A 144,179-nucleotide genomic window follows, 5' to 3' on the forward strand; every position below is an offset into this window, starting at 1 on the left:
AAAGACAGTTTTGTGTTTTTCGTTTAGTAGGGAAGTTATTTTGTTGTGGTTTGAAAGTGTTTTGAAAGCAATGCTGTGGCAAGTTTAAGGTTAATAAGTTGCAAACAAGTTTATTTAGGTTGGCCTTCTTAAGGTTAGTGAAGGTAGGTGAGGATAGAGAGGAAGTGGAATAGAGAGAGAGAGTGGAAGATGGGAGTGGGCAATAGAAGGTGTGAAAAGGTATGTTGTATAATGATTGATTTTTAGTTTTGATTTTGTTTGTTTGTGTTATTAATTTTGTCAGATTTCAAGATGTGTTGAAGTTGAGTTGGTAATTTGTCGATGGTATGGTCAGGCCTAGCAGAAATAGCAGTAGTGTGGAAAGACAAAATGAGGTAATAGTAGGCAAAAAAAGGAGTGGTAATGAGGCTAAGGTTTTAGTTTTAGCATTAAGGAGTTTTGTTCGTTTAGTAAACCAAGTTTCTAGTTTGTAAGTGAAGGTTTCGTGTTGTTATTAGTAGTTGAGTTAGAGGTGGATGTTCTGTGGGGGATTGTGGATGAGCAATGATTTGCAAGTCGTCAGCATGATGAGGATGAGTAAGCAGGAGAGAGGGTGTTGAGAGATGAAGAGTAGTGGAGAGCAGGGAAGGACCTAGGAAGAAGATAGAGTGGAACTCCAATTTGTCCAGATAATAGAGATGTCCCAAAGGGAGGGGTTACCAAAGTATGTTTTAAAGAAGATAATAGAGGTAAAGGTAAAGGCAATATTAATGAGAGGACAATAAATGAGGATTTAATAAGAGAGAAGATAACAATAAGTATGAAAGCTTTGGAGAGAAAAAGTAGTAGAGTCAAGAAAGATAATGGAGGAGAAAGATGTGTTGGTTTGAGTATGGGATAGTATCTATGTTGCAGTGAGGCAAACAGTGTGCAGGCCTAGTGAGATGGTAAAGAAAAGCCATGTTGACAGTTGGCAATTATGTGAGTTGGAAGAGAGATTGATAGGTCTATAGTGATGAATGCATTTAGAGAAGAGAAATAGAAGCAGAGGAGTAAGAGAAATAGAGTGAATATATTAGTTAGTATCTAGATGATCCATTTTGTAATTTGGGATGATATATGTCTTGAGAAGTTTTATTCTTATCTGAAGAATGAGATATGGGTAGTTGTCAGTAGAGATATGAGTAATAGGAAGTTTTGGGAAAAGCTATAGGGGGTAGAGGGTTTCAGTTTAAGAATAAGGGTACAGGAAGGAGTTAGAGAATGAAATTATTGTATAAGAAGTGGATTGGATGAAGAGATTAGTTGTGAGATTTGGCCATTCTCAATAATTGTTATTTGAGAGATTGGCGTTAAGAAGTAGGGGCAAAGAGGGTGAATGAGGGATGTCAAAAGTTTAGTTGGGCCAGGGTTTATTGGCTTAGGGAGGGAGGGTTTTGCAGGAATGGGGAGGTTATTTTAAGTTACCAGAATTGTTTTGGCTTGTACTTTTGGATTGTTGTTTGCTTTTGTATATAATTGGGTTGTTTTTTTATTTGATGATTTGGCGTTTCTTTCAAGTTTGCAAAAATGATGAAAATCAGAGGTGATTCTGTGGTGTCTGATTTTATTTTTAGATTCCTATTTTGTGAAGTTTGCCTTAATTCTTTTTTTTAGATTAGGCATGTTGTTTCAAATGAAACCATGGAGCTGTATTAGTAGCTGTAGTAAAGGGTGTGGGGGTTGTAGAATATTAACAGAGACACAACTGTTCCCACCTGTAACATGCACAGGACTTACTGAAAAAACAAGCCACTTTAATGGAATCCAAGTATCAATTGTATAATAAAACAAATAAAGTCATGGTGAAAATTAGGAGTTGCAATAACTGCAAGGTAAAAACTCTTATAAATCTAAACAAGCAACTCAAGGGGCTTATCAAGTCTACCAAAGCCAAATCTGAGGTAAAAATAGCCTCCCAGACCAGGACAATAACAAAGCTTTCTTCAGTTATGTCCACAACCTCAAAGGCAATACACAACAATGTACTGAATTAATTGTAAATGGATCCACCTGTACTGAGCCAGAAGATACAACAAATCTACTGGCCAACAAATTTAGCTCCAATCCTCCTAACAGACACCCCTCAGGAAATACTCACAACCATAGCCCCCCACCCTCTACTATCACTAGAGAACAGGTCCTCAAGGCACTCTCCAAATATCATGGAATGCCTCCTTAATATCATGAAACAGGAACTATTAGGCTCAATTGAATCACTAGTCACAGCCTCCAAACAGGCTTTTTGCTGAATGAATGGAAGACTACAGTGATTAACCCACTGCATAACAGCAGGCCTTCCATAGACTCGGGGAACTATTGACCCATAAGCCTGACTAATCTGATATGTAAAGTCATGGAAAGAACAGTCATGAATATGTTAACTGTTGATACAGGAAACCTACTGACACTAGATCCAACTCAGTTTGGTTTCTGCAAGGGCAAGTCATGCCTACTCAACTGGGTGGTCACCAAAGCAATAGAGGAGGGCGGAATGGTGCAGCCTGCCCACCTTGAGTTGACCAAAGCACTTAACACAATACCCTACTCAGACATTGTAAATACGCTTTCTAGAATAAGTATTAACCACTACATCACCCCTGGATAGCCACCAGGGTCCCAGACAGGATCCATGAAGTTAGGATAAGGGAGTTTACCTCCACAAAAAGGCTGGCCACTAGCAGAATGCCCCAATGCTAAGTGCTAGGGATGTCCTTAATTGGCATTTACTTCTCTGTATTTAAGCCTAGTGTCAAAGGCCTCTGGCTGACCAAGTTCACAGATGATTGTAAATTAGATGCCATCACTGATTTCACCCAAGACACAAATACCCTCTAAGAAGGCCTGACACAGATTAATAAATGGTGCTAGAGTCACAGTCCTAAACTCAGTGCCAAGAAGTGCATAACAGTATCATTTGGTTCCACAAATTACTACATTGATAAGCCACCACTAACAGTAGACCCAGTAGTCAGGGATTTGGGAACACATGTACACTTGGCTTTTGACCATAATGTGCCTACAGTAGTAAGGAAATAATTTTATGTTGTTCAACTTATAAACAAGGGTATGGCATTCAGATACAATGATGTCATTGTTCTATTGTACTCTGTCCTCTTAAGATTAATCATTGTGTAAAATGCTCCTTCAGCATGTACCTGACCAGACATTTGCAAGAACTGGTGCATTCACAGAGGTTCCTCACAAAAAGAATATATAGCTTAGAAAACAAGTCCAATGCAGACCACCTCAAAGCTTTGTCCTTCTACTCGGTCTCCTACAGGCTGCTGAGAGATAACCTATGCCTGTCCTGCAAAGCATCCTCTGATCTAGCCTTAATGAAACTGTTGCACATTCACAAAACAAATAGCATCATAAACACCCAATCCAGGGACCTAAATCTCTGCAACATAAACAGGACATGCTGAAGTGACAGGTATGTGTCTCAGAGGCTAACCCTTCCCTGGAACAGGCTTCTCATCCATGTGAGACAAAGTTTTTCCCTGTACTTGTTCAAGTAAAACTTGGATCAGTGGATGGGGAATCATAAATGTACCCTGGTCTGGCACCTATGTCTCTATTAGATTGAGGGAGCTTGTAAATACTCAACCATTCATGCCCAAGTTTATATACCCTCCCACATAAGTTATGGAACCAGTACCTTACTAATATTTCTGGGAAGAATGGCTAGACTATAGGGTCATTAGTCTAGTATATTCCTATGATCCTATGATTCATGCAAAAGGCATGTCAGAAAAGGTCACCATGTTTATCATAGCCACTGTGTAACGATTACAATGTCTACCTACTAGCTGACAGCAATATGTTGCAGTACTAGCCGGAAAAAAACATTTTTAAATTTTTGCGCTGCAAAGTTACTACCATATGCCCCCAACACCGTGGGCTTTGGTTATTCAAAGCTGTAAACACAAATCTTAAACCTGTAGTTGTGAGAGAAATACCAGAAATGTAAGCAAAGTATTAACTCTGCATCTGAGAAATTTAAAGTAAGTATAAACTGAAATGAGGTTTTATTAGCTTTTATAAATCATTGTTTTCTGTTTTTTCTGTTTCTTCAGATAACATGAATTCACTACATGTTCAGATTATCTGATATTTTTCTTTGATGAGTCACAAATGGTGTAACCCAATGTGTAACATGGTATTTGATTCAAAACAAAAGGTTAACAGAAAGGTTAGAAGGCCTACAAGTAATAGGCAAAGTATTAACAAAAGAATTGGATGGATGGTAAACCACAGACACTGACAGCAAATGTCATACTATGGTGGGCAAAGGAATACTGGTAGTGGGGTCCCACCTTATAGCGGTCACTGCTGGGACTGATTTTGTTCAGCAGCAGCTGCTGTAGGGGGTCACTGCTGGGACTGATCCTGTTCAGCAGCTATGTCAGTGAAACTGCAGAAGACCTCGAAGGAAGTGTGTTGTCCCAATTGCACCTGATGCTAAGATCTATAACAGTGTATATACACATGAAGGAGTAAACCTGATGATGTTGGACCCAGCAAAACTGCAAGAATTGCTTAATGGATTACAAACTCGATTTATTACAAATAAATGAAAGCAATGTACTTTCAAAGGGAAAAATCTATGGACAGTTTATACACTGTGGGTGAAGTGCTGACAATGATAGTTGTTGAGAGGAATCATTGTATACATAGATTGAAAGAGTTGTATGTTGAAAAGCATTACGAAGAAGCGCCAAGCTAATAAATATTAGGATGGTACGGATAGCCACAGGGAGAGAGGTATTACTATAGAAAGCTACAAGTTATAAATTCTCTGAATACAAACATCTGCTGAAGCCCTATCTAGAGGTCAGCATGCAGATCTGGAGGGCTGGTCTCTACAGTATTAGTAAGTAATAGGGTTGAAGCCATTCAGAGAGGGGCTGCAAAGATGGTATAAGGTCTACATCACATGCCTTAAGAGTAAAAGCTGATGGGGATACATTCACATATCGAAAAAAGAAGGAAGTCAGAAATTTTCAAATATCTGATGTAAAGTAATAAATATGTGGAGGTAAAATGTACATGAATAAAGGGGTACAGTTCAAAATAAATGGGTAAAAAAGACAGGTGCTTACATAGCTATTTCTCAACTGACAGAGTGGTGAATAAATGGAATCGACTCTTGCAAAAAGGTGGTTGATTTGTCTAAAGCGGGAGAATTCAAAATGCCATGGGATAGACATAAAGCTATTTGAGAAAGAAAGACAAGTAAATTAAATGCAAAGCCTCATCTCTATGTTGGGGAAGGTGGGAATGAAGTGGGTCCATGTGGTTATTGCCTGGTATCAGTTCTTATGCTCTTGTCTTACACAAAATGGGTTTGCATTATCAGTTATAGTGCCAAAGTGTAGAATGATTTATTGTCTAAGGCAGACATACAGCAGTAAATGTAATTTCTGTGTTACATCTACATTTAGTATCTGTGTTGCCTCAGTAAGAAGCTGAGATCCCTCATAAAATCCTTCAAAGCTAGTTATGAAAATAAAATTGCCAAAGATTCCAAGGACAACCACAAGGCATTCTATAGTTATGTCAAGAATCTAAATGGCAATGCTCAGATCTGCTTTGAGCTACAGCAGAATGGCATTAAATATACTGATCCCAAGGATATTGCCAATATCCTGGCAGATCGGATTCAATGCCAACTTCACCCCCCTCTCACCCCCTAAACGGCCCATCTCAATACCAAAAGATTGCCAAATTCTGGTAATCACAGCCACACAGGTAAAAAACACATTATTCAAAGCTAAGAATACAGCATCCATGGGACCAGATGACATCCCGGGCTGTGTACTACATGAACTACAAAATGAATTGGCACCTCACCTAAGTGTCATGTTTAATCATAGCCTCACCTCAGGCTTCGTGCCCAATGAGTGGCGCACAGCTGCAGTTATCCCACTCCACAAGGGGGATCCACCTTGGATCCTGGGAACTATTGTCCCATCAGTTTGATGAGCCTGATCTGCAAAGCCATGGAATGCATTATCATGTAACTTATAAACAAAGACATTGGCAACCTTCAAACACTGGACCCCACCCAGTTTGGTTTTGTAAAGGGCTGATCTTGTCTCCGCAACCTGATTGCCTTCTTCGAATCAGTCTCCAGAGCCGTGGATGAGGGTAAGGCAGTCCACACAGCCTATCTGGACCTCGCCAAAACCTTTGACACCATCCCCCACTCTGGAATCATAGATAAACTTACTAAGCTGGGCATTAATTCCTACATCACTCGATGGGTTGCCAACTGGCTTACTGACAGAACCCACACTGTAAAAGTAGCCGACTCAAAATCCAGCTCCAGACAAGTGACAAGCAGAGTACCTCAGGGTTCAGTCTTGGGACTGCTTTTGTTTGGCATCTACTTCTCTGAAGTACAGGCCAGCACTAAGGGACTCTGGCTAACAAAGTTCGCAGATGACTGCAAACTGGGAGCCATTATTGAATCCCCAAATGATGTGGATATTCTACAAAAGAGCCTTACAGAAACATATGCTTGGTGCCAGAGCCATGGGCTCAAGCTCAATGCCAAGAAATGTATAATTATCCCCTTTGGGAAAAACCATGTACCCATGAATTACCACATAAGTGTTAGTACACTAAACATCGAAGGTGTGATAAGGGACTTAGGGACACAGGTGGACAGTGGTCTCACCTTCGATAACCACATAGCCACAACAGTCAGGAAATCCTTCTATTTGGCACACCTCATCACTAAGGGCTTTTCATCCAGAAAAAAGGAGGTCATTGTCCCACTGTACTTATCCCTCATTAGACCCATTATAGAGTACAATGCCCCATTTGGTATACACCTCACAAGACATCTGCAGCAACTAGAATGGCCACAGAAATACCTCACTAAAAGAATCACAGGCCTAAAGCAGATACCCTATGCTGATCATCTAAAAAAACTCCAACTATACTCTGTCGCATATCGCCTACTCAGAGGTGATCTCTGCTTAACATACAAGGCCATGTCAATCCCAGTGCTGTTGGACATGCTACACTTAAAGAAATCCCAATCCCACACAGCCACACACTCCAGGGATCTAAACCTGGTCATCACAATGAACAAAACATGCTGAAGGGATAGGTTCCTGACCCAGAGACTCCCCATACTCTGGAATAGACTGCCCATACATGTCAAGCTGAGTGCCTCTTTGGCTCTCTTTAAAAGGAATCTTGACGATTGAATGGGAGATAGGAAATTCACCCCGGGGATCATGTCAGTCACCCTGCTAAACAGGGAACCAGGGAAGCAAACATTCTGGGAAGAAATAGCCAGGGAATTGTTATGACTAGGCTTGTATAGGTCCTAGGGCCAATAGCCTAGTACCAACCTTTGAACCTATGAACCTATGAACATGCTAGTGTGGGTGTTTGTGTCAGGAACTCTTCCACTGGGCAGGATTTATCAAAGATGAGCAAAAGCATTATGAAAAATGCTCTTAATACATTGTACAGCAGGGTATATTGGTTACAACAGGAAGCACCGTACTTTGCTATAATATACAATAAAGTGGTCTGTGAAACTGTATCATATGCAGAATTTTTTTTTTAAATATTACAGATATAAGCTTAATTAACCTTAATATGTGACACTTTACATTCTTTCGACACATGCATTAGTTTCCACTTTTTTTGTTATCATCACTGTAACACTGATGAAATCTCCTTCTTTTGCAGGGACTTTCTCATTTCACCAACTAGATTGCAAAATTGTCTTCTTTTATTTATTTGTTTATTTAGTTAAGTGGTGAAACACATTTTAATATTTCTAAATGAAGGCATGATAGACTTGTATAATATACTAAAACAAAACAATAACAAAATCTACTACCAGTGAGTGAAATCGTGAACTCAGGATGGTTCTGCCAAATTATTACAGGTAAAAAAAAAACAGGCTTAACACCAAATGTATGCTCTCTTTTATTTAAAAAAAATGAAATAACTTAGGGCTGTTACAGAATTCCAGCATCAGGTTCATCGTGCTTTGTACTTTTTAATGAAAAGATGAAAGCATTGTATACACGTGTTAAATTACATGAAGTTCCCAGTTGGAAAATAAAGGGTTCTCGCTGGCATCCTGTGCAAGTGGAATTTTGTCCTCATTTGGTTGGAAGTCTCTGCTGTGTTTATTAACAGCATGTTTTATGGCCTCTGTAGTAGTAATGCTGTAAATGTGAATGAGATCTGTTGAGATCTCACCAGGTATTTTGAAGGCACTATCCTGTGTTGGCTTAGTGTGACTAATACACCTCTTCAGTGTTACGTGGAGGGAAAGCAGAGTAGTTCTGGAGTATCAAGCTGGGGTGGTGATACGTGCCTTAACAACCTGGTCTTAGGGTGTGTTTTATCTGTAGAGGCATCATACACTTCAGTCATTCTGAAGAAAGCCTTTCCCTTAGTGCTAGAGAAGGGACTGGATCCAAGAGTTGAACTTTGGATCTAGGGAAACAATGCAGATTCTGAATAGCAGACCGGCTCTTTAGGCTTGCACAGATATGTGAGGGATCATGGGACTTTTCTAGTGTGGTCCACTATTATTTTATGGACTTGGAGAAAAGTTATAATTGAGAACTGGACAACACTTTAGAAGGTCCTGTACAGATTAACCAGATCTCTGTTGCTTATGTTCTAGTTCCCATATAAATGCAGTTCAAATTACATACATGTTCTAAGCATTAAATTACATTCATTTATTCCTTGTGGGGGTCAGGCTGTGCCAAGTGTGGATAAAGTCACCATTCTGTTCATGATTCTAATGGAGAAAATGCCAAGAAGCAAGTGAGATTGGAAAGATGTCTGGTATAGGATGAACTACAGGTAGTATTTCTACTGGCTGCAGATGATGTTTTCCTTTTAGCTTCATCTGATTATGGAATCTGACATGCATTTGAATAATTCACCATTGAATACAAAGTAATTTTGATGCAGATCAAGGTAACCCTGAGGTCATGGTACCCTAATGGAAAGTAGTTGAGTGCGTTCTTCAGGTGAACTGACAATTGCCCTTAGTAGACGTGAGATTGTAACCATGAGTTGTGAGAAAGGAAAGCATGTGAGACAAGCAAACAGTTGATATGCACTGATGAAGCAGGAGATGATTTCTTTGATATAGGTTTTCATTTTCCAGTAAGACTATATTTCCTTCCTGTGATCAGAAGCTATGTGTAGTGACCAAAAGGATAAGCCTTTGGATATAAGCATTAAGTTTCTCTACAGAGTCACTGGTGAGTTCATTGACTTTGGACAGCCTCCAAGTTTAATAGCTTTGTCTTTGGATTAAAGAGAGATACATTAGGTGGATTAAACATCTTATAAGAATATTCCCTGGTGGTTCCCTTTGGAGTTGCTCTAGACACAGTCTACTAGATTGATCTTTACACCCTTCACCCATTTCTAACTTTCTCTTAAGATTACTTTTCTCGGGTCTATATTACCAAAGTGAAAAACTCTATTCCCGAATACCTAAACATCGACACCTATACCGCAAACCGTGAAAATCCCAAACGCACTAAACCGCGAAAAAAAAATGTCGAACTGTCATAGTCGGCCAACCCCACCACCTGCTACATACTATCTACCCAAAGAAAATAAATAAACCACACACATACACTAACCAAACCCTACTTCTAACCTAAGGAAAAGCACCAAAACCCTACCTCTAACCCTACACTAAACCCCACATACACAATTAACTATGCACTATCCTTAACCTCTCCCTAACCCTAAGGTCCATAACTACCGCACACGTTCTCTACAGACATACACCCAAACAAAATAAATAATCCACATACATACATTTAACAAAACCCTTCCTCCAACACTACACTAAACCCCACATACACAACTATCTATACACTATCCTTAACCCCTCCCTAACCCTAAGGTCCGTAACTACTGCACACTTCCCCTACAGACGTACACCCAAACAAAATAAACAATACACTACATACACTTAAAATAACCCTACTTCTGACACTGCACTAAACCTTACATACATTACCTATCTGTACACTTACCTTAACCCAAATCCTAACACTAAAGTCCTATCTATTGCACACTTACCTTACGGAGCTATACCGCAGATGGGCCAACCAAAATAAATTGACATTTCAGAATTTGCGGTTTTGTACGTACGGGATTTCCGTACTTCGCGCAATACGTGTCGACGTCTTCATATTCGCTGATATGGTTTTCACATTCGTAATATAGACCCCTCTTCTCTACTATTCTCCCCACTCTCTTCTCTTCCTCTTAATCTCCCGCTCTTCCCTTTCCACTCCTTATTCTTAATCCTTTTTTCTAACTGGTTAACAAAGGGTAAATGAAAATAAAAGTCTAAACGCCTTCTCCCCCTTCCACCCTCAGCCTTCCTTCTAAACTTTCATTCAGTTCTGCAAATAGTGTAAATATCTAATAGGCTCATCATTTCATAGGAGGTTACTAGGCTAGCGGCCCTAGAGGCTTTGCAAGCCTAGCCATGTTAATCCCAAGTATCCCCATTTGTTCTTTTTGGGTAGTTTGCAGAATAAATTTATGAACAAAGCAGGTCTGTGATCAACACCGGCTACCCCTGTTCATGAGGGACATGGATGCCACCCCAGGGGTGAATTTGTGGTCTCCCATCCAATTATCTAAGTTGCTTTTGAATAAGGTCATTGAGGAGCTCTGTTTTAATGAATAGGAAGTCTATTCCAGAGAAGTGGCAGTCTCAGGGAGACAAATCTGCCTCTCCAGCATGTTCTGTTAATATCACAAGCTAGGTTGAAATTCCTAGAGTGAGTGACTCTTATCCCATTTGACTTGCGGATGTGCAGTATTTCCATTAGGACATGGTTGGAGATTGTCCTGTAGTCCAGGAACAAGTCAACTCTCAGCGGCCTATAAGATATAGAGTAAAGTGTCGGGGCTTTCAGCCTGTCCATATAGGTCATGGTTTGGAGTCCCTGTATTTTCTTAGTGAGAAACCTCTGAGGTCTCTCCAGCTGCTGCAGGTGTCTGGTGAGATACATGCAAAAGGGTGCATTATACTCTATTAGTAGTCTGATGAGGGTCGAGTATAGTGGAGTTATAACATCCCTTGTCCTGATGGTATGCCCTTGCTTATCAGGTTTCCTTACCACTGTGGAAACCTGGTGGTCAAAGTTCAGATTGCTATCAACACTTATTCCCAAGTCTCGCACCACTGGGTTGGAACTCAGGGGGGGTGTTGTCAATATTGTAATTTGTAGGGAATTCTATTTTGCCAAATTGCATTTAGTTTTAGAATATGGCTTTGGCACCAATCATTTGTTTGTGTTAGCCCTTCTTGTCATATGTTGACATTATTGGGGGACCCAATGATTGTTCCCAGCTTGCAATTATCAGTGAACTTGGTGAGCCAAAGGCTGTCTACTTTGGCTTGGACTTCTGAGAAATAGATGCCACACAGTAAAGAGTCCCAGTACAGACCCCTGTGATACTCCACTGTTGACGGGTCTACTGGTGGAGCTAGAGTCACCAGTTTTGACAGAATGGGTTCTGTTGGTGAGCCAATAGGGTACCCATATAGTAATGTAAGGGTTAATCCCTATCTGGGAGAGTTTCTCAATGATGCCAGAGTGGGGCATTGTGACAAAAGCAGTCTATGGAAGGATGGTTGAAATCTAACATGACTAAGGTGTTTGGCTGTATGGCAAGGGATTCCAGTAAATTGAGGTAGGTGGCACATTTATCCTAGTTCATGGTGGGGGATCTATAGCTAGAAATGATGTGGTATGGTACTTTCCCAATAGTTAATTGGACATGGAGTAGTTTGAGAGAGTCATGCTGTTTGACCAGTCCCAAAGTGTGGACACCTCCACCTTTTGTTCCTTCATGCTCATTTTGAGGTCTGAACGTGTGGAAGGCATTGTATGTAGCCTTGCAAGGCTGGAGTGCTCTCATCAGCCTTGAACCTTGTCATGGTCATTGCAAAGACGTCAGCATCCTCTAAGGTGAGGAGTGCTTCCAGGAAATGCAGTTTTGTGTTTAAACTGCTAGCATTAAGCAGCATGACCCTGAGTTTGTCACAATTAGATTTTCTTACATTGGAAAATTTGTGGTGTTGACATTGCCTAAAAGAGGCACTATGGGGAGAAAAGGGCCTTTGGCAGTATCCAAAAGCCTAGGGGGATCATCTATAGTAAAGCAGTGAGGTCTGCCTACCATATCCTCCCAGGTTGACAGACATTGGATCCCTCTCTGGACTGACACCAGAAGCTGACCCAATTGTTGAAGTCAATCATTTTTTCTTTATATTGTGGCATCATCCTGGGTGAGGGTAGGATACTGCTTATGGCTAGGGACATACCTGTCTAGGACACATAATCCGTGAGTTCCGTCATGTCTCTCTTCATAGAGTTCGGAGAGGTACATCTCAAGTTATTCACTCCAACATGGACTATGACAGAGTCATAATGGTACTTGTTGTTGAGTGATTTGAGTGCATGCATGATTTGTCAGATCCTGGCACCTGATAGGCAGCTGACTGTGACCTTCTCCTTGTCCATTCTGGTGAGGGGGATATATGTGTGTCTTACTATGAAGTTGCATATGACTAAGACATTTGATGTTTTTTGCCTTAGGGGCTTATTTGTTGAGACGCAGGTGTGTATGTTGATATGTGTACTGGTTTCTTTTTGCTTAGTGGTGAGTGTGGGTGGGGTGCATTTGGGAGGTCTCTGTTCTTTTGGTAGGCTTTTAGTGAGCACCTCCATATATGTAGGTTTGTGTGTCATGATCTTATTTTGTATGAGAGGCGAGGCTTGTGTGAGAGGTGAAGACTGTGTGCTGACAACCTGTTTGATGTCTAGTTCGATTTTACGTGAGAGAACTGACTCCAATTCCACAGAGTATTTGCATCTCTCACATAGGGTGTTAGTTTGCTTTAGGAGTAAATGGTTGTCAGTATACTTGAAGCAATTGCTACATTTCCTCAAGTTGCCCATATCAATCATCTGGCAGGAGAAATTATGGGAAACTGCCCATTCATTGTGGCAGGATTTTTCTGAATGTGGTATTTGGGAAGGAATTCGGATAGCTGGACTTAGTCACAAATAGCAAAAATTAAGTAGTAATTCAATTAAATACAGTTAAAGTGCAGTGCTGCCTTAAAATATATTTATTTTTCATTTTTTTTCAGTGGATTCCTTGGATTTCAGTGCAGATGCACTTCAGACGTCTGGTTAAAGTTTCCAAACATTGAACAGGTCCAGTAAACTGAGCTCAAACTAGTGCAAACATGAGGCTTATATAGAGGCAAATTTAAACAGTTTTACCACAACTACCATTGGGAATGTCTCAAACTCAAATTGAGCCTTTCTCCAGCTATCCCAAACTTAGATGGGTCCTGAGCTATGCACTTCTGCCACAAGGGTGCAGGGAGGCCCTCAATGTAAGATGGCTGATTTAAGTGCACAGTGATACCAATCAGCTTAGATTCATGTCTGAATTTAGCCTATGATATATAAGGCAATGAGGGAGAGTCACTTAACAGTGAAAATGAGAGTGTTTAGTAGTATAATATTAAATGACATGCAGCTGTACCACCCTCTGCACAAACTGCCAGCTCTTCAGGCAGCTGTAAAGAGTGGGAAACTACAGCAAAAATATTTGCTGTAGAGGATTTTAAACTAGAGAGGTTTGCTTATATGCAAGCACGGGAACCATGTTTGTGAGAGGCTTTTATGCCAGCAGGATGAAAGACTTTTATATAGTTAAACTCTCAGGCCAGTCAGATAAAAACACAATAAGCTATTGACCAGCAATTCCCACCTTGGACGGGTTGAATTTAACTATCTGCTCCCACCAGAGTGCAAAAGAACCCTTCCAATGTCAAACAAACTGGCTTTGAGCTCAAGTGCAGTAACAAATGCTTTACAACAGAAGTAGGAATTCCTGCAATATCAGAAAACCTTGGAAAGAAGTTCACTAACCTAAGAGCCGCAGGTGCCAGAAGCTTTTGAAGGCTGGGGTGTGTGTGTGGAGGGTGAGACTGATCTAAAAAGGCCAATTTTAAAAAAAATTTACTCTCTCAACATAAGTTCACTTGGAGGACATTTTAAGCTTAGCCAATTTCCCTTTTGGTGCTTGAATTAACAATTCCTGATTGGTCTTCTCCATCACATGGCTGATAATTGTATATTAGCCCTAGTGAGAATAAGTGTGATTATACCATAGATAATGAGAGGGAACATATGTAAGGGATACAGCATTTAGGAACTGCCTCTACACATTACTGGCACTACGGGCAGTCCTGGGGAGCATTTTGTTTAGATACCTGGACTGAGTACTTCTGATGCCATTTCACTTGCTGATGTTCAGTAGGTCCATCAGTACTGGGTCAGAGAATGCCTTGTATGCCAGACACAGGTCACCTCTTAGCACTCTGTAGGATTCCAAGTATAGTGATAAGGCTTTGAGGTGGTACATGCAAGACCTACTGTTTAGGACTTCTATCTTTTTAGTAAGGTATCTCTGCAGGCATTCTAGTTGTTGCATGTGTTTTGACAGATACATGCCAAAGTGGGCATTATACAAAATGATTGACCTAATCAGGGCTTTGTAAAGGGGGACAATAGCATCTCTAGATGTAGTTGCAATCAATTTGTTCATAAGCTAGGCAGTACAGAATGGCTGTCTTATGACACATGCTAGTCGAAAGTTAGGTCACTGTCCACATGTTCCCAAATGCCAAAAAACAGGGATAACTCTCAGGAGGGTATCGTCTGTTTAGTAGTTCCCTGGGGTAGACGACTTCCCAAAGGATACGATAATGTATTTTCAAATCATGATTCTGGCACCAGTTACTATTTGGGACAAACCTATTATTACCCCTTGTATAATCAGTCAAACCCTTTCCACTACAGGTAGCACTGAAACTGGACAAAGAATTTACCAGTAGGTATTGTTTGTAGATCACATGTTGCTACAGCTCAGTTTCTCTGCTCAGTGACTTCCCCGCATCCTAGATTTGCTGAACTATGGGGAAATCCTGACTGGCATACTTTCAATAACCTCTCCTACTTGTTCATTCTCAAATTCAAAATTTAGGAATTTGATCTATATGGAAGGAAGTGGATCTAATTGCAATAGCAGAAATGTCTAGTGTTCTTATAACCAGATGCATTTAACTCTGATATCCAATGCCAGGCTAGCAGTGATTAATATCAGCTTTTTACCTCAGGTATTCTAAACATTTATAACTGTACTGAATGGTTTATCAAAATGCAAAAAGTGATTTCTGAATTTTTATTCAAAAAAATACAAAAAAACACAAAAAGTGATTTCTGAATTTTTATGCAAACCCCCAAAACAAACAAACAAATAAGCTAACTAAGTAACCAAATAAACAGAAATCCCATTGAGTTGTTTTTTCTTTATTATTTATTATCTGTCCTGACCATCTGACCTGCCACTACATATAATACTCATTTATTCTTTTATTACAAGGATGAGAATCAGTTCTGAAAAGGTAAGCATCCAAGCAGCAAACGGGATTTTTCTACTGTAAATTTTGCCCTACCCCTGCCATTCGATGTGCATGGCCACCAAAGTGGAAGCTTGCTATTTCATTCTTGTAACGTGCTGCATCCACACAGGAATTATGATGGTGGCATGATCCTCATCAGCAGATCAGCATCATATCCTGGCCTGTCATAAGTATTTTTTTTTCCAGCTAAAATTTTCCAGCAAATGCCATTGACAATGCCTCTGTTCCTTATAACCTATGTTTATGTAAGACGCGAATATCTGGGAGGTCAATGGTGGTGCAGTTTCATGGCAGAATTTATGCTTGACAGAATTAATGCATGCAACCCAGAATAAACAAGTGGATGACTGAAAGAATCCACCACCTGAAGAGAAAATTAACAAGAACAGTGTCTATAAATACATGAACTGTTGGCTTACACCCAGATAGAAAATCAAGAATGGTTTATTGCACATGTATTTACTACACATTTGCATAATATGCTGTCTAGCCTGGCATTATGGTAGTCAGACTTGTGTTTTTTTGTAAAGGTGTCCCCAGAATCTATTATCTTGTATTTTGAGAGTCTCCTTTGAAACAAGACAAGGGTGCGAAGCTGTAGAAAGGTGCAGATACTCTGCTTTTGTATTCAGAATGTACAGTATAACAGATATACTTGGACATGTGACCTTAGCTAACCATAATGAAAGTAGCCAAACATCATATTACTTTGTTGGCCAACTGACCAATATAAATATAGTGAATGGCTTATGGACATGCATCATGGTATTGATTCTGTAAGACTAACTATGTCCAAAATAAATAGAACTTGAAATATTTTATAAAGAGATGTTTTTTATAAGACGCAGTGCACCATAACTAAGGTGGCTTTGTAATAAGTTTTAGGTAACTCCTTTGGGCGCAAATGCCAAGAAATTAGATACCTTTCTTTGCTTCTCTGCTAGGACCCCAACAGCTCTTGCACTTGACACCTTCATCCCCTTTGTGAGGGCTTTGAAGACATAGTTGTTGATAGCAATATATATATATATATATATATATATATATATATATATATATATATATATATATATATATATATATATATATTCGCAGTGTTATCTTTAAAATGCTCTTTTTTGCACATTACTTAGTCTTATCATGGCATTTTGTTGTCTGACCTACCTGGGACAGGGTTTCATCTGGTACCAGAGTGGTGTGGTTCTCCTGTGGAGTGTGCAGGGGTGAAATCCACTTGAAGAAGAAGAATCCTAAGCAGTCTGTTTATCTTATAAAATTAATAAAGTAGCATGATTTACACTCATGTGCTCTGGTAGAAGACAAGTCTGCTAAGTGTGCATACTAACATCTAAAAATAAATTGCTGGCTCTTATTATTGGGATGTGCATATTTATAGTTATTGTACAAAGTTACTTTATTTTTTTCTTTGTTTCTTTGTTCTGATTTCTTTCTGTTATGTTAGATAAAATATTTATTGCTAGGAAAAATCTTCAGCATTCCTCTCATTTTCCTGATTTAGTCTTAGTGCTTGTCCAATTAAAAATAATTTGATTTCTTCTCTGTTTTAGCATTGCCATCCCTGTCTCTTTTTACTACATCTGTTACAGTGTTGCTGTTTTTGAGGTACCATTTTCTGAATGCCTTGCTTTACCCTGTAACCCTCTCCACCACTTCTTTTTTGGATTCTTCTATGATCACAAATTTAAACCTCTAACCATCTTGATCCTTCAGCTCTCCTTCTAACCAATTTAATGATGTCTACATCAAGTAACTCTCCAAGTCTTATAAGTTTTACACATGAGGCAAAATGTTAACACGTCTTTCTTCTATAGCAGTGTTCAGTATGGCCCAAAACATAAACAGTAAGCTCTAACATTGAAGCAGTTAAGTAAAATGATTTTCCTATGGGTATGATGCACATAATGATTAATATACACACATACAGACACACACACACACACACACACACACACACACACACACACACACACACACACACACACACACACACACACACACACACACACACACACACACACACACACACACACACACACACACTTACCTTCTTTCTCAACCGAACATGTACACACACATTTACCTTCTCTCTTGATGGAACTGCTAGCTTAAATTCCGCGCGCGAGTGTGGAGTGTATTTACATCCATGTTGGCATGCATGCATGCGACACATTCAAGATCCTCCTTAAAGGGGAAGACACTTGCACTGCAGAGTGAAGAAGTTTTTTTTTTTTTTTTTTAATTGTCAACATGCAGCTGTAAAAGTGGGAGGGCACTCATCCCCCCTCAACCTTTGGTCCCGGCACCTATGCTAAGAGCAGTACAGTAACAAATAGATGGTGTTTCTTTAACAAGTGCAGGCTGAAAAACAGTGATACATTCAACAAAATAAATAAATTTGGCACAGAAGTATTAAATATCATTGAAACAGTTGGAGCAAGTGCATAAAATATACTTATATTAGCTTTGTAGGCCCAAATTGTCTTAGAAGCAATCTAAGTCTTGCAATCACAGGTGTCCAACCAGGCACAAGAAAGCTCTGAATAAATGAGCACAATCACACAAAAATGTAATTTTGTAATGAGTAAGCAACAATGTGAAATACAATTCTACTAGCTTTGCACTTTGTATCCAACATTTGTACACATCTTGTGTCAGTGTTATTTTGTATTATATCACCCTGTTTTTCATTTACTTTGGAGGTTACCAAGGTTAAAACTAAAAATGGTCTATGTGGATAAGTATTTTACCCTGGTTAAGAAAGTAATCAATCAATTAATCCAAGTGCTACTGGAGGGAACATGCATCTTTTTTCTTTTTGTTTTCCTTCTGCTTCATTCTTTCTGGCTACCCTAGTGCCCCGTCCATTGAAGGGGCTATCAGCTTCTGCTACTGCCGCCTGACTATCTCTTTTCTAAGGGTGATGCTAGCATGGAACCTGAGGGTGTCCTGTGGGGGGTCATGCCATTGGCTGCCTTTACTGGAGGATTTTTTATTTATGACCTACCCCTTAATATCTCCCCTGTCCTGCATTCACCTGCTACACCTAAGGGCTACTCTTCTCTAATGACCATGCCTCCCTATAATGAACACCTAGATGAACCCTTCCTGGGATGGGCATGCCCATTTTTCCCTGCCTGTACCTCATATACCTGAGCCATTAACAGAATCCTGGTCACCTGGGCTTTAGTTAGGGCTTTACCACTCCATGTCATAGCTCTGGCTTGAGAGACTGTGTATCTTAGCTTGCTTGGGAATCCCCCCAGGATGAGCTTGAATCTATGCATACGGAAAGAGAAGATTGGTCTCTGACTTAGCTTACTGTTGCAGTGACCATTATCAAGAAAAATGAGTGTAGATGAAGTGTTTGTGATGGCACCTCCTACTGCTTTCACAGACTTTACATGTAAATCTTATTGAAAAATGCTACCCAGGTCAGGAATCTCCTTAATCCTTTTGATATGTTTGACACTGTATCCTGTTTTAACTGATCTCATGGGGGGGAGTCATTAAATGCTGACTACAGTCCTTATCTCATTGATTTTATCTACAGCCCCTCATTTATCACAGTGGCTCTGCATGGCCCCTTACTATGTATTATATAGTGCATAACTACAAATAGCACCACAGGAGTTGTCCCATTCAAACATTGTCAACGGGAATAAATATTGTTTTATTTGTCCTTGCCGCCACCTTTATTCATTATAGCACCGTGTATGTCTTTTTCACAGTGACATATCACGCTAGATATGTTTCTTCTTTTTTTTTTTTTTTTTTTTTTTTATAATTTTAGCATGAACACATGAAGGCTAGGGGTAGTAAACAAAGGTGGGTTATATGATGCAGGATAAAGGAAACTAGAAATAAAAACTATGAGCAACTGAACTCTGGACTTCAGAAGGTTATAGTAATTAGAGAACTGAGCAATCAACATTATAAATCATAATAACAGAATCAAATAATATATGCACAGAGCACAAATTATGCAAATAACAGACTCTAACCTTTCCACAGCCTAGTATTATGTTTTTTATTAGGAACCTATATAAATAGCCTCATCCCTTTCATGAAAGTTTAAGCTATTTATCTTAGATCTAAATCTCCATCAGAAATAACCAATGAGCCTCACAATGTTAAAGGGAGAGCTTATAAAAGGCAATGTCCTCATAATACTGCTGTGTGATAAATATTATGCCATACTTTGTATTGTTCAGATATCTAAGGGTTTGTATCTGTATCTAGTGCATGATAATTGTCTTTTTGGCAGAAGTGTTGCTGAAACAAAAATGTTTTAATTTTCTTATGTCAGCTGAATCTTCAGCATTATATTAATCAAGACTACCTATAGACTACAGTTCTTTCTGAAATGCAGGTATATATGTTTGTAGCAAAAGAATCAATTCATGCTCTCTGATGCATTTAGTATTGGTTACCTGCAGCAAGTTAATAATTGGCCTGGGCATATATGTAAAAAAAAGCTTTTTTAGGAATACAGAAAAATCATTGCAAGTTTTAAACTAGTATTTTACATTCGGGTGAAACAAGAGATTTTAATGGATAGTAGGTATTTGCATTTACCTGCCATTTTTTTTGTAAGGCACGCTCCAAGATATGACAAAAGAATTCTTGCTTTCTTGATACTTTCTGTATTGAGGCCTTGCACACCTTTGAAAAACAATCCATTAAATTGCATAAATACAGTGTAATCCTATTAAATATGTCATTTAAAAGAAGTGCATGTTTATTATTTGTCAGTTTGGTATATTGTGTGAAGAAATACGTTTTTATTCAAGGTAGCAATAAAAAAATGAGTTGTTGCTAACTTGCTGTCTTTTTGCAAGGATTTTGAGTCAGGAGCCTCATGATAACAATAGGTTCATAGGTTGCTGCTATGCAGGCAGTCGGGATGAACATTGAGAAGCTTAGCTGCACCCCAGTAAACATGTAAATAAATTACCTGTCCTGATCATGGGAGTTATACTATATTCTCCAAGGGTGAACTTATGAGCATGTACCCAGTCATCAAGGCTACTTTTTAAGGTGCTTAACATCAGTGGCAGCTGATGATATCAAAGTGTTGGTGGTGGTGGGGCTGCAGGAGGCAACTGAATGGGCAGATCTTACTGGCATATGGTGGGGCTATATTACAGTGGGATCAGCATTAATGATGGTTATAATTTTGCATAAATACACAGACATAGGATAGATGCATGTGAACACACACACACACACACACACACACACACACACACACACACACACACACACACACACACACACACACACACGCACACAAAAAATTACACAAACATGCACATATATGCATGTATGCATGCAGACAAACGCATGTGAATGCAAACACACATATGTGCACCCACATGCGCGCCTGCATGCATGCACATGGACACACACACACACACACACACACACACACACACACACACACACACACACACACACACACACACACACACACACACACACACAGATGAACATGCATGTATGCAGACAGACAGACAAATGCATTTATGTGCAAACATACACACACGCTCACACACACAACCATATGCATATGAACTTGCATGTATGCAGACAAATGCATTTATGTGCAAACATGCACACACACACACACACACACACACACACACACACACACACACACACACACACACACACACACACACACACACACACACACACACACACACACACACACACACACACACACACACACACATTATTCTATTAATTGAACAGATTAAATTTGAGCCGTTCACTTTAATCAATGTACAAATCTCAAAGCTTGCCTTGCATCAGAACTGAATTGCAGCAATAGTTCTCATTCGTCATAACTAATGTAAATTATTTATTTTTTATGCATGAATGATGTGGCAAGAAAAATTTTGAAATGACTGCCTGAAGCAGTGTAACATCAATTGTCATTGCAGGTTTACTGCTGCCTATTATCACAGTAGTCCTTGATGGTCTATGTTGACTGTGTTAATGAATAGCAGTAAACCTGCCATGCTAATTGATATAGCACTGTTTAAGCTATTTACTTCAAAATATCTGCTGCAGTAATTACCTATATGGAAAATTATAGAGTTACTTTAGCAAATTTGCATAAAATCTACTTCAGCTGATAGATTAGTATATTATGCTTGCATATGAGTGTGAGGTAACACAAACATTTATACATAGCTTGTACTTCCTCACATTTGTCATGATGACGTTTGCAGCTTATAGAATGTGTCTTAGGATATTTTTAGCTTATGTTGTAATTAGCATATGTTTATACATTAAAAGAACTTCAGAGGGACACAGTGTTTTTTTCTTGAAATGAATACATGAACTTTGTGATAGCTAAAGTGGGGTGAACCTAAAATGGGTCTCTATGCTTCAGCTGGAAAGCTGGATGTTTAGATATCATGACTGTGACCAGTAGCTGAAAATTTAATGGCCATTTTGTACTGGTAGGAGGAAAATATACCAAATATGCATGGACTATTGATTCAGGTTTATTTTTCCTTGGGTACCTCTTTTCTTGGATTTTGCAGCCAGTAAAGGATCACCTAGTGTGTGGCAGGCTTAATTTCAGAACTTGGTGCAGTTAAATTTGCAAGAAAGAATCTCTATTAGCCACAAGGCTGTTGAACAAACAATGTTGTTCCCTTTAGTCCTTTAGCTGTACTCACAACACAGTCATTGTACATTGCACTTATGAGAAGCTCTAAGTCATGTCAAGAGGTAATGTAAAGCATGGAGATGCTTTTTTTCTTTTTTTTTTTAATAACAAATATCATATAAGAGCTCATGAATTAATTGCTTGCAAATGGACATGGGGCTGCAGTGCTGAGGGCATCTATGATCTGACTGAGAGTCAGCACTGTTTGGGAGTAAAAATAATAGCCACCCACCTTCCTTTATAAGAAATATAGCTGAAAGATTCACTCATAGCCTGTCAAATGCAGCAAGCAGGTTAGAGTAATATTCAAATCACAGAATCCCAAGGCTCAAGAAAACATCTGTTGTACTTACAGGTAAAGGTCACAAAATGATGTAATTTCATTTTATTTTATTTTATTTTATTTTACATTTGTTAACCGGGCTAGTCCAACTGGATACATGTCCATTTTCAGTGGAGGCCCGAGGAGAAAAGCTCCACTATCTAATGCATAATAACAAAAATACATTCAAAGTACATAGGTAATTTAAGACACAACTAAAACAGGGATTTAAAATTACATAGGGAATTAAGACACAAGAAAAACAGGCATATAGGCTTTCCTTTCAGTAAGTTCAAAAAGGTGACTACAGAGACTATCAAATTTCTACAGTACAGGTCAAAGTACATAGGTAATTTGAGATTCAACTAAAACAGGCATTCATAATTACATAGGGAATTTAAGACTCAACTAAAACAGGCATTTAGGCTATCTTTTCAGTAAGTTCAAAAGGTGAAAACAGAGACTATCAAATTTCTTCAGTACAGGTATATAAAATGTGAGACAGAAATAATTATGTAGTTTAAAAGCAAAAGATAGAGTTACTAGAAAATTTTAGTTTGAAGTTGAGAGAGTCAATTTCTTAGGTAGAGATGAAAAATAAAATGGAGAAATAGAGTTGGGAGACAGTGCAAAGGATGCAGGAGAAGGTAGGAGGATCAGCTAGGGTTATTGCAAGAGCAAAGCCAGTGATTGGTTAGAAAATGTTTCAGTTGAGTTTTAAATAGTGTGATAGAAGTTTGGGCTAAGAGGTCTGTAGGAAGTTGATTCCAAATTATACCAACTGAGTTGGAAAATATAGAGTCACCTGCTGTATTCTTTGATAGAGAGGTTTGAATCATTTATTGGAAGAGGGTTTTAGGTTGTTATAGGGTTTTATCAGGGAGGAGAGCATTGGTATCTTTTCTGGCAGTTGTAAGCTGATAGTATTGAATTAGGTGTAACTCCAGCCACCCTAGGTTAAGGAGGTTCAGGCAATGATGTGTTTTATATGGAGAGGCAGATTGATGTTATGTTTAGAAAGATTAGTATATATGGGATGCATAGTAGAGTAGAGATAATATGTTCTGGCTATGGTAGTTCTTGCTTCAGGAGTTAAGAAAGATTTGATTCTGTAGAGAGAACCTAATTTTTGTTAGTTGCTTTTATGATAGAGTTGATATGAAAATCAAATTTTAGTAGGTTGTCGATAGTAACTCCTAGAAGTTTGGTTGTTTGGTCAGGAGAGATAAGGGTGCCATTGTTAGAAGTTTAGGGTTTAGAGAAGGCAGTGATTGGAGAACCATTGTTCTTTTTTGAGTAAGTGGTGGAGGTCAGCTTGGGTTGTGGCAGAGCAGATGATGGTGGTGTCATAATGCAAGTAGTTAGTGGAGTGGCTAGATGCAGGTCGTTAATAAAGATGGAAAATGGACCTAAGATTGAGCCATGAGGTAAAAGTGGTGAAAGATTGTTGTTCCGAGAGATTTTAAACAATGTAGGAGGTCACCATGTCAAAGGCTTTGACAGGTCTACAAGATTGTTATTCGTTTATATTAATGGATGTGGTGCTATGGTAGGGATGAAAGCCATGTTGGCAAGTAGCTAGAAGTTAGACAAGCAGTGCTATAGGGTATAGTACTTTCTTTTATGCTGAAGTAAATTAAAAATATAGGAAGTAGGTATGGGTTTAGAGGTGGAGTGCAGTTAGTAGGAGGATTGCTGTAGTTTGGTGTTTATCTTGTTTGATAGCAAGCTTAGTCTTGTTATTCTTACTAAGGATAAGTTGTTTGGTGTTGGTTGTTAGCCATTGGATGATCGAGAATAGTGGTTAAAATGTTTGGAGGTGTTGTTAGATTTGTGCCTAATTTTCTTTGTTATTGTTTTATTTGTTCTAGTTGTGGAGTTAATGGTTTGATGGAATCCATGCAGGTTAATAATGGTAGATGGATTAGTTTGTTTGCACATAAGTCACCTAGTAGTATTGTTTCTTGAAGAAGATTAATTGAAACCAGTTTAGTAGGTCTTCTAATATGGGGAAGATAAGTGCAGATGATATTAATAGTTTTGGAGAGTTTGGAAATAATCAGTTCAACATTAGAGTCTTCAGTCCAGTTTTGAATGTTTTGTCTTAGGATGTTATAGATAATTTTGTTATCTTACATATGCTCTGGATGTTAAGATGAGCTTCAAGATATGAGTTGCTGTATATGGGACTGTGATGGGTTGTGAGTGTAGTTGATGGAAGACAGCTACCGTATAGTGCCTTCTTTCTTTAACTGTACAACTACCAAACCACACTGTGAATATGAGGCAGGAGTTTAGCTTTCTTCAGCCTTCCCAAAAAAATGGAAGTGTTGGTGTACTTTCTTGACCCTGGTGTCTATTGGACAGTTAGGATTACTACAAAGACAGGTCAAAGTAATGGTGATCATGGCTGTCTGATATTTACCAGGAACACATTTCCCAGTACCCTGCAATGAGACATTTTTACTTACCAGGTCTGTGGTGACTGTCATTGTTCTTCTGGGAATAATAGCTGGATTAAGTCTTTAGTTTAGGTCATAGACCAGGGAGGTAAGACTTTTAGTTTCTGCTAGTTCTGCTTGTGTACTAATGTGTCAGCAGTCATTTCTATGCAAATTTGACTTTATTCTCATCTGATAGAATATGTCTAAATTACTTTGGAAACGGAAGTTGTCTGACCCAATGGGATGCTTTCTATAAGTGTTTAAATGAGTGCCTAAGCCAGCAGATGCAAACAGAAATGTTTCCTGGTTATGTTCTGGTGTCAGCATATGTATGGAAGCACACTATACAAACATACGTGCATATTGTGCTTATGTACAATTTCCAGATTCTAATTCTAATGTATTTGTGGGTAAGGAAACTCTCTTTCAGGTTAGTTTGATTCAATCAGACTACTGCTGATTTGCACATACAATCATAATGATCATAATGATCTGGCAGAGACACTTTCACGACATGAGGGATGCAGGAAGATTATGGTAAAGCATACAGGAGATCACTGACTACAAAATTAGGTCAGCACAGTGTGAGGATAGCATCAAATTTCTGGACAGTTTGAATACCTTCTTTGGAAGATTTGAGGAGAGAAACAACAGAAGGATGCTGTGCTCAAACTCAGTACAGATGAGGTGAGAAGAGAGCTATGGAAGGTGAATCCTAGGAAGGCTGCTGGCCCAGACAACAAACTGGCAAGGTGTTAAAAGGATGTGCTGATCAACTGTGCATAGTACTTATAGTGATATTTAACACCTCTCTTGCTATGGCAAAAGAACCCTCATGCTACAAGGAAACAAACATCATTCCATTGCCTAAGAAAACCTCCCCCTCAGGCCTTAACAACTGAAAACCAGTTGCTCTGACATCCTGTTATGAAATGTTTTGAGCAACTGATCAAAATGCATTTGTCATCATGCCTATCTCCCAATTTTGCCCCTCTGTAGTTTGCTTGCAGTGCCAACAGATCCATGGCTGATGCCATTTCATTAGTGCTACACAGCTCTCTCGAACATCTTGAGGGCAATGACAACTGTGTGAGGATGCTGTTCATAGATTTCTGTTCAACATTTAATATGGTGGTACCAATGCAGCTGATAGAAAACTGGCATATATAGGAGTCAGTAAATATCTCTGTAATTGGATCCTGGACGTCTTGACTGAGAGGCCACAGAAAGTGAGTTCGGGTAAGAACACATCAAAGTATATCAAGATTAATACTGGAGTTCCACAGGGATGTGTTCTTAGTCTACTATTATTTACCATCTTGACCCACAACTGCTATGCAAAGCAAAGGTCCAACCATATCATCAAAATTTCTGATGATACCACAGTCGTGGGGTCATCACAATGGAGGATGAAAGAGCATACAGAGAGGAGGTGGAATCTCTGATCAGCTGGTGTGAGGGGTACAACCTTGACTTGAATGTAAGCAAGACAAAAGAGACTATCATCTTCAGGAAAGAGAAAACAAACCACCCAGCTCCCATGATCAATGGTGAGAGTGTAGAGAGGGTTGAGTGTATGAAATTCCTTGGCATGCACATATCAGAGGATTGTTTGGTTTGAGTAACGTTGTTGTTCAGAAAAAGCACCAAGCAGTACACTTTTTGGAAAGGCTGAAGAAAGAAAGAAGCCTCCCTCTCTCATATTCTCTTTTTTACCTTTACAGTGGTGCTATTGAGAGTATCCTCACCAGCAGCTTCACAGTGTGGTTTGGTAGTTGTACAGTTAAAGAAAAGAAGGCACTATAGAGTGTGGTGAGGGTTGCAGAGAAAGTAACGGGTAGCTGTCTTCCATCGTTACAACAACTCTTCAAGAAACATCTGAAGGACCACCAAAATAATACAACACACCACGCATCCAGCGCACGGACTGTTTAAGCATCTGGCATCAGATAGAAGATATTGCAGCATCTACTGCAGGACTACCAGATTCAACAACAGTTTCACAGTACAACAGTTTCACTACTCAGGTGCTAAATAACTCTCAGACTACTAAAAAACTGTCTAAGTTTTTTTTTCTTTTTTTTCTTTTTTCTGTTGTATTTTAATCTGTCACATAATTTATATAATTTTTCAAGTAAGTGCAACATAATTATAATACATTTTTATTTTATATTATATATATTATCCATATCAAGTTCAATATTACTTAGCAAAATGTAAATATGTAATGTGTTTATTTACATGGGGGGGTTATTGTTACTTAGGGGTATACTTAGGGTTATTACAACTTATTAATGTAATTTTTTTTGCTCTTTTTTTACAGGTACTGGGAGGTATTGTATATGTTGTTTGTGTCATTCTTTTTTATATCTGTATGTGTATGTTTTGTTTTATGTATGTAATCTCAAGAGAAGGGCTGAGGGTTAATGGAATTTCATTTAGGCTACACTTCCTAAATGACAAACTTCTTGGCACCTTAAAAGTGTGAAAAGTTACTGCTGGTGTTTAGTAACATTTGAAATATATTTAATTATTTTAATTATTTTTTTGATTGATTAATACTTGATGAGATAGATTTGAAGTGCTGCTTCAAGCTTTGTTGCTTTCAAGTGTTTTGCTTTTTGTTTTCCGTGGCACGGTTGCTGAATTACTTTGTTTATATTGCCTAGTCCTACTCTTTAAGTGACATCATGTCAGTGAAACAAAATCACTGGAAAGTTCACAGCATGCAAATGCACTCATGAGTTCTTTTAATACGTGGTTTTGGCACGTTTGAGGTAGCGATTCATGCACAGTATTCTTGCCATTTTTCATATCCTTTACAAGCAGTCATCATTTTTTAAAAGTAATACCTACTATTATCTTTAAGAAGTCTCCAGTAATCAAGGCAAGATTATCCTGGAAATTCATTAAACTCCATGCAGGCTTCGCACAAAGCCTACATGGAGTTTACATGTTAGCGAGATGAGTAGCAGCGCAAATCACACATTCATGCTGCTCATCACACTTACACGTATGCAAGCACAGTTTCATGGCCAGCAACAGTGTTGCTGCAAGGAAACCGTGAAGAGCAGCAAGAACACAGAAACAAGAAGCACTCAAGTTTATTTATGAAGAAACCTGTTCAGCAAGATTACGCAGACAGCCCCAATGACTACCAGGGGTGAAAATCTTGCAATAATATCAGTATTAACACAGCAAAGAAAAGTGTACTGAGTGCAATGTACACTACAACAATTATTTGTTGAATGAAATAATGGGGAGGGAAACAGCAAAGGCAAATACAATGAAACATACACTAGGCAGGGAAAGTGTGCTGATGACAGTGGGCACAGACATGAATGATAGGAATGAGGAAAGAGGAAGAGGACATGGCAAATATGGTGATGTCCCCAAGATAGGAGATGTCAATGTATGTACACTTCCAAGACAAGTCAATAGCATTACAATAAGCCATACATAGATAGCACAATATGTCCTGCTCTCTACACCACCTGTGCTAGTATATCATCAAATATAATGGTGTGTATGTATGTATGTATATATATATATATATATATATATATATATATATATATATATATATATAAAATAGTCACATGAGGTTACATGTCAGTGGAAGTGAATGGCTATGATATAAACATCACTGACATGCTCTCTGAAGAGGTCATTTAGCAAGGACACTATATCCATTAGGAGGTTGTGCATAGTGTGAAGATCTGCAAAATGACTTGCTTGAATACAACTGACATGTTAGCATACCTCTCATGCAATCATGGTCAAATAGCAACAGATTGCTGGACAAATGTAGACAGAAACAGGCACAATCAGTGGCAATTTTAAAATATTACGGCCATTAATGTGCGGCATTGATAGAATATGTGAGTGTAACTTATTATACTTATTCTTCAGGAACAGAAATGTACAACTGTAATGATTGTCAGTGTACTATAAGGGGAATTCACCGGCCCTTTCCTAAAAATGACCACTTTTTGGAGGGTTAAGACAGTGTTAAACCTGGAGTTGAAATCAGGGGCAATCCTGGTCAGTTGAGAGGTTTACATGACACGTAATCCACAATCCACACTGGCAAGAATCAAACCCATGCCATCAATGTTGCCACTGAGTTGTGTATTCACTGGGTGCCACACAGAAAGACATAGTACACAAGCATTTAGTAGAACACCTTGACGGGAAGAATGCACTGTCAAATCCTAATGGGTATGCCTCCCAAAGAATAGTTCTATATGGCTGACAAGATGTGTGGGAGCACGCTGTGCCAAATGTGAGACACTTGGCTAGAGCATTGATGGTTGACATAGGTATTGGCCATAGAGATACCACTTACAAGCAACACACTATCATGAGTGGATTCCATACACACAGCTGTCTATTTCATGCATCTGACACATAGGTTCATAGGTTCATAGGTTCATACTAGGCTATCTGCCCAAGGGCATTTACAAGCCTAGCCCATAGTTATGTTTCTTCACCCACCCCCTTTAGTAAAAACTAAACTATGCCTTTTGTTTTGCTGTGCAAAGCAGTGACACAAGTGTATCTATGTATCTCCCTATCTCCATCCATTGGTCAAGATTCCTCTTGAACAAGGCCAGCGAGGTGCTCTGCCTCTGCTCCTCCTCGGTGCCTCACATACTTTAGCATAGGTCTCTGTCATAGGGCTCCTCCCTCCCCCTCTACTGTCCCTTCACAACATGTCTATTTCTAAGTCTGTCCGCCCCTGTGGGTTCTGAGGATTCTTGATTTTGAGGTGAAGCATATTCATCAAATCTCATCAAATCTGGGTCTGACATGGCCTGCACAGGTCACACTCCTGCAAGCCTGTAGTAACTGATATAAATGAGGAGTTCTTAGCTCAGAGCACTTTACACCATTTTTTTTGACCTTATTTATTTTTTTGGTGAACTTCTTTTGGGGCCTTTCAAGCTGCAGCAGGTGTCTGGTCAGATACATTCCAGGCAGGCATTGTACTCAATCATTACATACGTAGTGATCTAGATGTGAAATGAGACCTGGATGATGACCTCCCTTGATCCTTCATGATCAGGTTAGGCATGAAAGAAAGTGTTATTTTCCTAACTTTCAAGACAAGTGAACCTATAAGGCTAAGCAAATAAACCTGGGTCCCTGCATCTCTGATGTGACTTCTGTGCTGCTCAGTGGATTGCCACCTATATGGTAGCCTGGGTAACCTTGTTTTTCCTGAAGGGTATGACTATGCATTTTTGGCGTCTTTTTTTATAACTTTGCTCTGGCACCAGTTATCCATTTCTGGTGAGGCCCTCTGGGAGGATATTGTGTCAGATGTTGGTGATACTATGGTCACCATAAGCTGTTTGGCACTCTTGTTCAACTTAGCCATAACCCTTTGTTGTTGAACTTCTGTACAGAAAGTTGATACTGAAACAAGAGGGACCCAGGACTGAAGTGACCCTGACACCACTTCAGACAGGCTTTGAGTCTGACATGCTTCCAGCAACTCAACTCTGACCCTGTTCTGTCTGTGTGGGGTTTGCTTCAAAAGCCAGTTTGTATGGCCATTACATCTGCTGATGAGTTTTTTGTTTTATACCTGGAGTGGAGTGGTATGTCGTGGCCGGTCGAGTTCTGCCTGGCCTTGTATGGGTCGACAAGTCAACCTGCATTCACAGGAGTGATCATCCTTGACAGTCAAAAAAGTTTAAGAGGCATTAAGAGCTTTGACAAAGCTAAACTGGGACCAAAAAGTTGGATCCAAAGTCATTTATGTTCCTATTTATGATTTCTATGAGTTCTCTTATGATCCTCCATGAAGCAGGGCAAGTAAGGCAATGAGGGGCGATGGGGTCTGGGGCGGCAGGGCCTGCCCTATGGCCGCAAGCGTCAGTGCCACCAGTAGCCGGGTGTGGGTAATGTGATTGGGAGTGAGATTAGATTAAACAGCTGTCCTAACTGTGGGGGTAATGAGTTTCGGGAAGCACACACTGCACGTGGTCAGACATGGATGGATGCATGGTGCCTGCTAGTCTCATGGAGTTCTCACTTGGAGTTTAGGGAGGGGAGATGTTTGCAGGCTTGGAGAGATGCCTGGGAGGGGCAAATCCTTTTGGGGAGTTTGGGGAGGTGGTTTGTTAACAAGTAAGCACTGTTCAGTAATGTGTAGTTCATTTTTAATGTTCATTAATTCTAAGCATTTTCTTTTCCTCCTGTTTCTCTTGAGGTTTCTAGGCCTTATGATTGTCTTATTCTTAATTGGTTTTTTGATTGTCTTATTTTTTTCTTATTTTTTTTCAGGGATTTTTTTCTCTTCATGATTTTTTGAAGGTGTCTTATTTTTGGTATCTTTTTTTCACTTGTTTGTTCTTCCTTGTCATTTTGCTTTTCTGTTAGTGTTAGTCCTTGTTTATGGCTGGACCCTTTGTTGACGAGTAACATGTAATAGCAATAGATATTGTCTGAAGCATCTGCAAATGATGTGTGAATTAAGTAGTGCTCCATTACAATAAATGGTACAGCAATATGTGAAACTGATGGCAATGCGTCAACTATGCTCATGTGCACAGAAACTACAGCAGTGCAAAGTCTAGTGTCAATGAGCATGGAAGCTGTCACTGTGATATTGTACACATTCCAAACAAGATATGGAGCACCCTGTAAAACTATATCTCAAAACTCAGAACATGTGGCACTCAATCACTGTCCCCCTGCCATAAAATCCTCATGCAAACTATCAAATGTTAATACTGAGGTGATGTAGATGTACATCTGTGATGCAGTACAGTCACACTACAGTTGTACCTATGCTACAACTGGACATCAGGCTGTACATCACCTCCAAATAAAATGTTTGGTCTGAATAACATGCAACACAGTGGAACTGTTAAAACAGTCATACAGTTCTACCAATTTTATGTCATTACATCAGGTGTACGTCATATGCCTATATGTATAATAGTGGAAATGTGTGGGTGAGGACACTGACAGCTTAAGTAGACACATGACAAATGAGGTGAATGCAGCTTACCCTAAACCACCCAAAGTTAAAACACAAGTGGGTTATATGAATAATCATGTTAATAATGGTCAAAATGTAAGAGCACAGCAGCAACAAGTAATAATTAATGATGCTGAACAAGTTGCCTATCAGAATGATTTTGAAGAGTATGATGAACAGTTTCCACCTCTTAGAAGATCAGAAAGAATAAAAAATAAAAATAATCAGAATGTTAATAACAGACACGGTTGGTCTGACAATCAAGGTTTTTGCACGCCCTTGAGGCAGAATCAGAGGAGGGGGGGTACCATTACCGTAGCAGGGGGAGGAAATACAACTAAGTATTCCATGTAGTGCCACATGGGTCGAGGAGGATATAGCCATTATTGATTCAGTTTCTAACGATGCTAGTAGTAGTCCAGTTATTGTATGTAATTCCTTAGGTGATTTTAAAGTGTATAATTTTTCAGATACTGTGATAGATGAATCAGTAGTGAATTTATTAAGTAAAAGTTTTACATTTGTACTATCTAAGCAACCTAATCTTGCACAAATATTGATTGACAAAGTCATTTTTAAGAAAATTAAATTTCACATTATTTGGTGACAATCAGATAGCACATTCTGAACCCATTGAATTAACACATATCCATAGTACATTCAACCCCCCACTTCATCCTGTTTTAGCATCATATGAAAGAATATGTGAATTGGATATCAGGCATATGGTGAATAACAAAAAAACTTTGAATGACAATTTAACAGATGAAGAGAGAATGAATTTGCCATTTCTCATGCATCAGTCTTTAAGAATAATGAAGCCTGATATGGGGGGAGGGTAGTTATAATGGACACGTTTGACTATGAACAAAGAATGTTAGATATATTAAATACAGAAACATATCAGGAGGTCAGTAAAAATGAGCTTAATGTAGCTTATAGAAGGGTGCATATGGCCCTTAATGATACGTTTCTTGAAAATAGAATAGATATTGGCACTTATAATTATTTCAATATTATTTCTCCTATAATACCTACTATATGTGGGGTGCCAAAGGTGCATAAGAATGTGAATAATCTACCATTACGACTGATTGTAGATGGTCGTAATTCAATTACTTATACATGTGCAAAGTATTTGGACAATAGTTTAAAGAGCTTAATAATGAAATATCCCCAATTTTGTAAAGATTCATGGCATTTCCTTGAGTTAATTAAACACACACAATATTGTGACCATAGTATGCTCGTTACAGTGGACATCAAGGACTTATTCTCTGTGATCCCTCATGAAGATGGTATACAGGCTGTAGAAATCTTTTTAGGTGAGGAGGGGATTGCAGAGTCCAAAATTAATTTGTATACTGAACTCTTGGAAATAGTTCTTAAGAACAATTGCATCTATTTTAAGGGTAGATACTTTTTACAACAGGTGGGGGTAGCCATGGGCTCACCTTGTGGCACACTTTTTGTTAATATAGTTATGGCTGTGTGGGAACAGCAGTACATCTATGGGAGTGAGTTTTTTTAACATATTAGCCTATATTTACATTATTTGTATGACATATTCATCTTTTGGAAGGGCAGTCAAGCAGCACTAGATTTATTTATTTCATATATTAACACAACTACTTCATATCTGACATTTACACAACAAGTGGATAATAAGAAGATTCATTTTTTGGATGTTATTTCGAGTAAGGATAGGGATAATAATAGATTTATAGCTAATATGTATAGAAAACCCACCTACTTAAATTCATTTTTGCATTTTTCTAGTGCACACCCATCAATTAACAAAAAATCAGTAGTTAAGGGACAGCTGGTCCGGGCGGCAAGGATGGTCAGCTTAGATACGGACTTTGAAACAGAGTGCAGTAATTTGATCAATATGTTTAGAAAAAGAGGTTATCCCAGCCATATTCTTAAAAAAAGTGTACAATGAAGTAAAAACAAAAAGATCAAACGGTCATTTTGTACCTATTTTAACATACAGTAATATCTCAATACCTTTGGGTGTGACTGAATGCTGTCTGGATAATGCTGCACTTTTCATAACTACATTTAATAAACATTTTTTATGACATTAAGGCTATTATGATGAAAAACTGGACACTTATGGATGATGATGTGAATATTAGAACAAAATGGTGTCATGGTTTCAAAATGGTAGCAAGGAGAGCAAGTAATCTTAAAAACTTGTTGGAGAATGGCAAGACAAGTTATATTGCCAATAATTCAATGGGTATTATGAATAGCTGTGGACTGTGCAATTATTGTAGATATATACATCAAGGCCAATGCATACAGATAAAAGGCACAGAATATACCGTTATGGGTAAATTTAATTGTAATTCCAAAGGGGTAATATATGTGGCAGTATGTCAACTCTGCCCAGCATTTTATATAGGAAAAATCACCAGGTCTCGTGAGGAAAGAATCTATGAGCACACGTATGCAATAAGGAAAGATCAGTTAAACAATGCACTAGCCAAACATGTGCATGAACACCATGATCATCATTTTAGATTTGGAATACTGCAGCAAGTGCTTAGTAATGACAGAGGTGGTCCCTAGGAAGTACAACTGGAAAAGGCAGAGTTAATATGGCAGCTTATGCTTCATTCATAAGCATGGCCTGGACTCAATGATCTCTGCAGTATTAGCAGTATTTAAAAATTAAAAGCATTAAGTAGATAAGGGTTGATTTAATAATTATAATAAGTATTGTTTAGTTTAATAAATGAATATTTAATTTATAGATATAAATGTATATTTATTTAATATTTTAGGCAGCTAATTATAATTTTTAATTTATATAGTTGTATATATTGTATTTGGTGTATTCAGAATGTTTAGTTATATATATAAATATTTACTTATTTGTGAATAATGGTACATGCAATGGGGGAAGTAGCATATTTAGGTTCGTGATATCATTTCCTGTTGTAGAAAAAGGGCGCCAAAATGTTAAACTATTTAACTGTTGCAAATGTTTTTCAATGATTTTGTCTGATGAAGTTTGCTAATGCAGTAAATGAAAAGCGCTTAACATAAGATACAACTCTTTCTTTTTTTCCATAGCCAGTATTGTGCTTGTTTTGTAGTAAATCATGCAATGCTGCTTGGGAACACCTATATAATCCTTGTGAATAGCAATGCAATAGTACATACAATGGATTCCTCAAGGTTGCAATTGAATCTCAACATGACATATGTTTGTCTATACAACAGCACTACATGTGGATGAATGCAGGTGTATGTGCCCATGTAATCAGTATGGCATACTATTGCTATATGTAAGATAACCATTTACAGATACTAGGTATACACAGGCACACCTGTACCATACTGCATCTGTCACTGTGATGGTTGTATGACAACTGTGTAGAATGTTGATGTAATGCAGTACAAGAACACATGCCTTAGTAAGGCAACAATATACATAGCATCATCCGATGTCAACAGTCCTCAGGATGAATAGTACTACAGCTGTTATATATGGAACATGTAATCAAATGTCAGCTGTAGCCATCAATGCAGTAGCTCAATTCATACATTGGAATAGACTGTTGTAGAGGATACACTATATCCACACCTCAACATAGCACATATGGATGACAACACCACTGATGTGTGCAATGTTCAGAGGGTCATAGGAAATTATTAGGCTACTGACCAGGAGCACATAAAATCATAGCCATTATTATACCATTTAAACACATATCACTATAGCTATGTGATAAAAGATAGTAGGGGTATGTGCATATGTGTGCATGTGTTTGATGTAATACAGACTGCCACTGTCTACATGTGACATGTGCACAACTCATGACAGATTTAGCAATCACACATCCAGTCATCTCAAGATGGCTTGCATAGGCTCATGGAGGGGCTCTGCTTCATGATGTATGTACACATTTTTGACATTATGATATATTCAGTGTTCTTTAGAATGGATGTTAAGTGGACATAGGGAAAAGGGATGTTAGATTCAAGAGGCTATGTAAAAGGTTCTTCTAAATGGTAGTCAAATGAAAAGAGATTAAAACATCATAGAATGACTGTAATATATCACCAACCACACACACATACCAGTTGCCTGAGGTCAGATTTGAACATCACACCTGTGGAGGTAAAGAAGCTGTATTCCATACAATGTAGGACTAGCACCACCACACAAGTGTCTTTAAAAATGTCACTGTGCACTTTATAGATGATGACATCATCAATGAATGCAGAGAAGAAGATGTTGGTGGGAGTGTCTGACCTAGCTGTCAACTCACATCCTGGTGTAAAATTGTTTCCAGACTGAGAGTTGAATGAACACACACCCTCAAGTTGACTGGTGTGAGATTATAACACCAACCTATCTTGTTACACAAGGTGCATAATACAGTACTTAACACTAACTCCACCACACAAGTCTGTCTTAAACACTGTCAGTGTGCACTTTAAAGAGGATGACATCAGTGTATGCAGAGAAGTGTATGTTGGCAGGAGTGTCTGGCATAGCTGTGGATTCAAATCCTGGTGTAAAATTGTCTCCAGATTGATACTGATAGTTGTTTGAACACACACACACACACACACACACACACACACACACACACACACACACACACACACACACACACACACACTTAAGCTGATTGCTGTGAGATTAGAACCCATACCTATCTAGTTACACAAATCGAGGAACACAGTACTTAACACTAGCACCACCACACATATCTGTTTTTAACAGTGTAACACTGCACTTTATAGAGGATGACATCAGTGTATGCTGAGAAGAAGATGTTGGGAGGGTGTACAGAATTGCTATGAAGTCATGTAGCAGTATAAAAGTATCTTCTGAATACTAGTTGTGTGATGGTCACAGGACCTGGATTCTTGTTTTCTGGCTACACACACACAAGTTGACTGATGTGAGTTTAAAACCCCTGCCTAGCTAATTAAACAAGCTCCAGAACGCAGTATGTAATGCTGATGCCATCACAGAAGTCTGATTTTAACAGTGTCATAGTGCAGTTTATAGAGGATGACATAATCAGAGTATGCTGAGAAGAGGATTTTGGGAGGGCTGTATGAAACTGCTGTGGAGTCATGTAGCAGTCTCTTTTGAATGCTACTTGAGTGAGGGCAGCAGGACCTGGACTAATGCTGTTCTGACTGCACACACAAACTCAGACATAGACGCGCATTTAGTTGCCTTCTGTTGGATTAGAACCCCTACCTATCTAATTACGCAATCTAGAGAACAAAGTACTTAATGTGCTTGCAACCAGAGACATCTGATTTTTATAATGTCAGAGTACACTTTATAGAGAATGACATCATCACAATGAAGCAGGCTACATATACTGTTATGATACTTGTTTGCAAATGCAGGACTTGTGATATGATCATGTAATTGCAGTTTGCAAAAGTACATATAAATACATCCTGGCAACCAAAGTGAAATAAGCTATCATAAATGCATATTGCAGAAGTGAGGCAGACATGTATCTGTTTCTCAGGATGTTGTGTAGATCACACACACACACACACACACACACACACACACACACACACACACACACACACACACACACACTCTGGAAACGGTAGTGCAATGATGACGTTATGTGTCTTCGTATTCAGATGAAGGTATGTCCACATTGATACAAGTTACTGGCAATATCAGTGTGATATAATCATGGATGACCAATGATCAGTGACACTATAAACCCATAGCAAATGTAACAATGCATATATGCTCTGTAAGCTGGAGTCTGTTTGACAATGGCCCAAGTTATGATATATCATTTGGAAGTGCTTTGCAGCAGGGTACACATGAATATCAGAAATTATGTGTCCAGTGAAACACACATGTTACTGCATTTCTCTTGTGTTTATGAATGAATTGCCATGTATTGGATAATTTCAGCCCAGTAACCAGAGTCAGACATGTTAAACACCTTTTCACAAAGTGCATCACTGACAAAGTGATTTGTGCAGATGATGGCAAAGTATTAGTGCATGATTCAAATTTCAGGAATTCAACTGTGACTTGTGAAGTAACAGTGTCTACTGGTGTTTAGTGCCAAACTGTGTGCAAATAGGGGCATACAGTAACAGGCCTGATTGGGGTTAACTGTAAAATACATCTGTTTGTTGATAATGTTTTATGTGTCAGAATTCCAAGATATGTTATCAGAAAAATTGCAGGCAGATTGTATGATGTACATACAGTAACAGGCCTGATTGGGGTTAACTGTAAAATACAGAAAACTAGAAAATAAGCAAAGCCATTGGGTAAAAGTTGCTGGAGTTAAAATCAAACAAAGGAAAATAAATAAAAAATCCAGCAACTAACACAGCACACACTTGGGGAACGGAATAAAACATCAAAGCAATAAAAAACATGCACAGTAATAAAGTCTTTAATCAGTTGAAGGTAAGCACTTTCGCAGTATTGGAAACTGCTTCATCACACCTAACTAATGGTACAAACATTAACTATTTAAAGAATAACCCCTCCCCCATAACATAATATTTCAATTAAAAAGCTTTTGGCACACAAAATTGCAATTAGAATAAATCATTCTGATAACCAAAACCAAGTTAACGACTCGTTCAGCCATAAAACAAATACAAACATCCTTTTTTCCTCAGTTACAGGTATTATGGAAACCAATATATCTGTAGCTGTTGCTAGCAAATCTAATAACACTTCCACATCTGTTACCCAATTTTTTCTCTATCAGAGCCTCTTCCAATAGCTACAGAACACAGACAAGGGAGGCCTCAGAGTTGGTCAATGAAGGAGCGAGGCCATTACAAGCTACAATCTATGGAAAGGTTCACTCGAATGGAATTACTTGTGGGAATACTCATTATGACCCTTACTCAGTTAAAATAACTACTGTGAGACTCCAACACACTTTACTTATGTTCTTTCTTTTTTAGCTCAATGTATTTATACCTTGTGCCACAGACACAGGTAACAGGTGAAATTTCTGCAGTCATTACCATCCATGTTGCTGATCAGCACACAATACCAATAAGTATGTTTGTGCTCTAGAAAGCAACTGACATTACATTTTCAGTTTTAAGCAGCTAGCCATGTTTGCCCAATGCCATGTGCTGCATACATGGAAAAAGAAAAAAGTATAAAAACAAAGGAAAACAAAGGTAAAACAATTACATAGGTTTGGATTTGAACCATCAGAGTACTGCACGTACACAACACCGTTGTGGTGTGTTATCCCTCTTTGCAGCAGATTCAGCTTTACAATAGCAAACAAATAATATGCATGTAACCGATTGACATTTCTCACTCATTACTAAACAGTTCATGCAGATGGGCATTCTCAGTTGATTGTAAATGCGTACATGACATATTTAGTGGAATGATTAACAGCACATTATTTATGAATGTATTTGCAGAACTGCAGATCTGCCTTCACTTTGTATAATCATTTGCTTATCTTTGTTTTACTATCACACATGCAATCTCTGGTTTATAATCTCTCATATTTCTTTCAAAGTGTGATACAAATACATGACAGTCAACAACAGTTTTCAGCAAAGGTAGGAGAATGTGCTGTTATGCCAATGAGATATACATTTGGGATGTTTGGTTTTGTTTAAAAGCTCACTGTGGTTAGTTCCACACTTTGTAAATATGTTGTCACTGACACACCCACTTCAGTGAAGGGTGTGTGTGCAGTACTGTGTTTTGCTTCAAGTCAGTCTGGTTTTGTTTAAAACTCACTGTGGTTAGTTCCACACTTTGTAAATGTGCCCTCACTGACACACCCAATTCAGTGAAGGGTGTGTGTGCATTACTGTGTTTGCAGCTAACAGTGGTGTACAGACTGCACTATGTGTACATCTGCTGCACAAAGTAAAAGTGTCAGTATTCAGCAATTCTAAGGAGTTCATACCTCATTTGCATCTTTAGAGTGCTCAGAGGGCTGAATCTACACTGAAGGTTTACCATGCAGGTAGGGAACTTGAAGGGGAGAAGACTATTGTCAATCATGCTTATTGCTCCACTTGTGGGAGTGTTGGGATACGTACACATTTTGGAATGCTTTTTCTATAGTGGGTTTTTTATTTGCAAGGGCCAGTTTATTTGGTAAACTACATAACTATATATTATAGATGTCAGTCATGTCAGATATTGATGGAATTACTTGACACCTTACACACATTCTACTTATCAATATTTACAAGTACCAGTTAGGCAGGTATTTTACACTCATTTGTGTTCTTACACATTTATTTTTCAACAATTATTATAGTTCTGCAGTTACAACTGTTACCATTCAGGTCTAACTCTGTCTGATGTTAGCAGCACACAGCCATTACATAGGTTCATAGGTGTGTACTAGGCTAATGGCCCTGGAGCCTTTACAAACCTAGCCCATAGGATTACCCTGACATTGTGCCACCCGACCTTAGTTCCCAGTGCCTGTGTCAACTAGAGCCACTGGAGTGATCCCCAGGGTGAATTTTCTATTTCCCATCCACTCATCAAGGTTTCTCTTGAAGATGGCCAGTGAGGTGCTCTGTTTGACAAGGGCAGTCTCTGGGTTATGAACCTGTCCCTCTAGCATGTTCTGTGTATTGTGGTAATGAGGTTGAGGTCACTGGAGCATGTGGTGTGGAGGGATTAGGATTTCTTTACATGAAGCATTTCTAACACAGCTGGATCAGACATGGCTTTGTATGTCAAGCAGAGATCACCTCTAAGTAGGCGATATGAGACAGAGAATCGTTGGAGTATTCTGAGTCTATCCATATAGGACAAGTGTTTAAGGCCTAGGATCCTCTTTGTGAGGTACTTTTGCGACCTCTCTAGTTGTTGCAGGTGTCTAGTGAGGTACATGCCAAATGGGGCATTGTACTCGATGATTGGCCTAATGAGGGAAGAGTAGAGGCAGACAAGGACCTCTTTCTTCCTGGATGCAAAACCCTTAGTAATGAGATGTGCCACATAGAAGGACTTTCTGACCACAGTGGCAATGTAGTGGTCAAAAGAGATGCTGCTGCCAACCTGTGTTCCCAGATCTCGTATAACACCTTCTGTGTTCAGTGGACTACCATCAATGTGGTAATTCATGGGAACTGGGTTTTTCCCATTGGGGATGATGACACATTTTTTGGCATTGAGCTTAACTGACACCAGTCATTGGTCTCAGTGAGGCCTTTCTGTAGGATGTCAATATCACTTGCGGAGTTAATAATAGCTCCCAACTTGCAATCTTCTGTGAACATTGTCAGCCAGAGACCCTTTGTGTTGGCCTGGACTTCAGAGAAGTAGATTCCAAACAGGAGAGGACCCAGGACCGAACCCTGTGGGACTCCACTCATGACTGGTCGGCAGTCTGACTTGGAGTCTGCTGCTTTCACACTGTGGGTTCTATCTGTGAGCCAGTTTGCAACCAACCTAGTGATATAGGGGTTGATGCCTAGCTTAGTGAGTTTTTCTATGATTCCTGAATGGGGAATTGTATCAAACACCTTGGCCAGATCAAGGTAGGCTGTGTGAACCACCTTGCCTTTATCCACAGCTCTGGTGACTGACTCAAAGAAGTTGACCAAGTTGAGCAGGCATGATCTACCCTTCACAAAACCAAATTGTGTGAGATCCAGAGTTTGGAGATTCCCTATATCCTTGTTTATGAGGTCCATGATGATGCATTCCATATCTTTGCATATCAGACTCATCAGGCTAATGGGGCGATAGTTCCCAGGGTCTGTAGTCACTCCTCCTTTGTGGAGAGTGATGACTGTAGCAGTGCGGCATTCAATAGGGACAAAGCCTGAGGTGAGGCTGTGAATGAACAGGGCACACAGTTGAGGTGCCAGTTCACTCTGTAGTTCATGTAGAACACAGCCAGGGATATTGTCAGGTCCCATGGAAGCTGTATTCTTGGCCTTGGACAGTGCTGTTTTAACCTGTGCAGCAGTAATACTAGGTGCCTGGCAATCTACTGGCATTGTGATTGGTCCTTGGGGGGGAGAGAGGGGTAAAGTTGGCACTGAATCTGTTGGCCAGTACATTGGCAATATCTGTTGGCTCAGTATAGGAGGTACCATTGTGCAGTAGCTCAGAGCAAACCTGGGTATTGCCATGGAAATTATTTACATAACTATAGTTGTCTTTTATCTGCTGCAATTCTGTTTTCTTAGCTAGCTTTAGAGGATTTGATGAGGGATCTCAACTTTTTGTTGAAGCTGATAAGGGAGTTTTTCCAATGTTAGGACTTTACCTTATTCCGCATCAGTTTCCTCCTTCTGTTGTAGAGTTTGTTTATGGCAGGGGACCACCAGATTGTCTTTCTTTTTTTTGGAGGAGAGCATCTTGGTTCTATTGGGTATGGCAAGATCCATGCATTTGTGTATGTGTTTGTACAGTGCATTGGTGTATGTTTTGGTGGCCATGCAACTATTCTCTATTTGCATGGGTGCCATGAAGTTATCCACCTCTGTTTTTAGGAACCCAAAGGTAGCTTTTGGAGAAGTTTTTCATGGTGGTTACCTTTGCAGGGGGTGGGGGTGTTGGATGGGTGGGAGGGATGTAGATTTCCAGGTTGATTAGTTTGTGGTCAGATCTAACCAGGGAGGAGTTAGCAACTGGTGTAGACCAACGGTCACCCATGTTAGCAATGACCAGGTCAAGGATGTTGCTACCTCTAGTGGAGGTAAGAACGAACTGGTCCAGGGCATTTGAATTAATGAATTCCAGGAAACGTTGGGCAAGTGTATTGGTACATGAGTAGTTTTCCAAGTTAATGAATGGGTAGTTAAAGTCACCCAGTATGAGAGTGTTAGGTTGGACCCTAATATTCTCCAATGTGCTTAGGAACGTGGAGTGTGAGTCTTGGGACATTGTTGGGGACCTATAGCAGGCTACGACCTGAATCACTGTCTTACCCAATGTTAGCTGCACCTGAAGTATCTCTGATGTGTTATGTTGGGCTACCATTCTGGAGGTGTGTGCATCCTTTATGAATATGGAAACACCACTGCCTTTGGAGCTTCAGTCCAAGTTCTGGGGCTGAAAGGTGTGGAATGAGTTAAAGCCTGGTAGTGCAGGGGTGCTTTCTGCTGCCTTGAACCCGGTCACTGTTACAGCACAAATGTCGATGTTCTCGATTTTAAGGAGCGCTTCGAGTGAGTGCATGTTCAGATTTAGACTTCTAACGTTGAGCAGCATGAGGGGAAGTAAAGGCTGTGAGTATTACTTGACATTAGTTTTACTGTATTTATGTGCATAGGATGAAAGGTGTGCCTCCTTAGCTTGTTAGTATGTGCGCTACCTGTTGCCTCTTGGCCAGGGAAAGGGCATATTGTGCACACCTACATCTAACTACACTCACAACAGCTGGGAGTTCCTCCTCTGACTCCTGAGTCATATGTGGATGTGGCAATCTTGCCAGTGGTGGTGGAACTTTTGATCCAAGCCCTTAGTGTTCCTGCTGTAGCTGTTTTTGCAGGATGATATTGTGTATTATACAATGGTAGCTTGTTAGTATGCAAAAAAGTACATTCTGATTGGTCAGCCCAACCAGTGTACCCACTGTAAAATTGAGCATATACCAATAGAATAAAATCTATCCGCTGAAGTTCAACCGGACTTTATTTTATTAATATATGCTATAGAACTGAATTTCCAGTAGCATAAATCCTGTTATTCTAGCAGCTTTCTAAGTCTGTAAGAGCAACATTTACAATAGGGAACTTTGTCTCAGTTTTCTTGAGCTAAGAGGTCAAGAGGTACATATGGAGGACAGAGAAAATACAAGGAAAATCAGGTACATTATACAAAACTAAAGAAGCGTACCTGATATTCCTTGTATCTTTGCCCTGTCTCTCTTGTACCTCTAAACTGACCAGATATTCCTTTCTCCATTGCTTGCTTTCAAAGTCCTATACGCATGAGCAGTATATCAACAAAGTGGCAGAATGTGGAAACAATGTGGTAGAACACCACAGGACTATTATACAAAGACATTATTTAAGAAAAGTAAGCAATTTCTTTCTTTTATGATGTCACTGTATTATAGCAATAACTGACTTGTGGGTGTGGGTATACTGAAGAGTTAATCATGGTTGCCTTTGTTTAATCACTCAGGCTTTGCCCTTGTGATCAAACCACACCAACCATGGGTAAATCTTCAATATACCACACCCACTCATCAGTTATTGCTAAAGGATATCACAGACTTTGATAATTTTGGCAGAAGTACTGAAATCAGTGCCCCCCCCCACCCCGTTGTATCTAGGCAGTGAAACCATGACTTCAACTGCCCAAACACATGGTCTGTGATACTTTTTGTTTGAGCGTGCACCTCATTATAGAATTCCTCTGTGGGTGTGTGTGCATTTCTGATGAGCATCATCAGCCATGGATCAAGTGCATGCCCTGCATCCCCCAGTAAATGGCCATGTGGGACATCACCCCTGGAAAACCTCTGGTACAGCTGGGAAGTGTGCCAGATATGGAAGTTGTGGTAACTGCCAGGGTTGACAGTGCACACATTCAGGATAATTCCCCCTAGCATTACACGTGACCTGGCAATTAATGGAGTGGAACCCCTTTCTGTTGATGTAGACCCTTCCCTGTTCCCTGGGTGGTGATTTGATCTCAATGTGCTTGCAATCTGTGACATCCAATACTTTGGGAATGTGTGCTCTAGGGTTGAACTCTTGCATAGTTCTAGCTCTGTCCATGGGCATAAGTGGAAATATATATAGTCACTGGCATGCTGTTGAATAACATTCAGAAATTGGTGCAGGATACAGGATGCTGATGCCTGTGACACCGTCAGCATGTCCCCTGTGGGTTATTGAAATGTTCCTGCAGCTAATATTTTAAGTTCTGCACATACCTTGGCTCCACACTTATTGGTTCCCCTCAGTTTGCCCTTGCTGTCAGGTGAAGATGACAGAGATTGTAGAGTTCCTGGATTGTGTCACTATTTACCTTGTAGTGCTCTACTATTTCCACTTCATGAAATCCATGAAAAGTTAAGTGGGGTCTCAGTACCCTTCTCCTCCTTGCCCGAGGTCTATCATCATCAGCAGCAGCATAAATTTCTGCCTGTTGCACATACATATGCAGAAGAGCAGCAGCCCCTAACACTCTCTTCTTCCAGTGTAGTTTCCGTGGCTGTATTCCAATAGGATATAGAATAGAAGGCTACATTAAGTGTATACGATTGGTTTATTGCTTGCTGAATAGGTCCACCAGCTTGAATTGTTGGTTAGCATTTCAGCTGCTTATGCAGTAATTAGCATGCAGCAATTCTTACTGTGTTTGTGTGGCTCTACACATGTTGTAGAACTGGTGATTAAATACAAATTGTCACATTATCACATGTACATTGTGCTGCTGTGTGATGTGCACAAAGTTTTAGGGAGACGTAGGACTTATTGAATTCTGCCCTATGTCTTGTAATTATTTATGGCTGTTTGTGTTTTCCTGCTGATAGGGATGCCACGTCACTTTAATTCTGTCATGTAGTGATTACAGCATGAAGAAAGATGTTGGTGTTGTTAAATTTGTATGATGACTTGCATGATGTTTAATATTGTGAAGTTCAGGAGTAAATGATTCAGTTCATTGAAAGGGATGAGCCTGATAATAAAAGTATTGTAAAATACATATCTGAAGGGAATACATAAAAGTTGTTTGAATGTCTTTGTTTGTATATATATATATATATGTGTGTGTGTGTGTGTGTGTGTGTGTGTGTGTGTGTGTGTGTGTGTGTGTGTGTGTGTGTGTGTGTGTGAGTGTGTGTATGTGTGTGTGTTTGTCTTAAGTACTGAGAGAATGCCATGGAAGAATGTCATCTGAAGGTTTTCCTGCAATAGGTATTTCATGACAAAGATTTTTTTTCATATCTGATGCATCTTTCTCTCAAAATGGATCCATACAATAGGGCTCACAACAGCATAGGGATAAATCATGGTGGAGTCAGTCAGTCCCAGAAATAATCAGAAGCAGTACTACTAACCTGAGACATAGAATAATAGAATGTTAACTAGGAAAATTTAGTGGAAAAAAGCATGTCTATAATTGCAATAATTGTTATTATTTCTCAAGTGTAACTCCCCACCAAGTATGGAAAGGACACCATTTTCAGGAGGGAATAAGAGGGACAGATGTGAAACTGTAGTCAAAATTCAGGACAGTTGAGAGGTATATTCTTGACTTCTGCACTAATTATCCATAATGCCATTTGGAATTATTTTTTGTTCTGTGCAGTTCATGATTTCAGGTGTGTTTTAATGCATATACCTATATGCATGTCTGTGTGTAGTTGTGTATGTACATATATATAAATACATTTATACATATGTATATATAGCCATACAAACGTATGTATGTATGTACACACTTACATTTGTTTGTTTACTTATGTTTTCCACACACACACACACACACACACACACACACACACACACACACACACGCACACACACACACATATCTCTCTCTCTCGCTATATATATATATATATATATATATATATATATATATATATATATGTGTGTGTGTGTGTGTGTGTGTGTGTGTGTGTGTGTGTGTGTGTGTGTGTGTGTCTGAAGCTTGAGTTTTCAGAAACTTGAAATTCATACTTTCGAGATGATATGATAAAAATTCCAAAAACACAAACTTCAAAAAAAAACAACAAAAAAATCTACATTTTTTTCTACGTTTTTGCAGGGCGGCAAGCCCCTCTTTGCCTTCTACACCTCCTGCATATTATATATCCCAACTTATATACTTATATATACCAAAAGATTGCACTACAGTGGGGAAAAGGGTAAATTCCCCAATCCTCATTGTACCATGATTTCCATTTAAAAGCTTTGAGTTTTTGCAAACTCGATCATAGATCATATCATTTTGACAAAATGAATTTAGAGTTTCTGAAAACTTGAGCTTCTGAAGTGAGCCCATATCTATCTACGCACGCACGCACGCACACACACACACACACACACACACACACACATATATATATATATATATGTGTGTGTGTGTGTGTGTGTGTATATTCACTTTATAATCTTGAAATACTGAAATATCGAATTTTAATATTTTGAATCTATAAAGTCGAATCTGCAAAATGCGGAAACCCCAAAACTGCGAAAGTAAAAATAGGGAACTTAAACACAGTATACACCACACCACACATACACCAGCCTACCCACACTACAAAAAACAAACCAAACATGCACAAACACAAAAACACAAATTAACAAATCTACACTATAAATAAGAAGGGGGGCAAGCCCCCTCTGCACCCCCCACACCCCCACTACTTATATATATAACTCCTAGATCACACCAAACAGAAAAAGACTGTAAATTCACAAGTAGACATTCTACAGTCCCCTTGCGCGCACACACACACATCACACATATACAAACACCACCACTTTCAACACTTAGATACTCTGCTTTTACCTGTCTACCCTAACCCACACGTACAACTTCCAAACACACTCGCATGCACTCAGACACCTACCCAAAACCCTTACAAAATAGTCACTTACTTTAAATTCCACCTAAATCCACACACTAAACAGTATACCATGCACACACTACATTCAACATCACGTACCAGAAAATCATAACCGCGAATTCAACATTTCCGGATTCATGGTTATGCTGTTTCACTATTATGAAAATTCGACTTTATGGTCTAGAAATACTGAAATTCAATATTTTGGGATTATGAAGTGAACCTATATATATATATATATATATGCTGCGGTGGTGGTGCTGCGGTAGAGTTGTCACCTCACAGTAAGACGTTGTCCTGTTTGATTCTCAGCTAAAGCGTCTTCTGTGTGGAGAAATGCGTGAATGGGCATACCTTTGTTGAAGGTTGTACGTCAGGGCTGCCAACTCGGTACATAAAAATCTACTGCCAATCATTAGCGGACCGGAGTTCCGCTGTGGTGACCCCTAACCGGGAAAAGCCGAAAGATACAACAACATATATATATATACATATATTTATATGTGGACATATATTTACAGAACTACATGTAAATACATATGTATATATACTTAATATGAAATGTAAATGGCAATAATGTCTTCATTTTCATAGTCTGTAGGGATTCTCAAGTCAAACTCAGTGCTGATGAACTGATGTGTTTTCTGATTTCATGGGTCAGTCACAGACCTTAAAGTCCCTTCCATGACACCACTGATAATGAGTCCAGCACTGCAGATGTTGGTATCACTTTTTTTTTACCTTAAGCAACATGTACGTCAGCAACACAGACAGCATAAAGGTATTTTTGGTGTTGTTCAACCAGAATTTATTGGCGAATGTTGCATTGCAGGAAAGGTTGTGTGTGCGCACGAGACTGTGAATGGTGTAATACAATGTAGTCGTATTGCTTTGTATACCAGTGTGACCACCTCTGGATATTTGTAAAGTCTGCAGTGGTACATCATCTTATAGGGAGTTGTTTTTTCATCACTCTAAATTGTGAAGTAATGCATTACAATGTACTGCAATATTCCTTGTTTTGTACCTTTACTTTTTTCCCTTTTGTTTAGGGTTTTGGGATACTATATGAGAATGGAATTGCTTGGCAAAGTCATTAACTTCATTTGTATATGTAACCTCTTCAGAAAGTTATATGTCAGTTACCTAATCATTATCACTCTGTTCTTTCAAACAGAAACAGAACACAGATAATGAAAGTATCCACCAGGGATGCAGGCACCCAGTGCAAAGTTATCACTGGGCAATCAGTTATCAATGGGTCAACATCCCCACTCATGGTTTCAGTGCCTGTGAAGTCAAGAAATTAAGCGTTTTTATCATCAGGAAGTAACATGTCATCTGTCTCTGAGTACATACTAGGCCAGGGATCAATACTGGCGAGAGCCAAAAGAATTCATGAGGTATTGAATTTGTCCAGTTTTTTCCAGTACTGCTTGTTGTCATTGCTATCACTTTATTTTCATTTGCATTACATGTGTACTGTTCATTATAGGAAATGTAAACCATAACTAAACAGCACCAACAATGTATGTGAAATTATTACCCTAGCTGCCCTAAGGATGCATTTGTAACCTAGCAAATTACTACTTTCATGCTTGAACTAATTTATCATATTTGGTTACAGATTGTCCATGGTCGAGCATAATATAATACACTTAATGAGAATAGTAATTGGGACTGTACCATGCAATATTTGAGGTGAGCCTTCAAAGGGATTAAACATTTAGGAGCCAAGTCTGTCCATGAGAAGTACAGAGTGTACTGCAAGGATACATTATATTTGGCACATCCATAGATCCAAGTTGGGGTTGGATATGGAGATTTTTTTCATTTTTTTGTATATAGACAGGGGAGTCTGGTCCATAGGACCATTATAGTCTGAGAGATATGCCTGTCCCTCCCAAATGTTCTGTTAATGTTGCAGAAAAGGTTTAAATACATTGAGAATTTCTAATGAGTAGTGACTGACTGATGTGCTGTAAAAACTTCAGTATGGGGTCATGGGATGGTTTCTATTCCACACACAGGTCACCTCTTAGCAGTCTGTAGTATAGCAATCGTGACAGGTTTGAGATGGTTTATGTAAAACTTTTTCAGGACTTCTACACTTTCAGAAAGATATCTTTGAGGGTATTCCACTTGATGCATTTGTCTGGACAGATACATACTGAAGTGAGGATTCTTCATACCTCTCATTTCAACTATGCATATTTTCGCAAAATGTCCAGATTTTTGCCTCATATTTTTGGCCCGTTCCTCATAAAAATAATGGGTTTTTTTTGACAAATCACTGGGATGATATAAGGGTTAAAGTCATTAAATAATGACATGTATTTGAGTTTTAGACGTTATATCATTAAGAAAAAGCAATGTAACACAAATCCTGTTATTCTAGCAACTTTCTAAGTTTATAAAAGCAATATTTAAAACGTGTCCCTATTTTTCGGCCTTTGACCCCCCATTATGCCAGGCTTTGTCCAGATTTCTTGTGCTAAGAGGTTGAGGTAAGACAATGATTCTTGAAGGAATGTTTCGCTGACATGTTACTTTTCATGAAGTTACATTGCAGGTAGTGATACTTGAATATTACAGAATACATCCTGTGTCATGTATCACTGAAGAATTGCGAGCATTCGATTTGATATCTGCAGTAGGTAATTAGTGTGTCATGTCATGATTCCTTCTTTGTTCAGAAATGCAGATTGCTGCAGATACCACATTCATGAGGAACTGACATATATTCTGTGTCGGTCTTGCTTACAGGAACTTTTCTCTGCATGCACTTCTTGTGGATATGAAGTATTTCCTATTTTTTCATCTGATTTTTCCAACATATGTCCATGGAATCTTACTTAAAGTGACTACCAGGTACTGTTTCTGTGGATTTCATGGAACATAGTGAAACCAACCTGTCAAAGGGCAGAATATAGTTGGAAATGTTAACATGGCAGCTGTGATACTACTGTCTGGATGTTCAGTGTCTAACACATTGAGGATGTTTCATTAAATTAATACTCTACAACATATGGGAAACATAAAAAAAATCTTATTTCCATACATTGACTTAATGTGGAGAGAAAGGCAACAGAATCTAATACAGAAGTTGAAAGCACATCCTGGCAGCTTACAGTTGGCTGGAGATGGCCGTTGTGACATCCCAGGGTGTACTGCCAAGTTTTGTTGTTACAGCCTTCTGAAATGCCAGTTGGGAAGCGTGCATAAGCCAGCAAGTAGATTGACATATATTCAACAGTGTGTGACATAAAATTGCATCATAAACTTACTTCAGAATACATACATGCATTTCTTTTTAATGTCTGTTAGAGCAATGAAGTAAAGAATTTGAACGCAGTGGATTGGAAGGATTAAAAATATCTCTGGCTTTGCTGGTGGATGACAGCAATCTCAATATTTCTGCATTAGTCACAGACTGCCACCACCAAATAAATGTGTGGCTAAGAAATATCAAATTAATGGAAGGTGCAAATCATTTCTATGATGTATGGCCTGTAGCTAAAGGTTTGTGTCATTTCAGAATACCTGCATACAGGATATATGCCTTATTCCACACAATTACCACATTAGTATTGACATGCACCAATTAATAATTAATTTCCTTTGGACTGTAAAGCATTACATTTCATGTCAAACACTGTTTGCAAAGTACATGTCATGCATGGGTAATGGTCATAGCTGCAGTATATGAAAACATGGACTGCATTTTGCTACTCATATATTGAGTGTAAATACATAATTTATTTTTTCTTGGAGCAAAATGATATATTATATAACTTTAATAACATCTATCCATTCGATTTTGATACTTCTCAGGGCTTGAGAAAAAACAATTGACACTCTCTGTCAGCGTAAAGAAATGGAAGTGGTAGCTTGCTGGAAAAAAAAGAGTATTATTAACCATGTGTATCTGCACCAACACCACCATACAATCAGGAAGCAATGATCGCAAAATAGAAAGGAACAATTGGACAAATGCAGGACATTCTTGACCATGCAATCCTCTGTTTCTAAAATGCCTGTACAGAACATTGCAGGGATGTGAAAGAAGGAAGTAATGACTTGCACCAGGTAATTCAGGTAACAAATTCTCAAAACAGATGACCAGTCAACAGAAAAACTTATTTCCTTACTTGAAAACAGCACCATATTTAATGATATAGCTCAGCTGTGCCCTCTCCATCAAAGCAGTAGCATGGATCATTTCACAGTACAGCACTTCATTTTGCACCAACACACAGCTTATTTTTACTGCGGCATAAAGTGTTAACAAGTAGCACTGTCGATTTTCATGTACAATGACTTTGTCACGTTTGCTTAGTATAGTAGTCATGTGAATTAACTGTAAGTTGAAATTCACATGAGTAACTTCATATACATAGCAGATGGTATGATAACATTTTGATAATTAGCTTACTCCTGTTGGCATCTGTTTTGAGTGGTGTTTGAGGATTGTCTTACTTATACTGTTTCCCTTGTCAACCAGATACATTTTATTTTTTGTCATGCAAGTGCTACTATCACTGAAACTGTGAAATTGCCTAGGATGATGACGTCTTCTTCAGTCCTGCAAATGGTCTGTTACTATATTTGTTAACCGAACCTTACTCAGTATTATATTAATGTTGTAAATGTGCACTACGTCTGCTTATGTTTTGTAACTGAGTGCTGCATTCCTCCACCATGTTTTGTTACATTCTCTACTTTCACAATCAGTGACCATCAGTACCTTTGCTTCAAGGACCTATCATAAAGCAATGCATGTTGACCCATTCAGTCCTCATATCTTGTTCTCTTTGTCCCTGCAAAATCAAGTATATCCAGTATTACTTGTAAATGCAACTTTTTCCATGTAAAACCCCATTTCATGTCTGACAACTGGTCCATTGCTGTCCAAACATGTGCTGTACTTTCCAAGCATGGTTTACGGAGATGTGTAGAACAGCACTGAGAGACACAGAAAAGTCAAAAAGGTACAAAACCATTGTATGATGATCAGGACTGAGCAGTGAGCCTTATTTATGTTATAGAAACATCATGAGCAATATGTCACCTGCATTCATTTTTTTAGAATGTCCCTTGTTGCTATGCACTTCAGTTAACATTTTGGAAAGAAATACTGCAATAATAAGTGGGAGACGAAACTAGTGGTTTATTTTCCAAAGGCAAAGAAAGGAGAATCTTCTATCAGAAGGCTGAAGGAACCTGCAACATATAGTATGCACTGCCATAGTTGTTTACATATATCTACCGGTGAAGTGTAGTGCATTAATCATTTACTTATCTTTTTTCTTTTTCAAGAATATACCCATATACTAATGGAATGTGTGTTACCTGCAGCATCAAATGAGGATGTCATGCATAACCTCAGTCACATGACTCAGCAGTGGACACATCCACCAATACTATCAACAATGTATGGTGATGTTAATTGTGAAGAAGCCATTCAAAACTTCAGAAACCGATTCACTCAGCTGTGACATTTCCCAAATAGTGACACATAAACATAAATGTTTTCCTTGTATTACAAAATTTTCACAAGGATATTTAATCTCAGGTATATAAGTATAGCTTTGCAAATTTGAGAAAGTATTTTACCAAGGCTACAATGTTATCAGTAACAACTGAAATCCATTCTATTACTTCAATACTGATCAGAGAATTATATGTGTTATGCATTAAATAAGCATACTGTTGACTAAAGCATTTAACCTTTGTTGGAAAAGGCATACTGTATAGCACAGTCAGTGTCATGAGCATCATTTATAATAATGAAGTGCAGTCATAATAGCTTTTGCCTTGTTAAAAGATTAAGAATCATGAAACCTTATAGAAGCATGTTGAATGTGTAGTGCCATAGGATCATAGGAGGTTACTAGGCTAATGGCCCTGGGGCCCTTACAAGCCTAGCCAAGAGTTTATCCACAAAAAAGAAACCTCAGTCAGCACCTGTTGCCCCTGTCAATGAGGGACACAGGGGTGACAGGTGCTGATCGAGGTTTCAGTGAGAAGACTTATTCATTTATGATTAAAATGATGGCATGCTTCATCCTCACTCCGGTATGTCTCCCTAATTTTCAGTAGAAAGCATGAAGGAAGTGATACACGAAAGTCTCTGCCAAGGTATCTCCAGCACCATCTGACAAATTGATGATATCCAGTGTACCGTTACTTTCTAGAAAACAAGGAAGGAGTCATTTTGCTTTCCTGTGTAAAAACATTTCTTAGGCAAAAAAATTCTTCATTAAAACATTTCCTGTGTATGTTTCTCCAAAGCCTACTAAGACTGAGTTGTACTGTTTCACGGACAGTAACAGCAGAAAAATAACTTCACAGGAATATCACAATGACAGTTTCCATGATTATCATTTTATGTGAAATAATTCACATTTCAAGGTAATGACTTGTTTAACATTTTGTTAAAAAATAAGCATTGTTAAAAAGATAAAAAAAGCTACTCAAAAGTATTTCACAGGAATTGATGTATTGTAGCAGCATAGACTGATCATTTATAGACTTTCAACTGCAGTGGGACAGCAGAAGTAGTTGTCCTATAAAGGGGTAACAGTTGTTGTCACATAAGTGTCCTTTTGTGATGCTGAGCTGCAATTAAGAAGTGAATTTCATTCACTCACCATGCACACAGGTGCCATCCAAAATGGGCCTCATCGTGACATGCAGTGCTGTCTACAATAAGGACTATACAATGGTATTTCACAATGCAGACTTGCTTGCTGATACTCACTTGCATCACAGTCATAATTATGTAGGGGATATGCTTCAGGCACTGTATAAACAAATGCAGCATTGGCACTGAATGCCTACGCCATTCAGTCAATACAGTAATTATATTTACTCCTCCATATAACTACTTACTCATGCAATGACTGTGGAGCATTTCCACCATCACACTGTTGATGTTACTGATAGTAAGCTATCTGTAGTACATCGGAATCTAGTGCAACAGGGTTAAATCCCGAATGTTGGGTGATGCATGCTCTATTCTCCTTTTGATACATTATTTCACTGACTTCATTGCAACAGATGCATTCTAATTCATCCTCCATATCACTGCATCTTCTGCAGTTAACCCTGCAGAAGTACAAGCAAAAATACAGACCCCCCGCCAAGAAAATACGAAAAAAAATTACTGCACACTGAGGTAAATTGTGAAGACAAACTTTTGTACAGCAAATGCACGTGTTATTGTACTAAGGTCAGCAGTGGGCAGCATATAGGTAAGATATAATTATGGAGAAATACACTGATTGACTTAAAAGTGAAATAAAAAAAATAATATTTGCTTAATGTGAACTTATGGTCTATGCATACTACTCTTGTTTTTGTTGATTTTCTCATAACCATGCCAATTGTGGATTGCTGTTTAAGGAAGGTGGTTAACAAAGTTTTGTATAGTACTTCTTAGTGCTGCTAAGCTCTATTTTGCATTACAACATAGTGCCAGACAACACAAAATAGAGGTGAGAAGCTAAAACAGCTTTAAAAGCTGTTAGGCTGATTGTTGTCTCTCACATACAAATACACACACACACACACACACACACACACACACACACACACACACACACACACACACACACACACACACACAAAGAGTGACAGAGCAAAGTGTCTAATAGCTTTTAAAGCTATTTGTCCATCATAGGTTCATAGTGTTTACTAGGCTAATGACCACTAGGGCCTCTGTAAGCCTGACCATGCATTGCAAATGTGACCCACGAATTTTATGTTGTAGACATTTATATAGACTGTTATTTTTGGTTAGGACATGATTTACAAGCAGTCTATGTCCATCAGAGATATGTGTGACAGACCAGGGGTGAAGTTCTGATTTCCCATCTATGGTCCACGTTATGCTTAAATTGGGTTAGTGAGGAACTGTACTTCACATGGATGGGGAGTCTATTCCAGAAATTAGGAATACTTAATACCATGTCCTGTTTATGTCACAAGCAAAGTGTAGGTGTTTAGATCTAGTAGTTTGTCTTGCAGATGTGCAAAAGGTTCATCAGAGTAGGGTCCATGGATGCCTTATATGCCAGGCATAGGTTACCTCTCAGTAGTCTGAATGAGACCGTGTATAGACATAAGGCTTTGAGGTGATTTGCATAAGACATTGTGCTTACTCCCTGTACTGTTTTTGTAAGGAACCTTTGATGACATTTCAGTTGCTGCATGTTTCTGGTCAGGTACATACTGAAGAGGGCATTATACTATATGATGGGTCTGATGAGAGTGGAGTACAGGGGTATGATGACTTCTTTGGACCTACATGCCATGATCTACTTTTTATAGTTGACAGCACAGAAGGATTTTCTTTCTACCTTGGACACATGTTGGTCGAAGGCTAGCTTACTGTCTACATGAGTTCCCAGATCTCTGATTAGACAGTCAACTCATAGGGGTATTTTATTGATGGTGTAGTTTCCTGGAGTGTCTTACCTCCCAAAAGGTACTATAATGCATTCCTTGGCATTGAGTTTTAAGCTGTGACTTTGGCATCAGTCATTTGAGTGTGTTAGACCTTCCTGTAGGGGAGGGTTCATTTTAGGGGGATTCCATGACTGGTCCCAGTTTCAATCATCTGTGAACTTGGTCAGCTCGAGGCCTTTGACATTGGCTATGACCTCTGGGAAGTATATACCAAAGAAAAGTGGGCCCAGCATGCAGCCTTGAGTGACTCCACTGGTGACTGGCCTCTTTGTGATGGTGGCCTCAGTGACCATAACCTCCTGGGTCCTATCCATGAGCCAGATGGCTATCCAGTCCATTGAAAAGGGGTTTACGTCTAGGTCTGTAAGTTTATTAACAATGCTTGAGTGGAGTATTGTATTAAAAGCCTAAGTCAGATCAATGTAGGCAGTATGCACCACTTTACCCTCATCCATTGACTTGATGACCTTTTCAAAGATGTCCACCAGTTTCAGTACGCATGACCTTCCTTTGACAAAGCCAAATGGGGATGGATTCAGTATCTGGAGGTCTACTATGTCTTTGTTGATCATTTTCATGATATTTTTCCATGGCTTTGCAAATAATACTAATAAGGCTAATGGGCCTGTAGTTTCTGGGAACTGTTGATGATCCTGCTTTATGAGGTATGACAGCTACAGTCCTCCATTCTCATGGCACAAAGCCTGCTTTTAAACTATAGCTAAATACTGACTCCAGTGGTCCTGATAAGTCATATTTTAGAATATTCAGAAGGACAGGGAGGCTAACCTATAGCTTGCTAGGATATTGGGATTTTATCTATGGTGATTTGCCCGTGCAGAAACTCCGGTGCATGATCGTGTTTAATCAACATTGAGGTATGCTTGTTATTGATGTATATCGAGACAAATCCACCTTTAGTCCCTGCCTGTGCAGCTACTGGTCTAAAAGTGTGGAAGACACTGAAATCTTGCACTGCTGAGGTACTCTCTGTGGCATTAAACCATGTTTTGATAACTGCACAGATGTTTATATTCTCAAGGATAAGGAGGGCTTGGGGGGAGTGTAGGTTTTTTTTTTTTAGGCTCCATGCATTGAGCAGTGCACCTTGAAGTTCATTTGAGTGGATTTTGCTATGTTGTTAAGCTTGTCAATTTGGCATTTCCTAAAAAAAGCTCTATTGGGGAGGATAAAGTTTTAGTCAGTATTCAAAAGCCTAGACAGTTGTAGACCATCCCTTGCAAAGTAACGTGGTCTGTTAACCATGTCCTTCCATGCTGACAAATATTAGATCCTCTTAGAATAACACCAGAAACTCAGTCAGTTGTTAAAATCAATTATCTTTTGTTCATATTGTGGCATCATCCTCGGTGATGGTAATATGCTGCTCAATGCATTGTGACATCACCCTCAGTGATACATTGTATTATCCTTGGAGAAGGTAATATGCTGCTCAATGGTAGACTCATACCAGCCTGAGCCACATAGTCCGACAGCTCCATAATGCCTCTTTCCATATTGGTCAATAACATTTTCATGGATTATTACATTCATACTCATACCTGTGGTTTAATGATTTGAGTGTGTATGTAATTTGGGGGATCTTGGCTCCAGAAAGGCAACTAACCATTATCTTCTCCTTGTTCAGAGGGGCAGTTCACCTTCTGGCCACTGTCTTTGTGGCTTTGCTAAATGTTTTATGGCTTTCAGAGGTGCTATACTTTTTTTCTGTAACTGGTAGTACATGGAGCAAGTAAAACTCTATGCACTGCAAAGAACTATTATCATTTCTCTTCCATTATAATTATTTACTATGTGTTCCCAACATGGACGTCAAGTTTCACCTCTAAAGCTTTGCTCTGCTCTCAAGGTTAATATCTTTACAATCTTTTATGCTCTGCTCTCAAGGTTAATATCTTGACATTCTTTTATTGAACACAAAATGTCATACTGCTGTATGTAGTTAATTTCTGATGTATACTATCATTAAATAAAGGAAAGGATTGAAAGAACCTCTAGAAGCCAGCTAAATTTTATGTCTGGTTTTACTTTTAAATAGCTATTTTCAGATAAAGCAGAGCTTCCCTGAGCATTTATTTAAACATATAACTTATACAAATACTATTTGCTCCTTATCCAGATCAAAGCTGGACAGTCTGGTTAAAGCTTAACAGATTTGTTGGGTATCATTTTTTTCGGTGTCTTAATCCACCAATGCTTAATCATTTTTTATGTAGTACAGCTGCATTCTGATTAGCGCAAGCACACATGACCACCATAAGGCACTCAGTCCAGATGAAACATGAGCAGGGACACTGATTTTTTTTTTCTGAGAAAAATACCAGTAAATTTCAAAATTGGACTGTCTGAGAATTAAAAAAAAAACCCGCAGGATTTCATGGAATTTGGCATTTATAGCTAGAGAACTAATTCACAGCAAGATATATTTCTGCTCATATTTATTATTTAACATGCTGTCACTTTGCATTATTAAGTATTCTGTGCTTAGAATCTATTTTAATTTTCAATATATCTTGATGCAGAAGAAAATTATAATAAAATCACCATAATGAATGGAAATTACATTTAAAAATCACAGGTATATTTCCTGGATTTCATCTCATGAAAAAGGAATTTCTTTCTTTGAAAAACAAAAATTGGTATCCCTGAACATGAGTTACCTGGGCACATAAATTGTGGTAGCTAATGTAGCTATGGTAACAAACAAAGGCAGCAGAACAGACTTCCTCCACTTCTTTCAGTGCTAGAAATTTATTTAAATCTATAATAAATTAAAACAAAAGTTATCATACAACTTATACTTCTGTCAGCACTATGCCAAAAATCAGTCAGATGGAGGACCTACTTTACATAAAAATTACTATATAAAATACTTGTTTTAATATTTAAAATTGAAAAGAAACTTAAAAATAGAGCATTTTCTATTTGGAATAATACCCCCATGTTACATGTTACAAAATAAATAATGGAGCATAAGAGATATGGCGGTCTGATCATGCAGTTATTTTCTTCTAATGCCTTAAAGGAATTATTGATTGCTTATATAGTGAAAGAGCATTAATATTAAAAATGTGAATAATTAATTGTTTATCTCCAGGATTCAGTAAACTTCATGTAGGAGCAGCGTTATTCCTACGCGGAGTGAATGGTGTCTGTGTCTGCATCCCCCTCTTAGCAGCGCACCATGCATATTAATGAAGACGCGCTACTGCGACAGAGCCACGGACACAGATACTGAATGAGTGCAGGGGGCGTGTTACAGTGCCCGCAGATCTGTAACATGCCCCCTGCACTGACAAAGTGCCGTATGGCACTTTACAAATATAAACAATGTCCATGGACACTGAAATAGTGCAATAGCAGTTGAAAAAAATGCAGGGGGTATGTGACAGGTACTATCACCCCCCCCCTTGCATTATGAAAGCACTGTATGGCACTTTACAAATGAAAACAGTGTCCGTGGACACTGAAATAGTGCAATAGTAATTTAAATAAATGCAAGGCCTGTCACACATCCCCTGCATTGTGAAAGTGCTGTATGGCACTTTATAGTCATACCTCTCCACTGTACAGATTTTTGCAGAATGTCCAAATATTTGCCTCATAGTTTTGGTCTGTCCCCCATAAAATTACTGTTTTTCTGGCAAATCACTAAGAATTGAAGTCCCTAAATAATAAAATCATTTAAGTTACAGACTTTGTATTATTCAGAAAATGCATGCTAATACAAAACCGGACATTCTAGGGAATAGTTTTTAAATATTCAAACTTAGAAAGCTGATAGAATGACAGGTCTTGTATTAGCATTGATGTTCTGAAGACTATGATGTGTGAAACTCAAATGTCCCTCAACATTTTCTAACTGCAGTCTTTAATGATTTGTCACTGATTTGCCAGGGAAACACAATCCCATGACAAATGGGCTAAGAATATGAGGCACAAATGTGGACATCATGTGAAAATCTGTACAGTTGAGAGGCTTAGTAATGTGACCTCACGTCATGTAGGGGGTGTGTCACAGTATCTGTAACACACCGCCTGCATTGCAAAAATGCTTTACAGTACTAAAACAAGAAAGAAAGTGCCCCTGGACACTTATCTAATAATTTGAAGGTTAACACTTTGCATTTAAATTAGTGTTTAATTTTTTTTCTTATTTATCCTGAAAGTTTAAGCGTAGCTGAGTGGGTTTGTAGGGGGTGGCGCCATACCTCTCAACCTGGAAGCATCAAAAATCTGGACAAAGGCCCATGAAAAATAGGTACAAATCTGTATGCTAATTAACATATATTTTGCATGCATAATTATGTAACCCTGCCCTCTCCAGTGGAATTGTGGGATACCAACTTTCAAATACAAACTGAAGAACAGACAACCAAAATATAGCCTCAGAGTCAGACCCTGTAGTAAATGGTAACCATTTTTTAAATGTGTAGCAATGATGTCCACTGGGAAGGGAGAAGAGGATGAATCTTAGGATTTTGTTTTTGGTGAATTGTAGTATGTGGGTTTTATCATAAAAGTAGGGGATTTAATGGTATGCAATATTTTAATCTTGGCAAAAGAATATTATAGTTTGCTAGGCCACCAAAACTCATTCTCCATGGCCTTCTGATCAGTGGCTTAGCTAGAGTTTGTGTCTCCTGGGACTGTCTTTGAGTTTGCTGCCCTTCCCCCTCACAAACTAATGGTCAAATGGGGCCCCCATATGCAGCCCTCTCCCCTACAGCTATTCCAGTGTCCCATTACTTGGCTATTTTGCCCCATTTACTATAAACACTGTAATGTGCATACTGCTTTACTTCTACAATGATTATTTGGATTTCATTTAAAACTTTTACTTTACATTTTATTGCACAAAAACTAATAGACATCTGCTAAACAAAGCAATACAGTCTCACAATGAAAATAGATTTAACATTAAAACTTTTCTGCTCTTGAAATTCACATTCATTGAAACAGCAATGAAACCCACATTTAAAGAAAATGCAAAAGTCATCTAAATAATTCCACATTAAAGAGATCTGTAACTAATGAAGAGGTTGCTGCTAGCAAACAACTTCATATTTCATTGTTTCATCTGCAAATAAAGTGCCTGTTGCCCTTGAAGAATAAATTGCCTATGTTACATTAAAAAAATGATGAACTAGTAATATTGCAATAGGGAACGGGTGGCAAACCAATAACAGGTTCATAATTACTAGGTATCTCTGCCAAAGAGAACATTCTCAGGACTACAGCATCCACCTCCTTTAAAAGTACAACACAGTACAGGATCAGCAATCCATCTACATAATGTGGGAGTAGAACACAGTGCCTTTTGCATCAAAAGCACGTGTACTACCTGCTGTGCTACTAACAACACAAACAGACTTGGCATAAGCAGCACTAATCTTCTCTCCTCGTGAAGAACCATGCAGCACAAGAAATTTGGAAAAAGCCAAAATTTATTGAGGGGGGACAAAGACACAAAACTAGGGACACATTTCAGACATTGCTTGTATAATCTTAGAAAGTTGCTAGAATAAAATGTTTTGTATTATCATGGGTTTCCTGAAAGATAGGAAAACTGAAACTTAAATGGTTATCATTATTTAGTGAATTCAGTTCTCAATTATTTGCAGAGCCATTAATAAATACACTACATGCACACACTTCATTGCAAAGGGAACTAGAGCCATTAATAAAATGTACTTGCAGAGCCATTAATAAAATGCACTTGCAGTCTGAACTAGCAGGAATTAAGTAAATGCCACGTCTCTACTTAAGTCTGGTGACATACACTTCAATGCAAATGGATACACTTGCAGAATAAAATACAGTGCATCTGCACACACACACACACACACTTCAATGCAAAAGGAACTAGCTAGCACTAGCAGCAGTAATCAAATACACTTGCAGAGCCAATAATAAAATACACTTGTAGCCTGAACTAGTAGGAATTAAGTAAATGCTTTGATCAAAAATACAGTTGCAGAGCCTGAACTAGAAGAAATTAAGTAGCTAGCAGTAATCAATGCACTGTTTCTCACATACCCCTCCCCCCTTAGTACACTACACTTGCAGAGCCTGAACTAGCAGGAATTAAGTAAATGTAAAGGGTTCCTATTATAACGATGAAAACGCATTTTTTTCAAATGTGTATTCATCGAACCCTAAACAGCGAACAGGCAAAACAGCGAAGCTGCTGTTCAGCAAATTCTTTCCCTGGGAAAGAAGTCACTTGGCCGCTTCATTACTTTGCCATGTTCTGCACTGTAGTGTGGTCTCAGACATTCCCTTATCCAGTATAGCTCCCAAAAGTAAATGTGCAACAGTTACTGACCTTAGGGTTAGGGTGCGGGTTAAGGTAAGTGCATATATGTTTTAAACTGTTTACTTTTTTTTTGTGTGTGTTAGATGTATGGTTGAGTTAAGTGCATATGTGTTTTCAGCTGTTAACATTTTCTTGGGGGGGTTAGAAATAGGGTTATGGTAACTGTGTATGTGTTTGGAACTGTTTACTGTTTTTTTTTTTTTTTTTTGGTTGGAACAACGATTTCTTTCCCTAGGAAAGAAATTGCTATTCTGAGGTGTTGACATTTTCAGCTTTTGCTGAAATAGGGTCGATTAAACATTGTTCGCTATTTTAAGCATTCGATGTTGTAATATAGACCCAATGTAAACACACACACACACACACACACACACACACACACACACACACACACACACACACACACACACACACACACACACACACACACACACACACACGCACAGACACACACACTCCCATTAAGAAATGCACTTGCAACCCGAAGTAGTAGGAATTGAATAAATGCCGCTTCTCCACTTAATAGTCATGAATAGGGATACACTTGTAGAGCTATTAATAAAATACACTATGTGCACACACTTCAATGCAAAGGGAACTAGAGCCATTAATAAAATGCACTCACAGAGCCATTAATAAAATGCACTTGCAGTTGCAGCCTGAATTAGCAGGAATTAAGTAAATGCCACATCTCTACTTAAGTCTCTCATGCCACACACACAAAAGGATACACTTGGAGAATAAAATACACTCCATGCATACACTTCAATGCAAAGGGAATTAGCTAGCATTAGCAGCAGTAATCAAATACACTTGCAGAGCCAATAATAAAATACACTTGTCTTGCAGCTTGAACTAGCAGGAATTAAGTAAATGCTTTGATAAAAAATACAGTTGCAATGTCTGCACTAACAGGAATTATGTAGCTAGCAGTAATCAGTGTGCACCATTTCTCACCCACCCCTCTCCCCTTAGTACACTACACTTACAGAGCGTGAACTAGCAGGAATTAAGTAAATGTATACTCTCGTGCCACACACTTAATGCAGAGCCTGGACTAGCAGGAATTAAGTAAGTAGATGTAAACTCTCAGGGATTAAGTAAATGTAAACTCTCATGCCACACACTTAATGCAGAGCCCAGACTAGCAGGAATTAAGTAAGTAAATTTAAACTCTCACTTGCAGCCTGCACTGAACTAGCAGGAGTTAAGTAAATGCTTTGATCGAAAATAAACTTGCAGAGCCTGAACTAGCAGTAATCCATTTCTCACACACCCCCATACACTACACTTGCAGAGCCGGACTAGCAGAAATAATGTGTAAATGTAAACTCTTGTATCACACACACTCAATGCAGCAAGAAAAATCTTTTTTTTTTTGACTTACCTGGATGAGTGCTGTGTGTACTGTCATAAAACCCATGGACCTGCCTTAATAAAACCCATGGACCAGTAAAGTTAAATTAAGTAATGGCTCGAATAGTCAAATTCTAATAGGCTGTCTGTTTGTCTTGTGTGGACGTCATCATGCAGGCCCTGCACGTGATGATGTCAGGAGCAGTCCAAAAAAAAAACGGGAAATTCAGAAATTAAAGGAGCCACTCAGGAATTTGTGACACCCCAATATTTTGCCCTCAAAACTGGTATTTACTGAGGAATTTGGTATGGTTGGAAGGTATGGGTGGTGCCTTGCTCAGCAGTGCTTAAACTTATGAAGAAGCTATATACAAATGCATAGCTGAAATTTGGACAGCTCCATTAACATAGTTGTGAGAGTCACAGCTTGGCATGTAGTAGGTGCACAGTTTGAATACCAAGACAGACCATTTAGAATTACATGGGAAAGCAGTTTTATATTATTTTTCATTTTATTTAATGATGTTGTTGTTCTTCTTTCAGCTTTTCCTGGTTAGGGGTCGCCACAGCGGAACTCCGGTCTGCTAATGATTGGCAGTAGATTTTTATGGTGCCAAGTTGCCAGCCTGATGACCAACCATCAATGAAGGCATGTCTATTCATGCATGTCTTTTAAGCACCACTTGACCATGGGGAGGACATGCAGACTCCCCACAGAAGGCGCTCCAGCTGAGAATCGAATGGGAGAACCTCTTGCTGTGAGGCGACAATGCTACCACTGCACCACCACGGCCTCTATTTTATTTAATGATGTAGTAATTAATATTTGTCAACCAGGGTAGTGTAGCTGGTCTGAATTTCCAGTGTCAGTGGAGATATAAGGTGAAAACCCCATTTAAACACAAGTGTCCCATACAGTACAGTCACATTCCAAGGTAATGTAATGAAAGCACATAGGGGGAGGTCATGTAAATTATATGAGTGGTCATTGATATTCCAAAATAAGCATGCAGATTGTTCAGCCCAATCAGTTTGCCCATTGTAAATCATAGCATATACCAATGGAAAAAGGTCTGGTTGCCCCGACCTTATTACATTGCTATATTCTGTAATTTTATATTTTGTTTAAAAAAAAAAAAAAAAAAAAAAAACATAATCTGGATTCTGGACATAGCAGAGAGACAGGACAGAGAAAATACTGGGAAAATCAGGTATGTTATTCAAAACTAAAGACACATACCTGATTTTCCTTGTATTTCCTCCATTCTCTGTTTCTTCCTTCAACCCCTAAACTGTCCGACATTTTTTTTGTATATCTAAAAAAAAAAATAGAAATCAAAAATGGAGCAATAGAGACCTTCTTTTCTGCATTGCTTTCTTTGCAAAGTACTGATGTACTGGGTTTGCATGGGAATGGATGTCCCTTACACATGCGCAGTATATAATGTAGGATGTAATGGTGCCCCTCTACTCTTCCCTCATCAGACCCATTATTGAGTACAATGCACCAATTGGAATGTACCTGGCTAGACATCTCCAGCAGTTGGAGAGACCACAGAGGTACCTAACCAAGAGGATTACTGGCCTCAAACAGTTGCCCTATGCAGCACGATTGAAAAAGCTAAGACTGTTCTCTGTTGCATACTGCTTTCTCAGAGGTAATCTCTGTCTAACGTACAGAGCCATGTCCAACCCAGAATTGTTGAACATGCTCCATCTTAGCAAAACCAAATCTACTCGAGCTACACGATCTAGGGATATAAACCTCAACACAACAATGAATAGAACATGCTGGAGGGATAGATTCCCTTCACAGAGACTTCCCTTATAATGGAACAGGGTCCTGATCGACATAAGACAGAGCCCCTCACTATCACTCTTCAAGAGGAACCTTGATGAGTGGATGGGTAACAGAAAGTTCACACCGGGGATCACCCCAACAGCACTACTAGATAGAGGCCAAAGGTACTAGCTGCTAGTACAAGGGTCTAGGGAACTACTAAAGGGGTGGTGAATACCGCACAATGTGGCTGGGCTAATATATGCCTTTGGGCAGATAGCCCAGTACCAACCTATGAACCTATATCAGAAAAAGCCCCAGGATACTGCAAAAATGTGGAAGGACAGCACAGTGCTGGTATACAAAGACATTTATTTAAGAAAAGCAAATATTTTCTATTAAATGTCATTGTATAATAGCAATAACTGACCCCATAGTTGTGGTATATTAAGATTTGCCCATAGTTGCCTTTATTTAATAACTTGGGTTTTGCCCTCATGAATAAACCACAATAATCATGGGTAAATCTTAATATACCACACCGACATCATTGGTTATTGCTTAAGTAGAATATATACACTTAATAATAATGTTTCAGTAATGAGTAATTAATATTCAATTCTGACTTATTTTTAAATGAAAATGTTTGTTTGCCCTTAGCTCAGTTTTGCTATGCACTGCTAAGCCAAGCTAAGCAATGCTTAAACAGGACCCATCTGAGTAATGCTTAGCAGTGCTCAGCTCTGCTTAGCTGGTTTGAGCATTGCTAAGAAGCCCCATTCTAAGTAATATTCAGCTCAGCGAAGCAGAGTTGCACACTGCTAAGCACTGCTCAGCATTTGCCACCTTAAGCACTGCTCAACTCAGCTTAGCGGGTTTGTGCACTGCTCAGCTTTGCTCAGCATTTTTGAAAATGGTCCAGTGATGGTAAAGGACAGGAATATGGCCTTATTTAAACTGCACAGGTGGGAATACTGGCAGAAAAGTGATGAGGTTAAAACCACCAACATAATAATTCCAACAAAACCCAAATTAAAGGTCATGCTGCTAAATGCTAGGAATCTAAACGTGAAACTGCACTCATTGCAAACAGTCTTAACTATGGAAAATTCTGACATCTGTGCAGTCACAGAAACCTGGTTCAAAGCTGCGGAGAGCACCCCAGCTATACCTGGTTACTCATCCTATCATACATTCAGACCCCAGACTGTGGGTAGTAAAGCTAAAGGAGGTGGAGTTTCAATATATATTAAAGGCATATATACCTCCAGGCTGGTCAAACAGTATGACACACAGAAGACACTCCAGGTGCAGTAAACCATTGACAAGACCCCTATCTAAATCATAGCTAGCTACCGGCCCCCAAATCTGACCCAAGATGCCCAAACTGCCTATCTAGACCTCTTTGAATCTATCAAGATTCAACCTTTTACCTAGATCCTGGGTGACTTTAACTACCCAAACATAGACTGGAAATACTACTCATGCCAGAACACAAATGCCCAGAGATTCCTCAATTTTGTCAATGCAAATGCTTTGGAACAGCTAGTCAATACCCCCACAAGTGGTAGTAATATCTTGGGACTTGGTATTAATCAACATGAGTAACCACTGCAGCATCCCTGCAGTATCATCCTCCCTTGTAAGATCAGACCATAAAGTGGTCATGTTTGATGTCACCATCTCCTGTGATCCCCCTCTAGCTAGGGTCAAACAAAACAACTTTTCCAAAGCTGATTACAGTCTCCTGATGGATGGTATAAACAGATTTAGAGCCCACCCCTCTCTAGGAACTGGCACCAGTTTCCAAATCTATACCAAATTACTATATGAACATGTATATAGATGCATAGCATCAGGAATACCTGACAGAACTAAGTCATCCTACACAAAGAAGTGTAAACCTGTATAGTGGATATTTGCAATAAATAAACTCTATAACAAAAGAAAAAATTTCTGTCCAGGACCAAGAAGGAGCAGGTGCCAAATTGGAAACAATCTCTCCTTAGCCTAAACAAGCAAATAAGAGCACTACTGAAATCCTCCAAAGCAAACCTCAAGTCCAGATTGGCCACATCTACTAGAGACAATCATAAGGCCTTCTTCACATATGTCTGTAATCTGAAAGGTAGCACCCAGATCTGTTTAGAACTGGTGGTCAAGGACACCACATATACAAATGCCGTAGATATAGCAAACATGCTGGCTGACAGACTCAGTGAAAATTTCACCTCTCTGTTCCCCCATCAGTAAATAAGGACATTCTTAGTACCTGTCCCCTTCACTTTATATATAGGGATCAGGCCATCACTGCTCTCTCAAAGGCAAAATAGACAGCCAACATGGGACCAGACAACATCCCAGGCTGCATCCTACATGAACTCAGGCAGGAACTTGCAGCAACATTAGGTGGCCTATTCAACCAAAGCCTGACTACCGGCTTTGTCCCAGCTGAGTGGAGGACAGCCACTGTCATTCCCTTACACAATGGTGGAGCATCTGCCAATCCAGGAAATTATAGACCCATCAGCCTAACTAGCCTGATCTGCAAGGCCATGGAATGGATTGTCATGGACCTCATTAACAAAGACATTGGTAACCTCCAAACACTCAATACCGCAAAGTTTGGCTTTGTGAAGGGGAGGTCATGTCTGTTACAGCTGGTCAACTTTGTTGAGACAGTCACCAAAGCCATGGACAAGGGAAAGATGGTGCACAGTGCCTACCTTGACCTAGCCAAAGCCTTTGACACTATTTCATACTCAGGCATAATACATAAACCCTCCCAGCTAGGTATCAGCCCGTATGTTACCAGATGGGTAGCTAACTGGCTCACTGATAGAACCCATTCAGGCAAAGTAGGGAAAGCCACCTCTAGTAGTAGACCCGTAACGAGTGTAGTACCCCAAGGATCAGTCTTGGGGCCTCTACTGTTTGGCATAGACTTGGCTGAGGTGCAAGCCACAACCAGTGGTCTGTGGCTGACTAAGGTGCAGATGACTGCAAGCTGGATGCTATTTTAAATTCCCCTAGTGATGTGAACATCCTCCAAGAGGGCCTTACCCAAACTCATGACTAGTGCCAGAAGCATGGCCTCAAAATGAATGCCGAGAAATGTATCATTATCCCCTCTGGTGAAATTGTCATCCCCACTACTTATGACATTCATAACAACGTACTAAGCATGCAATCAGTTATGAGGGACATGGGCACCCAGGTTGATAACCTGACATTTGACCACCACATTGCCTCCATTGTGCAGAAAGTTGTCTACATGGCCCACCTCATAAATCAGGGTATGTCATCCAGGAGCAAAGAGGTCTTAACATCCCTGTACCCCTCCTTTATTAGACCTATTACTGAGTACAATGCCCCCTTCGGCATGTACCTTGCCATGCACATGTAGCAGTTGGAGAGACCACAGAGATTTCTGATCAGAAAAATCCAGGGTCTCAAACACCTATCCTATACAGATAGGCTAAATGCCCTGTCCCTATACTCAGTCTCATACAGACTGCTCAGAGGTGACCTGTGTCTGGCATACAAGGCCATGTCCAGCCCAGCCTTGATGGAGTTTCTGCATATCTGTAAGACAAACTAAACTTGTGCAACCTGCACGCAAGTCCTTAACCTAGTCTGTGACATGAATATAACTTGTTTGCAGGATAGATTTGTGTCCCAAGGATTCAGCTGTCTGTGGAATAGAGTCCTTCTCCATGTCATGCAGAGTACCTCTCTAGGCCTCTTTAAGAGGAACCTGGATGACTGGATGGGAAACACACCTGGGATCCCACCTGTGTCCCTGCTGGAAAGAGGAAACAGGTGCTGACTTTGAAGGAACATGGGCAAAAGGCTTGGCTAGGCCTATAAGGGCCTCTATCCCAATAGCCTAGTATCATCCTATGAACCTATGAACCTATTACCGTAGATGTTTGCTGTAATTATTTCAGACTGTCTTGCAATCTTGTTTGACATTATTCTCTGTGAGTCTGAACTCTGTAGTTACTGTGTTGCTTGAGTATTGTCTTGTTCCTTTATTAGTTGTTAAATATAGGTAAACCTTGTAATTGTGTCTGGTCTGTATAGAACTAAGTAAGCTCTTAGAGTACTTGCATGTGTATTTGGTGACACTGTATAGCCCACTCCAATAGGCTCTGTCTTGGTCACACTTACCATTTGGCTAATAGGCACATCACACAGTAGGATTCATCACCCTTTGGTAAGGGCCTTACAGTAGCTGGCAAAGATTTAGATTGTGGCAGTCAGAACTACCTTTAAGTGTGGGCAAAAGGGGCCATAGCTGGTAAACCTGTGCCAGTCTTTCCCAGGAGTGTGTGTGTGTGTGTGTGTGTGTGTGTGTGTGTGTGTGTGTGTGTGTGTGTGTGTGTGTGTGTGTGTGTGTGTGATTCATAAACCAAATCTCAAAGTGTGTGTGTTAGCTACTTGGGCAGGGACACAAAGCATGGGTCGGACAGAGAGGGTGATGGATATTTTGGCTTGGGCACTCTGCTGAGATGTTAACCATATAGATGTGCCAGTGGGGAGTCTTTATGAGGATCTGGAGAGAGAGGGAGAAAACAGCCCCAGACTGACTGTGATCTCTGTGTGCTCTGAAGAGTAATTATACTTTACTGTGTGTGTATTTGTCATTCTCCCATTGTATACGTCCCTCACTCGTGGCAGTAGTGGGGATTGAGATTCCTTGATTGCTAGGCCAGTGCAGGGGTATCACACTGACAATACATACTGGTGGATACAGCTGACATATCACATCATGTACCATCCTTGAGCCCATCTCAGTCTGCCAATGTCATACAAGATTATTTCACAGATTGTCCAGGTCCACCTGATCATTCCTGACATATTCTGGCTAGGCCAGTGTGTACACCACAGCTGTATCTGATTGCCTGATACCTATGGCTAGCATACCTCGTGAGCCCCTGCAGCAGGACAGCAGGTTATAGGTACTAATAGTTCTGGGATGCTGGCTCTGGCACAGCAGCAGTGCATACATACTGAGCATGCAATGTAAGGGAATGGATACAGTACCAGATATTCATGTACCATTACTGTGTCCCCAGGGGTCTGACATGTCATAGACACATTCCCGAACTCTATGGACAACCATCATGTATTGCCCACCTGGTGTGTGGGAAAACACATTTTTCTGGCAGGGGGGTCTACATCGATTAGGCACATGTACCTATTTTGCAAACATTTGGGTACTGAAGATAACATACACCTATGAGGGGGGGGGGGTCACCCTGCACCACATATGCACCACTCTCTGTTATTGTGTACCCCCAGATGTTCCTGTAATGTCCACATGCACCTTTAGTAGCACTCACTTATTTGTTGGATGTAGGCTGGATGACATGATACTGTAATGTTGCCCATAGGGGACACCAAGCAGTCAATGGCACTGATGTGTGTGGACATGCAACAACACAGTCTGTCACAGTGGTTAGGCCATTTCTGGTAGTCCTGGTAGCATCTCAGGTTACTAGGGTATGGGCCCTGAGCAGCCATATGGCTAGGCCACACATCAGCCCATGTGTATGCCAGGCAGCAGCTGATGTCCCCATCAAACAGGCACACAGGTGGTATCCCAAGGGTGTATGTGCTGTTAACCCTCCATCTTACCAGGTTACGCCTGCAAAGGTTTAGGTAGCTACCCTGCCTGATGTGGACAGGGTGCCCATTCCAATACAGGGTGATTGTGTGTGACACACATGTGAGCTGCCAACAAGGCCAGTCCAGATCACTCACCAGGTTGAGGGTGGTGAGTGTGTGTGTGTGTGTGTGTGTGTGTGTGTGTGTGTGTGTGTGTGTGTGTGTGTGTGTGTGTGTGTGTGCATGTGTTAACACAGTGGAGCATGACTTGCACTCATGCAGCAGTCCCAACAATGTGGAGTCTATGATTGCCTTGCATGCCACAGTGAGGTCACTCCTGAGGAGTATGTATGACACCATGTAGAGGGTTGACCTTATAGCCTATAGGTGTATTGTAGATGTTTGATGGCCTGGTGTTCCCTGGTGGGGAACCTCTGTGATGTCCCCAGGTGCTGCATGTGCTGTGTGATGTGAATGATGAATGGAGGATTATCCACATTAATGGTCCTCATTGGGGGGAACATGAAACATCAGGATTGGGGAGGGGAAATACATGTTATATTGCCAGTATGTTGACAATACCCATACACATACTGTACTGATAGATGGTAGGGGTGTGATGTGGGTGGTAGCGGTGGATAGTGCTAGTAAAAGTGGATGTGCAGGGTCTGTACATAATGGTGGCCAATGTATGCGGTCCTGTGATGTGTTCTCCTGTTCATGCCTTTCAGGTGGGATGTACCGCAGATGAAACCTGCCCTTCTCAGACACCAGGACTGCGGCAGTCATCAATGCCCACAGACTCCATCACAGGGTAATGTTGGGAAGGAGCTGACAAAACAAGCAGGAACACACTGTCCTGTGGGCATAACTGGTAGTGACAGTCAACAGTGTGGGACACTGGGACAGGACCTAAAAACAGGGCTGACACCGTGCCAAAGGCCTGGTACACAATGCATGGCAAAGGGCTGCAGCTGTGGCAAGGTACCATGCTGGCACAGGTGGAGTGCCTGTTACTCAAGCACCACTCACAACCACTGAGGAGTTCCTTGCAAACCTTGGTGCATCCACCGCCTCCCAGGAAGCCATCACTATTTATGTCATGGAGGTGAGTGGCAGAGAGTCAACAGCCAATGACTGTGCAGGTAAGGCCCCAGTGGGCATTGCATCAATACTGTAGCATTCAAAGTGGCAGCCTTTACATACCTGGATGCACATGTCAAGTCAAACTGCATTTGTGGGTGGGGTTTTGTTAGGCACACCTATTGTGAATGTCAGCAATTTAGTTTGTATTACAGCTTGTAATGTACATGATCATGATTGCATATAATATCCTGTACCAATGCCACATGTGTGTGCTGAAAATACCTCTCCCTCACAACAACAGAGGTCCCTCTGGTGTGGTTCGGGAACTGCAACCTGAAGCCAGTGAGTGTGGAACTGTCTTGTTGTGGCTCACCAATACCATAGGCATGTTGAGGGCAGCCAATTTTCCATGCGCACAACTGTTATGGTTAGCCATATTGCAATATGCGCATGTTCATGTGTGGTAGGGTTAACTCCGGTGCATCACATTGGTCATCATGGGAGCCTATTCGCAGGAGCTGTAGCATGTTGGCACATACTATTGTATAGATGTTGCCACTGTGCTATACAGGGGTACATTAGTATTGCGTACACAAGTGCACTGTGTGTTAGATGAAGGTCCATCACATACTGCCACTCCTCACATATCTCATAGGTGTATAGTAGTGGCAACAGTAATTGGATGTAGCTGCACTACATGTTGTTGAGGGCTTGCCCAGAGTGTATCTGTTGTGGTCCAAATGTGTGTTGTGCATGTCGGGTCTATATCATATAATCAAACCGTGATAAGTCCGAACACCATAACATTGAACTGACAACTCCGAAACATAATTAGTCCGAACACTCAAAACTGCAAAATTCAGAACTCAGAAAAGCAACGGTCAGCCAGCTTTACACCCGTACTATCAAATAACAACACACAAACACTTTACACAATTACTAATGTGGGGGGCTTCACCCCCCCCACCCCCCTACTTAAATATACCAACTCCGAGATCGCACTGCAGTGGAGAATTCATGCATATGTACAGAAGGGCCAACCATAACCATTTGGAGTTCCAATCTTCGATGTTTTGAGTGTTCGGACTAATTACGTTTCGGAGTATTCAGTTCAATGTTGTGGTGTTTGGACTTCTCACAATTCGACATTCTGATATAAACCCGTGCATGTCATCATTCAGAAAGTGTGGTCTGTATAATGTTTTTGTTCCACCTCACCTGTATATGTGTGTGTGTGTGTGTGTGTGTGTGTGTGTGTGTGTGTGTGTGTGTGTGTGTGTATCAGCAAACATTATAGTGCAGGTAGTAATTTACATATGTTGTCTTCCCCTCACAAGTGAACATGGGGGTTGGGTAATCTCCCCCTCACAACGTGATGTCAGTGTCTTATCACACTCTGATGATGATGGTGGTCATAGTGGGACACAGGTGGGGTTGTTGGGGGCTGAATCTGTACCACTGGTTGACATCCCACTTTCACCAATGTCCCCGCACATGGTCAGTATGCCCACACATACCCAGTCCCCATCAGCCACAGATATTGGACAATTGGAGGGTGGTGGCATACAACAGGCTAGTGTGGCAACTATGGCATCTGTGAGTGTAGACATTAACCATAGCCAGAGAGCTGGTGAGGTCCCACACAGGCAGATTGGCAGGGGTGCTCAAAGGAAGACTGCTGCCCATCCAGCCCCTGTCAGAGGTGTCACAGCAGGTGTCACCCAATGCATGTTTTGGTCCATCATGGAGGTACAGGCACATTCTGAATGCTACACCAGACAGATTCTCAGGGTCATGAATGCAACGCTTCCTGCCATGTCTAACAACCTCCATGACATTGGTAATACCGTATGTCATTTTTCTGATGTTGTGGATACATGGTGGGGTGAGACATTGTCAGTGCTCAACCGTGCAATGTTTGTGCTTGAGCATGTGGTGAGAGTAGGCTGTCGGACATGTGGACGTAGGTCAGCAACAAGATCAGCTGAGAGCCCAAGTGGCCATGCACATTCACACTCCCGTAGTGGCAGCACCACCAGCACTACTGAAGGGAGGGTGCTGTCCACACCACAACATAGCAGGCCATGTAGTCCTGGCCGGTCCCATTAGGGACATGGATCCAGCAGACAGCAGTCACCATCAAGGAGTAATACCACATCTGTCCTTGTGCCTGGCAGAACTAGTTCCCGTGTCCATAGCTGGAGACAGTGAACTGTACATCATGCCATATATGGTCCACAGCTGTCCAACATACCCCTGTGTAGGTGAACCGCATTGCTTAACTGTGTGCATACACACACTTGCATATCACTATCACAGGTAAATCACCACCAAACACACATAGCTCCTCTCCGTGGCCCAGTTGAACAACACCACTCTGCACACACACACACACACACACACACACACACACACACACACACACACACACACACACACACACACACACACACACACACACACACACACACACACACACACACACACACACACACACACACACACACACACACACACACACACACACACACACTGTCAACTGTATGGCCCAGCCTAGGCCTCTGAAAAACCCACACCACACCCTATGCATGTTATGATACCTGTGCCACATCCCTGTTATCCATGCCATTGATGCGGGGACATGATAATATGGGTTTGATGCACAGGGTGAATATAGTACAATGTAGTAATATTTGGCTGTGTAAGGTGCTTTCTACTGACAATTGCCATGGGTAGACATCGAAGCATATGTACCTTTCTGCCATGATACATTATTGCTATTAGTACAGCTGACTGACTGTTGTCTCACATACTGTATTCTGTTTTTGTTCCAGGTGTCTGTGTGTGTACAGCCTGTAAGGCTGCTGACATTACCAAAGCTGAGTATGGCAGAGTGGAAACACAGTGACCTTTTCATCACCAAGGTTACGGCTGTATATGGACATGTTTACTGGGTCTGTATGTGTGCAACAGTGTGTGAGGGACAATGGGGGAAGACAGTATGACCTTGCATACATACCCCTTGACACAGCCAGCTAGCCTTCATACATGTCACGTGGGTGTTCTGTAAGACCACAGGTTCATAGATATAAAGGAGGTTACTAGAGTACTGGCCCTGGGTCCCTCACAAGCCTAGCCATTACTTTATCCCCAACAGAATCACCCATCAGCACCTGTTGCCCCTGCCATTGCTGGACACTGGTTGAACTCCAGGAACAGATGTTTTTCTTTCTCATCCACTCAACCTTGATGCAGTTGATGAGGGTATGCATGGTATTGTGTTTGACATGTTTGGAGAGTGTATTCCTGACACAGGACAGCCTCTGGTAGCCAAACCTGACTCCAGCATGTGTGTCTGCTATCTCATATGCGAGTCAGGCCTCTCATGCTGGTAATGCACATGGAGTCAAACTCTTGTACATGGGGCAGCTGTGGAAGGGATGAGCACAACATTACCATCTTGGCATGCCACAGACACATGTGAACAACCTGACTAGTAACCAGTGGGCCAGTACTGATTACAAGCTCTCTGCATGGAACAGGTGTTGAGGGCTACAGCTGACCTTTGTGGGTGTTAACATAGACTTTATAGATTCTGCAGATGGCTGCATAGTCATAGCAAACTAGCCATTCTGCTAATGTATTGTTGTACTGACTGAGGACTATTCAGAGATAATGTACACCTTTTGGCTGGAAGCGGTCCATTCACCTATGTGGTGAACCACATACAAGCAATTCCTGATGACTGCCAATACTTGTTGCCTGAATGCAACTATGTTGTCATCCTGGGTACCCAGGTCTGTCATCACAGTTTGTGTGTTTATGGGGTTGGTGCTGATGTGGGAAATACTGGGGACATGTCCTTGCTGTATGGCATGCTGACACTGTTGTCTGCATTCAGGTTGAGGCTAGGACCTTGAAAGCATTCCATACCCACTGTATGGCCATTGCAGTGTGTTAGCAATTTGTGGCTCAATGACAGACTGCAAAATACTTACAGTCCACACAGCCTTAGGCTGTACCTATGTATGTGGGTGGTGCCAATTAGCAATCATAACTATATACATGCGGGTTATTGGGGGCACCATGTAGTCACAGGACCTTCACATGTCTACATATTGCACACGCATAAGCAACACAGAATGTGTTTGCGACATTATCAAATGCGGAGTGTGGGACACAACTTGTAGTAACGTGACAGTTGGCAGGACACACCACACCCACGGTAAGTGCAACACACAGGACTTCTTCTGGTTTGCTACTATGACACCTTCTTTGTGTGACATTACCTTAGCTTACACTATTTGTCATAACATTAAGGTGCTTCTGATGTGCAATAACTGCTCTATGTAATCAGTACAGAACTGCATGACATTTTTGTTGTCCTACACTCTTGGGACCTCTTTTCTCTTTCAGTTGTTGTCACAGGTCACACCTTGCTAAACATGGACTGCAACCTGTAGGGTGGTACAGATGGTGGCCATACCTGTGACCTCTGCATATGTCTGCAGATTGTCCTGATGTTTGACACATACTTTCTTTCCATCTGTCATAAAATTGTGGTTTTCTGGCAAACTGTAGGAAAATCGACAGACTAGCATTGCAGGTTGATGATAGATATTGCCATGTAATAACACATACCCTTTGGAAAGTGCATTCAAATGCACGACCTGTTCTGGTATCTACTTTCCAGGCGTGTCATAGCAATATCTGAAGGTTGTACTCAATGTTTGGTGTTTGTCCCAGTTTTCCATATGGCTTTAACCAGATGTCTTTCTGTGAGGGGTTAAGAGGAATGCTGGTGGCTGTAACACAAGTAGACTGCTGCAAGGAGATGTACACACACACACACACACACACACACACACACACATGCACACACACACACACACACACACACACACACACACACACACACACACACACACACACACACACACACACACAAAGGTGAGTGATGTGAGATTACAACCCCTACCTCACTACTATTGCACAATTGAGCTCACCTTCATGCTGGCACATGCCACTAGTTACAACTGGTATGCAATTGTCTGCAGTAGCAGGACATCACTCTATGCCTTTCAGGGTGTCTCTGTCTATGACTCACTCTCTGTTTGTCTCTCTCTCTCTCTGTCACTGTCTGTCTCTCTCTTTCCCATGTCTATGTGTGTGTATGCTTGAAATATTTTAATATGTTGCCCATATATATGTCTGTGTATCACACTCAACAGATGCAGATGTAGCACATATGGGCCACCTACAGATAGCTGAGGGTAATCCTGTGTGATGGATGTGAGTAGAGACTGTTAAGGTGTACATAGCTGTCGGTATGCAAATACATTTATGCACAATGCAGTTGTATAGTCCGATGTGCGTTTAGACATGGGCTGTAATTCTCTAAGTGTAGGAGCATGCCCAGTATGACCTTCTATAGTAAAAGTGGGAGTCCATTCCAGAGATAGGTGTACTCCAGTCCAAGGTTTTGTGTGCTACAGCCATACCTCTCAACCTGTTAGTACAAGAAACCTGGGGCTAGCCTACTAAAATGTAGGGACAATGGGCCCAAAGGGGATAATGCATTTTCTGGCATTCAGCTTAAGGCCATGTTTCTGGCAGCAGTCATTTGTGTTGGTGAGAATGAGGAACACAGGTGGCACCCCTGGGACAGAGGTGGCAGCCCTGGGACAGATTTTTGGTTGCCCATCAACTCATTAAGGTTGCACTTGAAGAGGGTCAGTTACGTACTTTGAAATGTATGGGGAGTGTATTCTAGAGATGGGTCAGCCTCTGAGAGACAAACCTGTCTCTCCAGGAGGGTTTGTTAATGTCACATATTAGATTTAAGACGTTTGATGGGGTACTATATGAGGAGTTAGATGTATGGATATGGAGCATCTATACTAGAGCAGGGTCTGAGATTGCTTTGTAGGTGAGACACAGGTCACCTCTGAGCAATCTGTATGATACAGAGTAGAGTAATACTGATTTGAGCCTGTCCACATAGGACAGGTGTTGGAGGCCACAGATTCTCTTTGTGAGGTATTTCTGTGGCCTTTCCAGTTGGTACAGGTTTTGGAGAGGTGCATACCAAATGGGGCATTGTACTCAATTACTGGCTTAATGAGGGTGGGGTACAGGGAGGTAATAACCTCTTATTTCTGGATGTAATCCCTTTACTTATGAGATGAACCAAGTAAAAGCCTTTTATAACCACTTCCGCTACATGATGGTCAAATGTAAGATTGTTGTCAACTTGTGTACCTGGTCTGTCAGCACAGGTTGAGTGTTTAGGGGTTTGCCACTAATGTGGTAATCAGTAGGGGCTGTGTTTTTCATGAATGGTATGCTAATACATTTTTTTGCATTTTACTTAAGGCCATGACTTTAGCATCAGTCATTTGTTGCTGTGAGACCCTCTTGAACTATGTTAATATCATTTGGGGAGTCAATGACAGCATACAAGTTTCACTTGCCCACAAACTTGGTCAGTCACAGCCCTTTTGTTTTTTTCTGTACCTCAGAGAAGTAGGTAGTTAACAATAGGGGTCCCAGGACAGATCTCTGGGGGACACCACTAGTGATAGGTCTGCTATCGGAGGTAGTGGCACTTATTTTGACCTTGTGGGCCCTATCAGTGAGCCAATTGGGCACCCACAGGATGACATAGGGATTTACACTAAGTTCTGTTAGCTTTTCAATGATGCCTGAGTGGGGAATTGTGTCAAAGGCTTTGGACAAGTCAGGGTAAGCTGTGTACTGACTTTCCCCTCATCCAGTGCCTTGGTGACAGTCTAAAAGAAGTCAACCAGGTTCAAAAGCAAGATCTGCCCTTGACGAATCCGAACTGGGTGTGCTCAAGTGCTTGGAGGTTGCCTATGTCCTTGTTTATGATGTGCATAATAATACTCTCCATGGCCTTACAGATCAGACTTGTCAAGCTAATGGGGCGATAGTGTCCAGGGTCAGTAGTGGTACCACCTTTGTGCAAAGGGATTACAATGGTAGCTCTCCACTCTGCTGGAATGAGGCCTGTGCTTTGGCTATGGTTGAGTAGGGTGCTCAATGGATAGGCTACTTGTTGCTGGAGATGTTGCAGAATACAGCCTGGGATACTATCAGGTCCCATGGCAGCTATGTTGTTTGGCTTGAATAGGGACATTAACACTTAATCTATGGAGATGTGAGGTGCATGCAAGTATCAGGGATGTGGAATGTGCCTTTGGGCGGGAACAGGAGGGGGTTATGTTTGTGCTGAACCTATCTGCTAGCAGGTTGGCTAAGTTGACAGGATCAGTGTAAGTGTCACTGTTAAGAAGTCATTCAGAACAAACCTGGTGTTAGCCATGGAGGTTTCTGATGTAACTGATAAAGGCTTTGTGATCAGCCTTTGTTTCAGAGGCTAGTTTCGATTCATAATTGGCTTTGGAGATTTCACTAATGATCTACCTTGCTTGCTGAGGCTATGGAGAGAGTTTTCCAGTTGGGAATTTGTGCCTTTTTACCCTTGGATAACAGCTGCTTCCTTTTGTTGTAAAGCCTGTTGATAGAGGATGTCCACCACATAGGTTTGTTTTTCCTTAAGAAGCAGGTCTTAGTTCTGTTGGGTATGGCTGAGTCCATGCAGTTGTACAAGTACTTGTATACTGCACTGCCATACTGTTCAGCATATTTTTCTACATCCTCTGAAGGGGCCGGTGGTGTGTAGCTACTGATACTCTCCCTTAGAAAGTTGTGGTCAGTTTATGAGATATAGAAGTCAGAACCACAGAACCTGTTTAGCAGGTTGTCCATCATTGCACCCCTACAGCTGCTGTGGTCCTCAAACTGTTTGTGTTGCAATGTTATTATAAGGCTATATGTCAGCCATAGCTGTCAAACCATCACAGACTGACACAGACCAATATATAGCAGTCAGATACAGGCCCACACATGGGGACAGGGTGTTAATATTGGTCTGCCAAATGTAGACAGTTTGGAGAACGGTTTGGTATTAGCTTGATTTTTCTTAAAGGTATGATGCTTGCTTCTCCACTGTCTGTCAATGATGTTTTCACACCAACCTTTATTGTTTTTCAAGTAGTTTGGCAGGCAAATGCAATGTTATGACAAGCAGAACAGATGTATGAGGCATACTTGTGGTCCTTCTGTGACATCCTCTCATTCCAGGGGTATAGCTGGTGCCCAGTGACTTGTTGTCAATACTGGCACAGTAGGCAGGCAGCCATTTATAACCTGGCAGTACAGTGACTTTCAAGCACCTGCTGTCCTACTAGGCACTTTGTAGGTTACTCCAAGCTGTGTACTGTCCAGATGTGTGGCCCCCTGTCCCTGAATTGTCCAGCTTTCCTTCAGTAATGGATATTGACTTCTGGACAGTGTGTTCTACTCCTACTGTAGGTGTAGCTGACATGAAACATAGTTTGCATGGACAGTCTTGAAACGTGGATCCTGTCAACCACAGTACTGTACTTAGACCACTAGGCCACAACAGCCAAGAGTAAGTGCTACCTACTTCCTGACAGTTTCAACCATGCATATTCATAGCTCATTGACCCCTGCATATTGTGGACATGTTACAAGTTAGCAAGTTGATTGGTACATCCCTGGGAATGTGTGCTCTACTGCTATTACCCTACAAACATAATTGTTCCTGCATTTATATGGGAAGACGGGTGTGTTGGGGGAGGGGGTTATACCTCTCAACTATACACATTTCCACAGACTGTCCAGATGTTTGCTTTACATTTTGGTTCCATTTAGCATAGTATTGTGCTTGTCTTGGAGAATATTGGCATATCACTAGAGACAGAGGGTTAGACAGTTATGGCAGACATTTGAGTTTCAGACTTCTTACCCTTCAGAGATTTAAGGCAACTGCAAGACCTGCTGTGATATCGCAGTTTAAGTTTGTAAGTGGACTATTTCATCATTGTCACTATTTGTGGGCCTTTGCCACACATTTCTTTCCAGCTTTGTACAGCTAAATTGCTGAGAGAGTCTGAGAGGTGTGTATGGGACTCCAACACTGACATCCAGGCATGTGACCTATGACCCCACAGTTTGTTAGTCCCCCACATATACTGCAGTGGGTTTTGTCACCTAAGGGGCTACTGCATATTTTGGGGAAGCCAGTATTTGCAGACATTTCCTGTTGTCCCGCATAGCTGTCAGTTGTCTGCTGCTATCCCGGTAGGCTACCCCATTCCCTTGCATACATGTAGCGATACCATAGATATGCTTCCACAGTGTAATACACCATTAATTTGTTGTTAAGAAGAGTGATTTACCTTGCGCCTGTGGCAGTTGTAAGGACAGTGCTTGAGGGCTGACTCTGATGGATGCATGCAGTACACAGCCTATACATGGTAAGGTACAGGTAGTGTGATGTGTGTGACATCCTTTTTACTGTGTGTGAGAGTTGGAGTGAGAGGTCAGTGCCTGGGTCCCTAGGGTGTCAGTGTATGTGCTATGCATTGCCTCTTTGCCAAAGCCAGGGCATACTGGTCGTTTTTATGCCTGCCTACAGGGAGAGGCTCAGGGGGATTCCTCCTCTGAGTCCCCCTGTCCCTGTGGGGACCTTGGCAATTGTGGGGGCTTTGTGTCCGTTCCATGTGATGTTCCTGCTGCAGCTGTTTCTGCAGGATCATATTGTATAGCATGGCAGATACTATGAACATGTGTGCACATGTGACTGGAGAGTATTGCAGAGCTCCACTAGATATGTCAAGACAGCGGAACCATGACTTAAGCATCCCAAACACATGCTCTACAATGTTTCTAGTTTGTGTGTGTGCCTCATTATGGCATTCCTCAGTGTGTGTGTGTGTGTGTGTGTGTGTGTGTGTGTGTGTGTGTGTGTGTGTGTGTGTGTGCGCATTTCTGATGGGTGTCATCATCCACAGTGCCCCACAAGATGGCCGTAAGGGATGTCCCGCCTGGCAAGTGCCTGGTACAGCTGTGATGCATGCCAGATGTGGGAGTTGTGATAACTGCCAGGGCTGCCAGCACACACATTGATGATAATGCCCTGGGCATTGCACACGACCTGGCAGTTGGAGTGATAGCCCTTGTGCTTGATGTAGATTCTACCCTCTTCCCTGGGTGGTGCTTTGATGTGGACATGGGTGCAGTCTTTGGCACCCAGTACCTCTGGGTAGTTTGCTACACAGTGGAAGAGACACATATTGCTGGTCCTCTCCTCAGGGGTGCTGGGGAAATAAATTTGCTCACTGGCATGTCTTAGCATGACATCCAGGAACTGGAGGAGTAATCTGGATATGGATGCCTGTGAGACACCCATGATGTCCCCAGTAGGTCTTTGGAAAGTACCTGTAGCTAGTATTCTTAAGGCTACACATACCTTTGTTTCCACTGGGATGAGTTCCTCTGTTGGCTGTGGGTCTGAGATGAGGGTGGCAGAGCTCGGTGAGTTGCTGAAGTATGACCCTGACCACCCTGTATTGCTCTACTATCTCTAGCTGATGTAGCCCCTGAAAGGTTACCCTGGGTCTGAACACTCTTCTCCTCTTCAGTCTGGGCCAGTTGTCAGCATCATCCTAATCACCACCCTCAGTCTGTAGCACATAGAGATGTAGCAAAGCAGCAGCAGTCCCTGTCATTTTGTCAGTTAAAATTCCCAAGTGTGTACTCCAATGGTGTTGAGTATGTGGGAAAATCAGACTGAAAAGTGTTTGCATCCTTTATACTGGTGTGCTGCAGATGCTGCCTGTGTGATTGGCTGACTATGATACATTCCACCTGTCAGTTACATTACTGAGAGGTTTGAATGGGCCACTGTGAGAGGCAGAAGCCTTATTAGTCATTTATAGTTGATTGCCTTTTGTCTGCTGTTTCCTTTTATTTTATTTTTTTCTCATTTCCTCCAGTTTTAAGCCTTTAAAACTGTTGCAGCTAGTGTGAACATTGCTGAGTAGAAAGGGCCGTCCCCTGGATACGAACACATGAAGCATTTCTGAAACCAGCTATGTATAGCTAAGCAGCCTCAGACACACCCCCTTGCTTATCTGTGCTTAGCTGGTTTCAGAAATGCTAAGCAGTGTTTAGTGGTGCACAAATCCACTTAGCTGGGCCTTGTCAATAAGGAGAAATTACTTATAGGCACTAAACAGCCTATAATTGCAAAGTACCTTGCAAAGGTAAGGGAAAACAGCTCTTAAACTTTACAAGAAAGCACTAGGAAGCCTGAAACTGATTCAAGCACTCAGCTCTCCTTGTCAATAAGGAGAAATTAATCATAGCCAATAAACAGCCTATAATTGCAGAGTACCTTGCAAAGATAAGAGAAAACAGCTCTTAAACTTTACAAAAAAGCACCTAAACAGGCATGTCCAAGGGTCAGCTTCCGGTGATTTCTCCTGTCCACCTGGTGAATCTGGGCATACTAGGGCAGTGCAGCAACTGCCTCATGTACACAAACAATCCTCTCCTCCTACCACCCAACACTACAACCTGCGAGAGATGCACTTACATAGCCAAACTGGAAGCTAAGCTCTCTCCGGCCAAGATTGTGCTAGACAGTCAAGAGGAGAAGGTTAACACCTGCATTACACCTCAAGCAGCTCATAGCCCTTCAAAACCCACACCATCAACACCCACACATAGCAACACTAAACCCACATATGCGGAGTCCCTTAACATTAACCTGCCCAAGCAACAAGGACCTCCGAAGCCAAAATGCAAACAAACACCAGTCACAGCCAAAGTGACACATAGCTCACAACACCAGTGTGCCACTCAACAACAGCCCCTAAGGCAAGACAAAGTACCCAACACTTTAGTCATAAGTGACTCTATAGTCAGGCACACTGATGTCCCACTCACCAGGCTGAACAAGGTGAAAATTACAGTCAGCTGCCTGTCAGGTGCCAGGATCCACCACATAATGCATGCACTCAAGTCACTCCACAACAAGTACAAATATGACTCTGTCATTGTTCATGCTGGAGTGAATGACTTGAGTCTTACCTCCCTGGACTACATGAAAAGAGACATGGAAGTGCTCTTGGAGCATGTGACCCAGGCAGGTATGACCCTAGCCCTAAGTAGCATCCTGCCTTTGCCCAGAATTATACCACAGTAGAAGGACAAAATTATTGACTTCAACAATTGGCTAAGCTTCTGGTGTCATTCAAAGGGGATCCAGTATTTGTCTGCCTGGGAAGACATGATCGACAAACCACGATGCTTTGCCAGAGATGGTCTGCACCTGTCATCCCTGGGATTCAGGTTAATGGCTAAAGCTCTTGCCACCCCTATAGTGCCTTTTTTAGGCAAGGTTCAAAGGATAAAACCACCACCATAACAGATACAAGCATGCAAAATCTAAAGGTAATGCTACTCAATGCTACTCAATGCTAGAAGTCTAAACCTCAAAATGCACTCTCTCGAGGCACTCCTAAAAATGGAGAACATCGATATCTGTGCAGTAACTGAGACCTGGTTCAAGGCTCCAGACAGCACCCCTGCAATAATAGGCTACAATTCGTACCACACTTTTCAGCCACAAAACCAAGACCGAAACACTAAAGGTGGAGGAGTGTTCATATTCACCAAGGATATTCACACCTCCAGGCTAGTTGCCCAACACAATGCATCTGAAATTCTCCAGGTGCAACTAACACTAGGTAAGACTGCAATCCAAATTGTAGCTTGCTACAGATCCTCCACCATGCCCCAAGATTCTCACTACACCTTTCTAAACATACTGGAAAATATTAAGATACAACCAAACACCCTAATACTGGGTGATTTCAACTACCCTGCCATTAATTGGGAAAACTACTCAGGTACCAACTTCTTTTCCCAAAGGCTCTTGGAATTCATAAATTCCTACACCCTGGATAAACTAATCCATTGTCCCACCAGGGGAGCCAATATCCTAGACCTGGTCATTACCAACATGGGAGATAGACGCTCCACACTAGTGGTCACCCCCTCATTGGTCAGGTCTGACCATAAGCAAATCACCTTTGACATCCACATCCCACCCCCACCCCCCCAGTAAGGACACCTCCTTAACAAACTTCTCCAAAGCCAACTTCATGCTACTGAAGTCAGAAGTGACAAACTTCACAACACCCACGCAGACGGGATCTGGAAGTTCTACTGCAGAATCCTACACTAAGGCACTGTACGAGCACATCCACTCATGCATGAATCGTGCCATCCCAAATAGAACCAAGATGCCGTTCTCCAAAAAAAGGAAGCCAATCTGGTGGTTCCCTGCTATAAACAAACTATACAATGGAGGAAGAAACTGTTGCAGAAAAGAGGAAAATCCCAGGATGCAAAAAACTCCCTCACCAGCCTCAGTAAGAAGCTGAGATCCCTCATAAAATCCTCAAAAACTAGTTACAAAAATAAAATTGCCAAAGATTCCAAAGACAACCACAAGGCATTCTATAGTTATGTCATGAATTTAAATGGCAATGCTCAGATCTGCTCTGAGCTGCAACAGAATGGCATTAAATATACTGATCCCAAGGATATTGCCAATATCCTGGCAGATCGATTTAGTGCCAACTTCACCCCCCTCTCACCCCCTAAAGGGCCCATCTCAATACCAAAAGATTGCCAAATTCTGATAATCACAGCCATACAGGTAGAAACCACACTCTCCAAAGCTAAGAATACAGCATTCATGGGACCAGATGACATCCCAGGCTGTGTACTACATGAACTACAAAATGAACTGGCACCTCACCTAAGTGTCATGTTTAATCATAGCCTCACCTCAGGCTTCATGCCCACTGAGTGGTGCACAGCTACAGTTATCCTGCTCCACAAGGGAGGATCCGCCTTGGATCCCAGGAACTACCGTCCCATCAGTCTGACAAGCCTGATCTGCAAGAGCATGGAATGCATTATCATGGAACTTATAAACAAAGACAATGGCAACCTTCAAACACTGGACCCCACCCAGTTTGGGTTTGTGAATGGCCGATCTTGTCTCCTGAATCTGATTGACTTCTTCAAATCAGTCTACAGAGCTGTGGATGAGGGTAAGGTGGTCCACACAGCCTATCTGGACCTCACCAAGGCCTTCAACACCATCCCCCACTCTGGAATCATAGATAAACTTACTAAGCTGGGCATAAATCCCTACATCACTCGATGGGTTGCCAACTGGCTTACTGACAGAACCCAAACTGTAAAAGTAGCCGACTCCAAATCCAGCTCCAAACAAGTGACAAGTGGAGTACCTCAAGGTTCAGTCTTGGGACTGCTTTTGTTTGGCATCTACTTCTCTGAAGTACAGGCCAGCACTAAGGGACTCTGGCTAACAAAGTTCGCAGATGACTGCAAACTGGGAGCCATTATTGAATCCCCAAATGATGTGGATATTCTACAAAAGAGCCTTACAGAAACATATGCTTGGTGCCAGAGCCATGGGCTCAAGCTCAATGCCAAGAAATGTATAATTATCCCCTTTGGGAAAAACCATGTACCCATGAATTACCACATAAGTGTTAGTACACTAAACATCAAAAGTGTGATAAGGGACTTAGGGACACAGGTGGACAGTGGTCTCACCTTTGATAACCACATAGCCACAACAGTCAGGAAATCCTTCTATCTGGCACACCTCATCACTAAGGGCTTTTCATCCAGAAAAAAGGAGGTCATTGTCCCACTGTACTCATCCCTCATTAGACCCATTATAGAGTATAATGCCCCGTTTGGTATATACCTCACAAGACATCTGCAACAGCTGGAAAGGCCACAGAAATACCTCACTAAAAGAATCACAGGCCTAAAGCAGATGCCATATGCTGACCGTCTAATAAAACTCCAGCTAAACTCTGTGACATATCATCTACTCAGAGGCGATCTCTGCTTAACATACAAGGCCATGTCAAACCCTGAGCTGTTGGACATGCTGCACTTAAAGAAATCCCAATCCCTCAGAGCCACACGCTCCAGGGATCTAAACCTTGTCATTACAATGAACAAAACATGCTGGAGGGATAGGTTCCTGACCCAGAGACTCCCCATACTCTGGAACAGACTGCCCATACATGTCAAGCAGAGCGCCTCACTGGCCCTCTTCAAAAGGAACCTTGATGATTGGATGGGAAATAGAAAATTCACCCCGGGGATCATGTCAGTCACCCTGCTAGACAGGGGCCCAGAGAAGTAAATATTGTGGGAAGAAATATCCAGGGAATTGTTATGGCTAGGCTTGCATAGGCCCTAGGGCCGATAGCCTAGTACCAACCTATGAACCTATGAACCTATGAATGCTGCTTAGAATTAAACTTTTAAGCAATGCTCAATCCGGCTAACCAGAGCTAAGCACTGCTCAGTTTTCATTTAAAAAATATACAAATTAGACATTAATTTCTCATTACTGGCATATTAAGTGTTATGTTTTACATTACATGATGTCCCCCTTTGTGCTTTGATTATATTACCTTGGGGTGTGACTACTGTATGGAGCACTTGTGTTTACATGGGTGAGTTCACATCATATATCCACTGACACTGGAAATTTGGACCAGCTACACTACCCTGGTTAACAAATATCAATTACTACATCATTAAATAAAAACAAAAATCAACTACCAATCATTAGCGGACCGGAGTTCCGCTGTGGCGACCCCTAACCGGGAAAAGCCAAAAGACACAACAACAACAATGCTTTCCCATGTAAAATCTGAATGGCTTGTCTTGGCAATTGAACTGTGAACGCCTACACACAAAGCCAGAACTTTAACCAGTAAGCTATCTCATCAATGAAAATTTTAGCTATTAATTTCTATATAGCTCTTTCATAATACAAATACAGTGAAAAAAAACAACCATTTTAAATATATATCAGTACCTGTCATTCTATCAACTTTCTAAGTTTGTAAGAGCAATATTTAAAAACTATCCCTATTTCTGGCCTTTTGCCCCTCTTTTAGTACAGCCTTTGTCCAGACTTGTTGTTCTAAGAGATTCAAAGGTGTGTGTCCCAGGACACTATTTTAATGTAAAGTGCCGTTTGGCACTTTCACAATGCAGGGGGTGTTACAGTTCCTGTCACACATCCCCTGCATTCCATTCCATTCACAGATCCTCTTTTCAGTGTCCACAAACACTGAAGGGTTTGTAAGCTCCAATGTGTTTACACCAAGCATGACACACACCCCCTTTACATGTCAGTTGCCTCTATCGCCTACACCACCACATTATAGCCCTTACATGGTTAGGTACCTGCAGACACAGTGGTCCATTTTGCTATTCAGTAAACTTAGGTCATTTGCATACACCTAATTACCTATACCCTAGTTACAGCACTACACGAGAGCCTATGTCTTTAGCAACCAGTGTTACCTGCCATTGTAGAAGTCTATACTAGAAGGCCAGTATAATGGGGAATTTACTTTTAGCTTAAATAATCCCCTTTTAATATTTTAAATTTATATTTTGTTAGATCCCATGCTTTGGTGCCTCTGCACTCCACTTGCACATAGCATATGTCCACGTAAAATGTACTTTTGATTTTTAATATTTTGCATCAGTTTTACATGCCAATGGCCATAGTTTTGGCCATTAGCTTGCCTGATGCAACTAATACATGCTTTACTTTAAGTTGTCGTAGCCCCATTTTTTATTTTGCACTCGTACATGGACAGTTCCCGCATACATTTTTAATGCAGACACGGCTCCTACACAGATGCCTGTCTGCTTCCTGTAGCAGTAAATCACCTCATTTGCATGTTTTTACCAGTAAATGAAGTGATTTACATTCCACGATCACCTCCATTGTTGAACAGTGCTGGGATGCTTGTGCACGCCCACAGCACTGTTTCCTGGATCAGACAGCCCCCGAACTCTGTGTTCAGGCCATGGAACTATGCTTACACGGAGATTAACTCTGTGTAAGCTACATTGAATTACCCCCTATGTTTACCAGTGTTTGATCATTGCAACTCAGACATTTATACCCACAGGAAGAAGTCTGGCTGCAAAGTCACAAAACAATCAACAAATCACTGCCATTGTAGGTAAAACATTTGCAGAAACTACATTAAAATGGATGTACTATGTAAGCATTATCGTGTACATGTGTGAACGCATGTGCAGTACATCACTAAGGTGTCCTGAGATACTACAGACAGCACGAAGTGATGGAAGAGAAACAAAGTTCTGTTATATAATGGCATTATTTTAACAAGGTAGGAATGGCATTGCATAATTTCAGTGCGCCATGTCTGGGTATTGGCAATGTAGGATTAGCCATGGCTGACTGTATTTGGTCACTTAGGCTTTTGTTTTTGTAAATGAGGCATACCATCTTTGATTAAACCCTTTGTTACCCAAACCCAAATATGGCACAGTATTTAAACTGCATTACAGCTTGAACCTTTATTGCTTCCCCTTTACTTTACCCTTTAGAAACAAGTATAGTGATGATATTTCCTGTTAGTATCATGCAGTACAACTTATGTAACCTTGCTGAAGTTTAAGCAGCTTGTTATATTACCTGAAATACTTTCTAGCTAATATACATTAGAGCACATTAAAGCCAAGACTCCTAGTAAGATTTTAAATTAGATAATTTTGCACTCTTCCTTACCATCACTATTTTTGTGCATTTCTATCTTTCTAGTGAAGCATACCATCCTTGGAGATGCTTGTGCATACAGAGTATTTAATTCTGCTTACAGAAAAAAGTTGCTTTAAAATTATATCCCATGAAATCTACATGCAGATAATTTATCATCATCTGCCTTTCATATGATATAGCAGTCAGGTAAAAAAGCTAAGCCTCTTCAACATTTGCCTTTTTTAGCTCAGATCAGTTCATAAACTCCTTTATAAGAGCATGCATATTTGTTGTATAATTGATGCTTTTGAGTAGATGGTTATAATTTTGAGTATACCAAGCTGTTCCATTCAATGATTACTGTTTCAATTGTCTTCTATTCCTTTGTACTCCCTTGGCTGCTCAGTACGCACCCCCCCTCAGAATACCCCCCAGCCGAGAATTAAGGGACCTGTGTCATATTTTTTCTTGTCATATTAGGAGCCAAAACTAGGACTGATATTATAATATACATGTCTCATCATTTTCTCTTAGTTTCTATCTTTCTCACTGTGCATAGTCATAGATACTGAAGGGTTTGATGTATGGAGAGAGACTTAGAGAAGCCACATTATCGACTTTTGCAAGTAACCTAATTCATCAGAGGACCCTGCCCCCAAACAGCCAAATACCTCTAAGTGATCTCTTGACTGCAATGTGAACAATGGAATAGAATGTATCCCTCAGACATGCATGCCCCACCCTCCCATATAATGTATGCCTCAGACATGCATGCCCTAGCCTCCCATAGAATGTATGCCTCAGACATGCATGTCCCAGCCTCCCATAGAATGTATGCCTCAGACATGCATGCCCCACCCTCCCATAGAATGTATGCCTCAGGCATGCATGCCCCAGCCTCCTACTTAAGACAGGCACGCAGGCATTGCCTCATCACTAATCTTCCTGTCCTCACCAGGTCCTCCAGGATATGGGATACTAATTGATTCTGGGATGTTTTGGCCACAATTAGGACTTTTTCCTTGTATACTACATAACTCTTCATAGCATAGTATGTACAATTCACCATCTCTCTCTAACTCATTGAAACAAATAAACTTAAAGGATCTCACACCATGTATGCCCCAACTCGTCAGCAGTATGTTCTAAATACAAACACAAGTCTCTGACATAAACTGTTGCTAATAATGCTGCTTTCCTACAGCATTTGTTTATGGACAAGCAGCAAAACCAATGTATAGAATAAATGAAGATTAGAAAGACAGAAGTAAGAGAAATATTATAGGAGGTCTATTCCATAGACAAGTAGAAATCTTGATTTTTGGTAACAATTATGCTGGGACATTATTTACAAAGAAAGTATTTCATCATTTTAAAATATTATTTAAGAAGATGTTGGAAATCCGTGGTGGTGCAGCGGTAGCATTGTTGCCTCACAGCAAGAGGTTTTTCCGTTTGATTCTCGGCTGAAGTGCGGGGAGTGCCTTCTGTGTGCAGTCTGCATGTCCTCTCCACGGTTGGCATTTGAAAGGCATGCGTAAGTGGGCATGCCTTTCTTGAAGGTTGAACATCGAGCTTGCACCTTGGCATTCATCAAAATCTACTGCCAATCATTAGTGGACCGGAGTTCCTCTGTGGCGACCCCTAACTGGGAAAAGCCGAAAGACAACAACAACAACATTTAAGAAGATGTTGGAAGAGGCAACAATCTCTTCTGTCAGAGGTAAAAACTGATGAGACAGACTGTCATATTCAGTTTGCAAACATAGAGAAGAAATGTTGTTGAAAAAGTAACAGTCGCCAACATGAACTGCAGTGATTTTTGTAGAAAAGGCTGATTTTCAATACATCTGTAGAAAATTTGAAGTAATTATTCACTGCTTGTAACACAAAATGATCTTAATATATTTGCCATTCAGTAGTTTCAGCATTTTAAAAATAACATTCTAGGGAAACACATCTATATATAGCTTTAAGCAACACTTTACATGAAATTATTTCAATACAAAGGAATAGAAGACAATTGAAACAGTAATAATTGAATGGAACAGCTTGGTATACCCAGAATTATAACCATCTACTCAAAAGCATCAATTATACAACAAATATGCATGCTATTATAAAGGAGTTTATGAACCACGAAAAAACAATCATCTGGCAAAACATGAGACACTAAGCAACAGTTTCAAAGATTTATAGGCATACTTTTCTATAGAGAGTAAACACATAAAATTAAATGAGCTATATATATATATATATATATATATATATATATATAGAGAGAGAGAGAGAGAGAGGATCTTGAAAAACTGCTTTAATGCAGATGTGTTATAAGAATTTAAAAGCTCCTCACTTCTTTCCTAATTACAAGAATGATTAGTTCATAGAAACAAATACTTTTATGCATTAGTAGTAAACTCAACATGCAAAACAACCTCTAAAATAGATATGTTATTGCAGATTTCCTGAGATGAGATGATAAACATAATACACTTCAGGATCTGAAAGATAGAGTACTGTATTTCCCAAAGCAATTTAAAACTTTATATTAAAAATAGTAAGCTGAATGACAGCCATGTTTTATTTGTCTGTACTGAAGTGAATGCAGTGGATTTATTACTGTTGAACTGCTCATCCTATCATAGTCCACATGTTTAGAAATGCAGCTGGATACATTGGATACACTGCTGCTATTTGCAGTGGCTGTTATGGGTCACACGTGCAGTAGCATTCATGTATCAGGTAGAAGCCATATGAGGCCTTTACTGTGATTGAATGTATACATCAACTTCCTGGGGTTTGGTTAGGCCCGCTGAGGCAAATAGTGTGCAGTCCACATGCACATGAGCATGTGTAAACACACACACACACACACACACACACACACACACACACACACACACACACACACACACACACACACACACAAAAAGAGATCACACTAATCTTCAGAAAGGATGGAATACCTTCAAGCTGCATATTTCGTTTGGGCTTCTTCACTATTAGTAATCATGAGGGATGACCACAGAAACAGCACTTTAAGGAAATCTGTCTCAGTCCAACCATCTCTGTAGAAGCAGTAATTATGCAAAATGACTCTGTGAAAAAAATTAATGGAATGGGCTCAAACTACAGAAATAGAGATGGTAGTTATTTTTTTAATCTTTCCCAAAATGTATTTTCATATCTATTCCACTTTGAGATGCTTTACCAAAGATTTGAACATAGCTGAAATGAAGCACTGGGAAAATATTGGCACAGTAAATTAATCTGATAGCTTAGCATAAAATGGTTTAATGTAGAGACTGTTAATGAATTTAATTCTGTATTTCTGGGCTTGATTTTTGAGTCAGAACATGCAAATTGTAGCTCTTAGCAAGGCATTCAAACAGTGCTTTCAGGTTGTCTTTGAAAATCTACACTTATTCCTAGTTTCCTTACATTGTTAACATAAATAAAACAAATTCTGATTGGCTGACCAGCCCTGAATTTTGATTTGTGTTTGTAAAACCACTGATACTAATGTGGGAACAGACACAGATCACTAGAGAAATGGCCAGGTACTGAATGGTGGAGCATCTGGTGACTGTGTTCTTTTCTTGTAGAAAGAACTATCAAGTTATGAGTCTAGAGGCTCTCTGAAATTGGTAAAGACCGGCACCACAACTAGTACTTATATTTCTGGAGGTGACCATATACATTATGCCATTTGAGGTACTAGGATACCAGGCTAACAATCACTGGGTCAAAAACATTTTGGATAGGTCCAGTTGGCAAAATTTGATTTGTGTGAATACTATATTATGGAAAGGACAGTTTGATAAAATTGCCATAGTACATCCACTGATTACTGACTTCAGGGTTATAGTTAAAGTTTGGATTAGGATTAGAATTAAGGTTTATGGGTGGAATTTCAGCAAGATTTTGGTTTAGGGTTAATGTTAGGGACACCATTAGACACCATCCTATATAGGAAGTGTCAGCTTTGCCTCTCACAGCAAGTAATATGAATATTTATGTATATCATATGACTTTCTTTTATTCATTCTGCTTGAATCTATATTTCTGATTTTTGACTACATGGAGTTGATAATTTTTTTTTTGACCGTCATTGTACCTGTTCCTTCATGGTGGGCAATGGTGGATGTCATATAACCGAAGTTGCTAGAATTAGGCCACAATCTTTATAAAGCTTAGGTAGAATTACATGAATAAAGAATAGCCAAACTAGACAGAAGATAATTCAAAAGATAAGGGAATAAAGAAGTTTGACTGAGGACCATACCTCTCAACCTCTTAGAGCAAAAAATCTGGACAAAGCCTAAAATGATAGGGGAACAAATAGTGACAGATTTTAAATATTTCCCTTACAAACTTAGAAAGTTGACAGAATAATAGGTTTTGCATTAGCATGAATTTTCCAAAGGATGTGGAGTCTTAAACTCAAATGTTTGACATTATTTAACGACTTCTAATCCTCAGCTATTTGTCAGAAAGGGACAGATTTTAGGGGGAACACACCAAAAATATGAGTCAAAAATCTGGACATCCTGTACAGTTGAGAGGTATGTTGAGGACCTGGATTGCAGAATACAAACAGCATAAATGTCTTTGGCCCCATTGATATTGTATATTAGCCAGGCATATTTCTATTAACCAGACAACAAGTTATGGCAAACAATGAATAAGGAACTGAATAATTTTATTTTGGAAGGAAAGAGACATAGGATTAAGTGGGATAAGATGATCTTATTAATGGACCAAGGGGTCATGGTATTGACTGATTTAAAGGGGTACTTTAATGCCAAAAAGGTAAGGCTATTTTTATATAGAATATAGTACACATAGAGGGATATAAACCAAAATGGAAAGACATGACGTGATAAAACAGGCCTGTTACAGAGTGGGAAAAACAAAAACAATCAGATAGAGCATTTTGTATAAAGTAGCAGGCAGTATATTGAAAAATGAGTCAGTGAAGGGATGAAATAAGGAGATTTTACTATTAGGATTCCTAGGGAAAGGGACAGCGAGTAGGCAAGAAACAAGAGAAAGTAATCTGGGGAAGTTATCCAAGGAACCAAGAAACCAAGGTATTGGGAGCAAATCATCCAAGACAGAAAGTAAGAAAACAGGAGGAAGCTAAAGGATGGTGCAGACTTCATGATATGAATATGTTTTGTACCATGGAGTAATATCAGAGAAAAGATAAAAAGAGAGAGAGCGAGAGAGAGAAGGGGAATAGAAAAACGATAGATGAGTGGCTGCTGTGAAAGAATATATTGTGGAGGAGAGAATAGACAGAGCTTTAAAAGGGAAATACTTAGAATGGCATACAAAATTATAGATGATTATTATAAAAATCAGTCAAAGAAATATAGGCAAGACTGGGAGAAAAGGCCGGGTAGGCAAATCACAAAAGATAAGCGGGGAAGAGTACATGACCTCTAAGTATTCAACTCAATCAGAGGATTCGGAATATTTGCATGGAAGTGCTTACATTATTATTTTAGATTTTGATTAGATTGCAAAGGATTGTCCTTCAGGTTTAGAATAAATATTGGAAGCATGTGAGGAGCGAGAGGGGAAACTGGAAACATGTTTTTGGGACTGAGTAGAATTGATGGAGTTTCCAAACACATTGCAAAATGACCTAAGGCGGATGGGTGAAAAAACAAAGTTACAGAGGAAACAGTGCTATTATGTTGGAGTAGGGGAGTTGAACTGCTAACATATAAAAAGGCTTTACTCAACTTTATTAATAACCAAAAAGTTGAAATCAAGGAATATGCTGACCTTGAAAAAGTGTTATGAATTGTAAAGGAAATAAAGCTGTTGGAGGATGTTTGCTAGACAGATCAGTTTAGACCAAGTCTTGGTAATTTCTGAAATTAAAAACAGTAATTCTCTAGGTTCTGACAATATCCATCCATGTTTGTTGAGAGGCATAAAGTTCTAAATAGCAAAACCCTCCATCAATTCTTCATCCTGAATTTGACCACTAGTTATGTCCTTGAGGTGTGGAGCCCTTGAATAATGGTGGTCTTTGACTCTGGGAACTGCAGATCAACTAGTCTCACTAGTATTATTTGCAAGATTATGGAACAAATACACAATGATATTGTTGACCCTGCATACATAACAATCCAGCTTTGTAAAAGGGTTATCAAGCCTATTCAACATAATTGAGTTGTTTGAAATGATTACTGAAGGCAGTGATACAGGGAATAGAGTCTACACCAAAGTCTTTGACACAATACCCCATGCTGGGATTATTATTATCTCCTAGCTTAACATTAACCTATACACAATTTACTTTTCTAGACAGAAAAATGTCACCAGTGGTGTCCTGTCCACCATCACTCTATCTTGTGTCCTCCTCTCCTTGGTATATATTTCTATGGCATAAAAACAATATCAACGGACTATGGCTAACCAAGTTTGTGGACAACTGCAAACTTGAGTTGTTATCAGATCCCATTCTGTTACTCAGATTCTGCAGCAAGAGCTGGACCAAACAGATGCCCAATGTACTAATCATGGGCTTAGCCTCAACATCAAGAAACACCAACATCAAGAAATGGAGTTTTCTTTGGTAAATCTATCATAATTACTGATTACCATATACATAACATTCCACTTAAAGTTGACACTGTCATCAGGGACTTTTATGTTGATAACAGATTCTGTCCTGACCATCACAACTATGTGATTGTTAGAAATTCCATCTATCTTAAACAAGTTATCCTTTATGGTATCTCCATGTCAAAAGTGGTTATAACCCCACTTTCGTCATCCCTTATTAAGCATTTATTTGAAAATAATGCATCCTTTATCATATACATCATTAAGCAACTAAATCTGATTGAGAGACCTCAACATTTCCTCACAGAAAAATCCCAGGTCTCAGGTTACCCCTAACTACTCTGATAGACTGAAAGCTCTGCCCCTATATTAAATGTCATACAGACTCCTGTGTGGTGATCTCTGCTTAACATTTCATGCTATGGACAACCCATAACTCTTTGAATTCCATCACCTAAAAATAGAACCAGTGGCAAAACCAAAACCCATTCTACAGACCTGAACCTATACTACCATACCAGCAATGACTGATACCTAACTCAATGTATCCCTCATTTCTGGAATACGTTTTCTTACTTATTAAGCAGTGAACTTCCCTAACAGTCTGGATGACTGGAAGCATGATCAAAAATGGTTCACTGGAGATATGTGGAGAAAGTCTACTTAATGTGGGACACTGTCATTCTCCTGGTTTAATTTCTCCAAGTCTTTTGGGTTTCTAACACCATGATGGGAATTGACCCCATTCCTAGATCAAAGTATGATTAAAGTTCATGAAATTAGTATTGTTTCAATATTTGATGTTAGCCAGGACTGCTCTTCTCAGTACCAGCAATGTGCCCAGAAATCTTCTTTTTATGGACTACTATATCTGGTTTTCTCACATCTGTTTTTTAAACTGTGTATAATGAATAATCCTATGTGATATAAACTTCCCCTGGGATTCAATAAAGCTTACACAGAGTGTAAGAATAGTGCAGTCGCCCCTGCATGGAATATGGCCACCGGGCAATCCAGTAAACAAGCCTGAGGATGTGCAAGAGATTGCCAGCACTATTCCCACATGGACACCACTGAATAATGCTAATTATCTCATTTTCTGGAGAAAACCATGCAGATGAGGTGAATTAGTGATTCAGTAAGCAGGCAGGCATCTGTGCAGGAATAGTGTGAGGTTCAGAAATGTATTGGGCTACTAGCCAAATCCATTTCTGCAAAAATCAAAATGGAGGCATGCAGCTCAAAGTAAAGCATGTATTATACCCCTTAGGCATGCCAATGGCATGGAAAAGTGTTGCAAAATTATAACAATGAAAGTTTTTTTTTTTGGCTGATCTCAGACGTTTAAGCATATGGCAGCAGCGTGCAAATGGGATTGTACCGAAAATTAAAAAAATCTGAAAAGGCAATTTTAAGTGAAATCTGCATTTTGCCATTATAGTCTATGGCATGCAGAATCAAAACAATAACAGGTAACACTGGTTGCTAAGGGGGAAGGCTGTGGTGTAGTGATGTAACCAGGGACTAAGGTAGTGGGGTATGCCAATGAGCAAATTTTACTGACTCACTAAAGGGGAGCCCATTCTCTGGCTGCACCTAACCATGTAGGAGCTATAAGGCAGTGGTGTAAGCAGGAGAAGCAGCTGACATGAAAAGGGGGTGTGTCATGCTTGGTGTACACACATTGGAGCTCTACAGCTCACCTTTGAGCTTAGCTAAGCACAGCTAAGCAAGGGTGTGTGTCTGAGGCTGTATTTAGTTATTCCATGAAATGAAGAGCATGTTCATGTCCAGGGGAGGCCCATTTCTCATTGTTTACCTTAATTAAATGGGTTTGTGTGGCATGTACCTGGTCTAAAACAACAAAAAATGGAAATAGCAGGACTGTTTACATTTGGGCACCAGGTTTGTGTGGCGCACCACGGGGCTTAAAAGTGGTGGAAATGGGAAGGGAAAAAAGAAAAAAAAGGCAAATAGCACAATAAAAGCAATCAAGTACAAATAAAATAGCAAGCATGTGGAATGTATCACAGCCAGCCAATCATACAGGCAGCATCTGCAGCACAACAGTATAAACTGTGCAAACACCTTTCAGTCTGGTTTTCCCACAAACCTTGCACCATTGGTGTACACATGTGGGGGAATTTTAACCAAAATAATGTTAGGGGCTGCTGTTACTTCGATCTATCCGTATGTGCTAGAGGCTGAGGGTGGAGAGGAGGATAATGCTGACAACTGCTCCAGACTGAGGAGGAGGAGAATGTTCAGACCCAGGGTAACCTACCAGGGGCTACATGTTCTGGAGATAGTAGAGAGCTACAGGGTGGAGAGAGACATACTTCAGCAAATCATCGAGCCATGCCAGCCTCAGTTCAGACCCAGAGCTAACAGAGGGGAGCCCATCCCAGTGGATACCAAGGTATGTGTAGCCTTAAGAATACTAGCTACAGGTACTTTCCAAAGACCCACTGAGGACATCATGGGGGTCTTACAGGCATCTGCATCCATGGTACTCCACCAGTTCCTGGATGCCATGCTACCTCATGCTGGTGATCACATTTACTTCTCCAACACCTGTGAGGAGAGGACAAACAATATGCGTCTCCTCTTCCACCATGTAGCAGAGTACCAGGAGGCACTGGGTGTGATAGACTGCATGCACATCCACATCAAAGCACCACCTGGTGAACAGGGTAGGGTCTACATAAACCACAAGGACTTCCCCTCGATCAACTGCCAGGCCATGTGCAATGCCCAGGGCATTATCATGAAGGCATTCATCACAGCTGTACCAGGCAGGGATGCTGGCTTTGCACTGGAGCCGTGGATGATGACACCCATCAGAAATGCACACGCACCAAATCAAGAATGCCATAATGAGGCACACACACAAACCAGGATCATTATAGAACATGTGTTTAGGATGGTCAAGTCATGGTTCTGCTGCCTTGACATATCTGGTGGAGCCTTGCAGTACTCTCCAGCCACATGTGCACACATGTTCATAGTATGTGCCATGCTACACAATATGATCCTGCAGAAACAGCTGCAGCAGGAACAGCATGGGGAAGGGCCACACAGCCCCCTACCATTGCCAAGGTCCCCACAGGCACAGAGGGACTCGGAGGAGGAAGCCCCTAAGCCTGCTTCTGTAGGCAGATGGAGGTGTGCATAGTATGCACAGGCCTTGGCAAGGAGGCAAAGCATAGCACACACACTGACACTGTAGGGACCCAGGGACTGATACCTCTCTACAACTCGCACACACAGTAAATGGATGCCACACACATCAGACTACCTGTAGCTTACCCTGTATAGGCAGTGTACTGCATGCATCTGACAGAGTCACCCCTCACCCACCATCCTCACAACTGCTGCAGGCACAAGGTAAGTCAGTCTTCTAAACAATAAATTAATGGAGTAGTATGTTCCAGTTGCATATCTATGGTATTGCTGCATGCATGCAAGAGAATGGGGTGGCCTACTGGGGTAGCAGCAAGCAACTGACAGCTATGTGGGACACCAGGAAATGTCTGCCCAATACTGGCTTTCCCACACTATGCAGTATTATCCAAGGTGACAAATCCCACTGCAGTATATGCTGAGGGCCAACTAAGGGGGGAGGTCATAGGTCACATGCATGGATGTCAATGTGGGGATCCCATACTCACCCCTCAGACTCACCCAGCACGTCAGCTGTAGAAAACCATAAAGAATGTCTGGCAAAGGCCCACAAATGGTGTCAGTCATGGAATACCCCCTTACAGACTTACACAGTGATATCACAGCAGACCTTGCAGTTGCAGTTAGGCTCTGGAGGGTAAGAAGTCTGAAACTCAATTGTATGCCATTACAATCTAACTTGTGGTCTCTAGTGATATGCCTATATTCTCCAAGACAGGGCACAATACTATGCTAAATGGAACCAAAACATAAAGCCAATATCAACACAGTATGTGCAAATGTGTATCATTGACAGGTGTGCCCCTCCACACCCATATTCCCATAGAAATGCAGTAACATGTAAGTTTGTAGGGTAATAGTAGTACAGCGCACATTGCCAGGGCTGTCCCAATCAACATGATAACTTGTTGCTTGTCCACAATATGCAGGGGTCAATGATCTATGTATATGCATAGGAAATACTGTCAGGATGTGGCCAGCACCTATTCCCGGCTGTTGTGTCTTAGTGGCCTAGATACAGTACTGTGCCAGACAGGGCCATGTTCCAAGAATCACAGTACCAACTATTTTGCATGTCAGCTACACCTCCGGTGGGAGTTGTACACACTGTCCAGATGTCAATATCCATTACTGCCGGTAAGCAGGACAGGTCATGGACAGGGGGCCACACATATGAACAGTACACAGGTCGGAGTAACCTACACAGTGCCTACCATACCTCCCAACTGTACAGACCTTTTGCATAATGTACAGTGGTTTGCATCATATCTGTGGTGTCTTTATCATGAAATAGTGGTTGTGTGGCAAATAATTGGCAAACCATGAAAGTCTAAAGTCAGAAAATAATGATGGATTATAGTGTCTCAGACTTCATACCCAACAGAAAATGCATGCCAATGCAAAATCTGTTATTGTATCACCCTTCTAGGTTCGTAAGGCAAATAGTTAAAATGGTCCCTATATTTAGGTCTTTGTCACCTAATTACTTATGGCTTTGTCCAGATGTCTGGCTCTCATACATAGACAGGTATGGTGCCTAGTAGCACAGCAGGTACCCGAAGGTCAGTGTACTGGCAGGTCATAAAAGGCTGCCACCTTACTGTGTCAGCACTGACAACATGTCACTGCCCAACAGCCATACCCCTGTAATGGCAGATTGTCACAGATGGAGCACAAGTATGCCTTGTACATCTGTTCTGCTTGTCCTAACATTGCATTCACCTGCAAAGTATTGGCAAAACAAGAAAAGTTCATGTCAAAACATCAATGGCAGACAGTAGAGAAGCAGATGTCACAACTATAACAGAAAGCAAGCAAGTAACAAACTGGTCCCCCAACTGTCTATGTATGGCAGAACAGTATCAACACCCTGTCCCCATGTGTGGACCTTTATCTGACTGTCATATGTGGACCTGTCCAGATGTCAGAGTCAGTGACAGTTTGACAGCTAGGCCAACATGTAGCTGCATAATAACATAGTAACACAAACTGTCTGAGAACTCCAGCAGATGTAGTGGTGCAATGATGGACAACCTGCCAAATAAGTATACTCAGAGGTGTGTAGTCCACAATCTTGTGTGTGATGTTATGACATTTACCATGTTCACACCAGAATTACAAATACATAACGGCAACCACTATGGACAAAGCCTGGGACCGGACAACAGAAGGATAAAGAAACACACAGAAGGGGTGGGGAACCACTGGCCAGACAAATGAAGAATGTGCACACCAGAGTACATTTCGCAGTAACATAGGTGCCCTGCACTGTATGGAGTCCGTAAGCCTGCAAATACACAACACACAAACATATAAGTGGAGGTCCACAACAAATCAAACCCCAAGTAAAGGATACCTCAGAGGCAAAAACACATGAGAACTTCCCGAACCTACACACCACAGGCCACGCATACTCTACATACCAGGATCCTGCAAACACTAAGGCCTTACCATACACACAACATAACACTCATAGATGATTCCACTGTGAGACACACAGATGTGCCACACACCAGGCAGGATAAGGAGAAAGTCATGATTACTTGTTTGGCAGGTGCCATAATCTGCCATATCACACATGCACTCAAGTCACCCAACAGGTACAGGTATCACACTAGCCTGGTCCATGGCGGTGTGAATGTCAGAAGTACCTCATGGACTATAGAAAGACAGACATGGTGCAGCATGCTGAATATGTCTCCCATGCAGGTATGTCCCTACCTGTAAACAGCATGCTGCTGTCACCCAGAGTGATGGATCAATATGAACAGAAAGTGATTGTCAGTAACACCTGACTCACTTACCATTGCCACCCCAGGGGGATCCACTGTCTGGCAGTCCGGGAACATATGAGTGACAGAATGCACTGCCTTGCCTTCTACATGGCACACCTCATCACAAAAGGTTTCTCATCCAGGAAAAAAAGAGGTAATTCTTCCCCTCTACTCGTCACTCATTAGACCCATTATAGAGTACAACACCCCTTTTGGTATGTACCTCATCAAGACATCTACAACAACTGGAAAGGCCGCAGAAATACCACACAAAGAGGATTACTGGCCCTCAAACAGTTGTCTTACGCAGACCATCTCAAAAAACTCCAGCTTTACTCCGCCACATATCGCCTACTCAGAGGTGATCTCTGCCTAACATACAAAGCTATGTCAAACACAGAGCTGTTGGACATGCTCCACTTAAAGAAATCCCAATCCCTCCAAGCTACATGCTCTAGGGACCTAAACCTTGTCACCACAATAAACAGAACATGCTGGAGGGATAGATTCCTGTCCCAGAGACTTCTCATACTCTGGAACAAATGACCTATCTATATCAACCAAAGCTCCTCATTAGCACTCTTCAAGAAAAATCTTGATGATTGGATGGGAAATAGGAAATTCACCCCAGGGATCACCTCCAGGGCTCTGCTCGACAGGGGCACAGGAAAATAATTTTCTTGCATGTGAAAGCCAGGGTACCTTTTTGGCTAGGCTTATATAGGCCCTAGGGCCAATAGCCTAGTATCTACCTATGAACTTATGAATCTATGCTACAGATAGCCTGCAGCAGTCTCACATGGCCTACAGGCCTCTGGCAAACACCCATACCTCACCCATAGTGCCATTGCAGGGAATGTCATGGGGTCCATATTACCAACATAACATAGTCAAGAAAATGCAAATGAAAGGCCATGCTGCTAAATGCTAGTAGCATACCTCTCAACCTTGTAGAGCAAGAATTCTGGGCAAAGCCATACATAATGGTGGGATAAATGCCCAACTATATGGATACTTTTGAAATAATGCTCTCATAATGTTAGAAAGGTGATAGAATAACAGAGGGGGTGTGTAGTAGCATGGATGTCATGAAGGGTGTGAAGTCTGAAACTCTAATGTTCGGTCATTATTCTCTGACTGCCACCCTAAGTGATTTGCAACAAACTTGCTAGAAACGACAATGTGAAGGGAAACTGACCAGATATGTGAGGCATGAATCTGGATAATCTGTGAGAATCTGTACAGTTGAGAGGTATGGCCACACCAGGATATGATCTTTCAGGTAAGAAGAATACTGCACAACCAGGAGATCCCCAGCCAGTATATCACCAAGGTGCTGGACCTTTTACACAGCTTCATCAGTCAATCAGCTGTAGCCACACCTCCCAACTGGCTGTATTGTGCAAGAAGGTCTAGCCTTTGCCTCATAATATTGGTCTGTGCATCATCCATCTCATATTTCTCTGGTAAATAACTGTAATGATCTGATGATATCTGTCAGTAGGTAATGACACAATACATTACAGTGTCAAACATTACATAAGTCTGAAAATGTCTGCTAAAACAAACCCTGTAACTCAAGCAGCCCATACATTAATAAGAGCTATAGTTACAGTATCCCCTATGTTTGGGCCATTGCTTCCCCATATTGGCAGTCCATCTCCATATATCTTGCACAAACAGGTTGCAAGGTATGGCTGTAGCACACAACACCCCAGACTGGAGTTACAACTATTCCTGGAATGGATTCCCACACTTACTATAGAAGGTCATACTGGGCTTGCTCCTACACTTAGAGAAATAAAGCCCATTTCTGAAACCACAACGGACTATATATATATGTATTTTGCAGATGTCTTTGCATACACACAGCTATGTACACCTGTCTCCACACACACACCCATCAGACAGGATTACTCACAGCCAGCTGTAGGCGGTCCATATGTGTTATATCTGCATCTGTTGCATGTGATACACACACACACACACATATATATATATATATATATATATATATATATATATATATGGGCAACATATTACAATATGTCAAGCATACACATGCATAGACATGGGGAAGAGAGAGACAAACAGTGATAGAGTGAGGCACACAGGGAAACACACACACAGAGGGAGTCATACACAGGAATACCCTGAATGGCAGAAAATGATGTCCTGCTGCAGACAGTTGCATGCCAGTTGTAACCACTGGCACATGCCAGCATGTAGATGAGAATTATTGTCTGATGGTACTGAGGTAGGTGGGGGTTGTAATATCACATCACCTACCTTTGTGTGTGTGTTTGTGTGTGTGTGTGTGTGTGTGTGTGTGTGTGTGTGTGTGTGTGTGTCTCTCTCTCTGTAGGTCTAAGTATTATGATGCCTTACCCACCGAGTACACGTCCCTTTGCCCTAGTTTACAAGATCTGCTGATGTCATTCACCTTAGAAGTACCTTTGGACTGGCTTCAGTCCTGTAAGCTCTATAGCATGTGTGATAACTGCATAACACTGTAATACAAATAACTAGATCGGCAGAGGTTCTAATCATGGTCCCAGCATGTATAAGTGCAAGGGTGTGTGTGTGTGTGTGTGTGTGTGTGTGTGTGTGTGTGTGTGTGTGTGTGTGTGTGTGTGTGTGTGTGTGTGTCTCTGTGTGTGCAGGAATAAGTGTTTTAGCCCTTTCTCAACCAGTACACTTCCCATTGTCCTACCTTACAAGATCTGCTGATGTCACTCACCTTAGAAGTATCTTTGGGAAGCCCTCAGTTCTATAGGCTCTGTGGTGTGTGCAATAACTGCATAGCACTATGGTACAAATAACTAGCTAGGCAGGGTTTCTAAACTCAGTCCTGGCAAATATAAAAGTGGGTGTGTTTGTTTGTAGATTAAAAATTTTGAACCCATTCACACCCAGCACACTTCCCATTGCCCTACTTTAGCAGCCCTGCTGATATCAGTCACCTTAGAAGTACCTTTCAGCAGCCCTCAGCCCTATAAGCTCTGTGACATGTGCGATAACTGCATAACACTATAGTACAAATAACGAGTTAGGTAGAGGTTCTAAACTCGGTCCTGGCAAATGTAAAAGTGTGTGTGTGTGAGTGTGTGTGTGTGTGTGTGTGTGTGTGTGTGTGTGTGTGTGTGTGTGTGTGTGTGTGTTTGTAGGTTAAAGATTTTGAGCACATTCACACACAGTACACTACCCATTTCCCTACTTTAGCAGTCCTGATGATGTCAATCACCTTAGAATTACCTTTGGGCAGGTCTCAACCCTATAAGCTCTGTGGTGCCATGTGATAACTGTGTAACACTGTAGTACAAATAACTAGCTAGGTAGGGGTTCTAAACTCAGTCCTAGCAAATGTAAAAGTGTATGTGTTTGTAGGTTAAATATTTTGAGCCCATTCGCACCCAGTACACTCCCCATTGCCCTTCGTTAGCAGTCCTGCTGATGTCAGTCACCTTAGATATACTTTTGGGCAGCCCTCAGCCCTATAAGCTCTGTGGTGCACGTGATAACTGTGTAACACTATATTACAAATAACTAGCTAGGTAGGGGTTCTAATCTCAGTCCTGGCAAATGTGTGTGTGAGTGTATTTGTGTTTCTAACTGTGTATATTTGTTAGTTAATGTATTTTATGGCCTTTCTCATCAAGTACATCTCCCATTGCCATACTTTACAAGGGCTGGTGGTGTTCCTCACCTTAGAAGTACCTTGTGACACCCTTCACCCTATAATCTCTGTGGTGCATGTGATAAATGCATAACACTGTAGTAGCGATAAGTAGGGGTTCTAATCTCAGGCTTGGCAAATGTGTGTGTATGACAGAACAGTATCCTGTGTGTGCATTTGATTGGGAACCATATCCATTGGGGTTGGGTTTTGCAATTTTTTGTTGTGGTCCACCCAGTACATGTCCCAATGCCTACTTTACAAGACCCACTGTTGTTATCCACTGCAGAGGTAGCTGTAGACACTCTGCAGCCATATAACCTCTTTGTCATGTGAAATAACTATGTAACAGTATGGAATAAATAACAAGGTAGGTGGGGCTTCTAATCCTTTGATACCATTCCCCACTCAGAAATCATAGACAAACACACTCAGCTAGGCATCAACCCCTATATCACTAGGTGGGTTGCAAACAAGCTCATAGATAGAACCCACAGTGTGAAAGCAGCAGACTCCATGTCAGACTGCCGACTGGTCACAAGTGGGGTACCACAGGGTCTGGTCCTGGGTCCCCTTGTGTTCGATATTGGTGCCTCTGAAGTCCAGCCCAACATGAAGGGACTCTGGCGGACAATGTTTGCAGATGACTGCAAGGTTATTACCTCCCCAAGTGATTATTGACATCCTGCAGAAAGGCCTCACTGAGACCTGTGACTGTTGTCAGAACCCTGGAATTAAGCTCAATGCCAGAAAATGTGTCACCATCCCCTTTGGGAAAAACATGGTTCCCATGAATCACCACATCAATGGTAGTCTACTGAACACAGAAGTCGTTATGAGAGAACTGGGAATACAGGTTGTCAGCGACATCTCTGTTGACCACCACAGTGCCACTGTGGTCAGAAAGTCCCTCTATGTGGCACATCTCATTACTAAGGGTGTTGTATCCAGAAAGAAAGAGGTCATTATCTCTCTCTACTCTTCCCTCATTGGGCCAATCATCGAGTACAATGGCCCATTTAGCATGTACCTCACTAGATACGTGCAACAACTGGAGAGGCTGCAAAAGTACCTCACAAAGAGGACTCTAGGCCTTAAACTTGTCCTATATGGACAGATTCCAATAACTCCAACTATTCTCTGTCTCATATTGACTACTTAGAGGTGATCTCTGCTTGACTTACAAAGCCATGGCTGACTCAACTCTGTTAGGCATGCTACATCTAAGAAACCTAATCCATTCACACCACATGCCCCAGAGACCTCAACCCCATCTCCACAATCAAAAGAACATGCTGGAGGGACAGATTCATAACCCAAAGACTGGACACGCTATGGAATAGAATTCACATAAATGTTAAGCAGAGCACCTCACTGGCCCTCTGTAAGAGAAATCTGGATGAGTGGATGGGGAATAGAAATCTCACCCTGGGAATCATTCCCTGGCTATACTAAATAGACACACTGGGGAGTAATGTCAGGTGGCATGATGCCAGGGTAATCCTATGGGCTAGGCTTGTAAAGGCTCCATGGCCATTTGCCTAGTACACACCTATGAACCTATAGATCTCAGTACTGGCATACGTGTGTGTGTGTGTGTGTGTGTGTGTGTGTGTGTGTGTGTGTGTGTGTGTGTGTGTGTGTGTGTGTGTGTGTGTGTGTGTGTGTGTGTGTGTGTGTGTGTGTGTGTGTGTGTGTGTGTGCATTAATGTGTATAAAAGTGTTTGTGAGTGTGTAACCATGTAGGTGAAAGTTGTTTGAGGCCCTTCTCACCCAGTACACCTCCCATTGCCATACATTACAAGGGCTGGTGATGTTATTCACTTTACAGGTACCTTGGGACATTCTTCATCCTACAAGCCCCATGGTGTGCGCTATACCTGCATAAAACTAAAGTACCAATAACTAGATAGGTAGGAGTCCTCATCTGAGTCCTGGCAAATGTGAGAATGTGTATGTGTGTGTGTGTGTGTGTGTGTGTGTGTGTGTGTGTGTGTGTGTGTGTGTGTGTGTGTGTGTGTGTGTGTGCACAAGAACTGTATCCTGTGTATGTGTTTGAGTGAGAACTATATCCATTGGGGGGTGGATTTTACATTTTTAGGCCATGGTACTCCCAGTACATGTCCCAAGGTCCACTTTACAAGGCCCACTGTCTTCATCAACCATAGAGGTATCTGTTGACACTCTTCAGCCCAATAAGCCCCATGCCATATGCAGGAACTATGGTGATGTTGTTCACCTTAGAATTACCTTGGAACACTCTTCACTCTGTAAGCTTCATGGCATGTGAGATAAATGGATAACACTGTCATAGCAATAACTAGATAGGCAGGGGTTATAATCTTAGTCCTGGCAAATGGGTGTGTGAGAACAGTATCATGTGTGAGTGTGTGTGTGTGTGTGTGTGTGTGTGTGTGTGTGTGTGTGTGTGTGTGTGTGTGTGTGTGTGTGTGTGTGTGTGTGTTTGAATGAAAACTGTATCCATTGGGTGGCCATCATTTACAATTTTAGGTCATGGTACTCCCAGTACATGTCCCAAACTCCACTTTATGAAGCCCGCTGTTTACATCTACCATAGAGGTATCTGTAGACACTCTTCAACCCTATAAGCCCCGTGCCGCATGCAACAGCTATGTAACAATATGGAATGAATAACATGATAGGCAGGGCTGCTAATGTCAGTACTGGCAAATGTGTGTGTGTGTGCATTGGTGTGTATAGCAGTGTTTGTGAGTGTGTAGGCTCATAGGTGACAGTATTATGAGTCCTTTCCCACCCAGTACACCCCCCATTGCCATATCTCACAAGGGCACATGATGTTATTCACTTTACAGGTACCTTGGAACACTCATCACACTATTAGTTCCATGCCACCTGCGATAATCGCATAACACTGTACTACCACTAATTAGATGAGTAGGGGTTCCAAACCCAACAGTGGCAACTGTGATCCTGTGTGTGTGTGTGTGTGTGTGTGTGTGTGTGTGTGTGTGTGTGTGTGTGTGTGTGTGTGTGTGTGTGTGTGTGTGTGTTTGTGTGTGACTGTGTGTGTGGGAACAGTATTCTCTGTGTGTTTGGTTGCATAATATCTTCTTGGGTATACGTTTTACCAATTTGAGGTGTGCTCCACCTAATACACTTACCATTGTCCACTTACCTGTATACACCCCTCAGCCCTATAAGCTTTGTGGTACATGCAATAACTGTTACACAGACCTGGTAAATGTGTACATATACAGCTGTACCTTGGTTATGGCACAGTCGATGTGTTACCACTCTGCCATACTCTTCGTTGGCAATGTCTGCAGGGCCACATCCTGCTGACACACAGACACCTAGAACACAGACTACAGCATGTAAGACTACAGTCAGTCAGCATTATTAACACCAATAATGTATCATGGCTGAAAAGGTACACGCACTCTCTGAAGTGTACCCATTACAAATGCCAGCTGACAGCACCTTACACAGCATTACATAGCTAAACTGTACTTAATTCACCCTGTGCATCAGAACCATATTAGCATGTCCCTGCATCAGTGGTATGGATGACAGGGATGTGGCAGAGGTATTATCATATGCACATGGTGTTGTGTGGCTTCACTAGAGGCCCAGGCTGGGCCATGCAGTTGACATCATGTGTGTGTGTTTGGATGGGTGTTCTATGAATGGGCTGTGCAGAGGTGGTGTGTGTGTGTCTGGAGGTGACCTGGCTGTGATGGTGATGTGTGTGTGTTTGTATGCACACAGTCACACCATGTGGCTGCCCTACACAGGGGTATGTTGGACAGCTGTTAACCGTACATTGCATGGTATACAGTTCATCATCTCTGGCCATGGACACGTGAACTGGTACTGCCAGGGGTCTCACTGGCACCACCAGGATCAAGGCCAGATGCAGTACTACTCCCCAATAGTGACTGCCCTCTGCTGGATCCGTGTCCCTGATGGAACTGGCCAGGACCATGTGCCTATGGCCTGCTGAGGTGTGGTGTGGACAGCACCCCCCCTTCGGTAGTGCTGGTGGTACTGTGCGGGACCTCGCCTGCACTCTGGCTATGGCAAGTGCCTACACTCACACTTGCCATAGTCACCAAAATAGCCTGTTCCATGCCACCACCCATCAACTGTCCATTATCTGTGGCCACTGGGGAATGGGTATTTGTGGGCATCGTGACTGTGTGCATGGATGTTGCGGACAACAGTGGAATGCCAACCGATGGCACAGATTCAGCCCCTGACAACACCACCTGTGCCTCACTATGACTATTATCATTGTCAGAGTCTGCAGAGACACTGATGTCAGGTTCCATGCAGGAGGGACCACAACCCCTATTGCCACCTGTGAGGGGAAGATGGCATATGTAAATTAATACCTTCACTATAAGGTTGGCTGGTACACACACACACACACACAAACACACACACACACACACACACACACACACACACACACACACACACACACACACACACACACACACACACACACACACACACACACACACACACACACACACACACACACACACACACACACACACACACACACACACACACACACACACACACACACACACACACACACACACACACACACACACACACACACACACTCCTGGTACAGTCTGGCACAGCTGTGACACCTATAGGCCCTTCAGGACAGACCTTATGGTAGTTCTGCCTGCTGCAATCCATCTCTATCACTGCTACTGTCTGGCCCACAACAAAGGGTGACAAATCCTACTGTGTGATGGGTCTAGTAGTAGAATGCTAATTGTGGGCAAGACTAAGGCTATTGGAGTGAGCTGTACAGTGTCATCAAGTGCATATGCATGTACTGTAAGAGCTGCCTTACTGCTATACAGACCAGCCACACTGATAAGGTGTAACAATATGTGATGATAACTGATGAGGGGACAGGACTATACACTATCACTGCAGTATATACACAGTTCAGACTTACGGGGATTCATTTCACACAACATTGCAGGACAGTCTGCAAATCGGCTCCCTACTACGCTGTCGCAGACGCAGGTTTTCAAATCTGTCTTTGTCGAACTGAAAAGAGCAAAATGGCAAAATAGTGAAGTGGCTTTTCAGTGAATTCTTTCCCTGGGAAAGAATTCACTTGGCCACTTTCATTACTTTGCCATTTTTGGCACTGTAGTGCAATCTCGGAGTTGGTATATTTAAGTAGGGGGGTGTGGGGAGGTAAAGCCCCCCACATTATGTAATGTTTCACATTTTTTTTTGTTTCGGAACAGCAATTTTTTTCCCTTGGAAAAAAAATCTCTGTTTTGAGGATTCGACGTTGTAAACTTTCACTTACATGGGGTCGATTATGTGTTATTCGCTCTTCTGAGCATGTTATATCATAATATAGACCCTACAAATCATACAGGACATATGTAAAGTAGTAGGTACATAGCCTCATAGCATGATACCAGGCTACTGGCCCTGATGCCCTCATAAGCCTGGCTCAGACTTTAGCCCATGCCCCTTCCAAGCCAGCACCTGTTTCCCCTGTCCATCTAGGATGCATGCAGGATTCCAGGGGTGTCTCATCAATTTCCCATGCAGTTGTCCAGCTTCCTCTTCCAGAGGGCTATACACGTAGTCTTCTAAACATGGGGAGGGAGTGTATTTTACAGACAGTGTATTGTGTGGGACACCACATATCCCAACAACAAGTACTATACATGTCACAAACCAGGTGAGGACCTTGTGTGCATGATGAATGAGTGCAATATGTCTTACAGATATTCAGAAACACCAAGGTGGTCTGGACATGGCCTTGTATGCAGACACATGTCACCTATGATCAGTCTGTATGAGACTGAGTACAGGGACAGGGCTTTCAGCCTACCTGTATAGGGTAGGTGTTGCAGACCCTGGAATTGCCTGGCTAGGAACCTCTGTGGTCTCTGCAACTGCTGCATTTGCTTGGCAAAGTACATGCCAAAGGAGCCATTGTACTTGGTAATGCATCTGGTAAGGGTGGAGTACAGGGATGTAGTAGCTTCCCGGTTCCTGGATAACATACCCATATTTGTGAGGTGGGCCATATAGATGGCCTTCCGTACAATGGTGTCCACATGGTGGGAAATTGTCAGGTTGCTACCAACCTCGGTGCACAAGTCACCTCACATCTGATTGCATGCTCAGTACATTATTACTGTCATACTTAGTGTGGATGACATCTGCCATAGCAGGGAGAATGATGCCTCTCCTGGCATTCAGTTTATGGTAATACTTCTTGCACCAGTCAGTAATTGGGTGAGTGCCTCTTGGGGGATGCTGACATCAGTAGGGGAATGTAAGACAGTGGCCAGCCTGCAAGCATCTGTATACCTGGTCAGCCACAGACCACTGCTTTTGTCCTGTACCTCAGATATATATATATATATATATATATATATATATATATATATATATATCTCAAACAGTAGAGTCCCACAGAATGACCCTTGGGGTACACTGTTGTGGAAGAATATACTACTAGAGATGGGTTCCACTACTTTGACTGAGTGGGTACTATCATTGGGCCAGTTAGCTACCCATCTGGTAACCTACAGGCTGGTGCCTAGCTGTGTAGGCGTATGTATTCTGGCCACCAGGGGATTAGTATAAGAGGACTGGGCTAGGTGAAGATAGGCATTGTTCACCATCTTCCCCTCATCCCTGTGTTTGTTGACCACTTCAAAGAAGTCAACCAGGTTTAACAGGCCTGATCTCCCTTTGACAATACCATGGTGTGTGGGCTCAGGCATTTTGATGTTGATGATGTCCGTGTTCATAATGTCATTGATATTGCCTCCCATGTCCTTGCAAAGCAGGCTAGTTAGGCTGATGTGCATATGATTGGCTGGGCCGGTGAATTGCTCTGCCTTTGTGTATAGGGATGACAGTGGCTGTCTTCTGTGCAGATGGAATGACACCAGGGCTCAGGCTGTGGTTGACTAACGTGCAGAATGGATCTGAGAGCCCATGCCTGTGTTCATGTAGGATGCAGCCAGGGATGATATCAGGCCTATGAAGACCTCTGTGTGTTGCCTTTGAGAGGGCATTATGGACCTGCTTCCTGATGATGAGGGAAGGGGGGCAGGTGCTGTACATGCACATGTGTACCAATGGGGGATAGGTGGGTGATGTTTATACTTCACCTGTCTGCAGCCAGTTGCCTAGATTTATGCCATATGTGTATGTGCTGTTGTCGACCACCACTACAGGGCAAATTTGTGTGTTGCCTCTGGAATTGCAGAAACATGTGTGGAAGACCTAGTGATTGGCCTTGGTGGATGTGCCCAATTTGCACTCAAAGACAGCCTTAGAGTACATCACCTGTGACCTTATTTGCTTGTGCAAACCAAAGTGACATTGCTTCCAACGAGACATCTGTTCCTTCTTGGCCTGTCCAAAAATTGTTTCCACCTATTATGGTATTTGTGTATTGCTGCTGTCTACCACAGGTATTTACCCTACCTTGAGGGAGATGATGTTGTCCTATCAGGCACTGCTGAGTCCATACAGCTATGTAGGTGTCCAAATAGTATTGTGGTGTGGGTCTGGACATTGATGCTCGTTCCAACAAATGGGATATTGGCTGTACAGCTACTTCTACCTACTTTGAGAGGATTTATAGTCATTTGTGTACAGTTAATTCTGTATGACAATGTAAAGGGGAGGCAGAGGAAATGGTGACCTGAACAGTGATGGCTATGTGGCCAGATATTATCAAGTAGGATGGCATTGTAAGAGTGCTACAGTAGCTACTCATGTTGGTTAGGACTAGGTACAGGATGTTTCCACCTGCTGTAGGAGTGTCGACTGGCTGATCCACTGCATTGCCACTGACAAAGCCAAGGAATCTATGTGTATTCATGGTCAGGTGGCATAGGTCATGCACACTATGGTTGGGTATCTGTAGTCACTCAGGAGCAGGGTAGATGATTGAATCCTGACAGATTCCAGCAGGTCCCAATAGATGTGGTTGGTGTCCATAGTCATGGGTGGAGGCCTGTAGCTAGCTATGATTTGAGTAGGTGTTTTGTCAACTGTTAACTGCACTCAGGATGTCACCCATGCATCATACTATTTGGCCAGCCTGGAGGTGTATATGTGTATGCTAATGTGCAACACTCCACTTCCTGTGGCTTTGCAGGCCTCCATTTGGGGTCTAAACATATGATGGGATGAATGACCTGGCAAGGCTGGTGTGCTCTCCACAGCTACAAAGCAGATGTCAGTGACTGCACAAATGTTGACATCCTACAGGCCAATATAGACTTGCATTGACATGGGTTTTATGGTAAGACACCTAGCTCCTGTTAAAGCAAGACATCTGCACAAAGCAAAGGCAAAGGTCAGTAAATAGTGTCACTTGATGAATTTAGCTGAAACACACTTATTTGCCAGCAAAGATGGTGTCACATTCACAGGTCTACTCTGCAGGATATGACATCTGGCAATCACATGTATGCTAATATGTTATGACTTCAGTCTTTAATGGGTTGCCAGTGATGTGTCAGACAATACACAACTGTCTGAGGCATTGACTACAAATATGAGGCAGACATGTGGTCAGTCTGCAAAATTCTGGACAGTTGCCAGGTATGGGCTCAGTATATCATATACAGTTCAACACACACATCTGCACCTGTTGTGTAGTATACACATACCCTATATACATCTCTTACATTTGTAAGACAAGAATATGTATCAGAGTAGCATTCGCAGGTGACATATGAATAATTACAACATCCCAGGTAGCTGGCCTAGGAGTGACACACTCAGTACTGGACAACAGACACTCCAGTAGTAGTCATACATGAGCTGACCTTTGCTGGCGTGACTCAGGAGCCAGAGATGTGCTCCATGTCAATGTAGACAGGGCAAGCAGGAATGGCCATAGGTGCCAGACAGCAGAATGTGAGTCCAGCAGGTCTTGTTGCGGTCTAGTGATTAATGTCCCATTTGACATCATTGCATCCCCCCTCTGCATTCCATTACAAGCTTACATGATTGACATACCTGTTATAGTGCTGAAGAGTTTCATCACAACAATGCAAATGGTTAAGTTTGTGTAGTCGCAGTCTGTCTTTGTGTAGATGGGTTGAGACCTGTGTTGCATAGGCAGCAGCTTACCTTTTGTAGGTACTGCTCATGAGCAGGTGATGGCCTGTGCATCAGTTGGTGTCTCCCACTTGCTACTAGGATCCAGGGCAGCTGTGTTGTCTTTCCATTTGCCAATGCCATAGCAACACAGTGCTATAATTATGTCCTTCATGTGGGCCTTGCCCCTTTTCCTTGCCTGTGTGGAGGACATTATAGAGGTGTGGGGGCTACAGCTTCACAGACAGTAGGTGGGAATACCTCTCAGGACAGGACATGTGGAGACAGCCCAACAACATGGGGGACAAAGCTCCAGAATTGGGTACAGATTGTAAGTCAGTAGTGCTGTTATACACATAGAGGATTGCTAGATTAACAGGGCTCATATGGGCATGGATTTTCTGTGTGACTTGATGTATGACAGTGATATGTCTCTGACATACCTCTCAACTGTTCTGATGTCCACAGACTGTCCAGAGACTTGTCTGTTATGTTTGGTCTGTTCCTCAGACAATGTCTGTTTTTGTGGAATCAGTAGGATAATGTGAGGATTGCAGTCAGCAACTGTTGACATCCATTGGTGTTTCAGACATCATGTCCTTCAGGGATGTTATGTTACAACAAAGCCTGTGGCACCAGCAACTGTTTTAGTTTGTAACACCATTATGTGAGATATGTCCCTCTTTCTGGCTCCCTGTCCCCCAAGTATGTCATGCTTTGTCCAGATGTCTTGCAGTAAGAGGTTCAGAGGTATGGTATATCATTATTTAGTGACTGCACTCCAGGTATCATCCCATTTGACTTAACAGACTCCTGGAAGTGGTATGTGGCAGTGTCCATGAATATGGTCTCACACCCTGGACATTCTGTGGAAATCTGTACATATGAGTGTTATGTATGTCTGGCCATTGTGAACAGACTTCCAAGATTGTGTAGCAGTATTGTGTGTAGATGTTTGTTGGGCTGAGTAGGGAGAGTAGAAGATGTGAGTGTCATAGATCCTATTTCTATCTGACTGTGCATGCTACTGTGGCTGCTGGTTGTCTATCAGGTGTGTATGTTTGTAGGGACAGACTGAGAAATGTCCTGTAACACCTCAGGATTCCCAGTACACTGAGAGTTGGGCCAGTATATGTCAGTGTAGTGTGTGACTGGCAATCAGGATAAGTGTGTTCAAACAGTCGTTCTACTCTCAAGGTAATTTGGGGTACTGGTGTGTTGCTGTGACTATGGTACAAATGGTTGTGGGTGGACATTTGTGCAGCAATATCTGCTTTTCCTTACAGTTCCCTCCCTGTAGTTCATGATATATTTGGATATACATGGGTAATTGCCCAGAGCTGATTTGGGGTAGTGTCGTGTTGGTCTTACTATGGTTCAGAAGGTGCTGGGTGACATGGTTGGCAGCTGTCATGGGTTTTTCCATTCTGTTACATGACTGCGGTCATACCTCTCCACTGTCCAGATGTCTAGACACTGGCCAGATGTGTGGCTCATATATTTGGTCTGTTGCCCATAACAGTTGTGGGTTTCTGAGAAATCACTAGGATGATGTGAGCATTGACATCAGTAAATAATGACATTCATTTGTGTTTCAGACCTGGAATCTATCTGGAATTGTATGTTAAAGCAAACCATGCCACTATAGTAGACTTCTACTCGTATGATAGCCATATTTCAAAGATGTCACTATTTTTTGCCCTTTATCCCCCCACTTTGTCAGGCTTTTTGCAGATGGTTTGTGGCAAGAGGTTAGTTATCTATCTATCTATCTATGTACATATATATATATATATATATATATATATATATATATATATATATATATATATATATATATAGGTCCCCTACACTAGACTGACATGCCACAATGCCGATGCCCACATGGGCAACGTGTGAGCGCGACTCGGTAAGTGTGCGATAGTGAGGGATTTAGGATTAGGGTGTGGGAAAGGTGAGTGTGCGGTAGTGTCAGACAAGGTTAGGGTGCGGGTAAGGTAAGTGTGTGATAGTGACGGACTTTAGGTTTTGGGGTGGGTTAAGTGAGTTAGGGTTAGAGTGCGGGTAGGGTAAGTGTGCGGTAGTGTCAGACCTTAGGGTTAGGGTTTGGGTTAAGGTTAGTGCATATATAGTTGTGTGTAATGTGTAGTTTATGTTTTGTGTGTTGGTGTTATGGTGTTCGGTTTTGTGAGTTGTCGGTTTTGAGAGTTGTCGGTTTTGTGATTTGTCGGTCTTTTGGTGTCGGTGTTTTGGGTGTCGGCTTTGTGGAGGGTCGGTGTAGTGTAGGGGATCCATATATATATATATATATATATATATATATATATATATATATATATATATATATATATACACACACACACACACACACACACACACACACACACACACACACACACACACACACACATATATATGTATATAAGAGTACTAAGGATATATCATTTCCCCTTATGTTAAATGACTGTTGTGCATGATATGTTTGTAAAAACATTACAAATTTCTACAGCTCAGATGGTGTAGAGCTATGTTGCTGTGATTGTAGTGCACAGGGTCCGGGTTGCAGACTTAGAAGTATTATTCTTTTTCCATTAATGTTAAATGACCAGAATGCATGATATGTTTGTAAAAGCATTACAGATTTCCACAGCTCAGATGGTGAAGTGGTTTGTTGCTGTGATTGTAGTGCACATCATCCTGGGTTCAGGACTTGGCAGGGCTGGTTTTTGGCAGAGCTAAGTGATGCTAACAGACGGTTAAGTCCATTTAGTTTCATTTAGCACCACTTACTCCCACTTACACCTGCACTAATTTTACTTAAAGAAAAGAAAAAAGGGTGATAGGAAAGTGGTGAAATGGGGAAAAGCAGAGGGTAAAACATTAAGAAAAGAAGATAGGTATGTGCAGTACTGGTGTAGGGAAGGACCATAGCTCTACATTTCTTCTGCAGCAACAGCTATGAATAATGTGTAGAATTTGGAATTTATAGCCTCTCACCCCACAGGGATGGGTGTTGGTGACAAACATTTGCAGAATAATCTGTGGGTTGATTGATTAGTTTCACTGTACATTGGAGTGAAATGAAGAGCTATGTATGGGGCAATGTTTTTTTTTTTTTTTTTTGCAGGACAGATGGCCTTTTTTTAAGGTGAGAGTGGGATGCTGGGGAAAGGCTGTAGGTATGTTTGGGGAGGTAGGTTGGGTAGGATAGATTGCATTTGCAGACAGACAAGACAGCAGACAGGGGTGGTATATAACACATGAGGGGGTAAACACATTTGACGGGGAGGGTGGTTGGGAATCCAATGCACATGAGCACCCAAATGGATACAGTGGAACTGAGGTTCCCACCCATGGGCAGTCACCAATGCACCTTCACAGCCCCGAAGGTGGCTGTGCTAGGGACGGGGCAGGAAGGGTGGCCTGCCCCTCAAGGTTCACCAGGTGCAGCTGCCCACCCAACTCTGCTTGGATGGCACTGCGCACCAAACTCTGGAACTGACTGTGGGTGACAGGCTCCTGTCCTCGCTCACTCCCAGGGGGGTGGGCCCCGTTCCCTGAGGGGGTTCCGCAGGAAGGTGGTGCAGGACCAATGGATGGGGAAGTCCCGGGTTGGGTCCCAGACATGCCTTCCCAAACATGCTATGGTGTTGAGGTTTTACAAAATATGTTGGTTTGTCATGCACAACACATTTTAAGATTAGTTATAACAGCATGCGTGGGTGTTCCAATTAACCCCATAAAACAGATTTGAAACAGTTGCATAGCAAACAGAACATATGCATAAATGGAACAACAGTATGCATCGTAACAGCATGCCATTAACATTGATGGCAACAGGCCGCCAGCAATGGTATTTGAACAAGGTATGTTAACATGCAACCAATCAAATATATGAACAATAATAGAACACAAGCCCCAACATTAGGTTTAGGGATCAACATACCCGTAGTATATGAATAATAATTATTGATGGAGATGAGGGGTGGGGGGGAGAGACAAAAAGTCCATTAACAACTGTTTATGCTTCTATTTTCCACAACAGTACTGCTCAATACTCTATGAGTCTGCCCTTACTTTACATCTACCTATGGCCCATAACTTCTGTAGTACCAACATACCTATTAAACTGTCAGCCTGAAATGGTATGGAGCAAACTGTGACAACTCTGGGTACATGACTAGACAGGACTCGTACATGTCAGGGTTACATATCTGGCACAGGAGGGGTACCCTGAACTGCTGTTATGTGAGTGTGCTACTGGCATACTTCAAATGGTTTTCTATCTGTGTCCAGGGCTATTGGCAGCAGTGACGATTAGCCATGATAGTGTGACACTTGAGATACATGTATTGGAAAGTGTGCATGTTGTATGTACCTATCCTGCTGTCATTTCCAGGCATGTGGTGGGACAGTTGAACAGTTCTACACAGTTTATTAGTATACCCTTCATATAGCTACTACCAACATTTCCTTGCCTGTAAAACCTGTGGAGAAAATATCTGTTAACACTACCTGACTGTTTTTACATATATTCCTGATTCCTTGTGTGTAGATATGCACACATCTTAGTACCACTCCCTGGTTTCGAAACATGTCTGGGTGTGCAAAATAAAAACTAAGCTATTTCTCATCACACTGAGTTACCGGGGAGCTGCTGATTTTTCTTTCACTGGTTTCTGCCTATTAGTCTCTTGGTTAGACAGTCTGGGCTTGTAATCCTGTGATGCATGCATGACAGATAGTTAGTGCACTGTGCATTAATCCTTTGAACTGCTACAATCTGGAAAGCAAAGGTTAACACAAGGCATTTATATCTTGTTTTACAGCTCCATTCAAAGTCTACAACAACATACCAGAGTAAACAAAAAAGTTTGTGTTATAGATGTTTATTTCAGATCAATATTAGTTGCACATACTTTATTTATTCAGTTAACACAGTAACAGTATAAATACACTGGACAGCACTCAAAAAAAATAATAAAGAAAAGAAGAAACAGCCAAAACGAATAAGTCAAAAGAGCTAAAAGAACTCCTGATACTTCTGTCCAAAGGCTTTAATGACACAGAACGAAGTTGACAGTAACAGTATACCTACTAGTACTGCACAATGTACTCCTTCTTATTTATTTGCAGAATATACTGCAAAATAGATTTTTACTCACCAGCCTGTTGGCGCAGCCTCTGCAGTCTGTCGGTATGGGCTTTGATGTTGCTAGCCCTCTCTGCTGCAGCTTTAGGGAAAAAAAACATTAAGTATAACTGCCTATCGCATCCTCAGGCTAGAATTTGATATGCCTATATCTATGATATTTACAAACTGCTGGACCATGGTTGTTCCTGGCATCTTGGATCCACTGGTCCAAGTGCCCCCCCTCCTCCGCTTTAGGTTGGTATAGTGGTGGCAGACCTGCTCACCAGTTCGGGGGATGCCAGTAGCACTGGTGAGATCACAGATGAAATGGTCCCAGGCCTCTGCTTTATATTGTGAGCCCTGGTACTGGTTCTGCAGCAGTCTCTCATGGTTACTTACAAGGAGTCCAGCCATGACCCTGGACTCCATGATGCCCCAGCCCTAAAGTGCAAACCCTCACCTACGCCAGCCATGGTTCCTGCACAGGTTGAACTATAACAGGTACTAGCTGTGCTCCTGTCTGTATGGTGTAAATAAGGCCATATTTATTTATTTATTTATTTGCAGTTGTTTACCAGGATAGTCCATTGGGCCAAGGAACCCATTTTCAATGGAGTCCTGCGGAGAAAAGCTCCAAGACAAATTAAATTACAGGAGGACATTAAATTTAAAACCATTCATTTTATAAAATAAAGAAGTAGGAGGACATTAGATTTAAAAGCATTCATTTTCTAAAATGGTGAATTAGGAACAAAGTACAATTTCTGCAGTAAGGTTGACATACAAATACAGGCTCAGACAATAAGAGTGACACACAAAAGTACAAACTCAGAGAATAAGAGTGACACTTTAAATGTTTGGACATGCGAAAAAGCAGGAGTATAGCATTTCATCAAGAGAAAAACAATGGCATTATGGGTGAAGTGAAGCTATATTTTGTATGAATATATTGTTATACTTTTACGGTTGTATTAGTTAATGTATTCCAAGTTAATTACAGTACAGGGTGTATAACTTGCATTTATTAGTTTTGTGCAACTATATTCTTCTAAGTGTACTTAATATATTTTCTATATGGCTACCATTTAATTTTCTATTTGTGTAAAACTTAGGTAGGATGAGAGCAGGAGCATATCCATTGAGAGGCACGATGTGAGTGTAATGAGGTTTTGAATGAGGAAAGGCAGAAGATACTGCGGATGGAAGAAGGAAGAGAGTTCCAGAGACGTGCTAGGGAGAACGATAGCAGGTAGTTCCCAGCTGGATGTGAGGGTTTATGAAGTTTAATTAGGTTTTGGGAATTGGATCTCAAGTGTCGATTCGGTATGTACATTTCAAAGGTATTAGCTAGGGAGGGGCAGGGATATGGTTTATGGATGAGTTTATGGGCTTGGATAAGTTGGGTGTAAGTGAGGACATTGGGTAGCTCTAGCCATCTTAGTTGATGAAGGGAATTACAGTGGTGGGAAGAGGATTTGTGACCGGCAGCAAACTTGGATATTTTGTTATAGCAAGTTGCAAGTTCTATTTTAAGGGAGGATTGCAGATTGGTAAAGACAGTTGCCCCATATAACAGGGATGGGATAAGGTATGTGTTGGCTAGTGTGATTCTAGTAGAGGGAGAGATAAAACAGCTATGATGGTAAAGCATACCTAGTTTTTTATGTTTTTTTTTTATGTTGACTAGTAGATGCTTGTCAAATTTTAACTGGTCATCAATGACTATTGCTAATAATTTTGAGTCTGAGACAATGTCAAGGAGATTATTGTTTTTGCCAGTAATAATGAATGACCGTTTGTCAACAGGAGAGTTTTTGGTGGGGCTGAAAAGCATCAGTTTAGTTTTGAAAGCATTTAGAGCCAGATGGTTTTCATGCATCCATTGCTCAGTTGCAGAGAATGCGGCTTGAGTGAGATGTGTGAGATTTGTGAGGGAGGGGGAGGCAGAGATTATAATAGAGTCATCCGCCTAATGAATAAGGGTGGAATTAGGGATGGCTTGATAGAAATCATTAATGAATATGTTGAATAATAGGGGGCCAAGAATGGAACCTTGGGGGACACCTGTAGGTGTACTGAGGAAGGGTGAGGAGGCCTTATTCCATTATACTGCTTGTCTATTTATGAGGTAGCTTGAGAACCACTGGATGGTGGAAGGGGATAGGTTTAGTTTAGTGAGTCTGGTGAGGAGTAGGGTATGGGAAATAGTACTGAATGTCTTGGAGAGGTCGAGGAGTAGAGAGGATATGAAGTGACCGGAGTCATGGGCTTTATTTATTGTTTCAAGGAAGAAGATGAGGACTGTGGAGGTGCTATGGCCTGGTCGAAATCCATGTTGTGTGGGGGTTAGAAGTTCGTTATTGGTAAGGTAGGGTAGACGTTGTTTGTGTACACACTTTTCAAGTAATTTAGAAATAGGGGACAGGATAGCGATTGGCTGAAAGTTTTGAATGTCATTATTGTTACTGCCTTTATGGAGAGGTATAATTAAAACTTTCTTCCAGAGTTGGGGGACTTGATTCTCTGAGATGGAACGATTAATAAGTATGCTAATAGGGAGGGCAATTGCTTCAGAAGCTGCTTTTAAAAAGTAGGAGGGGATTTCATCAGGGGCATTTGAGTCTGGTTTTATTTTAAGTAGAAGTTTTTTGATGGTACAAATATAAATGGTTTGATAGTAAAAGGTGGGGGTTGTGGAGTTGAGGTGTTTAGGGAGGGAGAGGTGGGCTGGGGATAAGTTGCTGAGTTATTAGTGAAGGTTGATGTTAGTTTACTGATGGTATTTATAAAAAGGAGTTAAATTGGCTTCCTAAGTCCATGTCGGATGCATTTAGCTTAGGACATGGGTTTTCAGTTTTACCTGGGTTGAGGAGAGATGAGATTCCTTTCCAGAAAAGTTTGGGATTGGTACTGTGGTTAGTTTGAAGGGTGGTAAAGTATGATATATGATCAGTAGTGATGAATTCTTTGATTTTGTTACATAGACTTTTATATTTGGTGAGGATGGTGATGGTTTTATTTTTTTGATAACGTGCCCAGGTTCTGTCACGGAGTTGCATGGTAGCTAAAGTGTTTTTAGTTAGCCATGGAACTGGATTACTCTTTATATGCTTAGTTTTTAGTGGAGCAAATGAGTTTTGTAGGTTTATAAAGGTGGTATTAAAGTAGGCAAGAGCCTTGTCTACTGGAAGGGTTTTTAGAGGGTTCCAGTTTGTGGTTTTTAGTGTATATGTGAAAGTGTGAGGGTTGACGTTTTGTAGGCAGCGAGTGGTAATATAGGAATGGGTAAGTTGGACGGAAGAGGGGAGATGAGCGAATGTGGGGAAGTGGTCAGCTAGTGGGTCTGGAAGAATGCCACTGTCAGAGAAATTGTGAGGCTGGGATACTAAGATCCAGTCAATGATACTTCCATTAGTACAGTTTTTTGTGGGGCTGGTGGTGAGATTGATTAACTGGGTGAAATTATATAAGTTAATGTTAAGTGAGTTTGTGGGAGCTAGGATTGTGTCCCAATTTATATTAACATCATCCAGGATTATGGTTTCATGAGTGATATTAGAGGAGACCCAGGATAAAATGTCTTCAAGGGTTGAGATGTTCTCACCAGGGGGATATAGGGGGAGAGGACAAATATAAGTTTATGCTTGTTTAGGTGTAATAGGGCTGGTATCAATTCTGCTTTACCAAAACTTGGGAGGAGTTTGGTGTGGGGAGTGACTAGGAGGGAGGCAGAGTATAACATTGCAACACCACCACCTTTTCTAGGACTTCTGTCATTCCTTAGTACATGGTAATTAGGTGGAAGCAGCTCAGAATCTTTTATGTGGGGCTTAAGCCAGGTTTCAGAGATTGAGAGAATGTCTGGTTGATTATGTAGTAGCCAGGCTTGTAGGTTTGGGATTTTATTACAAAGGCTTTGAGCATTTAGGGCAGCAAAGTGAAGGGGTTTACCAGTTGGCTGAGAGGTGTGGGGTAGAGGGGTTGGATCTGGACAGGAAGAGGGGCCAGGATTGGTGTGGATGTCTCCAGAGAGAAGGATAGAGATGTAAGTTTGGGGGAGATATTGTCTGCGGTGACGTCGGCTGATGCAGTGAGAGATTTTTGTGGCTATATGGCTGAAATAGTTTATTGTTATATTTTTGGTTAGGACTCTATAGGGGAATAGCATACAGGTGTTGAGGGGAAAGAGACAAGGCGATATATAGATGGAGTCCTGTGTGTTGTTGTTGAGAATAGTTGTCGTGGTATGGAACTGGGCGTTATGTTTTAAATTTATGGATTGGGTTAGGTAGTTTAAATAGAAAAAGGTTATTAGCATAAGTATTTGTATAAGGATGGATTGAGTTTTGAAGGACATGGTAATTTTTAAATATGGATGGTGGAGTGTAACTAAAAACAACCAAGAGAAAAGTATAGGGGGCAGGAGAACAAATGTGAAACAAGCTAAAAAGGAGAATTTTATCAGGGTAGGGGATCAGTGAGGGTCTAGCCCTTTAGTAAATCCCTCCTTGGCTGCTGTGTATGCTGGTGCTAGTGTAGGGCAGCGTCGGCAACATAAGTAAGCTTTTTCCACCCCACAATACCCTCTGCGTCTATGCCTGGCTTGGATGCCTACACCCAAAATAAAATATAGCAAACTCCACGGCTTCAACCCTTGTATGGGAATAGAACTAAGCTTTTCCTAGAAGGTGTTGAGAAACTTTTTCCACCCCACAATACCCTCTGTGTCTACGCCTGGCTTGGATGCCTACACCCAAAATAAAATATAGCAAACTCCACGGCTTCAACCCTTGTATGGGAATAGAACTAAGCCTTTCCTAGAAGGTGTTGAGAAACTTTTTCCACCCCACAATACCCTCTGCGTCTACACCTGGCTTGGATGCCTACACCCAAAATAAAATATAGCAAACTCCACGGCTTCAACCCTTGTATGGGAATAGAACTAAGCCTTTCCTAGAAGGTGTTGAGAAACTTTTTCCACCCCACAATACCCTCTGCGTCTATGCCTGGCTTGGATGCCTACACCCAAAATAAAATATAGCAAACTCCACGGCTTCAACCCTTGTATGGGAATAGAACTAAGCCTTTTCTAGAAGGTGTTGAGAAACTTTTTCCACCCCACAATACCCTCTGCGTCTATGCCTGGCTTGGATGCCTACACCAAAAATAAAATATAGCAAACTCCACGGCTTCAACCCTTGTATGGGAATAGAACTAAGCCTTTCCTAGAAGGTGTTGAGAAACTTTTCCACCCCACAATACCCTCTGCATCTACGCCTGGCTTGGATGCCTACACCCAAAATAAAATATAGCAAACTCCACGGCTTCAACCCTTGTATGGGAATAGAACTAAGCCTTTCCTAGAAGGTGTTGAGAAACTTTTTCCACCCCACAATACCCTCTGCATCTACGCCTGGCTTGGATGCCTACACCAAAAATAAAATATAGCAAACTCCACAGCTTCAACCCTTGTATGGGAATAGCACTAAGCCTTTCCTAGAAGGTGTTGAGAAACTTTTTCCACCCCACAATACCCTCTGCGTCTACGCCTGGCTTGGATGCCTACACCCAAAATAAAATATAGCAAACTCCACGGCTTCAACCCTTGTATGGGAATAGAACTAAGCCTTTTCTAGAAGGTGTTGAGAAACTTTTTCCACCCCACAATACCCTCTGCGTCTATGCCTGGCTTGGATGCCTACACCAAAAATAAAATATAGCAAACTCCACGGCTTCAACCCTTGTATGGGAATAGAACTAAGCCTTTCCTAGAAGGTGTTGAGAAACTTTTTCCACCCCACAATACCCTCTGCATCTACGCCTGGCTTGGATGCCTACACCCAAAATAAAATATAGCAAACTCCACGGCTTCAACCCTTGTATGGGAATAGAACTAAGCCTTTCCTAGAAGGTGTTGAGAAACTTTTTCCACCCCACAATACCCTCTGCATCTACGCCTGGCTTGGATGCCTACACCAAAAATAAAATATAGCAAACTCCACAGCTTCAACCCTTGTATGGGAATAGCACTAAGCCTTTCCTAGAAGGTGTTGAGAAACTTTTTCCACCCCACAATACCCTCTCTGCTCGCCTGGCTTGGATGCCTACACCCAAAATAAAATATAGCAAACTCCACGGCTTCAACCCTTGTATGGGAATAGAACTAAGCCTTTCCTAGAAGGTGTTGAGAAACTTTTTCCACCCCACAATACCCTCTGCTCCGCCTGGCTTGGATGCCTACAGCAAAAATAAAATATAGCAAACTCCACGGCTTCAACCCTTGTATGGGAATAGAACTAAGCCTTTCCTAGAAGGTGTTGAGAAACTTTTCCACCCACAATACCCTCTGCGTCACGCCTGGCTTGGATGCCTACACCCAAAATAAAATATAGCAAACTCCACGGCTTCAACCCTTGTATGGGAATAGAACTAAGCCTTTCCTAGAAGGTGTTGAGAAACTTTTCCACCCCACAATACCCTCTGCATCTACGCCTGGCTTGGATGCCTACACCAAAAATAAAATATAGCAAACTCCACAGCTTCAACCCTTGTATGGGAATAGCACTAAGCCTTTCCTAGAAGGTGTTGAGAAACTTTTTCCACCCCACAATACCCTCTGCGTCTACGCCTGGCTTGGATGCCTACACCCAAAATAAAATATAGCAAACTCCATGGCTTCAACTCTTGTATGGGAATAGAACTAAGCCTTTCCTAGAAGGTGTTGAGAAACTTTTTCCACCCCACAATACCCTCTGCGTCTACGCCTGGCTTGGATGCCTACACCAAAAATAAAATATAGCAAACTCCACGGCTTCAACCCTTGTATGGGAATAGAACTAAGCCTTTCCTAGAAGGTGTTGAGAAACTTTTTCCACCCCACAATACCCTCTGCATCTACGCCTGGCTTAGATGCCTACACCCAAAATAAAATATAGCAAACTCCACGGCTTCAACCTTTGTATGGGACTAGAACTAAGCCTTTCCTAGAAGGTGTTGAGAAACTTTTTCCACCCCACAATACCCTCTGCGTCTACTCCTGGCTTGGATGCCTACACCCAAAATAAAATATAGCAAACTCCACGGCTTCAACCCTTGTATGGGAATTGAACTAAGCCTTTCCTAGAAGGTGTTGAGAAACTTTTTCCACCCCACAATACCCTCTGCGTCTACGCCTGGCTTGGATGCCTACACCCAAAATAAAATATAGCAAACTCCACGGCTTCAACCCTTGTATGGGAATAGAACTAAACCTTTCCTAGAAGGTTTTGAGAAAGTATGTACAATGGTTGCTAAACCTCTGTATTACTATAGATACCCAAAGTCCGACTAGGTGTTCAGTATGCTCCCCTACCAGAAAATCCAGCAGCCTACTTATTTCTTATTTCTTCTCAGTTCCCTTTTTCCCTCAACTTAGCCCAGTTAGGGATCTGCCTTGGTGGATTTACAGGTGCACTACAGCATTTGTCCACTAGGTGGCACCCTCACCACTATCCTCAATTTCTTACATTTGTTGTTTTCTTCTCTCTAATATTTTATACAAGCTCTACCTTCCCTTTATTTTTCTCTCAATACTTGACTTTAAACATTGTAACTCACTCCATTCTGCTTAATCCCCTGTCCCAAGTACTTACCTTCTGCATTTCAACAGTCCACTGATAGGTTTCCTGCTCTCTTCCTGCCTTCCTGGCTCTGCCCACTTGGTTTGCCCTATGGGCTCACTCCACTCCCCTACCCTGCCCCCAATTCCCACCCGCCCCACTACATCTAAATTTATTCCCCCTATCTCTCCCACCCCTCTCCTCCAACCAATCCAAACTCTCCTAAACCCTCCCCTTCCTCTCTGTAACCACTCCCCCTAATTTTATTCAAACTCCCCTTCTCCTCTACTTACTTTCCAACCACTTCCATCATGCTATCCCTTCCCCCCAAAATCCTTCAACTGTCTTGCTTCCTTTTCCTACTTATCTCCGTATATCACATCACTTACTATACTCATATCCACTTACTCCCTCCTCCTCTTATTCCCCAACACCACCCTGTCTCTCACTACCACAACATATCCGCTTCATTAATTCCTTCCTACCCATTACTCTTCATGAAAATTAAGCTTTTTCCAACTTCAGATGTAAACCTTGAATATAAACCACACTTCTACCAGCCACCTCCATCTAAATATAAAACTAAAAAGAACCTTCCCCATCCCACAATCATTCACTTAGCAGGAGACATTCACCCCAACCCAGGTCCTACCTTTCATCCCACAAACCTCCCTAACAACTACAAGAAATCCTCTAACAAACAACTCAAATTCTTTACCATCAACGCCCAAAGCATAAAAAATAAACTATCCCTCTTCCATGCCTGGCTCAACCATAACTCCCCTGATATAGCAGCTATCACTGAAAACTGGCTAAAACCTCACATTAATGACTCAGAGTTCCTACCCCCAGGATTCCATTCTCTACGATCCGACCGACCTAATAAAAGAGGTGGTGGTGTTGCTCTAATCTACTCCGACCTCTTGTCCATTACTCCCTACCTGAACCCTATCCCATCATTCAATAACACTGAACTAGTAATTGGCCTACTAAAAATGAACAACCATAAAAGTATCTGCATCATCTGTCTCTACATTCCTCCAGGCAACAATACTAATACTCTAGAATACATCCTATCCTGGAATTCCTCTAATATTAATCTAGAAACCTTCATTTTAGGTGATGTAAATATTGATTGGAATAAAATCTCAAACCCAAATCCCTCAATAACCATCAACCTATTTCATTTCTCCCAACTCATTAACTCCACAACCAGACCAAACAAAGCTAATCCTCCTGGCTCCATACTTGATTGGATTCTCATATCTCATCCAAACAAAGTTATAAAATCTGACACCTCTCCAGACCCTTTAGGAGACCACCTCCCTGCCTATGCCATATGAGCTACTCCCCCCCCCAACTCCCACCACTACACTCACACTCGTAACCTCTCTAACTTCAACCCTACTTCCTTCTCTGACTCGCTTAAACTCATCAACTGGAACCCTTTAAAACTACTACCACTAGATGAAGCCGTCCACTATTTCAATTCAACATTTTTAACAGTCCTTAACTCTCTAGCCCCAACTAGAATTATAAGACTTAAAGCAAAAACCTCCCCTTGGCTCACCAAAGATACAAAAAAGTTAATGCTCCTAAGAGATAAAACCTGGAAAACCTACCATAAACACAAACAACCTGAAATACTCCTTAAGTACAAGCAGTTAAGAAACCTTGCCAAGAAACAAATCATTAAAGATAAAAAATCTTACTACATCCATCTTCATGAAAACCATGCTCGAAACCCCAAACAATTCTGGAATTCCATCAATTCACTCCTCAGACCTGGTACTAAAAATAACCCCTGTCCAGACACCAGCAAAACCGACCTCGAAATAGCCTCACTATTTAATTCCTTCTTCACCTCTTCCATTGCTGAGCTAAATAAAAACATTTCCTAACAATCACCTATCTCCTGCCACTATTCAGTCTTCCTCAAACTGTTCTTACCCACCCTCTTTCAAACTGAAACCAGTATCTACCGACCAAATAAAGAAACTCCTTCATAAACTAAAGCCCTGCTCCAATGCCCCTGATAACATCCCATCTGCCTTCCTAAAAATTGCTTCTGACTCTGCTCTTCCCATCAGCATCCTAATCAATAGGTCTTTACTTGAATCCTACGTACCCAAACTATGGCGTACCGCTTACATCCTACCTCTCCACAAAGGTGGCAAAAACTGTACAGTCACAAATTTCCGCCCTATTGCCATTCTCTCCCCTATATCCAAAATCCTAGAAAAATGTATCCACTTACAACTCCTGCCATTCCTCACCAAGCACAAACTTCTCTCTCCTACCCAACATGGCTTCTGCCCAGGACACAGTACTAACACTGCCCTTCTCTCCTTTTTACACTCAGTCAACTCTGCTTGTGATTCCGGTAATATAGTATCTACTGTCCTCCTAGATTTATCTAAAGCTTTCGATACCATCTCTCACACCCACCTCCTAAATCACCTATCAAATCTCAACCTTTGCTCAGAATCCCTTTCCTGGTTTTCCAGCTACCTTTCTAACAGATCCAAAGTGGTAAAATGGGGCCAAGCAACCTCTACTTTTCTTCCTACCCCTACCGGAGTACCTCAAGGTTCCATACTCGGCCCACTACTATTCAATATCTTCATAAATGACTTCCACAAGGCTATCCCCAACACAACAATTGTACAATATGCTGACGATTCAACATTAATCTGCTCTGCCCCTAACCTAACAGACCTCCAAGTCCTAATCCAAAGTGCCTTCTCAACCACTGAAAACTGGATGCTACAAAATCACCTTTCCCTAAATGCCAACAAAACTAAGATACTCCTTTTCTCTACCTCTAAATCCTCCTCTCTTGACAAAAAGTCATTCCAAATTTCCAGCCTCAATAACTCCTCTATTGAAATCGTACCCTCCTCCAAACTTCTTGGTGTCACAATCGACAATCAACTAAAATGTAATTCCCATATCCAACTGAACATCAAAAAAACGCACATAAAACTAGGTCTACTGTATAGAAACAACCACTTCCTCTCTCCTCATTCCAGACTAACCCTTGCCTCTACCTTCCTCCTTCCTACCCTCCTATATGGTGCCCCCTGCTCACTAATCTTTCATCCTCTCTTACCACCAAACTAGAGCTATGCTACAACAAAGTCGCTAGATTTGCCACTAACACCAAATCCTCTTCTCATCACTGCTCCTCCCTTCTCTCCCTAAACTGGCTTGAACTTCCCAATCAACTTAACCTCCTCCAACTCACCACAGCCTTCAAGCTACTACTACACCCTTCTAACTGCCCTGCCCTTTCTAATATTCTTCACCCTTATACCACCCTCAGACCACTTAGATCTTCTCAACACAACCTGATCACAGTTCAAAAACCCCAGCACCCTGCTGGCCAGCTTCTCTTATCCTTTACACTTGCTAAAAAATGGAATGCCCTGCCCTTGTCACTTAGGACATGTACCAACCCAAATAACTTCAAAACTCAGCTTCATTCCTACCTCTATCATAACAGATTTTGCAACTGCCTCCTCTGCCTACAAATCCTAAACTTTCAACTCCATTTGCCCCTGACTAACCTCCTCCTATTCTCCTTCCTTTTGTCCCAGACTGACCTCCTCTTATTCTCCTTCCTTTTGCCCCAGACTGACCTCCTCCTATTCTCCTTTCTTTTGCCCCAGACTGACCTCCTCCTATTCTCCTTCCTTTTGCCCTAGACTGACCTCCTCTTATTCTCCTTCCTTTTGCCCCAGACTGACCTCCTCCTATTATCCTTCCTTTTTCCCCAGACTGACCTCCTCCTATTCTCCTTCCTTTTGCCCCAGACTGACCTTCTCCTATTCTCCTTCCTTTTGCCCCAGACTGACCTCCTCTTATTCTCCTTCCTTTTGCTCCAGACTGACCTCCTCCTATTCTCCTTCCTTTTGCCCCAGACTGACCTTCTCCTATTCTCCTTCCTTTTGCCCCAGACTGACCTTCTCCTATTCTCCTTCCTATTCCCTTCTAAAATTATTAGGCTTAGTGAACTACATAGTAAAACATGTATTATCATCATGTGATGCCTTTCTCCCTAAACAAAATTGGAATTGTTAGTGTTTCTTCTGTTGTAACTACCTGATATTTGTAATTCAGAGTGCCTATGACTTTGCATGTTCATTGAAATTACTTTTTGTAAACAAAATATTTGAACGGTAGTAATTCCTTGTTTTGGAGCTTTTCTCCCCGGGCCTCCACTGAAAACGGGCTACCAATGCCCAGTGGACCTCCCTGGTAATCAAACTGAAATAAATAAATATATAGTTCACTAGTAGTAGAAATGTAGTCAGACAAAAGCCCTATAGAATATATATATATTGCCACCTAGAGGCAACAGGAGAAATTGCAGCAGGGATACCAACTTTACTAAAGGAAGTCTAGTTGGGCATAGGGAGAGAATATTGGGAGAACTTAGAGGGGTGAGGGGTGCAAGCAGGCTGTGGTCAGCTGCTTTCACATGGCATGCAAGTATAAGTTAAAGGCAAATATATTACAAAGTTATATATTGTAGTGTAGTTAACATACACTGAGGCTTCTTATGAAAAGGCAATAACCAGTCTGAAGGAGCGTTGCCTGGTAGAGGTATCTTCACAGGTTATCAGGACAGGCAGCTTCTGGAGTTTTTTTTGTTTCCTGACTTGGGTTTACTTGACTTATGCATGAAAAATAAGGGAGCACCCGGGCAGGAGTCTGTAAAAAAAGAACAAGAAAAAAAGCACAAAACCTCAGAAAAAAGATAACGCAATATGGAGAGGTACAGAGGACGAAGAAAGGGAAGGGTAAGAGAGAAACAAGATAGACTGGTCAGGAAGGAGGCTTAGCACAGATAGCATAAGAGGTTTAGAGTCCAGAAACATAGACAGGGAAGGATCATTAACCACTACTATCAAGGGAGAATACACCCAGTTAAGAGATAAGGCAGAGCAAAAGCACTGCGAGTAGTGCCCTACACTTTTACCACCCACATGCAGTAGAGAGAACAAGGTTAGGTAACAGTAAAGGTAGAGGAGTAACAAGTGTAACAAATAAAAGTTAGATAGTGGCAACAGGAGTAGACATAATTACATGCAAACAATTTGTAAGCAGCGGCAGTTCAATGCACGTGGATACAAGGCAATAAAAAATACATTATCAGTAAAACAGACAATAATAGCCAAGGAAGTCTTTCCTGACTCATACTCAACACTATCATCATAGGAGCTATTTCTGTGTCTTAGATAAGCAGTAACAAACTATGTCTAAATAAGAGAAAAAAGTTTTCTCAAGCATCACAGTTTAGTAACACAGTCTAATGCCACCCCTTTCCTACTAGTTCTGGATCGTAATGAATTGTTAGCAAACCGAAACCAAAAGGGAAATCAGGTTTGAGCAGGCATAACAATGTGGTAGCGACTGAGTACTGTCACGCTTTACATACTAGTTCTGTGTCTAATGGCACAATTAGCAGACTATATCTTTTAAAAATACAAACGAGTATTCAGCAGAAGAACAGTTTACTAGCGACTATGTACTACCACACTTTTAAATACTAAAGCTAACAGTCGGAGCCAGATAATCAGTATAGTATATATTATCCACAAACTCAAAGTAGATTAAAGCAGGAGATCCAGATATTTCACAAGTTAATCACATATATGAATACAGTCGGCTCTGAGGCAAGAGGCAAGGTACAGAACCAATATGCATTAAATCAGTATATCACAGATCAGCATAAAGCTTGTCTCCTAGCATACACACTGTAAAACAAAATCAGTTTACCAGAGGCAAACAGTCTAACAATACATGGCTAAATTGCAAAAAATGGGTACAAAAAAAAATCACATTGCAAGTATTTCTGCAGAGTTATTCACTTACTGAGAAGCGCGATGAGCAGCTAGACCACAGGGCCACTTACAGTAGATGTTGCATGCACTTTAGTTGATTTAAAAATGGCACCACATACACCTCTGAGAAGATATAACATTCTGAAGGAGATGGAGTAGGGGGAGGGGATAAGGGAGGGGGGAGTTAGGCAGAACTAGAGAGGGGAAGAAGGGGGCAGGAAGAAAGCCAAATGTTGGAGGAGCAACCAAGAGAACAATCAGAAACTGTAGGAATGGCTAAAGCAGAAAGGTAAGTATTGTAAAGCTTGCTTGCCTAACAAACAACCAAGAGAAAAGTATAGGGGGCATGAGAACAAATGTGAAACAAGCTAAAAAGGAGAATTTTAGCAGAGTAGGGGATCAGTGAGGGTCTAACTATATAGTTCACTAGTAGTAGAAATGTATTCAGAGAAAAGCCCTATAGAAAATATATAGTGCCACCTTGAGGCAACGGGAGAAATTGCAGCAGGGATACCTACTTTACTAAAGGAAGTCTAGTTGGGCATAGGGAGAGAATATTGGGAGAACTTAGGGGGGGTGAGGGGTGCAAGCAGGCTATGGTCAGCTGCTTCCACATGGCGTGCAAGTATAACTCTCATAAGTTAAAGGCAAATATATTACAAAGTTATATATAGCAGTGTAGTTAACATACACTGAGGCTTCTTATGAAAAGGCGATAACCAGTCTGAAGGCACGTTGCCTGGTAGAGGTGTCTTCACAGGTTATCAGGGCAGGTAATTTCTGGAGTTTGTTTTGTTTCCTGACTTGGGTTTATTTGACTTATGCAAGAAAAATATGGGAGCACCCAGGCAGGAATACTGAGGCTTCTTATGAAAAGGCGATAACCAGTCTGAACGTGCCTTGTCTGGTAGAGGTGTCTTCACAGGTTATCAGGACAGGTAGTTTCTAGAGTTTGTTTTGTTTCCTGACTTGGGTTTACTTGACTTATGCAAGAAAAATAAGGGAGCACCTGGGCAGGAGTCGAGAAGTGCGACAAGCAGCTAGACCACAGGGCCAATTACAGTGGATGTTGCACGCACTTTAGTTGATTTAAAACAAAAATTTCCACCCTTTGCTGTCATTGGTCGATTTTTAAAATGTTGAGCACAGCTTAGCAGTGCGCAAACCCGCTAAGCTGATTTTTAGCAATGCTTAAAGGGGTAATTGTTGAGCACTGCTTAACAGTGCGCAAATCCACTTAGCTGAGCTGACTGTTGCTTAGAATTCACATCTAAGCATTGCTTAAACTGGCTAAGCATAGCTGAGTACTGCTAATCATTGCTCACTTTTGATTTTTAGATATAGGCTCATAGGTTCATAGGTTCATAGGTGTTTACTAGGCTAATGACCACAAGCGCCTTTTTAAGCCTAGCCATGCATCCCAAATCTCTTATAAGTTCTGATACCCTTGATAAGTGTAAGCACGGGCCGGGGAGATGAACCATTTACAGGTTTACCTGTGTCCATTAGAAACATAGGTGCCAAACATGCCTCTCAACCTGGAAACATCAAAAATCTGGACAAAGCCCCATGAAAAGGAGGTACAACTGGCCAAAATTTGCTATGCTGATTAACATAAACTTTGCATATATAATTATGCAACACTAATGTAATTATGGGATACCAACATTCAAACACAAATTGAAGAACAAAATATTAAACACAAAGTATAACCAGAACAGAGATTTATATAAACATCTGAATGTGTATCAACCTTTGAACTTGTATATAACTAAAATACACATTTATTTTATAAAAATAATAATAACTGCATTGAATCAAGAGAAATGTCGACAGCTGACAACAAGCAACAGTAGACCCCATGTAGAAAATCAGAAGAAAGGGGCGGTTTAATGATGATGAAGTTTTAATTCCAGTAAAGCTTGCATTGTACTAGCTAGCTAGATTATGAAAGTTCACTGGCCTTTACCTCCTCAGAAAACAAGATTGTTTTGATGTATGTGCATGTTTTTGGTCAATGCTATAGACAACCCCTCATTTTATTCACATGTCAAACTCAACACGTTAATGAATCTTTCTAGTACTTAAACTGACAAACTGTCAATGTTTTATGATAGATGAACCCCCCCCCTTCCTCAGCACGGGTCATTTCATTCACAGTCAAGAGGTCATGTAAACCCCTTTCTGTAAGCAGGACTGTGGTTAATATGAAAGCACAAACATTTTCTTTTCCTGGTAACCAGCTAACAAAACTTTACAGGGATGGCTCAGGACTCAGAGGAAATAGTTATGTAGGTACCTTGCTATGGAAAACTGGCAGTATCTCCTAGGAAAAAAACTAGCATAATTCACAAGTCATTCACGGAGTCTGCAAAATTTATTAGAATAATGACTTCATTTAGTAAGTGTATATGATTTACTTTACATGACATCCCTCTATGTGCTTTCTTTACATTATCAAGGGGTGTGACTATACTGTATGGGACACTTGTGTATACATGGGTGGTTTCACATGTTATATACACTCACACTTCCATTTTAGACCAGCTACACTACCCTGGTTGACAAATATAACTTACTACATCATTTACAGAAAAATAAAAATTAACACTGCTTTGCTATGTAAAAATAAAGTGCCTGTCTTGGTACTCGGACCCTGAACACCTGCATACAAAGGCGGGACTCTAAACACTATGCTATCCCGGTGTTAGGATTTTAGCTGTATATTTTTATTTATCTCCTCTGGGGTGTTTGAGCAATGCTGGGCAGAGGACCATGACACACACATCTGCTCAGCTATGCTTAAACATACCTTAGTAGAGAAAAAATTATTTTTAATTATTTATGGTCTTGTACAGCTTTGTTACTCTAAGAGGTTGATAGGTGTGTGAGGCAGGCATCTGGGCATTCTGCAGACACCTGTACAGTTGAGGGTATGGCCGTTCAGCACTCTCAGGTGGCAGACATTTGTATTTCAGTCTTCATACCCTTCAGGAGGTCCATGCTAATGGTAACCTTTTATTCTACCAGCTTTTGGGTTTGTCAGTGCAGTGTTTAAAATGTGTCCCTATTTTTGTGGCTTTGTCTCCTCATTGTTTATGGATTTGTACTGCTTTATTGCTCTGGGAGGGTGAGATGTATGCGAGCAAGGCATCTGGGCATTCTTCAGAAACCTGTACAGTTAATGGCTGTGGCCGTACGGCACTTTCACATGGCAGACATTTGTGTTTCAGTCTTCAAACCCTGCAGGAAGTCTGTGCTACTGCAAACCTTTTATTCTATCAGCTTTTGGGTTTGTCAGTGCAATATTTAAAACATGTGCCTATTTTTTGGCTTTGTTCCCCCCATTATTTATGGCTTTGTAATACATTATTGCTCTGGGAGGGTGAGATGTATGCGAGGCAGGCATCTGGTCATTCTGCAGAAACCTGTACAAATAACGGCTATGGCTGTTTGGCACTTTATAATGCAGTGGGTGTGTTACAGAACCTGTCACACACACCCTGCATTGCTTTTTGCTCCTCTAGCTATTTCAGTGTCCATGGACACTGAAATAATCATTTTAATTTCTTTCAGTGTCCATGGACACTAAAATACTGTTTGAAAGTGCTGTATGGCACTTTCTGAGTGCAGGGTGTGTGTTCAATGTCTGTGCACCACTTAAACATGCCCCCTGTACTCGTTCACTGTTTGTGTCCATTTTGCCTTAACAGTAGCGCACCTTCATGAATATGCAAGATGTGCTGCTGTTAAAGCTAAGGCTAAATGGACATGAACCACTCTGTGCAGGAATAGCAGTCCTATTCCTGCAAGCAGTTTATTGAAACCCGGGGTTCATTTTCTATAATGCTTTGTGGCTCTTGTTTCCAATGCTTCTCAGCTACATGAATATTATAATGTTTGCACAACTCCCAATGCAATGGTCTTGTCAAATTATTATGCCTTTCAGTATACAGTCCTTCTGCCATTAGTGTATCACACCCAACAACAAGATGTGAAACTGTTTCCAATTCTGTTTTACAAAACCTGCATTTGTCTCTTTCTTCCACATGTTCAGTGGACTTTGTAAACCACTGTGTACATTGTCCACTATCCTGGTCTGTCAGTGTTAACCTTTTGTCTTTGGGTTTAAGTTCACCTCTCTTTAATCATTCTTGCATTCTGTCCTGATCTATATGAGGTTGTTCCAAGAGTTTTCTGTATTTGGAACTATATTTATGCATTTTCCACATTTCTTGCCTTCTCATCTGATCCTTCACTTTATATACTTTCTTTTGCTTTTAGGTACATTCAGTTGCTGCCTGATTTTTGTCTACTTCTGGTTTGATTTCCATTCCCACTTGATACCAATATCCTTCTGCTAAACTAAACAGGGAAGTCATCTTAGACTTATATGCCTCATGTTTTAAAACTTTCACTATGTTTGGATATTGTGAGGTCAGCAGTTAAGTATGCAGTCCTACACTCGCAGATCTGTACATTTAATCAGTTTCAAGGAGGCCCCTACCTCCTTCAGAACAGGGAATATATAATCTTGGTATGCACTGTTTTTTAGAAATCATTTGATAAGCATGAAACATTTTTCTTGTTTTCCTTTCCAACTGATCCAATACCTTTTGGGGCCAGCCAGTCACTCCAAAAGAGTAAGCTAGGACAGGAAGAGCAAATTGGTTTATAGCCTAGACGTTGTTCCTTGATGTCAAAGCTGTTTTCAATGTTAATTTTAGTCTTCTAAAATATTCCTTAGTAAGCTTTATTCGCATTTGTTCATGTTTTATTGTTGATCTTTCATCAATTTCCAAATATTGATACACTCCATCTTGCTCAAGTTCTTTTATATCACATTCCTGTCCCAGACTGATGTTTTCTTGGTGCTGCAGCATTCATGCTTTAAAGGTTGCTTTTGCACATTTATCAAGACCAATTGACATTGTTATATCATCTGAAAAAGTTTTGACCACTTGTAGTTGTGCTTTCAGGTCCACATCTGATTAACTAAATGGTTTTAAATCATCCACAAAAAGATGAGAAGTCTTTATACTTTGTTGTTTTCTGGGAGCCAAATTGTAGTCATAGGTTCATAGGTTCATAGGTTCATACTAGACTATCTGCCTTAGGGCATTTATAAGCCTAGCCAGAGTGTGTTTGGCTTTCACCATCCATTTTAAATTAATTTTGCTATGCCCTTTTTCGAGGTTAGTATACTGTGCCTCTGTCTAACAGTGACACAGAAGTGATACCCGGGGTAAACCTACGATCTCCCATCCACTCACCAAGATTCCTCTTGAAGAGAGTCAATGAGGGACTCTGCCTAACCTGGACTGGGATTTTATTCCAGAGTGAAGGGAGCCTCTGGGTTATGAATCTGTCCCTTCAGCATGTCCTATTTATTTCAGTGCTGAGGTTCAAGTCTCTCGAGCGCGTAGCTCGATGGGATTTGGATTTTCTGAGGTGCAGCATGTCCATTAATTCCGGGTTGGACATGGCTTTATACGTCAGGCACAGATCGTCTCTGAGCAGGTGGTATGCCACTGAGTAGAGCTGGAGTTTCTTTAACCGGGCAGCATATGGCATATGTTTGAGCCCTCTGATCCTCTTGGTGAGGTACTTTTGGGGTCTTTCCAGTTGCTGCAGGTGTCTGGTAAGGTACATCCCAAAAGGGGCATTTTACTCAATTATGGGCCTGATGAGGGATGAGTAAAGAGGCACGATGACCTCCCCTGATCTAGATGTGAATCCCTTCATGATTAGGTGGGCTATATAAAATGTTTTTCTAACCACTTTGGCCACGTGGTTATCAAATGAGAGATTGCTATCAACTTGGGTCCCCAGGTCCCTAATTACTTCTTCTGTACTTAATGGGTTACCACCTATGTGGTAATTTGTGGGCACTTTGTTTTTGCCAAAGGGGATGACTATACACTTTTTGGCATTTAGCTTGAGGCCATGGCTCTGGCACCAGTTGTCTGTTTCTATGAGGCCCTTTTGGAGGATGCTTGTGTCGGCTGGAGTGTCGATTATGGCGACCAGTTTGCAGTCATCTGCAAACTTGGTCAGCCACAGTCCTTCCGTGTTGGCCTGTACCTCCGAGAAATATATACCAAACAAGAGAGGTCCCAGGACTGAGCCTTGTGGGATGCCACTTGTAACTGGTTTGGAGTCTGACATGGCTCCAGCAATTCTAACCATGTGGGTTCTGTCCTTGAGCCAGTTTGCAACCCATATAGTGACATAGGGGTTTATATTTAAGCTGGTGAGCTTATCTGTAATGCCCGAGTGGGGTATTGTATCGAAGGCTTTTGCGAGGTCCAGGTAGGCTGTGTGGACCACCTTCCCCTCGTCAATGGCCTTTGTGACTGTTTCAAAGAAATCGACCAGGTTTAAGAGGCAGGATCTGCCCTTAACAAAGCCGAACTGGGTAGGATCCAGTGTCTGTAGGTCCCCAATATCTTTATTTATGAGGTCGATGATGATCCTTTCCATAGCTTTGTAGACCAAGCTAGTCAGGCTTATGGGGCGATAGTCTCCAGGATCCGTTGAGGCACCACCTTTGTGGAGAGGGACCACTGTTGCTGTACGCCACTCTTTGGGTACATATCCTGTAGTAAGGCTGAGATTGAATAGTAGTTTTATGTTTGGGTTTAGCTCTTCTTGGAGTTCATGTAGGACGCAACCTGGGACACCGTCTGGTCCCATTGATGCTGTGTTTTTTGCTTTGGAGAGGGCAGCTCTTACCTGAGCATCTGAGATGTCAGGGGGGCAGCACTCTACTGGGATAGATATTTGCCCTTTTGGTGGGGAGGGGGGGAGAAGTTTGCGCTGAACCTGTCAGCTAGGATGTTGGCAATGTCTGTGGGTTCAGTGTATTTTTTGTCATTTTGGACTAATTCTGAGCATATCTGGGAATTCCCACCCAGGTTCCTAACATAACTAAAGAAAGCCTTGTGATTATCCTTAGTGTCCTGTGCAATTTTTCTCTCGAAGCTGGCCTTAGACGATTTTATGAGTGCCCGTAGTTTTTTGCTAATACTGATCAGAGATGCCTTCCCTTTTTGGGATTTTGCTCTATCATGTAGTAGCTTTCTCCTTCTATTGTATAGTTTGTTTATGGCTGGGGTCCACCAGACAGGATGTCTGCCTTTGGAGGATTGGGACTTGTTTTTATTTGGGATTGCATGATCCATGCATTCCTGAAGGTGTTCATAGAATGCATTTATAAAGGATTCTGCGGTCTGGGCTGTATTTTCCACATGCCTGGGGGCTTTGAAGGATTCCACCTCGGTTTTGAGGAGTGTGAAATTTGCATTAGAGAAGTTTTTCACTGTGGTTTTCAGGGCAGGGGGTGGAGTCGGGATGTGAATATCCAGTGAGATTAGTTTATGGTCTGATCTTACCAATGAGGGATACACTTCTGGTCTGGAGCATAGAGTCCCCATGTTGGTGATGATCAGATCCAGTATGTTTTCCCCTCTTATGGGAGTGGTAATGAGTTGTTCCAGAGCATTTGAGTTTATAAATTCTAGGAACCTTTGGGCTAGGGTGTTGGAGCTAGAGTAATGCTCCCAGTCTATGTTTGGGTAGTTGAAGTTGCCCAATATAATGGTGTTTGGAGAGACCTTCATATTTTCCAGTGTTCTCAGGAAGGCCGAGTGGGGTTCCTGGGTTTGGGAGGGTGGTATGTAGCAGGCTATAAACTGGAAGGCAGTTTTACCCACGGTTAGTTGCACATGGATAGTCTCTGATGCTTCGTGCTGTGCCACCAACCTGGAGGTGTGGGTATCTTTGACGAATATTGATACTCCCCCTCCTTTTGTGGTTCGGTCCAAGTTTTGGGGCTTTAAAGCATGGTATGAGGTATAACCTGGTAGTGCTGGGGTGCTCTTGGGAGCCTTGAACCAGGTTTCTGTTACTGCACAGATATTGATGTTCTCCATGCTAAGGAGAGTTTTGAGTGCATGCATCTTGAGGTTTAGACTTCTGGTGTTGAGTAGCATTACTCTTAGTTTCTTATCCCTTGTGATACCTATGGATGTGGGTTTGTCTTTTGAGCCTTGCCTAAACAAGGCACTATGGGGGTAGCAAGAGCCTTTGCCAATAAACGAAAACCCGGGGGTGACAGGTGCAAGCCGTCCCTAGCAAAGCATCGTGGCTTGTCGAGCATGTCATCCCAGGCTGACAGGCATTGGATCCCCTTTGAATGACACCAATACTTAAGCCAATTGTTGAAATTGATCATCTTGTCTTCATATTGTGGCATCATTCTTGGTGAGGGTAAGATGCTACTCAAGGTCAGGGTCATACCAGTCTGGGCTACATGCTCAGAGAGCTCCTCTATGTCTCTTTTCATGTAGTCCAGGGAGGTACGTCTCAGGTCATTCACACCAGCATAGACAATGACTGAGTCATATTTGTACTTGCCTTGGAGTGACCTGAGTGCTTGTGTTATGTGGCGGATCCTAGCGCCCGACAGGCAGCTCACTGTAACCTTCTCCTTGTTCAGCCTGGTGAGCAGGACATCAGTATGCCTGACGATAGAGTCACCTATTACAAGTGTATCAGGTGTGTTGTTTAGCCTTAAGGGCTGTAACTGTTCAGCACACTGGCTTTGTGAGCTATGTGTTGCACTTGTTTTGTTTTGGGGTAGCGGTTGCTTGGGTGTCTGCTTTGGAGGTCTCTGCTGCTTAGGCAGATTTTTATTTAGAGCCTCCGAGTATGTTTTTGTGTGTTTATGTATTTGGTTTGCTGTCATGGTAGGTCTATGTGAGACTGGAATTGTAGTGAGTGTGGTTTCCTTCTCCTCCTGACTGGTTTCGCCAGTACTGAGTTGAGAGAGCTTAGCCTCCAGTATGGCTATATGGTTGCATCTCTCACATGTGTTGGAATTTGTTGGGAGGAGGAGAGGGTTGTCTGTGTACATGAGGCAGTTGTAACATTGCCTCAAGATTCCCAGATTCACCAGCTGGACCAAAGAGGAGATTGACAACTGACCTTTGGACATGCTAGAATAGTATTGGGAATTCCTTTATAATTGAAAAAAAGGGCTAATGGGGAACAAGGTACTCAAGGGGAGTTTGTGAGGGTGTAGTGCTTTTAATTTTTTAGTGCTGACTTATATAATTGTTTTAGTGAGCAAGTGCCAGGTAACTTAAATGCAATGTGTTACAGGTAACTTAAATGCAAAAATGACAAACAGTAACTTTCTTTCAAGTGAAACATGGAAATAAGTACAGTAGGCAATGCAGATATCACTTGGGATCCACAGAAGCGCTGAAAAGCCGTGTTTTAGGTAAAATTAGCTTTTCAGGGAAATAACAAGCAAACAAACAACAAGCATACAAACAAAGCTAGATTCAGCAGGCCTGGATCTAGTCTATGCTACAGCAAACAAGGTGTACCAATTTCAGTAAGAAACAGTTCAAATATGCAGGCACTATAAGCCTTTAACCAGAAATTCCCAGCTCCGAAGGGCAGAGTCCAGCCTCTCCTCCCACAAGAGTGCAGACCACGAACCTTCTTAATGTAAAATAACTGGCCTGAAGCCCAAGTGCTTAAACCAGAACTAATACACTTTTAGAATAACAGACACTGAGCCCTCAATCAGCAGTCCCCAACTTAGAAGGATGTAAGCTACCTGTCCTGCCACCACAGTGCAGGCCACAAACCTTCCTAATGTAAAACAATTGGTCTGAAGCCCAAGTGCTTAATCCAAAAGACTTAGAATGATAGCTACACTTTAATCAAGTTACTACCAAGCAGTAATAAATACAATTGAATACTTTAAAGAATGCCTGGATTAGTGCTCAAGTCATACAAACAAAGCTAGATTCAGCAGGCCTGTATGTAGTCTATGCTAAAGCAAACAAGGTATACCAATTTCAGTAAGAAGCAGTTCAAATATGCAGGCACTATAAGCCTTTAACCAGAAATTCCCAGCTCAGAAGGGCAGAGTCCAGCCTCTCCTCCCACAAGAGTGCAGACCATGAACCCTTCTAATGTAAAATAACTGGCCTGAAGCCCAAGTGCTTAAACCAGAATTAATACACTTTTAGAATAACAGACACTGAGCCCTCAATCAGCAGTTCCCAACTTAGAAGGATGTAAGCTACCTGTTCTGCCACACAGTGCAGACCACAAACCTTCTTAATGTAAAACAACTGGTCTGAAGCCCAAGTGCTTAAACTAAAAGGCTTAGAATGACATACACCAATCAGTAATAAATACAATTGAGTACTTTTAAGATGACGCAAAAACAAAATAAAGTAGAAAGAAACACAAATACAGTAAAAGCAGATACATTTTTTTTTATTTTATGACCTGATCTGTTAAGTAGACAGCTTAATAGGTTAAGGGCAAGACAAAAGAGCAGTGACAAAGAGTCACCCTGAAATATCCCCCTTTGAATTTTTAACCATGGAATAATAATTTGCTGTTTATCATGACTTAACTGCAAAGTGGTTTGCCACTATTTCATGGTCACTGTAATGTAATCAATCTGTGTAGG

This window comes from Protopterus annectens, chromosome 11.part0 (assembly GCF_019279795.1).
Source record: "Protopterus annectens isolate FY-2018-M chromosome 11.part0, PAN1.0, whole genome shotgun sequence".
NCBI classification, from domain to species: domain Eukaryota; kingdom Metazoa; phylum Chordata; order Ceratodontiformes; family Protopteridae; genus Protopterus; species Protopterus annectens.